This window comes from Melitaea cinxia, chromosome 20 (assembly GCF_905220565.1).
Source record: "Melitaea cinxia chromosome 20, ilMelCinx1.1, whole genome shotgun sequence".
NCBI lineage: Eukaryota > Metazoa > Arthropoda > Insecta > Lepidoptera > Nymphalidae > Melitaea > Melitaea cinxia.
This window is the reverse complement of record NC_059413.1, coordinates 12528688-12657619: the sequence shown is the minus strand read 5'-3', so window position 1 is coordinate 12657619 and position 128932 is coordinate 12528688. Positions and strand designations below refer to the sequence as shown.

Here is a 128932-nt window from a genome sequence, read left to right as displayed (position 1 = left end):
TTTAAAAGTATATGAAATTAAGTTAATACTATTTGTGGACGCAATTATTGAGGAAAAATTGTAAAACGGCCTTTAAATGGGTAAGTAAAATTGCGTTTCTTATTAACTAAATTAAAAATGTTTTGTGAATGAAAAGTGTACAAAATATAATTATAGTATCTACTTTAATGTATTTACAATAAGTTTACATATAAATTACAACAACATCCATGACGTTCACAAATTAAATCTATAATATATATAAACGCGAAAGGTCATTCATCACGAAATCTCCGAAACTATAACACCTACAAACTTGAAATTTGGCAAGTAGGCTCCTTATAGGACGTAGACATCCGCTAAGAACGGATTTTACGAAACTCAACCCCTAAGGGGGTAAAATGGGGGTTGGAAGTTTGTATGAGAGTCCCATGTTTTTGACGTAAGAGACTTGAAATTTAAAATGTAAGCTCTATAGATAGATGGTGAAAAGGTGTCCAAATAATGTATATTTAGAAATCAACCCCTTTTTGGGTTAAAACGGGGGGAGGTCAGCTCACTGATCACGAAATCTCCGAAACTATAACAGTTACAAACTTGAAATTTGGCAGAAAGGCTCCTTATAGGGCGTAAACATCCGCTGAGAACGGATTTTACGAAACTCGATCCATAAGGGGATAAAACGGGGGTTGGAAGTTTATATGAAAGTCATATGTTATTAAGGTAAGAGACTTGAAATTTAAAATGTATGCTCTATAGATGGCGAGGAAGTGACCAAATAATACATCGTAATCTATATATATAAAAGAGAAAGGTCACTGATTGACATCACGAGAACTCAAAAACCGCTGGATGGTCCATCCATCCAAGATGGACAAAGATGAAATTTGGCAGGGAGGTAGATTATAGTTAGTAGACGTCCGCTAAGAACGGATTTTGCGATATTCCATCGCTAAGGAGGTTTAATTGGGGTTGATAGTTTGTATGAAACATATACAGTAGCAACAAGTTCGCCTGATAGGTTATTCATACTGCAGCCTGAAAATAAAACTAAAAATGTGGTGTATAGAGAGGTTTTATAAAAATAACTATTAAATTATACTAAATTGTGCCTTTGAAAAAGTTACTCAGAGTGATAAGCATTTCAAGTGACTGAAATAAAAAAATAATTTGCGTTAAGCATCTTAATAGTAATGCATATCTTCATAACCACGCGGACGTAGTCGCGGACAACAGTTAGTGTATTATAAAACAAAGTTCCCAAAAGCGTATGTGACCGATTCCCTCAAAATCTACTTAACGGATTTTCATGCGGTTTCACAAATTCAAGAGGAAGGTTTACGGAACGGCAAAGCCGATTTTGATGAGAGTTTCCCTGGAAGTTTGCCGGGAAAACTTTGTGACAAACTGATTTCAACGCGGGCGAAGTCGCGGGCACAGCTAGTGTAATATAAATACACATGTATACGAAACGCAATCAAAAATAAACAGCCTACATAAATCATGACAATAATTTGGATTAAATATGAAAAGTTTTAAATTTGATATATGAAACCATTCTTCAACTCTCACGCATGCATTTTAGACTTATGAAGCTCAGTAATGTATGAAACTCATTAATTTAATTAATGTAACACTATTATGGTTTAAACACTGAAAAAAAAAAAAAAAATATTATTATTAATTTTATAAATTATTTGAAAAGGAAAATGGTTATTTGAAATTATTTGAAATATTTTGCTTTGTGTATTTATTGTGTATGTTTCCGGACCCCCAACACAGGAGAAAATCCTACTAGGGGCTGTTAAGTGTCAAATTTTTACATTTAATATATCAAGCACCCTACGCTTTTTACGCTGAATTGAATTATTCTCTTAACAACTCATATTTTATTATAATTTTATTTTGATATAATTAATTATGATTAATTGTTTAATCTGCTACTACTGTAATATAAACTCTTTGTAATTATAAATTATTTTCTGCTTTTTAGTTCGATTAGCGTTGTTTTTTAGTTTTTTTTATTATAATTAATTTTTTTGTTTGATTTTTCAATTAATTATTTGCGGACATGTGATAGTATTGAAATGCTTTACGAACTATTTCGTAAAGCTTCACTGTTGCATGGGGTTTTCCCTGTTAACTTAGAGCAATCAAGTTCTTCAATCTGAATACCGTCTAAATTTGTAAGGTTATTAGGAAACGTTTATATATATATTGTGTGCAAGGTTTCAAATTAATCAAACTTCTGGAAATTGGTGAAAATTATGCTCAAAGATTCCATTACATACATACATACATACAACCCAAGCTAATAAAAGCGTGGTAAAAATGGAAATTAATGCATTTTCTTAGAATATTTTTCAATTAATGCATCAATGAATAACTGAACTAGCCATGGGGACGGTAATTATTTGTATGGAAAGGAGATCTTATCAACTAAGTTACCATTAAAATAATTAATAATAATTGAATCATGATAATGAAATGCCGTTTAATATCAATGCTGTATATTCTAAAAACTGTGTATGATATAAAATTGGGTAAATAATTAGTTTTGTGTGCCATACATATATATTAAGCGTAGGGACAAGGTTTTTACAAAGAATGGTTGATTGACCCATAAATACAAATATAACATCCAGACTCAGGCGGGAATCGAACCCGCAACCCGCGGAGTAGAAAACAGGGCCACTACAAACTGCGCCAATGAGCTAGTCAATATAACTTGTAATTAAGTATTGTATGAAAGATATATGTTTATTTTTCAGTGTACGATGGATGCAGTAGATAACAATCAATTTGAAGTTAAAACATCGAAAAGAAAAATCCAAGCAGGACCGAACGTTTACTTGAACCCTGCGCTCGACCTCCTTGCCAACGAAGATCCTATGTGCAACACTGCCATGGAAATAACACCCAATAAGAGACGCAAGAGAACTAAAAGCGACATCGCATCATTTGAAAACACAGCATTAGACCTTGGTATTAGTAAAGCTGCAGTTAACGAATTTTTACAGCGCGAACTTAACAATGTACGTAAAAATTTTAAACATTACGAAACTCCGATTAAAGTGTCTGAAGTAAAAGCGGACTCCGAACCTATTTACGCGAACCTCGCTGAACTATCTAATGCAAATAAGTTTGAGGCTAATGTACAAAGTAAAAGTGTTGAAGTAATTGAACCAAATGATGTTACGCATTTCAATGCAACAGGTGATTTTGAAATAGATTCGGGTATTTCAGTTCTCGATGGCAATATAAACACTGCGAACCAGAGCGAACTGGTCAATAATGACATATCTGCTATAACAAACACTACAAACATACAGACCAATGTAACTAATCAAATATTTGTTAACAATGCCAGTAATCTCAACTTAAGTTTCATTGATAGACTTGCTTTAGACTCACCGGCAACGTCCAACCAATCTTTATATTTAGATGATGATTTAAATGAAAGCAACATCATGGAGATTAAAACAATAACAATAATTACTAAAAAGAAAATAGTTCCAGCTAAGAAGAACACAAATCCGTTCCTAGATCCCGATTTAAATATTAACGAAGTAACGGGAGAAAATCCTTTTGTAAATCAAAATTCAGTTCCCGCATTAGAATATAATGCTGCAGTAAACAGACCTGTTAGTGCACAGACTTTGATACCTAGGAAGTTGTTTGGTAGTGACACAAATAGTACGATATCTACTGTTAATGAAACATCTCTTAATACTGATAATCATGAATATGAAAACATAGATAGTTATCGATCTGAGAGTCCGATTTATGAAAACATTGGTGAAGATATACCAGATACATTTTACAATAAACAAAGTAAAATACTCGGTCATGATGTATCTCATTTCAGTGCTGTCGATATCTTGAATTTAAATAAACGTTGCCAAGGCAACGATTCGAACGAATCAAATGACAGTAAAAGAGATTTAAAACAAATAATTAAAGCAAGTAATAAACTGTCCAAGAAAGTATTTAAAACTCTAAAAAAGAAATTAAAAGGCGAGAAAGTTGAACAGAATACTACGTTAAATCCATATGAAGTGCCGCGGAAAGCATCAAAACAAAAGGTTGAAAAGAAGAACTCCGGTATCGAAAATCCTGGATTAAATTTAGATAATTCAGACGAAATTGAAATTGAGGAATTGGAAAATGAACACGAATACGAAACAATAAAAACAATTAGGAATACACGACTTAATACAAATGTAACACCATTAAAAGAAAAGGTTATTGATAACTTCGACCTATCACACAATAAGACTTATACTCCGGGTAAAAAAGTAAGATTTGATTCAACGCTAAACAGGGAAAAGATTATTACTGGAAACAGTTTTAACAGTGACATGCAGAGTCCGGGATTTGACACCAAGGTTGACAAGTATCACGATGAGTTAGAAAACTGTATAAATGAAAAGAAGTTTCTTCAGCAGAATATGTGATGGCGGCTTGATGTATCATAATTATGAAACGTTTTTGAATAATTTTCTACACCTATATTTTTGTTAACAACAATAAGTATACAAATAATTTTAGGACTATTTTTATATTAGATATTATACAATATTTTACAAGTTTTTTGTCGATATAAAAATAATGATTTACTAACTTATGGTTAAAATAAAATTGCTCAAAAATAGTCAAACGTGTAAGCACAGCTGCTTGTAAAAATGGCTCTTCTCAAAGATAATAATAAAACCTCTTTGAGGTAAAAATCCCAAAGCCTGAACCTAAGATGTACTTAATTTATTTATACTTTATTTATTAAGTTATTTAAGTTAAATTTAAGATATTTTTACAACAATTAATACCCATTTTTAACCGACTTCAAAAAAGGAGGAGGTTACTTAATTCGACCGTATATATATGTATATTAGACTTAGATAATTCTATTTTTGTTGGAAAGGAGATATCCCAAGTGTGGTACCATGATAAGGAAACCAGGATCTGATGATGAAATCCCAAATAAATTGAGGGAAACCCTCGAAAATCGTAGTAAATTTTTTTCGTCTACTTACGTTTGTATTACTTGTCGATGTAATTGAAGTCGGTTTTTTTGTTTGCGAGCAAACACAATTATTTAAATCTCAACCACATTTTTAAACTAAAAACTACCTTGATTTATTTTTATAATGAAGTGATACATATCTTGCCAAATAAATATCTATTTGACATACCACTTTCTGTTTTATTCGATATCTTTTTTAATTAACTAATGTTTCCAAAATATTTGCCCCAATAAAGTAAAATAATTTACTGAAAGTTGCAAAACTTTGTTAATTTTTTATTAATAAAGCATTTGCTTAATCTTTAAGAGATTAAAAACTTAAACAAAATTCATTTGGTATGTTTAAACATGTTTCTCTAAACCAATCTCTATAAAATATAATTACTAGATATCCGATTGAACTAATGATAGCCCTTTAGTACGACATAAAAATGTTACATTGATATTTTTTAATAAGCAAGGGCTTTTCTTACGATAAAAATAAAGTCGACCCGTTTCCTTACGAATTACGTGCATTATTAAGGAAAATAACGCTTCAGCCTATAATATCCCACTACTGGGCATAGGCCTCTTTCTCCATGTAGGAGAAGGATCAGAGCTTAATCCACCACGCTGCTCCAATGATGATTTGCGGATATATTCTCTACTATGAGTAACGATCGCTATCAGGTGTACATGGTAACAACCGGGACCGACGGCTTAACGTGCTCTCCGAGGCACGGTAGGGAGACCCACAAGGACTGCACAAACACCCAGACCACGGCAAACACCTGTATGGTCAATACAAATATTATTCATGTGCGGGGATCGAACCCGCAACCGCCAGCGCAACATGTAGGAGGTGGTCAAGGAAATAAATCAAGGAAAATAAAGCATTCACAAATTCACTTCATTGTTTTAAATTTCCATGGTTCTTAACATTATTTGAATTCGTTTTATCGGGATTTATACCATGTACCTTTTTATCTTTGAGGCTCCGATATTTCGACGCAGTTGCATGCGCCATGGTCACGGAAGAAGTTCTTCCGTGACCATGGCGCATACATGGTATAAATCCCGATAAAACGAATTCAAATAATTCAATTCATGTTGTAAATTGTTATACATCCAGACAAATTATCCCAAAATAGCATAGCATGCAACCCACAGGAATTGAATTAATATACATATATCCTTGACTGCAAATGCAACTGCAGAAATAGGATAATCGGAACACGTGACATTTGATGGGCCGATTCCGTAACAGGATAATGGACCTCTTGAACTTATTTGTTAAGTCTAGAATAACAAAAGATGCACTGACTTTTCTAGACGATTTTGTTTGAATCTAGGCCGCTTATATATCACTAGGGTACCAGCAGATACCGTAGTCTAAGAAGTGCTGCAATACCAGGAGCATTCAAGGTCATTGACGACCCTACCCCTCTCCTCCCTCGGAGCATTGTACACATTACTCGTCACAGGAACACAACACTACTTGACAACAGTGTTTTTTGGTGTGGTTTTCTGTATGGTTGGCACTTAAATTAAGTGAAAAAGATAAATGCAGCGTACTATGTAGGAACATGAATAAAAACTATTAAGATTTTCGGCTAACAATTTTTTCAGGTTCGCCCTTCCATCTATTCATCGTGTAAAAGGCAAATGTCTGCAATATATTTTGGCTGACCTATTTTTACACATCCCTAGTGAGTATGCTCGGTTTGAGCTGCCCCCTGTGCTAGACTTGCGCTGCCCCGGGCTATGACCCTTTTGGCCCTAGGGCAAATACACCCATAGCCTATAGTGCTAGTATGTAAACATATGTTTTTGCTTTTTTAATATAGACATAATTAAAATGTTTATGAACATCTGCCCGTATTATGAGTATCGTCAAAAATGAACCCAGAACGTAATATTACGCAATAAAATTGATCTCCCCATCTACATGTTTTAAAACCAATTACATGTCATTGATACAATTGATTTGTTATTAGACCATTTCGTTTATTTCGTAGATGTTAAACGCCAATATTGTTACTTGTTTTAATGTAAAATACTCGTAATTTACGTTCCAACTCATTGAGTTACTATTACTAGCGTTGTAATAATAGTTCAATGTTCCAACTAAATAAAGGAACACAATGGATGTTTTGAAATATTTTTTGTAAACCTATTTAAATCTTTTAGCGTTAATGTTGAGGGTTGGGGCTAGGGTTGACAACGCGCTTGATTTTTTTTTAGTATTGCAGTCGTCCTTGCAGTTACAGTTTGCTGTGTAGCTACGGCACTATAGAATATAGCCACTCCCTCTCTTCCCGTGGGAGTCGTAAGAGGCGACTAAGGGATAACATAGTTCCACTACCACCTTGAAACTTAAAATGCCGACCGATGGCGGGATAACCATCCAATTGCTGGCTTTGAAATACACAGACCGAGGATGGGCAGCAGTGTCTTCGGTGCGACAAAGTCAGCCCTGCGGTCACCAACCCGCCTGCCCAGCGTGGTGACTATGGGCAAAACACATGAGTTCACGCCATATTTGGCGCGAACTTGTGGAGGCCTATGTCCAGCAGTGGACTGCGATAGGCTGAAGTGAGATGAGTCGTCCTTGATCATGGTATCCGCTTACTATAAAAGATGGATCGTAAGCTTGTTATATTTAAATTATCATACAGGATTTTTATAGAAAACAGAAGCGAAATCGGTAGGAAGTACTTTTTTTACGTAGATAACAATAGTTTAGAACAACACACTGAATGATTCTCAAAATCGTTCACCAATAAATCGATGTATTGAAATTTCATAAACATTAATAAGACACTTGATATTTCGTGGGACATTTCCATGTATTTTAACGTTGACAAACAAAGTCATGAATCAATCAATAGTTAAATGTTTTTATTGTTCTTCTGGCCTTGAATGATTGCAGGTCCACAGATGCTTGTAGTTTACTGACTGACTAAACATCGTAATAACAATCGTAAGATCGATGCCTAGATATTATAAACACGTGTTAGAATCTATAATATCAATCTATCACCGATATACAATTTCTGAACTAGATTTATGTAAAGAATTAATGATCTTATTATTATTTTTGATTATTATTGTACTTAATAACGATCACATGGAGTATAATTATCTTTTAAAGTTAAGTTTTCACGTGTTTTTATGTTAGTATAATTTAATTCTTCCTCATCGTCTAGCAGCACATCAAATGCCTCCCTTCATTTCGATTACATTCAATGCCCAGATGTGATATCAATAGGTCCTTGGACTTGTGGACGTATGTTCATTTTGAGTACTACAGGGGACTCCAAGGTTTTCCAGCTCATAGTAACCGGTTTAAGCAGGCAGGACACAATATTTAAAAAAAAAAGTAAACAAATAAACACAATTATACCGTCGTTGGTATCGGTAATTGTCTTTAGAATTATAACCATAACTTTCGTGGTACTCGATCACATGATTGTTCAACCACGTTGTTATTAATGGCTCCTGCATCGCCCACGAGGGTCATAAACTGATGTTTTATGACCCGTAAATATCCCCTGCTTCTAAAGTAGTATCCCCTTCTTCTAAGTAACATTTGTTAAAAATTGACTGATAGGCTTTTTTTGATTTGATAACAAAACAAATAGTTTTACTTCTTTAATAAGCTTTATCAATTCAAAACGATAATTCTATTTAGTATATAAAATGAATACAATGATTAGGCCCTTAAATGATATTATGTTGTTAAACAATTAATTTGATAATTAATTTAACCTACACTCGATTGACAAAAAAAAATTAGCATTAGCCTTAGTTCATCTATTGCAGACGATTTAGACAGTGTCAGACACTGTGTCGCCTACACTCTTCAGGAAAACGTAGCTTTTTTGGATGAAAAATGTACAGTACACTTAAATACACATAGCAGGAAATTTCTGTGGAAGGGGTCTGAACTTCACAAACACACAAAATAAAAATATCAGATTACGAACAAACACAATTATGTTTTATATGTCAAACTGATTATGCCATACTAGTTCTCGGCCATACATTATAAACCAACTTAAAAAAAAATAGTTTTAGTGGTGATGAAAATATTACCTTGCATAGATCTGTATGACCTACACAAGTATACAATCGTTAAAAGCGAAGTTCAAACACAAGACCGCTAACGAATTTATTGTAGTCATGTAACTAAATCACGCTACCTATTTTACTCATAATTTTATGGTTTGTGAACTTCCTTTTGTCCTTATTAAATGTTACGTTTGAGTGACTACCCCTGGCGTAATATCATGTGATAAGAAGTTGGAATTAGTATTTATTAGGGGAGCGAGGGGCTTGTTGTAACAGGGGTAAGTAGTAACAGGCTCTTTTCACTAAGATCTTAAACTTTATAAACGCATTTCTTTGACTCGATTTAAGAGCCATTTCACAATTTTACGCTTTGCAAGTTTAGGTAAATTTGGTCGCATCGCGCGAGTCGTACGAGCCGCGCGATCTTTGTGCTAGTACGTATAGTGTGACAACCAAAAGACCATCGTGATCATTTTCTGATGTATAATAAAAATTATAACCATGGTATAAAATGTTTTTTACATAATTAAGTTGTTAAAAATTTCAAGTATGTTATATAACAACAGTCAATAAATTTAAAATAAAATTAAAAAAATCAATTTTATGAAACAATTTTTTTAAATTGATTTAGTTTTTTCAGTTAACGAATGAATCTAATATTTACGATATGAATAAAAAAGCATTTAATGACATCGACACCGACAAACATATTAATTAACAAATAACAAGACAAACAGATTGAAATGCCTATTTGTATTGATAGTGTGAGAAAAGAAAATTAAATTATACATTTGTTTACAGAAATAATCATTATATTATTTTACAGTCATTTTCGTAATATGTTTATTTTATTTATATTTTATTATGAAAGTATCAAATGCGTTTTATCCGCTATAACAACAGGCGCTTGGCGCGTGTGAGCGAAAGAGACGGCTGCGCAGAATTTGGCGTAGACCTTACCTCTAAGAGCGCTAGCGCTCGACTGATTTACCGGGCATGATGCGTGGCAATATATACTATCTTTTTATTATTTAATATAAAATGTATTAAAAATAATTACATCTTTTAATTATTTTTTTTTTGTATTCCTTAATGATGTAAGTTTACTTTGACGAAGATAGTTCGTTAAAATTTCTTAGTTTTCTAAGAGAAATATCGCTTTTAAAATTGTACTTATTTGGAAAATATTCGTAACTTTAAATTTTTTTTATCGTTTAATAGAGATACAAATGGAATAAAAATCTATGATAGTGGACAACAAAATTATATTCCACATATTATGATATTTTTTTAAAATGGTTTCAACGTAGAGGTTATTGAAAAGTAGGACTTCAAAGTATACATTGCGACCGTTTACCCAGGGAGGAGGCTGATGAAAAGGTTAATAATTTTATACATATAATATAAATCAAAATTCTGATCGGACTATGGACTACAACAAAGGTTGCTCTATTATATTTCAAGAATATAAATTACATTATTGCATCCAACACTGAGATTAACGACGTCAAAATATTACAATTTCGCGGATTGTTACCGATTTTTGTGAAATGGCTCTTAACCTATAAACCGCGCTGCATCATGTTGCCATAGCCAGTGTTCCGCCAGCCGGCGCAGTGAGCGGAATTGTGCATGCGCATCATTTTTGCTAGGTAATATGAAATTGTACTGTCGTAAAATTTTGGTTTACATTATTAATATCGACTAATTTCAGACTTTCTATATCTTATTTACATTCAAATTTATCTATCTTTGATAATGTGTAACAGTTTTTAAGGTTGCTAAATTGTTTAAATAGTTATGTTGATAATTGTTAAAAATCATACCATGGGGTTAGTTGTAACAAAATCCCGGGGCTAGTTGTAACAAAATTCCAGGCTTGTTATGACGTAGATACCTACTTTTTTTTCCTTTCTTCTAGAATGAGGGTGTATAAAAGAAGTGTACGAGTTAGCGGCAGCTGAAGTTTTAGAAAAAAAAATGCAGTATTCGGAAAGCTAGTCAGACTTTCGGATTATGTCACGTCTGTCTTTATAGATATATATTGTCTGGTATGTGGTGAAGCTTACACAGATTCAAATAAAGAAGATTGGGTAGAGTGTATCATTTGTAAGATGTGGGCCCATGTAGGATGTATTACAGGAGACACTATTTCTTTTATTTGTATTAATTGTTGCTCAGATGAAGACTGAATTTAATTATAATGAAACCTACCAAATGTTGATTCTTATATAAGTACAATACTTTGTTAGATAGATATTAAAAAGAGATAATTACGAAGCATACCTTGGATATAAATAATTTAATTACTTACTGTGATATAAAAGTGCAATGATGATTATAAGTAGTGTTTAAGTACATAAAACAGTTAATTATTTAATTTTTAGGCGTTGATTACTTAAAAGTCTATTTGAGTTGATTTTTGATAAGAATTACATAATACCTACTTTAAAAAGGTGTCAATTTTGTTAAAAATAAACAAAGAATAAATGATTACAGGTATTAGTGTCGTTTTTTTTTGTCGTTACTACTTGCCCCGGTAGATGTTACAACTTGCCCCAAGCACGAGGTAAGTTGTAACACCGCACTTCTTCTAGAAAATAATTGATTATAAAATAATGAATAATAGTTATGGTATTATTTTTACTTTATTGGGTAGAGGAAGAGTTACAGCATCCATCCATCTTTATTTAGTAGCAATATAATCAATAGATTTCAAGATATCTTAGTTTACATGAAAAATGTTACAACAAGCCCCTCGCTCCCCTATATTAAAAAGGATTTCACAAGTTATTAGTAATTTAAGTTGTATAATATTTAAGATTAATATGTTTTAAAAATTACCCTTTTTTATATGAATTATTTTATACGTAGAAAGTTCATATAAGCATATAGTTATGCTGGTAATGAGTACTTTACTACTTTTAACCGTCATTTTTTATAATAATATCAATTAATAATTCACCAATGTCACTTATAAGACACGATTACTTTGAAATATTAAGAAAATCTATTGACATTGGCAATGACAATCACATGTAGGATATTATCGCTTATAACAGAGGTAATTGTACTTCCTGGATTGGAACACGCGTAGGATGCAATAGGGATTATAGAGTTGCATATAATCATAGCTCGGCTTGGATTTCGCTTTGAGGAAATGAGATTTTACTTTGAGTTGCAAGAAGAAGTTAATCGTTTAAGCATTATATAATTTATACATCTATACAAATAAATAAAATTGGAGTGTTTGTTTGTAATATTAAAATAACCATTTTTACTAAATGCAAATGGATGTATACACGGTACATAATACCAAAATAACATTTTTTACAATTTTCGTCTGTCTATCTGTTTGTTCCGGCCATAGAGCAACACGGAGGGGAGTAGCCATTGCGTCTGCTACCGATACAAAATTGTCTGTCATTTTTTGCGGGGGGAAATTACACACATGCACACTTTATCTAATTCCCACACAAAAATAATCGTCTGTCACTACGAAACTCACACATACTAAATTAAAAACACACTTACATTTTTCACACACACATAGATACATTCTGTGTCATTACAGTATAATGACACTCCGCAACTACACTGATAAATTTCTTACAGCCATGGTTGTAACAACTGTCGATATCCATTATCGATAAATTCAAGTACTCGGTTAGGGAAATAAGGTTTTTAAAGTGATACAAAGGTAAAATGTTATTATAAAAATAGGCTTAATTTATTATATACTACAAATCAAACATCTTCATGTAAAATAAACGATTATAAAGAGTAAAGATTTGATTGTTTGCATATTGTTTGTTTGTCAGCATTGAATAGGCTCCGAAACTACTGGACCGATTCAAAAAATTATTTCACCGTTGAGAAGCTACATAATCCTTGAGCGACATAAGTTATACTATATTTTCAAAAATATTAGGGATCCTTACTAAAACTCCAATAATGTAACCCAAGGGATAAAAAAATAACCTAAAAAATTCCTTGCATTGCGTACGCTGCAAAAACTAATGATAATAGAAATATATAATGTAGTAAGACTTTGTACATCATTATCTACAATAATTGTATTTGCTTGCAAACGAAAACAAAATTGACTTCAATTACATCGACAAGTAATACAATATACGTAATATATACGCGTTATCAAAGGTTACTCAAAAAGTTGTTATCAGTTCTCGATGAAATTTAAACGCGACCACATGATAAACATCTGCTTTCTATTAAATTAAAAGTCATCATAATCGGTCCACCCAGTCAAAAGTTCTGAAGTAACATACATAAAAAAATACAGTCGAATTGAGAACCTCCCCTTTTTGGAAGTCAGTTAAAAAGTGTCCCGACAGCCTATGTCTAACTATTATAATTATGTCACAATACGTTTGGTGCAACGTTGTTGTGCCAAACAATGCCAGTCTACAATAAACGATTTAAAGTTAACATACATTTTGAGGAGTTGATGATGTACACGGTGATGTCAACGAATCGGGAGTAGAGAGCGTAACACTAATGGCATCATAAGATGATTGCTTGCCATCTGCTAGATTGAATGATTTGTTGATGACTCTGAAAGGATGGACATTGTTAATTTTCAAAGTTGATAAATCTAAGCTTCATTTCACTACTATGACTAAGGTGAACCATATCTTGATTACCTTGTACACGAGACAAAAAAAAACTTACGGGACAAAAACAGTGTGGCGTTAGTGTTGGTTTGGTGCCCTCGACTAATCCTTCTATTGTTCGCCAACACTTAAAAGTTAGTGGTATTGATATGATCTGAACAAATTACACTATTTTTTGTGGGCGTCCAGGTTAATCTGTTATTACCATTTTTTTCCATGTATCTCTTAAATTTGGTTTTTAGAAAACCTGCCAAATTTTTATATAAACATTATGGTGGAAGTTCACATTAAGTAATTCTAGTAAAATGTATTAATACTCATAATACGTGTATTATATTTAATTTAATGCAATTTTATTATATAACTATGTTTATTAAAAAAAGCTAGCATATAATATTTTAAATAAATCAAAATCTCAAAAATGTCTGTCTCCTCTTTTGCCTTTGCCATTTTTATCGATAACCATCTACAAACAAACCGGTAACAACACTATCGCTCGGCGACAGTGACTTCTCGGAAATAGACTCCGATCAGTCGCTCGACTGATCCGCATATTGTATGCGGGCAAGCGGCCTGTGTTGGTAAACAAATCGAGTCATCATGAACGATAATATTTGTAATTTTTAAGTTTAAAAAAGGTTTAAAAGAAGTATACAAGTAATAATGTGATTAAAAAATACTTACGTATGAAAGGTAACGCCATGTTTTAGTAAATTTGACGTGGCAGATCTTTTTTTGCAGTAAAAAACAGAACAATTTGGCATTTTTTGAAGGACGTTGATTCAATCGCGCAACTAGATTCAGTCTAGTGATCAGTGCGGCGGCAACTAGTTTTATTGTTTGCATATGGCCATTTGGCCTTATACCTTGACAGAGGGGAACGCCTGTCCATGGCTACTCCCCTCCGTGTTGCTCTTTGGTTCCGGCTAATCTCTTAAACGACAAGACCGATTTTGATGGACTTACATTATTAGATAGCTGATGTTATGAATAGTAACTTAAGTTACCTTTATATTAGAAATTTGTTTATTTTATAACTGCGCTATTCTGTATATATATATATGTTCTATTCTATTCAATTTTTTTTTCGATTTTCTATTGGATTCTCTATTGGATTCTATTTGATTAAAAATCGATTTTTTTTACGATTTTCTATTCGATTGAAAATCGATTTTGAATATGAATATTATAAAGATCACGAGAAAATTAAGAAAGAAACCTTCCCGAAAAATTACACTTGTTTTTACATTTAAAGGCAAATTTTCTATGATTAATATTTATACATGTATCGGCCCATCCTTAACAAACATTCCACATCGTTTGAACGTGAAATACCAAAATATATTAATATGTTTATTTGTTTTATCGATTTGCACAACAAATATTAGTTTATACGACATGCTTATTATTTTGTTTATACAAGACATTAAATACTTTGCTTTCTTGACCTTCGCTAATTCGTTCGTCAGTCAGTCACATGATAAACGTACTTTTAGAGACGTAATAGACATCATCATCATCACTTCAGCCTATCACAGTCCACTGCTGGACATAGACCTCCCCAAGTTCGCTCCAGACATTATGGCGCGAACTCATGTGTTTTGCCCATAGTATTGGCGGCGGCGGTTGGCTTTGTCCCACCAAAGACGCTGCTGCTTCTCTTTACTGCCGTAACCACACAGCGAATAATAGATATGCTTGAAACTTTCAAAGAGAATGTACTTACTAAGTATTGCTTACGTCACATTCAATTATGATGATTGATTTGATATTGATTCAACCTGTAACATCCCACCCTTCAATACCCTCTATAACGTGGGAAAAAGGTAAAGCGGAGCACGATAAATAATAAAATTAAAATAATATTAAAAAATAAATATTGTCATATACAGAAACTTTGCAGATGTTTTTGCACGATTAACAAACATACATTTTTTTTTCACTTTTTGCTTTGTACACTTTCATATTGGATCTCAACTTTTACAATATTGCTTAAATGCTTATTAATACAACAGAAGAAGCGTCGCAAGCATGTTGCTGATACAACACCCAACCATCTCATAACTCACCACAGGAACGTCTGATTTTATGTGACGTCGAGAGACTTCTCTAGTCGGGCTGTTGCAGATTTTGTGTAAAATATTTCCTTCCATATCCCAAATAAAACTGTCCTGTTAAACGCGTGGCATTTAAATAGTCCATAGTTTAATTTCCATTTTTTTGGCGCAATTTTCTTAACATTTTATTCCACAAAAACCTTCAATAAAATTGGAGAATGCTTAAATAAAAGATAAATGATATCGGTAGTCGGTTTCCAGACATTGCGTGACCAAAGAAATGGAGATTCATTCATATTTAGAGATCTAATACCGTTTGGAATTAATTTTTCTCGACCTTCAAACTGCCTTCGTACCACAATCAAATCCATTTAGGCGTGAAACCCAAAAATCCGCATTTTTTAATGTAATCTCTATGTAGAGACATGGGAGTAGCAAGTTGCAGGCATGTCTATGCAGTTGAGTGGTGACAAATGAAAATCAAAAATTATTTCAATCAAGTAGGCTTCAAAAGCACTTTTATCTCACCATTTTGCAAATAAAAGTTATATATATTTTTAATGATTATTATAGTTGAAAATGAAGCTACCACTGATTCGGAACGTAAATTCTGCGCAGAGGAAACGGCAAGAGCTCCGCAGTTACTCTTTTTAAAAAACCACCAACTATAGTGCCATTCACATGAGATATTTACCCCCCCTAGAAAGGAGTATGAAGTGACGACCGTAATGTGAAGAAAGCAAATTGCACTAATGCATGTAATTACTTCTGGATGTTTGCTAGATTTGAGATTGGACAATAATTTCGTTTGTAAATAAACATTTTAGAAGAAACTTGATTACCATAAAAAAACAAAAAGAGGCTATGAGCTGTCGCGGATTTTTTTTAGAACTTTAAGTGCTAATCAATTCCGTCGTACATAATTTTTGGGTAGCTTTAACTGTTTACGCAGTGCACGTGACGGAAGCTCTTAAAAAGAATATTTTTTTCCCGTTTTCGTAGCATTCCTTAATCATTCTCAGCTCCCATTAGTCGTAGCCTGATATTATATAGCCTTTAGCTTTTCTCGGGAAATGGACTATCCAACATGAAAATAATTTTAAATTAGAATCAGTAATTCTTAAGATTAGCGCCTTTAAGCAAACAAACATACTTTTTCGCTTTATAATATTATTATAGATTTGGAGTTTATTTAAAAATATTATATTTATAATTAATTATTAAGGAAAATAAACTTTTAAGATTCTCCCGTACTTTTGTAGTAGGCAGTGGCCACTAAAATATACCTACTACAAAAAATCGCCTGTGAAACTTTTACCCCAATTCATAACGTATGTCACATATTCTTCTACGTATGTATCTTCTTATTTATGTATTTACTTCTTATCTACGTATGTATCTTTCTAATTTTTTTTTTTTTTCTTATATTTTACTGCAAAATCATGTTAGACAATATTTAAAATATTTGTTTGTCCGTCCGTGCGATTTCTGTTGTTAATTGAATTAAATGCGTTTATGCAAGTACAGTTTGTTATTCAAATGTTGCAACAAGATTGTTATCACAATGTTATTAAAGGGATTGCTATATTTATATTTTAAATTGAAGCCCGTGTGGTTTTGCTGTTGTGTTTTTTTGCTTGATTTTACGTTTGACTTAGATATTAGGATAGTAAAAAAAAAGATAGGATAGGGTAGGATATTAATAGAAAAAAATATTTTTTAACTGACTTCCAAAAAAGGAGGAGGTTCTCAATTCGACTGTATTTTTTTTTTATGTATGTTACATCAGAACTTTTGACCGTGTGGACCGATTTCGACAATTTTTTTTTTAAATCGAAAGGTGGTGTGTGTCCATTGGTCCCATTTAAATTTATTTGAGATCTAACAACTACTTTTCGAGTTATATCTAATAATGCGTTTTTACTTGACGCTTTTTTCGTCGACCTACGTTGTATTATACCGCATAACTTTCTACTGGATGTACCGATTTTGATATCTTTTTTTTTTGTTGGAAAGGAGATATCCCTAGTTTAGTACCATGATAAGGAAACCAGGATCTGATGATGGGATCCCAGAGAAATCGAGGGATACTCTTGAAAATCCGCAATAACTTTTTACTGGGTGTACCGATTTTAATAATTTTTAATTTAATCGAAAGCTGACGTTTGTCATATGGTCACATATAAATTTTATTGAGATCTGATAACTACTTTGTGATTAATCTTTGATAACGCGTAGTTACTTGACTATTTTTACGTCGATCTACGTTTATTACGTCGATGTAATTGAAGTCGGTTTTTTTTCATTTGCGAGCAAACACATTATTGTTGATTCTTTTCAGCAGAATTAACTTTACGAATCTGGTAGTAACTTTTGACAATAATATTTTATTTAAATAACATTTCAAAAGTGTTATGCAACGTACTTAATCAAAGTAAAAATTTTGATTTAACTGTAATAAAAATAATGTATTAAAGCATTATCACTGAGAATTAAAATCTTAATAAATATAAATTACGCGTCACGTAATCACGTTGTTTTTCCGCGATGGACTCCTATACTACTTAACCGATTTTAATCAAATTTGTACACCGTGTGCAGTTTGATCCAACTTGAAAGATAGGCTATATTTTGATATATGAAGTTCGCCAGGTCAACTAATAACCTATAAAACTTTGTACTTCGATTGTTAATAATGGAAAAGTTGCCTTAAATATAGATGCAGGTACAACAACCGGACGCAGTCTAGAACTTTCCTCAGTAAACACTTAGACCTGGTAACTCGCTAGATTAGTTCATCGTGCAAACACACTCTGCAGTGTTCTTACATTAATACTAGCTGATATCTGCGACGTCACCTGCGATGCTTATTGTATGATTGATTTAAGTACAATTGTTTATTGTATATAGAGTAGGTGTCGAATGCGTGACGAGAGTGTTACGAAAAGTGTGAGCGGGCGAGGCGAATGGAAGTTGAGATGGAGATATAAGTTATTGAAGATAGAAAGAGAGAGTTACGTTTTTACGAACTTTTACTTCAGTCGTGTGGTCTGAAGCACAGTCGTTTTTTTAGAGCTATAATTCCACTTCTGACGATGTATCAAAAGTAAACCTGTAAAAAGTTTTATATTCGACCTAAGAATACCTAATAATAATGGTGGACTATTTAATTTTTTGCAGAAAGGTTTTGCTTTGCATAAACATAAAGACAGACGAAAATTCTAACGGCTTCTGCTTCTATTAAGGATATACCTACTTAGTTTTTCCTAAATCTATCATGTGCCTACAAACATAAGTCAGCTACAATTTTTTTATATGTAAAGATATATGCAAGTCATTCGCCCTGATGTCTCATTAAAGTAAATAATAGTTTATATTACATATGTTTTTTATTTGTTTTATTTTTTATTTGTTACTAATATTTATATCAAATATTACTTATATATGCACATACAGTGATAACATCTCTCACAAGTGCCTACCTACTGTTTGCTCACGATTGACGTTATTACATTTTAGGGTGTGCTTCATTAAATATTTATTTATATTTTGATATTTACATTTTTTAAAATTAATTTTTTATAAATATTTCAATATTTTTTTGTACATCTTGTATTATATCTTTCTTTATATGTGTCTGTATTTTGGTGTACAGTAAGAATAAATAGATAAAAATTAAGAAATAAATGTATATCATGGAAAAATTATATAGGTCTTATAGTTAAAATATTCAGTTTGCAATAATCGCACAGTCATCGCTTAATCGATCGTTTGATGTCAATTGTGATCATATTATCAAACAATGAGTCAGTGAGAAATAAAAGATTAATCGTTTGCTAATTGTCAAATATAGTGTCCTTCCGTTACCATAGTTGTTGTAAAGTATTCGAAACATCGGGCATAAAATCCGAAAGAGTTGTTTTATTATAATGAGTGAAATTCACGTAAACATTAAAAAATAATATAGTTTTACGGTGGACTAAATGAAAAAAATACGGTACGGATAGCAATAACTCGTATTATCCATTATTATCACTCAACTGATTACATTAATAAATTAACGCCATTCACTGTACCATCTAGCACCGTGTACTTATTAGATTTTCCAAAATAGGGAAAAACACAGTTAATATATTGTGTCAAACTAAAAAAAAAAAAAACTAGATGCTATAAAAATATAATAACGCTATTATCACAGACAAACGAACTAACGATGAGATGAATCACAGAAGATAATATATATATAGATTTATATTATATACGTAATAATAATACTTCGTTAATACATAAATAAATCTTATTTATTATCTTCGAGACATTTACCTATATTTATTACGTAAAGACGGCACATAATCTTTACGTGTCTACGTGACAGAATGAAGTATAGTATAGGTCAGGGCGTATAACCCGGTTAAAACGAACATTATATCTTCGAGGGTGTGTTTTATGGAAGAGGGTTATTTTAAATTCGCCAGCATTATCCTTCGGTCGTTGACCGTATTGGCGGGCGGAATGGCGACTACACAATTGAGGTTCGTAGAAGAAAGCTTTCCAATAAATAATTTCAATAAACAAAAGTAGGTTATCTATTGTTGTGCCTCTTATATAATGTTAAATTTTAAAATAATCTGTGTTCGAAGCGGTAATTGGTTGGCAACCCCTACTTTGCCTCTATTTTTGAAAGCGGAAGGTTTGTAATATATATAAGTACCTACTGCTCCATACATAAAACATCATTTATTTCTATTATCTTTGTTACAATTCTTACTGAGTCTTCCCAGTAAATAGTCAGAGACACTTGTATCGGAAATGACTCGCTACCTTTCTAAGGGATGACAGACTATAGTTACACTTAACATTTTAAACTTTAAGATTAATACATATGTATATACTGCTCCTGCTGAACCGACCGCTGTATTTTCTAGACCTAGACCAGACCAAAAACAAACTCTTTTATATCGATTCATTAAAAATGTGTCTTAACTAATTATCTATGTCCAGCAGTGGGCTGCAATAGGCTGAGCTGAGTGACTGGCTGAATTATCTATGATATTATATAAATGAATGTTTGTCTGTATGTCCTTTATAGAATCGTAAGCTATGTATTTGATCATGTCATGATCTTCAGTAAAGCGTTGTGCATGAGCCCACAAAGGTTTCTGAGTTGGTACTACCAAAAAAAAGCGTGGCAACGCGCGCAGGGTTTAGCTAGCAGCTGTAGCTAGTACTGTATAACATAAATTAATTAGCCAAAATTACGATTGTGCATCAATCACATTATAATTATTTTGTCAAAACCGTAACCAAACATTTTATAAGTACAAATAGGAGAGGAAATGATAAGAAAGAAGAATTTACGGCTTCGACAGAAGCAACCTATTGAATTTACGACTTCGACAGAAGTCATGTCACAAGTGACGGAATAAGTAAATTTTAAATTTGAAACGTGATTAAAAATTGATTTAGACTAGATAACAGACTCCAGGAAGTTGTTTTCCGCCGCCCCGCGTTGGAGCAGCGTGGTGGATTAAGCTCTCATCCTTCTCCGACATGGGGAAAGAGACCTATGCCCAGCAATGGGATATTACAGGCTAGGCGCAGGAAGTTATTTTGTTATGTTTTGACGTGACAATGTCTAATAAATCGATGAACGCCGCCTGCATGCACGAAGAAGGATGACTCTTTGTAGCGTTACGCTCATTGCACGCTTGCGCCACATCTATCTTATTTTTCACTCGATTGGCCTATGCGTCCGAGGAGATGTTTTTGCTATGACGTTGTCACGTTAAACTATCATGTGTAAACCAACTTTAAAGACAACCAATTTTTTTTTGATGATAGTAACATATTTAAACAATATTTTTAATAATTGTCGTTTTTATATTGTTCCTCGCAAACAAAAAAAGCCGTCTTCAATTTACATAGACAAGTTATACAACGAAAGACTAAAAAAAAAACAATCTGATATATATTATTGAGGATGACCCCAAAAGTACTCGTCAGATCTCGATGAATTAAAAAAAGGATTATCAAAATCGCACACCCAATCGGTACACCCCGTAAAAAGCTATGTTTTAACATACATAAAACAGTCGAATGGGGAATCACCTCCTTTTTAACCGACTTCCAAAAAAGGAGGAGGTTCTCAATTCGACGGTATTTTTTTATGTATATTACATCAGAACTTTTGACCGTGTGGACCGATTTCGACAATTTTAATCGAAAGGTGGTGTGTGTCAATTGGTCCTATTTAAATTTATTTGAGATCTAACAACTACTTTTCGAGTTATATCTAATAATACGTTTTTACTTGACGCTTTTTTCGTCGACCTACGTTGTATTATACTGCATAACTTTCTACTGGATGTACGGATTTTGATAATTCTTTTTTTTGTTGGAAAGGAGATATCCTTAGTTTAGTACCATGATAAGGAAACCAGGATCTGGTGATGGAATCCCAGAGAAATCGAGGGAAACTCTTGAAAATCCGCAATAACTTTTTACTGGGTGTACCGATTTTGATAATCCTTTTTTTGTTGGAAAGAAGATATCCCTAGTTTAGTACCATGATAAGGAAACTAGGATCTGATGATGGGACACCAGAGAAATCGAGGGAAACTCTTGAAAATCCGCAATAACTTTTTACTGGGTGTACCGATTTTAATAATTTTTAATTTAATCGAAAGCTGATGTTTGTCATGTGGTCACATATTAATTTTATTGAGATCTGATAACTACTTTTTGAGTAATCTTTGATAACGCGCAGTTACTTGACTATTTTTTCGTCGATCTACGTTGTATTACTCGTCAATGTAATTGAAGTCGGTTTTTTTCGTTTGCGAGCAAACACAATTATTTTTCAAGGCGGTTAAAAATATATGGAGTTTATTATAATTATAATGATGGGAATAACCCCACTGTTGTGACAGTACAAAGCTATTTTTATACTGTGTTTCATCGCAGGTAAAAGGGGGGGACAGTGGGTGGTCACGCCTTGTCCGACGTCCTCCCCGGGTTGTGGAAACAATCTAGATTAATTAAAAGGTGAAAGTAAGGTGGAATGATATAATGCAATAAATAGATTTATGAGTATATTGGATTAAAATTGTATTATAATAGGATACTCAAATTATTTTCAACTAGTTGACAAGGCGAAACTCGCACGTCTATATTTTGTCATGATATATGGAATTTTTTAAATTTTCTTTTATACTAACGTTGTCCTGACAATTCTCTTCAGCCTGTAATAACTCTCTGCTAGGCATAGCTTCTTTCTTCGCGTAAAAGAAGGATGAGAGCTTAATCCACCATGCTGCTCCAATACGGTTTGGCGGATATATTCCGTACTGTGAGTAACGTTCGCTATCAGGTGTACATGATAACAACCAAGGTGGAAAAATCTGTATGGCCAATACAAATATTTGTCATGTGTGGGGATCGAACCTGCAACCGCTTGCGCAACAGCCACAAACCAGTGCTACGACCGTTGCGCCAACGTGTCCTGATAATAACGATCACAAAATAATTAATTATCTAATTTGGTACAGTCAGTCAGTAGTGATGTCGACTGTCCGTATACGTATAATATCGAAATTGAAAAAAGGCACTTTACATTTTTTACGCTGAATGATTTGTTAAGTATCGATATTAAGTATAAGCTCATGAAAAATGTAATTTTATGTGTATTTTATAGCATTTTCTTCTTTTTCTTTAAAAAAAAAATATACATAAAAAGTAGTTTTTTCATGCAATAAAAAATAGAAAAATTTCAGTTTCGATACTGTATGTAGGGACAGTCGATGTGTCATTTGAACTTGGCAAGCTAGAATATTAATAATTTAATAAAAAATATAGTCGGTTAATGATATCCAAGTCTATGCTTCGCTTTGTCTCGTTTGTAAAACATGACATAGGCACTCTTTCAAAAAAAAAAAACTACTTCATCATTAGATCAGTCTATGTCCTGAACAGTAGAGCCTAGTTTTATCAAAAAACCCTATACACCAAAATATAGTAAGGTGTCTATAAATTTGTCAACAAAGTTTCACAGAATTTGTCAATTAAATTTACTACACTGTTTGTGGGATTACCCTATTATAGAATAGTCACAATTAAAACTATCTGAAAATGAACCACAAGCTAACAACAAAAGTCTTTATCTAAATTGACCAATTAATCTGTGTAAAAAAATGCGATACACTTAACGAACTAAATTGAATGTAGGAAAACCCCCCAATGAGCTAACACCACAATGCTAACAATCATTAATTAACTAAAACACTTCTCAGAAAACCGAATCTAAAACGGAATTGGAACATTTGATGGTAAACGTAGCATGGACACTTGTAACGTCAAAAACATTGCAAGGGCATTGCCAAACCTAATACTAGTCATGCAGAGCATTATTATTTGGCTAAGATCTTCTGTAAGGTTGAGTTACTTTGATAGCTGGGATAGCCCTCAATATACAGTTTTTAATAAATAACTACAATAAACACCATAAAAATTGAGTGAAATTGTAACTCCTTCTAGAACACCACATTTAAATCGGTCGAACTGTTTTAAAGATCATCATCATCACATCAGCCTATCGCAGTCCACTACTGGACATAGGCCTACACAAGTTCGAGCCAAAATGGCGTGAACTCATGTGTTTTGCCCATAGTCACCACGCTGGGCAAGCGGGTTGGTGACCGCAGCGCTGGCTTTGTCGCACCGAAGACGCTGCTGCCCGTCTTTGGCCTGTTTATTTCAAAGCCAGCAGTTGGATGGTTTTCCCGTCATCGGTCGGCTTCAAAGATAGATTGTACCATTCTTACGAACTTATAAACTCTCATCCTTAACTCATGTAGGTACCGTCTTTGTTCTGTCTCTGGCAAAAATAAATATAGAGTACGCAGTACGTAGGTTGCATATTAAAAAAAATCAGAAGCCCATTACAATAACAAACTAGTACAATTTATACGTTTATGAAACCGAGTGATATTAAAACTCAAAAAAATGTTACGTTTGTATAATAATACCTATATATAAAATACCCTACAAGTGTTTTTATACAATTACTAGCGACCCGCCCCGGCTTCGGACGGTTGCAGAAACCAACAGTGTTCCTTTACTATATTATGCATGTATTTTATACATATAAACCTTCCTCTGGAATCACTATATTTACTAAATAAAACCGTATCAAAATCCGTTACGTAGTTTTAAAGATGTAAGCATACAGACAGCGACTTTGTTTTATACTATGTAATGATAACAATGAAATAAGTTGTATTTGTTAAAAAGCGCAGTAAGGAACAAAATTTTACGCAGCAAATCATTTTTATTGATATGAGCGTGTTTTTCACACATCTGTTTTAAAATTAAAACTCATTTTAAACAAAAGTTATAGGCTATCAATTTGTAAACACGACATTATCTATGTTTAAAAAACAAAACTTTAAACGTCAGTTTTCCCGCGCTCCGCGTCATCGGATGTCCTACTCATTCTACGCATGTCACTTCTCGAGTATTGAATGGACGGCTAGTTCGCAGCGATTTTCTATTACAGCCAGTCCTCTTTGGCGAACTTATTGATTTTCATAGTACTAAATATGTAACCTCCTTGGTTGTACGTGTTGTGGTCAAGTGATTTTTAAAATTAAAAAAGTAAATAACAGTGCCTTTAGCAAGTGTTTTATTTTAATCGATTTCTGGTAAGTAGGTCGAATGTAATGTATAATGTAATAAACTTAAAATGATCATTGTTTATTCGAAATTTAAAATATGTTTGTATTAACTTATCGTTTTTTTTTTCATTGCGTAAATAGATATATCTAGTTTACGCTTGGAGGTTGAACGTTTAAGAAAATGTGTACAGAAATAAGATTTTTTAAAAATAATTTCAAATACTTTAAATTTATGTGCGTATTTCATGAACGTATTGACGTAGTTCTGCGATTATTTTCAATTATAAACAAGTTTAATAATAATTCTTTGTTGTTTTTTGATACGCAAAATAGCGATTTGCGAAAACGTATAAAAAGTATGCGTCTTTTAATAATAAAAAAATAATACGAAATAAATTTGAAACAAAACGATAGCTCTAACTCTAACTCTAGCTTATTATTACAATAGTAAATATATTTTAAAAATGTGTTTTAAAAGTATGTGTAATAATTTAATTTGTATCAAATTTAAATAAAGATGAGTGTTTCATATAAGCCGTAAAATACACGAAAATACCCAATGTACACATTATTTTAAGTACATAAATTTTTACTAGTTTAGAATAAATCTGAATCGTTTTTTTAAATGTTTTTACTACTTTTTTATATTTTAAGAAATAGACATTACGCATTTAGAGATCAAATGATGATATTGATATTATCCTTTGAATTCTTATTAAAAAAAATATAATAAAAGTGTGACTGTGATTCAAAGTCTTTTCTACACAAGTCTTAGCTTTTTTTAATAAATTACTATTTAAAAAAACCTTTATCATCGGATCACATAACTAAGTCTTGTGATTACGATTATTTAAAAAAAAACTACCTATAGTATTAATACGATTACAATTTAACTAAACTATTTTATAATATTATTATGAACTACTGCGCCTTGCGATTTTACGCGTAACTTCCGATTTCACTCCGTCGTATGTCTTTTTCTGGATTTCTAGTTTCATAACAAAGAGTTCTGCAGTTTTATATTTATATATTCTGACAGATTTTTGCGTTTATACTTAATACTAGTAGGATGTTATTAGGTAGATCAGTGTAGAACAGTACTCGCTATGAACCAAGGTTTACGTCAGTTTATAACGATGCTTTGCTGTTCTACGTCTTATACATAAGTATTTATGTATGTGGGTATAAAACTACCCATGACTGGCGGTTTTGTTTGCTTTATTTCCAAATATGAAGAAATTAAATTAAATCTATGTAACATGCGTTGTTCTGGATATGATATGTATGTAGTTTATCACAATCGATTTAGTAGTTTTTGCGGAAGAGATCACATTTCCGGGGTCGATACACATATCCTCAAATATTGCGCATTTATAATATTAATAAAAAGCATAAGTTTAATTATTAAACATTCTTATATTTTGCGTTATCTCAATACTTAATCTCAATGCCATTTTAAACGTACCTATTAAATACTTCTCGCATTTTAAAATTGAAAAATTTACATTTTTGTTATACTATTTATGTTTATTATCAAAGCTTAAAGGAAATGACAGAATTTTTAAGAATATATACATAATAATATCTTAAAGAGGAAAATTGAACGATTATTTTGTTTATTTGTAATGAATAAAAAAGTACTGGACCGGTTATAAATATTTGTTTAACAATAGAATGCTACAGAATGACGGGCTTTATTTTAATGGGAGTAAACGGAACAGGCACACGCGAGCGAAGCCGCGAATGGAAACCCAATATAATCAATATATATATATATATATATATATATATATATATATATATATATATATATATATATATAATGTAACGGATCGCTGTCTGTACATGGAAAAAATACGAGAATTTTTTTTATAGGGACCTTTAACAACGCACCCAAAACAATGATTGTTAGAATTTTTGTCTGTTTGTCTGTGCGTTCGTGCAAGCTAATCTCAGAAACGGCTTGTCTAATTTAGGTGTAGTTTAGAGGTGGTCACTAATATATTGTGGTAAGCTTCACTTAACATTTAGTGTTAGTTTCATGTCAATCGGTTCATAAGTAAAAAAGTTATGTCAATTTAAAGAATCACGTTGAACATGTAAATACCCAAAACACGGACGAAGCCGTGGGCTCAGCTGGTATAAAGTTCTTAAATTTTACAATCGTGATATCTATCTTATGGTGTTTTCCTTAGCAAATCTATAAAATTAGTCTTCTGTAATGTGACTTCAAATGAAACGCAAAACCAGACTTTGAATTACAAACATTGTTCTCGGTGTACCTATTCTTATATTTAGACTGTAACAGGTCCAATTTTCCATATTGAAGATATTAAAAAAAAATAAGAGATTACTTTACAGGTTGTTTATCTCCTAACTGCGTTCCTTTAAATGGGGGTTCCTGTAGGTGTTAAAGATCACATTCCACCTGAAAAAAAAAATCCTAGCTCATTTTCAAATTTTCCTTTTTATTTATTTATCAATTTGTCTTTCTGCCTGTCTTTTTGTCTGAACTATTTGAAAGGGAACTGGCATTTGGAAATTGTCTTCATAGAACAAATCTGGAGTCTACACTTCATTTAATAGACTTGATATAAATAAATAGAAATAATGGACGAAGTTTTTTGACGTTAGTTTTCTTAATCACCTTATGGCCAAATGAATATTTTCATTTTATTTCAAGTCTTTGTAATTTTAGTAGGTAGAGCTAGTGTATTATATTATTTGTATCAACTATCTTAAATTAATATCATAAAAAAATTCACATTTACGTCTAAAGATAAGGAGTTCTGTTTATTCGTTTGAACAGGTTAATCTCAAGGAATTAGATACTAAGCAAGTTCGGCAAATTCTTTCAGCATTACATACTGAGAACGGTAACCATCATGGTATGGTATAAAATAATAATGTTAGTTTTACACAATAGAAACGTGGTTTGAAAAGAACGGAACAAAATCGAAATGTATAAAAAAAAAGCAAAAAATAGAGTGTATGTGTCAGTAGCGCCACGTGACTGGTTTGTACTCCTTGATAACGATTACCTATTATTTAAAAAATTGGTTGCCTGTAAAGTCGGTATACGGGCGAAAGTTTTACGTGACAACGACTTTGAGTGGTAAAATAATTTTAATGTGAATATTCATTCGTATAGTAGGAAGAAGGATGAAATAATAGTAACAATTTAAAAAATTTATTTATACAAAGAATTATATTTAAAACATTAATTTATACAAAGAATCTCGCACTGAATTTCATTCACTTTTTATGTCTGTCTCTCTCGCTCTTAGGCGGGCTAACCATGCCCGAGTGGAAGGGACGCGTGCCTCTCACTCGCTCTCATTGTGAGCGCATAACGTGAGCGGAGCGTAACGCAGTTTCTTGAAGTGTCACCCGGCAAACCAATTTATAAGACGTTGTCACGTCAAAACTTCAATAAAGATTCATGCGTATAGCCTATAAATTTTTTTTTCAATACCACTAGGTCGGCATTTTGGCAAGCAAGCGTACGACTCACCTGACGGTAAGCGATTACCGTAAACTATAGACGTCTGCAACACCAGCCCCCAGGAGCTTTGACCGCCTAACTCAACACTGCTTTCAAGCAGTATTATTTAGCTTTGACCTTCTGTAAGGTCGAGGTACTTCCCCATTCGGGCTGCTCCTTATTTTGAGCAGGATATGCCCACGTTTACTTAGCTTTAACATATATAATTATAATAAGTAATAGATATGTTGTAGAATAAGATTGCTGAATCAGCCTGTAAGCATCCCATTGCCAGGAAAAGGCGTCCCCATAAAAAAAGAAGGGTTAAAACTTAATCTTATTATAAACTAACTCTATATTAAAAAACACTATTAAATATATGCTCAACGAGATACCGTGTTTGAAGTTAATCCAGAGCGTAGTGGTATTATCCAGTACACGTAACCACTATTACAATAGGTATTAGGAAAAAGTATCTACGACAAACCCGTTAATTATCCTGCTTTACATCATGCTTACAAAACCGTCGAAATTTTGGGAAAAATGTTTTACAATTATTATGACGTTTTACATCCACCTATTATCCCCTTCCCGCGTTACCTACCGCTTTAAAATTTTCTAAAAATATGCGTATATTAGCTATTTACGTATATATGTATCTTGGGTACGTCCTATTGTATCTAGTGTGCCTACGTGTGTATATTCCCGTTAACCTTATCTCTTTCTGGTTTCTAACTCGAACTGTCTTGAAGCATCTGTTTTAAAGTCTCCATCAAAACATTAAGAACCTGTAGCACCAGTTGCCGATAAATCAATCTGACGTACAACGGTATTCAATAGAATTATATGTTACATATTATCTTTCTCACCATTAAACAACGCTTTTCCAAAAGTTGTAGCTTACTAATTGATGCAATAGGATCTTGTTTTGTCTCTTGCTCTGCCAGTAAGTTGGGTGCTAGATACACTTTATCACTACGTGATAAACAAGCCCCAATTCTATGTGTGTGTAAGATACTATAGAAATACGTGAATGATTTAAAATGAATTCCTTACAACGTCAATACATTGTTCATATCGATTGACAGTGACTTGGGAACCCTTCTCAAACTCCGTTATTTGTTTCACCTGAACCTTCGTCAAACCTTTGTGCGCAATTCAGAAATTAAATCAAACTGATATCAAACGGCATGTACATAACTAGCGACCAGCCCCGGCTTCGTACAGTTGCAAAAACTATCAGTGTTCCTCTACTATATTATGCATGTATTATACATAACATAAACCTTGCTCTGGAATAATTCTATTTACTAAAGAAAACCCCATCAAAATCCGTTGCGTAGTTTTAAAGATCTAAGCATATAGATAGCGGGAAGCGACTTTGTTTTATACTATGTAATGATTACTAAGCGTTAAGGAATCCACATTCCTCGTAATTATAATATTAATCCAACGAGAAAAAATGACAATTTTTTCAAGGATAAATCGAAAGAATTTTCAGTAATAGGTTTTATTATTGCCAATTACGTTGTGTTGTTTCAAACTTCTGCCGAAATTGTGTGATGATTTACCAAGGTCGTTAATAAAATACACGCAGACAGTTCCGCCCGTGTTTTGTCGATATTATTTAGACCGAAATTTATTAATCTAAGAATTATTTCATCCATCAAAAGTTTTTTTCTCATGCCACAAGGTTAGCAAACCAACTCAAGATTTATATAGAAAACTATTATAGTGTCCATTGTGTCTGATGTTTCTGATAGACTGTGGGCGCTTTCAGTCAATCATTAGAAGATTGTGTGGAGTTAAAAAGTTAATCCTAGCAATTGGTGGTAATTCTATAGACGTTGTGTCATACTATAAATTAACTGTTGCCAGCTCAGACTACGAAGTTTTGTCCTTAATATATATGGTTGTGCTAAACCTCAAAATAATTGTTGTATTACAGAAACCGTAAATGTTTTGCTAAGTCAGGGACATAAACGGAGTCGAAAAAAGCAAATGATCTCTGACTTTAGATTGTAGAGTTACAGCAATAGCACGGAAATACTTTAGTCCAGCTCGGTGCTTAGAAACAGCAATAGAAGAGAATCTACAAAAATGGATTTTATAAAACGCAATTTTTTCCCAAAATGGAATTTCAAATCAGTCATTTGGTCTAGAATTAATTAAAACTTGGATTATTTGAAGTATAATATACGAGTTTCAGTTATCAATAGTTAGTTCTAAATATACCTATTATCTTCTTAAGCCGCACTACGCCTGGTAATTATTTATTTGAGTTTTTGAATCCCACGACACAGGCATTGCCTAGTGTGGGATTCACTGTTCTTTTCATGTAATGTGTATCTTTACAGTTAAATAAACTATTTTTGATTTTTTTTTTTTTTTTTTTTTGAGTATACTAGCAGCCGCTCTGGTGTAGTGGTGCATGTGCCATGTACGTGTCTAAACAACGGCGATTTGTTGTTTGGTTGTACAAAAAAAAAATTACTAATTAGATGTCTGCCCATGTAGGTCTACCCTCCGTGCCTCGGAGACACGTTAAGTTATCGGTCCCGGTTTAACAACCGATATGATAACTCATACACACCTGACAGTGATCGTTACTCATCGTAGAGAATATATCCGCCAACCCGCAGTGAAGGGATATGTCGTCCGATCCTTCTCCTACATAGAGAAAGAGGCCAATGCTCAGCAGTGGGATGTTACAAGCTTAATCGTGAATCGTGATCGTCATTAGGTTATTTGAAGATCATTCATCGATTTTTTTCAAAGGTTGCTAATAGCGTCAAGAGAGTACAGATAATTTTGCCAATGTCTCATAGGCTATAACAGAATACACCAAGAAGTCCAATGTGGTTTCATGGTAGAATATAAAATCATTATCGAACTTCTTTATGCATGCTTGACTTGAGGAGTAAACTTGTGAATGCGTGACGAGAGCGTTACGAAAAGTATGATCGGACGAGGCGAACGGAGCAAGAGAGAGAAGTGCGAGCACACATTTTCTTTCTCTCTTTTTATCTCATAGACAGTTACGTTTCGTATATCTAAGATACAGTACAGGCCTATTGTGCAGATTTTTTTTTTTTGATAATCTAAACAACGGTTTAGTTTCATTGTCACAAATAATCACACACGACCGTTGCTTTGCGAACGTTCAGGAAGTAACAGTCATTAAATTTTTTATTGCGTTTGATGGTCTGTTTATTAAGCAAACTATAAAATATCAGCCCCGACTCAGGAATATGAAAGGATAACATTTAACAGGAGTCAAACCGCTTTGAACCTTACTAGAATGATTTATAATTAATTTTGGTGAGAATTTCTTATTTATCTACTTGGTATTTCATTGTTTGTGGTTAAATAAATTTGAAATCATAAATTTAGTCAAAAATTTCTTTATATCTGAAGTAGGTATCAATTGATGAATATTTTTATTAATTAATTATAACTTTTGTGAAGCTATCAACGATTCGGCATGTAGATTCTACCAAGATGTTTTGGCAAGAAACTGACATTTAGGAGTAGTAGTGTGTAGCCGTTGGGCTGCCTATTATTTACCTGGACGAACTGCTGGGTTGCCAGGTATGTAGAAGATAACTGGCATCGACATACCTGTTTACTGCACACTATACGTTTCATACTATCAAGTCAGATTAAAAATTTCTTATTATCTTGATGTTGCAATTGTCCATTAAGAATTTTTTTTTAAATAATTAAAAATAATCAGTCCAAGATTTTTTAGGCGACCCATTTTTAATATATTATCTAATATACTAAATTTATTACAAAGTATGTTTAATTGTACTATCATCTCGATGGAGATCGACTTACGTTCGGATTTTATTTTCTAATGTGTGAGTTCAAAGTAAAAGTATCTGTTATACATTACATTTCTTAAATAAATTACAACTTAAAAAAATTCCTAAATAATATTACTACAATGTAAAAAATAAATTCTTAATACATAAATATATGGAATGAAAAAACTTAAATAATTAGGTATCGTAGAGGCACTCAGAGTAATAATGGACGAAACTATTATATTTTTTCCATGTTTTGATAAGTATATAGTACCTATCAGTGTTATAAATGTGATTTTTTGTAAGTTTGGACCGATGTTTGCAGTTCTTACTACTGAATCGATTTTAATGCATCTTTGTAGGTAAAATAGTTGAATTTACAGTAGAACAGATGAACTCATACTGAGGACATGGAAGCGTTGGCGCAACGGTCACAGCACTTTCTATTGCGCTAGCGTGCGTAAGAATGCTCGTTGCTAATGGCAAACCAATAGACCAAACAGATCGTATTCATGGTCTGGACGTTTTTGCTTGTATGTTTCCAGACTCCATAGCCGAATATCGCTTCCTACGGACACTTGCAATACCATGACTATTTGTAACGGCCACTATCCCTAACATCCATCCCAAGAAACTTTGACTGCCTTAGTCATCACGGAAACAATACTTTTTAAGATCATTATTATTTAGTTGTGATCGCTTGTAAGGTACGTCCCCAGTTGCGCAGTTCTAGATTTTGTCTGAAATATTTCCTATTGTGCCTTTTTTCAAGTGAGTTTCAAAGCTTTACTCAATCACTAATCGTTCACTGATCTCCAATTTTTTCACGATTGTATTCGTTTATTACCAATAGTTTTAACGCGATTACAAAGTAATATAAACGCAGAGCTAAGTACTTTTACACCTTGACCGATTTTTTCCAACATTTATGCTAATACCCCTTATAGGTATGTGAACTTCGACGGAAGCCTTGTTAATGCAATGTCAGGTTTTATTTATTTACAATTTAACTAGGTAACGTCGAGGAAGATTTGTGTTATTTGTATTGTCAGGTTATTTGTCACATCTTGTGTAGGCTATGACTGTTTATTATAAACGTTTCTTTGCTCTGCTGTGGAATATTAGATTTTCTGGTCAACTCAAATAAAAAATCTCTTTACTCAAATAGGCTTCAAAAGCACTTATTAATCGTCATTTTACAAATGATAATTATATTAATCTGGTATATAGTTATAGTATATAATTATATTTTTTTTCTTACAAATATAATAGTGACTCAAGAAAGGAGTTTTTGTCTTTTTCTCTATGTGTATCTATTTTTTTTCCTCTTTCTCTCTCTCAACGCAGTGTGGGACGTACTCCAGCCCGCTAGACTGACGATCTATGTAAGATTGTCGGTGTAGGCTGAATGAGGATTATTAGGACTACAATAGGCTGAACTGATTGGCTGACTGACTGTGTGTCTCTTTGCAAGAATCCATTGATTTAAGAAGTAGGGTATCGATTTTGATGAAGACGCTGTGGAGTCGATACGCATATACAGCAGGGCTTAGTTTCTTGAGTAACGATATTAAAAAGGTGTAAATGCGTCTGAGTCGAATGATAGATACCAACACGATAAGACAGTAGCCGTTACAAGCCCATCCAAGTTTTGGCGTTACAAGTGCAGATATGGCGGTCGGTATGTTTTCAACATAGCCGTAGTCACCTCGATTCTAGAAACATTCCAGATGGTCAATCAATCATATAAAATGAGTTTGTTTTTAAATTTCAACTAATCTTTTATTGATTTATGTCCTCATTATATTAATTACAGTATACATCTTATTCAAAACCACATAAGAACTCGCCTCAAATGTCGACCAATAATTCCATTCTTAAAGGATAGTTTCCTTTTTATACCACTAGGTGGCAAACAAAGCTGTTCCACCGCCTGGTGGAACACCTCTTAAGGTTACTATAGCCCATCTCATCATCATCATCATCACTTCAGCCTATCGCAGTCCACTGCTGGACATAGGCCTTCACAAGTTCGCGCCAAAAATGGCGTGACCTCATATGTGTTGCCCATAGTCGTCACCACGCTGGGCAGGCGAGTTGGTGACTGTAGCCCTTGCATGCCTAAAACAAGCAAGCGCGTTGCCGACCTTACACCGGACCCTCCTTAGGAGTTCTGGCTACCTTGCTTACCAAAGAAACACAATACTACTTGAGAACAGGATTACTTGGTTTTAATCTTCTGCAGGTTTGAGGGACTTCCAATACCGGTAATACTTTCCTTCCCTAATCGTGGTACTTCAAATTTTAAAGTCTTGCTTTAAAATTTGATTTCTTGCTGCTCAACAAATTAATTGTAATAAGTATACATAAATCGCGTACAAGGCCTCGGTCGCGAACGAAGCGCCTAAAAGCAAATTAAACCGCATAACAAATCTAATTAACTAATGTACTTACGTGTTCGCGATATTTCATTTAGTAATGTAATATAATTTTTAAATTAATTACAAATTTTGTTACATTGTCTTATGTCTTACGCTAGATTAATTTTGAACTGTGGAATAACTTTCGTGAGCGTTTGACAACAATGATGTTTAAAAAAAAAACAAATTGACACATAACATTTTTACTTATTTATTATATTTATTGGCACGTTATTGCCATCATGACTTTCAAATAGATATCGGGGAGGCCACCTTATCGCTACACTTCAGCCTGTCGCAGTGAGGCCTATGCCTCCCCAAGTTCAAGTCGCTTATTGCTAACCTACCTTTTTTGACCGAGGGTAATCCCTTAAGGATTCACAAAGCGGAATCGCGGGAACACTATTGCACTCCTGCTTTCTTGCTAACCTACCTACCACCAATACCTACTGAAATATATATGTGGTGTCGCTGAATTTTTTAATAAGGTAATAAAATATAGCCTACGGCACTCATAAATAACTTTTATAACGGTGAAAGAATTTTCAGAATCTGCTTAGCAGTTCTAGAAATGGTCCCCTTCTAAACCTACAGTTTTACAAACTTAACCTATTTATTATAATACTTGGCCTAAGTGTGTACGTAAAAGAAAACTTCAGCTAAATTTCATACATCTAAATCTACCGGCTTAGACTGCACGTCAATCTTTGTTTGAATTTTATTGTACAGATAAAAGACATTTTTATATTTGATTTCCGGAACATTCCTATATATCCCGGGGGTAGGGCTGGGTGTGTCCCATCCACCTGGACACGATTATGCGTTCAATGAAAGCATCGTTCCAATAGATTGATACTTTTAGGTCAGAGGAACGGGTTAGGCTTTATTGAAACAAAATATTGCTTCCTATCTCTGTATTTTAAATATTGTAGTAATATTATATTTAAATAAATCTATTTTTTTTACCAGAATACACAAAACTTTTCAAGTATGTTTTATTAGATAGATATCTATACAAATTGTTTGTTCCGGCTAATCTCTGTAACGGCTAGACCGATTTCGACTGGACTTTCACTGGCAGATCGCTGGTGTAATAAGGAGTAACTTATTAACTACTTTTATTTTAGAAATTTATTTATTTTGCAACTCTGCGAACTGAACGATATTTTGTTTTGTAAATTCCACGCGGACGAAGTCGCGGACACAGCTAGTCTATCATAAAAGCATACCCAGCACAAAATGTTTTAACCAGTTATACACATATATACTTAAGGAAGGGTATCATTGAAAATCAGAGTTGCGTTTCTTAAACCCAACTGATTAACCGAACACAGTTGCGGAAGTCTTTGGTTTTTTTTTTTAAATTTTTTTTTAATGTTTAGTTTTAATATGTTTTTGTCTTCTTTTTTAATTATGATGTCTATAACCTATGTGATTTATCACAAATTATTATATTTCTTTCTTTTTTTTACAATTTGGCGTCTCATTTTTATTTATATAGGTAGATTTAAAAATTTAAAACATAATAATTTTTCGAGTGATTCTGTCGTAAGTGTTATTATATTAATAATATTTCGTGATAACGACGGATGACCTCGGTGGAGGAATGTCGAAATTTTTTATTACTGTGATTCGGGACGCAGGCGTCGACAGAAATACTGATTGCACACTACTGTACCGACTTCCGTTCACGGTTTTGTCTCACACAAATTGTTAACTTTGCAAAGAATGGGGGGGGGGGTACTGTTAAAAAAATAGCAAAAGAAAACAATAAAAATATTATATACACGCACGCGGTGGTTGGTGAAGTCTAACTCGCACATAAGTGCCTGATAGTCTTTATCAGCAGGTAGCACAGGTTCCTAGAATTTTTTTGCAACAACTAATACACTACCACATTTTGTTTTATACGACTATGTGAATAAAATTGTGAGGAAAAGTAAAGTTTGATGCTAAAAATGAAAAATGTATTATACATTTTTATCTCTTGGATACCGTTATCCGTCAGATAGTTTAATCAGCAACATATGAAACATATACACGTGTCGTGAGACATAATTATAACCTTTATGATACGTAATATATTATTTTCTTTTTTGTTAACACATTGGTGTCATAAAGGAAGATCATTGACCTCATAATGGTTTTGTATATTAGCGATTGTTCTATCACTAGTATTATACAATCTGAATATAATTTGTTTCATGATTAAAATAAATAATCGTCCTAAACTTTATAAGTTTTTAAAGTTTATGTTTAAATACTAACACTGTTCCTATGAGTTACGTGATGTTTTGTAGCCTATATATGTTTATAAAACCGATATTTTCTATAATGTTGCCTTGTATTGAGACGAGCATATAAATAGTTAATTTAAAATATTCCTTATTACCTATTAAATAAATAAAAATATCGTCATGCCTATATTAGATAGTAAAACATATAAAAAAGAATAGAAAAAAAAACGAGTGTGCTTTAGATCACACGGCTGAAGTAAAACTTCCGTAGCTTCTACAGTAATATACGAAACGTAACTTTCTTTATTTCTATCCTCACTAACTTACATCTTCCTCTCAATTTCCATTCGCTTCACACTTTTCGAAACGCTCTCGTCACGCCTTCGCCAACTAACTCCAAATCAAGCGTACGTAAAGAGGTTTTATTTAAAAAAAAACAGTATGTAAACAAAGTCTTTAAAATTAGAATATTAGAATAGAGAAAAAAAAAAACTTCAACTTTTATTAATAAACGGACATTCAAAAGTAAAAAGAATTCTCGAAATGAGTTTTAGTACCATTTGAGAAGCGTTCAAACTAATAAAGCTCTCAAATTTGTTGCTAGAAAATTGCTTTCGTACCTTAATTCCTTCTGAATTTTAATAAAAAATTGTGCCTTTGATTATGTTTTTTTTTCCGTCAAACAATAAATAAAACCAGTTCAGAATCGGCGTTATTAAGTTTTTTAGGCAGTAAGCTAACAAAGATGAAAAATAAATTAATAATAATCTTTTCTTATTACGCCAAAAATAATTAAATAAACTTTTCCTTTAAAACGTTTACTATCAATTTAGTTATCAATTGCAGCACGATAAATATCCTGTTCAAACATACTTTGTTAACGCCTTAACTTAATATGTCAATCTTTTAAATCACCGTCATGTTCAAATATTGGGTAAAAAATAAGGATGTATTTTGACTCTGAATAATATATACCTATTACAAGCTAAATAAGATTGCCGGTGAGTGTTAGATGAAAATAGCGGAAAACCGGGATGTTTGGCGCAAACTTGTGGATGCATTTTCCAACAGTGGTCTGTGATAGGCTTAAGTAGTATCTAGTAGTCGTTGTAATTTATGTTATTTCTGAACTCAGTCAGGTAATATAATTTTTTTACGCCAATAAACATACACCATCGTCGATTTGGCTAAAGTTTTCTCAAGTAAAGTTCTTTATAGTAAAAATAAGTTTTCCCAGGATATGATGGGATGGATGGGATGATAATGTTTACAGACCATTATAGTTATATATAACAAAGTAATTAAAACCCGATCTATCTCTTTCATTGAAGAAGAGGCGTATGCCCAACTTTAGGATATCAAAGGCGGAATCAATCAACAAAAGTCCAACAAAGCAGTCATATAACCTGCCAACAATTTGGTAATTTATTTTATATCGTCGTCGCTAATTTAGCAAAGTCCTTCAAAATATCGGAAATAAAGTAATTATATATAAATTATTACATAGAGTTCAGTAATTTCGTTGCTACCGACAATAGATGCTTATCGCTCGAGTGCCTACACACTTCTCGTGTAACAAAGTTTTTATAAAATGTTTTACCTTGATTAAGTTATTTATTGAGTTTGGCGATCATTGGTTAGTAACCAATAAGTAGCATTATTATATAATAGCTTACGTGTAAATTATGTATACAGATGACTATTCCGAATTCCAAGTGAATTAGGATAAAGTCACATTATTGGTAACGATCACAGATTCGATTTAGGTTTGTTTTTGGTCTGGATGGTTGAATAAATTAACTAAACGCCAGGCACTCACCGCTATTTGAACACTATGCTGTGCTTACGGAATCATATATGCATGCAAACAAACACCCAGACCGCGACAAACATCCGTGAAGGCTTTACAAATATTTTATATGTATCCTTATGTGTCTATCCACCCACCACACTTTGGGTATTCGGTCGGTCCTGATTGTTATCATAAATGCCTGATAACATTCTCTTGGTACAGAAATTATCCACGAATCCGCTATCTTATATGAATTAAATTAAAAGTTACAACATGTAGGAAAAAGGTTCGGAGCTTAATTGACCACCCTGCTACAATGTGATTTGGCGGATATGTTCCCTTCGATCGATAAAGATTGCCATCAGGTGTCTATAATAACAACCTTTAAAAAAATATTAAAAACTAAAAAGCAAAAATAACTTAAGGCTGAATTATGCAAACCATTTTTTAAAATACTATTGTATGTGGTAATAATGGTGAAGGTTCGGTTTCTCCTCATTTATTAAGCCGGTTGAAATTTACTATTAATTATTTGCCTTGATTAGGACACAACTTTAGAACGATTTGACTGATTCTTTCTTTTCAGTTTTCGGTCAGCTAGTTAATAATACTGTGAACACAATTCACAACTCAGTAACAGACTCAGAACCCTAAATAATGAGGGTGTTAACTGTGGCGTAGCTTGAGGGTAGATCTTCAAAGACAATGCCCATCCTAAAAATCTCTGCCACCCTGTGATAATTAGTTACGCTAATCACCGGTTAATGGCTCTCGTCATTAATAAAGTACATCCTATGATATTAAGGGCCTATTTATTATAAAACTTTTTTCTGATGTATAACGGTATCCAACAGATAAAAGAGTATAATACATTTTTCTTTTTAATGATTTAAATATTTTTTTAAGAAACTTGTGAAACCAAAAGTTCGGACCGCTTTTTTATGAAAATCGAATGTTTTTTTTTTAAATTCATTGTCCTGACAATAACGAACGCATAAAAAATACGATTCAGTGCAAATGTTCGAAATTTATACGCATACATATATATATATATATATATTTTATATTACTATGTCGGCAAACAAGCGTACGGCTCACCTGATGGTAAGCGATTACCGTAGCTTATAGACACCTGCAACACCAGAAGCATCGCAAGCGCGTTGCCAACCCAATCCCCGATCCTCCCAGGAGCTCTGGTCACCTTACTCACCAACAGGAACACAATACTGCTTGAAAACAGTATTATTTAGCTGTGATCTTCTGTAAGGTCGAGGTACTACCCCAGTCGGGCTGCTCCATATTTTGAGCAGGAAATTCCTGCTGTGCCCTACCGCAGTTCACATTTAGGTCCTTATCATATGACGCGTTGGCGTAACGGTCACAGTACTGGTACAAACATTTGTATTGGCCATACAGATGTTTGCCGTTGTCTGGGCGTTTGTGCAGTCCTTGTGAATCTCCCCATTGTGCCTCGGAGAACACGTTAACCTGTCGGTCCCGGTTGTTATCATGTACACCTGATAGCGATCGTTACTAGGGAATATACTCGTATCCTCGAACCCGCGTTAGAGCAGCGTGGATTAAGCTCTGATCCTTCTCTTACATTGGGAATGAGGCCTATGCCCAGCAGTGGGAGATTACAGGCTGTAGCGTATTTATATAGCTAACACAGTTTTTATAATATTTCTAAACATGCGCTAAATCGGCTTATATATTAGTATGATTTGCGATGGTTTGAAATAAGCCTTACAACTGTTGCTAATAGAGGATCAGGATTAACCAATAGGAATTATTTATAAATATATTTTTATACCATTTAAGCGGTGTCCTAGACATATCGAATTTCACTTGATGTTCTTTAGTGCTCGGGCATTTTCTTTTCATTCTATTATGTAAGTCTAGTAAGCTGCCCTGACTCCGCACTGGTGCATATAGTGACGTAGTAGGCTGCGGTGCGGGCAGCGTGCCAGATAATTTTTTCGTTTTTTTTTTTGTTATTTTGTTATAATTTCTACAATATTTACTTTAATGTAATTATCTGAATCATCTAGCAGTTTTTTTTTTAATTTTTATAAATTTTGTATATTATAATATTTTAGTGACGAAGTTCACAGATACATAATTTTTATAAGGGCTATGTTTCGCAGAGCCTTAGCGTTAGCTTTACGACCTTCTATCGCGCTTAACATCATAAATAAGATTGTTACTCTTTGATAGGAGTGTAATAGAGTGGCGTGTTATACTTCAACCAACCTTCATTTGGAGAGAAAATCTTTGCCCAGCTGTGGGATGCTTAAGACTATTTTAGTTCAGTATCAACTTATTCACATATAATAAAGCAATGTGATTTAATTTTGCAAATAGGTATGAGTTTTCCATCTCTACCCCATACATGTTAAATAAATAAATATCTACACAATACACACACGGTCGTCTGTTCCTAAAGTAAGCAACTTATTGCTTGTGTTATAGGTAACAGCCGACTGGTATAGCTACATATTTTTTTTGCGATAAATATTCTAATAAATAATACATATATAAATAAATATTTATATTATACCCAGACTCGGGGTGGGAAACGAACACACAGCCCTCGGAGCAGAAAGCAGGGTCATTACAAACTGCGCTAACGGGCTAATCAATGTTATATTTCCCATTTTTGTACAATATTAAAGGTATTATAATTTCGATCATCAGGCAGCAAAAGTTTGAGAAGCATTAAAAATAAATTACTAACTTTTTGTATGGAACTTATACGGGGTATTGTTATTTTTATGGGGTTTTGTAAAACGCTTCGATCAAAGTGCGATTAAGTCGATATTATGTTGTTTTACAAAAATCCTGATCTTTTATATAAAGATCAACGACAATATTAAGATCAATGGTTTTGTTTAAATATTAAATATGAAATAAAATGTATGTACGTACACGCATGACTTCCGCGGATTTGGATAATTCTTTTAAGGTTCGATTTTGTTACGATATAAAACGTATAAAAAAGATTTTAAATTAGCATGGTTATTTTTGTTACTAAAATTGTTCAAAAACGGGATATTTACAACGTTTTTTTTTTTTTCATTTTGAGGCGCTCGATATTGACATGACACACTTAAATAATTTTCGTACAAAAAAGATATATTCACAGAAACATATGACGGCACGAAGTAAAAATTAATTATAGGAGACCAATAGAACACATAAATGACAGAAGTCAATAAATTGATTTAGAGAAAAATCGGAATTCTGTCTATGTCTATCTTTTTTTTTATTATTTAAATGAAATGTTGTTTTTGACGATAAGATTGTGACTCTTCACTATTTTAAACAAAGAGATTCGAGAGACTTCTAGATTAAATCTTCGGATAACTTCATTTAATTTAAGTAATTTATCATTTTTAATATAAGATCCTCGACGAGAAAATATCTTACAAAACAACTTGAATTAGGCTTGATCTTAGTAAATTATGTACATTATACACAAACAGCCAGTTAAGCCGTCCGTCTCGGTTGTTATCATGTACACCTGATAGCGATCGTTACTCATAGTAGGGAATATATCCGCCAACCCGCCTTAGAGCAGCGTGGTGGATTAAGCTCTGATCCTTCTCCTACATGGGGGAAGAGGCCTATGCCCAGTAGTGGGATATTACAGGCCGAAGCGTAGATACACAAACACAAACAAATATCCAATTATTATACGCGTACATACATTTCACAGTTTTATTTCTATAGATATTTCTCGGTATCATTCATAATCTTATAAAATATCCAACGCTTACGTTAGTTTTTATTGTAGCTTTTAAAGTTCTCAATATATTATATTGAGACTATCTTCATAACGACATCTCAGTTTTAAAAATTCTACACTCGCTGTTCGCTTGGAACCATGGTGACGATGTGATAATTCTTTCAATGTGTGGACTTTTTACGTGTAATATTACAATTATTTAGTTGATGGCAATTATGAAAATTCGTATGCTTAGAAATATGCAGTGGCAGGTTTAAAAGTGCCAAGGATTGAGGTCCTCAATAAAAGCTGACCTGTCAACAAATACTTTTTTTCCCCTTAATCCTAACCCTAAGGTTGCCTGGAAGAAATCGCTATCGAGCGATAAGGCCGCCTCATTGTGCATTATACTTTTTTTTTCTTTACAATTCTGTATTAAATTACTCTATGTGGTGTACAATAAAGAATAAAAAAAAAAAATAATACTAATAACATATCAAATATGATTCAATTACGATTAAATTATGTTGTTTTATACATTATTCTATTAAAGAGTGTAAGCAACTAAGCAACTTGTAAAAGCAGCCCCAAGGATATCGTTTGGAATTTTTATTTACAACTCAACTCAACAAACCTATTTATATTATTAATGCAAAAATATGTGATAAAGGATACTTGGGACATTTTCGTAAATATTTGACTGATTACGTTTAAATTGGTACCTACGTAGTAAAATCGCGAAGTATAACTAGTACGTATATAAAATATAAATAAATATTAATATCGTATAACATACACACACGGTCGTCTGTTGCTATGGTAAGCAACTTAATGCTTGTGTTATAGGTAACAACCGGCTGATATAGTATAATATACATAGAAATTTACATATATAAATACAAATATAACACCCAGACTCAGGCGGGAATCGAACCAACAACCCGCGGAGCAGAAAGCAGGGCCGCTACAAACTACGCCAACGAGCTAGTAAATTTTAAACAAAATTAAAAACGTGAAACAATAAACAAAAACACAACACAGGCAACTGGGTGAGAAGTTTGGTCTTAACTATAGGTAGTTGTTATGCTATGATATTATTAGCGCACCTCGAAACAGTTGAGATGATTTTAATGATAGAAATAAAATCTGAAATACTTTCCTTATTATGTAAGATTCATGAGATCTTGGAATGCGGCCAAGTTGCATATTGACGCGAAACTGAAAACTGCAAGCAACCGACATTGATCGCTATTAATTCCTCTAATTATTTCGTTATTGAAATATCGATTGGAAAGTTTTGGGAAAATTGGGAAAATATAGATTTTGATCGAAAAATCTAAATTATACCTACATTAATTCATTTGTTAATAGTTTCTTTAATAGTGAAAGTAGCCCATATACTTTCACCAGTTTCCCGTAGTATAAGAAGACACGGAATTTTTTTGAAGATTGATTGGTAATATAGATGATTAAAATCTTAAAATCAGCTGGACAATGGTCCATTTCACTATTGTAAAATATCTTTCACTGCAAAAATATTACAGACAGTTTACGTCGACACGAAATTATCAGAATAAAACCAATCACCTGAAACAATAACTTCAATTCAATTCAAGTAAATTGTTCTGTCACTTATAAAGGTTTTTCAATGTTCGCTATTTCCGCAAGTCATATCGTCCGCTGTTGTATTTTCTGTCTGTGAAAGGGTTTACGGCAAACGTAGTAATGTATTGACTGACTACGAAATTTCTGAAACGTCGACGGAATTAAACAGGAAATTGGAATAAGTTTCGTCGATATGAAATTGGTAAGCATATACTCGATTTCCTACGAAACTTTGTTGCCATACTGAAAAATAATTTATATATAAATAAAAATGAATGTTGCTAAGCTCATAACTCGAGAATGGCTCGACCAATTCGGCTAATTTATTTTTAAGTATGTTCCTTAGGACCCACGGGAGGTTTTAATACAAAAGAAAATTAAATTCAAAATATTTTTAATATTAACTTTTGACAAAACGAAGTCTGTCCGGGCAGCCAGTTATAATAGTCTAGCACGATATTTTATCTTATCGTTCTATGTATCACAACATTTTGTAAGGAAAACAAACCTTATATTTGCATACCTTAGTAAACAATCACGTAATTCGTGTCGTATCGAATTTTATTGATAGGACTTTAGATAAAAAGAAATCGTAAAAATTGTTCCACGAAAACATCGTAAACTCGTATAGCGAGACCGCGCATCGTACATTTGGTGAATTTTATGCCCATCTCTATTTAGGCAACGATACCGGCGAAGGCAATCGATCGACCACAACACGCTAACACGATAAATTACTTTTTGCGCTCACTCTATACAATTTTCGAAGAAAGCAGTACATGATTTGTAGACAGTCAGTTTGGATCACTGTTGCTGGTCGCTCGTCGAAACGATTAGATCGATTATCAAAATTACCATTTTTTATCTCATCAAACTGGCATCGAAGGAAAAGTCTGATAATCCTTTGAGAGCTAAAAGTGTCTGTCTAGCGGAACGTCCCAGATCTCATCATGGACGAAACGTTCGAAGCGCTGATTCCTTTCGCCGGTATTCCGATAAACAGTATTTTCATAGGCAACCAACCACAGATCATAGCAAACGTAAAATCAAAACTAGTAACATAGTCGTAAGAGAGCAAAAAAGAAAAACTATTGAGAAAACTCCATGCGCGGTCTCCGTCCAGAACTTATCAATACCAATGACCTACGCGGACAATCCTAGGCTTAAGCGTTCAACCTCCAAACAAAATACAAATAATTATTCTATGCGAATCGATAATAGAACTAAGTCTTCTAATCTTAAACAGGCCTGCGACAAGAAGCTGTGTCAGACGATCGGTGGAAAAGAGACGGAAAACAAATTGCTGTTACAGATAAGCGAAGCCGAACAAGTATCGGACTTTGAAAGGATTCTTAATTCCAATGCAATACTGTGGGAGCGCGCTCGCGGACACGTTTGGCGAAGCAGCGTCGCTGCGCACACCCCTTCGGCTTCACTGCTCCCGAGGCCTCGCTCTACTTACTCCCTACGAACTGTGAGTCAAGCCTATCAAACTCTTTTTCGTCAACACGAAGAGTCTCTTCAGGAACTCATCGACCGCCATCGTCAAGAAACGACTAATAAATATAAAAACGCAACTACGAGCTTACTAGAAGACAGTTGGTACGAAAATCTTCAAGGTCTTTCTGAATTCTATGAAGACGATCAAGCGTTACAAAAAGAAATAGAAACGATCACAGATCGCATTATATCGGATGAAGTTCGCGTAGCGGAGGCTGGGCAGACGACGACAAGGAGTAATTTTAACGTTAACTTGGCTGGACTGATTGGTCTACATGTGAACGGCGAAGGAGTTTCACCGACTTTTCTTGAAGACCGTGGACCGTCACCAGAAGTAGAAAGGATTGATGACTGCGCAGTAAAGGAATGGCTCGAACCGAGCATGAGTGGACAGCCTGATAAATACACGAAGGACAACAGCGATTCAGGCATAGATTGTCTGACACAAAATTTAAATAACATTCAAATAGATTGCGATGGAAACGTACCTACCATAACATTCAGCAATTGTTGTGACACTCGCTCGCAGAACGACATACCTACTAATTCCGAGGTCGTTATTCATCTCGCCCCGCCTTCTATTGAAAGCGTTGACGAGGCGCGCCCGCCTATGATGTGACTATAGCTTTGTGTTTGATTAATTTGTTACACAATAAGATCGAGTTTTATTACTGCTTGTTAACGTTAATTCATAAACATGATTGCAATTGAATCAGAACAGTCGTTAACGAAAGAGGAAAGAGTGCCTAAAGTGGAGCCGACGACCTCGCAGAGAACTCTCACGCGCTCGAGCGCCGTGAGCCAGAAATCTGTCGATCTAATCGTACATCCGGAGAGCTCAAACAACCCTCTACATAGGTCGAAATTAGCTCCGACTCGGTCATCATCGGAGTCATCGTCATCCAAGAAAATTCTTAATTTGAGGAAAACTAAGAATTCTTCGATCGAATCAACTATGAGTTTACCGAATCAGAAGTCTTTGGAGAAGAAGCATGGCACTCTTCGACACCAGAAATCCATTGGAGCCCATTCGGACATAACGCTAAGCACGCAGCCTTCGATTTCGGACGACAGGAAGGCTCTGAGGGAGGCCTTGTATCAGGGTATATTTCATAGACACAGAAGGACAATTTTTGCAGTGGGGTCGTTTCTTAGAATGCTTAGAAGCAAAACGTCAAACTACGATTCGATTCGTTCCGACTCAGACGAGATTTAGCAGTCCTAAGTTAGGTCTAGTGTTTGTTGAATAGTTAGTGATACCACAGACTGCGAATGTGCTTTTTAAAGTTATTGTAATATTAATGAAAATGTTATTAGATTTAGTAATTTGTAATAATATTATTGTTTTATATTAAAATGTTCCTAATTAGTTTTGATGAGGTTTTTATTGTTGTGAACCCCGCTTACGTTCTCTTGTTTTCAGCTGTAGTAGTTATATGTGGGTGTAACGAGTACTAAATCATATATGTGTGCCAAAACAATGATTTGTCTCATCAAGCTTAATTGGTCCAGACGCTTGAACATTAACAGTAAGAGATAAGGGTAGCGAAGTAAGTCGCTTTATAAGAGCCATTTGTTTTCTATTACTGGATCGCGTGACAACAAGGTACAAGGACATTTGTTCCTGATTACCTTGACTCTGTTATGAAATACTTTGATTTTTTTTTTCTACTTTTATTTAACCGCTTAAGTTGTATTCGTAAGTTTTAAATACGTAATCATTTTAAACTATTTCTTTTTGTATTTACAATAAAATAAGATCTTTTTTGTTACTTTTGGACAAGAGTGATGTTAATAATAACGAACATAGAGCTTAAAAACTGTACGTAGATATATCAGTATATTATATTGCTAACAACTTATTTTTTATGTACAGGAACACTTTTTACATAATAACTTTTTTTGAATTAATTTTATTTCAAAGCTGATTAAATTTTACAGCTTCATTTTTATTTTTTTATTTGTGTTGCTATATATAAAAATAAATTTCACGTAGATTAAAATTTATTTTGCAATCGTGATTATATTGAATAGTGTTTGTAGGAAGGTGATTGTTGAACACATTTTTGAAACATTTTATGCACTTTTATATATTTGTACATCTGATGTTTTTGTATACCATGCTGTTATTACTAATATTAAATATATATTGACATAAAGCCGAAATTTTATTGCGACTATATTTTTTTGGCGGTGGATATTTAAAATTATATTGTGGACGAATGTTATTTGTATTTATATACAAATAACATTCGTCCACAAAAACTTGCCATATAAAAAAACACGGTAAAAATATTTTTTCGGCTTTATCGTTTTGTAATATATAATGCTGAGTGCTTTTAGATATTATTTGTGATTGATTATATTATAAATATGGGAATAACCCTAATTTTTATATACTTGGCATGACATCAGGCGACGTAATTGCATTATGTATTGATATACACGTTATATGTATATAAATGTATATATAGTACATAAACGAGCTTCGTGTTTTTTATTGTATTAGCTTTTTACCGACCGTAGAGATAGCGAGTAGTGTATTTTATTTGTTATTAAAATTTAGCAAATATAATTTACATATATTCCCATTTGTATACGTAATCAAGTCTATATTGTTAATGTTTTTTATTAATGCGAATCTAGTGTCCATTGCTATGTATATAGAATTACTACTAGCATTTTTTGTTATTGTACATAGTTAAAAGTAATTTGATAGTTATTTGTAAAGCTAACTTTATATTTCAAATTTTATTTTTGATTTTGTTAATGTACCAAAGGTTGTATTACATTAATGATATGCAGAAAAAAAATCTTATTTTTACTGTTACTTAGAGTAAATAATTAACGTAGAATATATTTCAAGAGTTTCAAAATTGTATACAACAACTCACTTTCAAATCACTGTTCTGTTACCAATGGACATTAGAGATTAAGATTGTGTTAAGTAAGGAACCAAAATAAAATAAGTTGTTTAAACGGTAAGCGATTGTTTTTATAGGTTTCATTTTAAACATTCCTATGAATAATAAATTTGTATAAAAAACACTGTCCGAAAAGAATTTAGAAAAAAAGACTGCATAATTAAAAAATAACAGATAAAAAAAGTTGTCGTGTAAAGAGGTTTCAGTTCGACTTACCGGAGTAATTAAACATGGTTTTATTATATGTGGGCTTTTATTTTTTCCCTTTTTAATTACCTGTCATTTCAATTTAGGATGCATAATTTTATATTCAATTTAATAACTCTTAATAATAACTTCGATATTTTTATAATTAAATTATGAAAAGGAAAGATTTAATTTTAAGTGATTTAAAAAATCATTACCAATCAAATATAACGTAGCATAAATTATCACTGAACGAGTGCTATATTATATCGGGAGAAAATACCTATAACAGTCAAAATCACGCACAGAGCTGAATCATGGTATTCCTTGGGCAAATTATTAAAAATAAAATAACGAAAGTCAAAATCGAACTTGTGCTACTAATAAAATGATTTAAGTTCAAATGTAAAATTTTCTTCTTAATGTATTGGATTTTTCCTCAGTAAACGATAATTTAAATTGTGAGTAGCGATTATAAGACTTCTCTAACATCCGGGATCGATGGTTTTACGTGTTTTCCGAGGCGCAGTGTTGAGACCCACGTGCACAGTTTCTCAAGAAAGATTGAAATATTTGTAAAAATACAAATATCCACCCCGAACAGCAATCGAACCAGTAAACCGTTGATGTTTTAGACGACTACACGAACCACTACAGCGTTTATCACACACATCGTAAAATTTTAATTAATTATATTAACATATTAAACATTTTTATATGCGTGTGAATTGAGATTCCCCTTTAGTGGTTATAAACAAGCTAATTAAATTTATTCTCTTAGTTCAGGTCATCTTTGTATGTATATAAATTTTATTATCTTTTATTTTTTTTTCTTTGGGTGTTTTTTTATATTTATTTTTTTATTATTCTTCTTTATAAATACTTCTTGCACTGTTTACCTCGCTAAATATTATGAAACACTTATTCATGACCATGAGTTGACTGGAAGAAATCTCTTTCAGAGATAAGTCCACCTTTGCCACAAACCTTATATTATTTTATGTTTCTATATGTATTTTTGAGCGCAATAAAGTATATATATAATATATTGATATGCCACGAATAAAGCATAATTATTTCATCTTAAGACACAAACTATGAAATATGATATCATTTGTAGTTCAGATACCTATTTGAACAAATCTCGGTACCAAGTTAAGTTTTAATAGTCGATAAAAATATAGTTAAACTTTTAAGACACACAATCCCATAAAGATAGACTCAATTAGAAGCGCGTTCAAGGCCCATCAATTAGCTCCTCATTACTTAAAGTCGCCAGACGTCGAATGTCAAAACAACAACGTTACTTCCATTAGTACAATTAGATAGTTAGCCATATCGGATTTTTACGTGCTATGTTAGGTTTAGTATCTGACTTAATATATTATTATATATTATTCTTCTTCTACCAACATCAAATCGATATAATAAATAAAAATATACTATAAAATATAATTTTTATATGATTTTATTATTAGTTAATAATAACAATGACAAAGTTATTAATTTTTAATATAATGATTTTATTAATGACACAGTTCCCAAAGTAGCAAATGTAGAAATAGGACATATTTTTTTATTATAAAGAGTTCTACTGGTGCAAACAGGTTACTGACTTCTACCTTCGCTGTCAACACGGTGCATCCTCAGGAGATTCTTACTACTTGAAAGCAGATTTAATTGGCTAAGTAATTAATTTGTGTGCCTAGGATTGATATCTCTAGTTGAACTGATTCAGATTTTGAGCAACATTCCTGACGAGCCCTACCTAATGTGAAAAGAATATAATTTATCTTATAAACTCGTTCTTTTAGTACTTAAAACTAAGCTTTTCGGACACCATAACGATATGGTTCTTTGGTTATCACAGAGTATTCTTATAATATAAAACTTGACGAGGATTGCGGAAAACCGCGATGTCTGGTGCGAAGTTAGGGATGCCTATGTCCAGCAGTGGACTGCAATAGGCTGAACTGACTGACTTACTGACTAACATTACACGTTAAACTTTTGTTTTTTTTTTTATTATTAAAACCGATTCAGTAATTTTAAAGTTTATCAACTACAAACATAAACAACATATCATATCTTACTAATATTTGTAGTTATTTAAATTAACATATATAATGTATAAAACGTGTCCGTGATAGACATATAAAGAAGTGTATTATTGTAGACAGAAATGATCAGTCTGTAACAATATATATGATTTATACTTTGGCTAGTTTCCTTCCTTCCATCAAGACATTTAAATAAAAATTTGCGCAAACTTTTTCAACTACTATTAAAACATTTGTTAAGTGTGTGTTCATAATAAATTGAGCAACATGAATAAAACTTTATAATTTTATTGGGTTTGATAGTATAAGCAAGGGCGTAGCTACCGTCGTATCAGCCGTATCAATGATACGGGGCCCCCGGGCTATAGGGGCCCCAAGCGTGTTTAAGTAAAAAAAAATAGTAAAATGTTATCCACGATGTTACTTAACTTCGTGCTTGCCGGGATTTCCATAACTTACTTTATTTTAATTGGATTCCCAATTTCTAGGAGGAAGTGATAACTTATAGTCAATAAATATTTATTTTAATTTAATGCAAGCCTTTTTGTATCTTTTGTGAGAAATCTTTACCGTTCTTTTGGGTCCCCTAACTAAATTTGATACAGGACCTCTCAAAAGCGCGCTACGCCACAAGACACATAATATGGATTATTCGTCGTGACTTCAGCACGTTTAACGTTTACAACAACTTTTTCGATCATTCCTGAGCCGATAGTTACGCAATTTTGAGAACACATTGTGTTCAGAAATAAGGCATTGTAGACAGTGTCATGTTTCCATTACAAAGTTATAATAACTTCACTTTGGTGTGATAGTGTAAGCAGTAAAATTGGATTGTGGAACTAACAGCTACTAGTAATCTCAAATTTTGAAGTCGTTTGGTCTGTGTGGCCAAGAATGAGTCATATTTATATATGACAACGAAGTAGATGATATAGTAATAAGTACAATTTAACTTTTCAAGTATTTTAAAGAAGTATGTGATAAGTGAGAAAATAAGGGGTAACTCATTCGGAAACTTTTTGAAATTTATAGGTTAAAAAAATTTCACCGGTACACAATGATTTTATTATATGCGACTTTTAACAAAACCTTGGAATAACAAGGCTACAAACTTGGGTTTTCTTGGAATTCTTAGGTGTGATATCGACTACTCGAGGAGCTATCTTTACTAGCTACTTTTCTACAATTTTAACTTCGACATTTGAACAAAACCTTGGAATAACAAGGTTACAAACTTGGGTTTTCTTGGAATTCTTAGGTGTGATATCGACTACTCGAGGAGCTATCTTTACTAGCTACTTTTCTACAATTTTAACTTCGACATTTGAAAGTAAACTGTTTTGTAATAGACAATTATTTTAGCACAGCAGTAGCAGTTATTTGGTTTGAAAGGAATTATTTATTGAATTAGTTTCAATCTTCAGTAGAAGCATCCGAAAATTTATATAATAAATGTTTAAATTTTGGGTTGCCAGCTTTGAAAAATAATTCTTGTTTCTAGTAAACGTAATTAAGAAAAACGTTTAGAAATGTATTTTATTAACAAAAGAATTAGGATTGATAGTTGTCTGTGAAATATATATAATTGTTCATACAAGTGTACCTACTTATCTATATTTTATTTTTGATTATATTGTCATATCTCGTCTCGGCCGGGCACTGTTCGAACATGGATGCAGGGGTGAATATAATGTGACAGTTCCCGGTGTGGAGTGTGGAGGTGTGCGTGTGGAGGTGTGCGTGGCAAGGAGTCAAAATCAGAAACGGAGTAAGTATTATTGTTTGTTGTCAAAAACAAAAAAAAACTTCGATAAATTTTAAATGAGAACACCATTATCAATATTAGTAATAGGTATTCGAAAAAATAAAAAAAAGTCAATTAAATTCGCACTATTTTGGAAAAGCTATTCGCAAGCTCTCGCTTAATTTTAATGGAACCTCACGATAATCAACAGCTTTCGAATAAAAAAGAATAAGCAAAAAAAAAACACGAAAAAAACAACAATAAAAAACCTACTTCAGTTGAAATCCCCCTTTTACTGAAGTAAGTTATAACTCTACAAGCAGGAGAAACCTTATTTTTTCAACTACTTAATTATTGACATCGACACAGGTTACGCTATTACTATTTTATATTGATATAATTATACAATTTGATTGTAAGGGTACCTATTTTCCAAAAAATAGTAAATTTTAGGGTTCAGTATGAAAATGGATAATAAAACAATAGAAATTGAATAAGTAATTTTATTTTCATGTCATTCTCCACTATCTTCCAAGCATTATTTGCGTTAAAATATTATTATCGAATAATATACAATAACTATACATATATAGTTAATAACTATCAGCCGAAATACAAAACTTTGGTTCCTAGCTTACATTGCGTTTACATTGGTGTTTTTTTATACAAATTATAAAATAAAAACGCATTACCAAATAATCGTCCATAGATTAAATACAGGACTAGATGGTTGCAAGCAACTTTTAAATAAAAGAAAAAAAAAAACCTAGAACAATTATATTATCACATAAAATCATCTATGATGAATATTTACAAGATCTTGCTTAAGGCACAAGATTTTGGCTTTAAGCCTCATCATTTCAATAGAATTTTTACTTATTAATACACAAAATTGAAACGTCAAATTTGACGTTAATTATTTTTCATAATTATAAAAAAATTAAATATCCAAAAGCCAATTATAAAAAAATTATACAAAATAAACAGTCAGTGTATTAAACGCCAGTGATGATTACAGATAAATGAATTATTAACATTTTTGCACTAAAAGTATAATTTTTTGTGGTAGAAATTCTATTAAAATGCAATGTACTTATGTAGGACTGGATTATATACATTTGGCCCCAAAATAACGATGATACATAAACAAGGATACTCTATCACACGGAAATTAACAACTAAGCGTAAATATATTTATTCATCTATAAATTTTATTAAATATATTGCCGCTAGAGCCTCGTACAGTCTTTCCATAAACAATATTGCTTTAAGATCACAACACTCACGAAATATTACCTGGACGAAATTTATTATCTATATTCGTTTTGAAAGATTTATTTAATCTGCGCTATTATTTTTTTTTTATTTCTAAATATATTCGTTTTAATAGATTAAATATTCTCTCTTTGTAACCAGTAACTTTTAAGTTTACAATCATCATAAAATTCAGTTCTACATATTTTTTTTTTTGTTTTAATTTGTGACCATTATCTAAGTGTTACAAAAAAAAAATTACAACATTCATAAGACCTCCTTTCATAACTCGCCACATATTACACAGATAATAGAAGACACTACACGACGATTCAAATCACCCTACCAACTAGGTACTACAAGTTGAATCAGAATTAGTCTAGAGAGTGGGGGGGTAGTCTAATAGGTGGGGAGTCACGCCTTCCTCTTGCGGTCGTCGGCGAATATTTCATGGAAATCATTTAGGAGGATCTCTACGACGTAATTTTGTTGGATGCAGTCGATGGCGATATTGTGGGCTTGTTCCGCTGGAGCCCAGAGCAATGTGGGTCCGAATACGATGGCCAAGTTAGCTGTGTGCATCCGGTTTCGTTCGCTACGCTCCGTCACCCTGAGGGAACAAAATCTTACGTTACACGAGTGCACAGATACAATCTACGTAATACAAGTAAGAAATATTAAATGTCACATCATTCATCATTCCTAGTTGAATATAAATAAAAATCCCAAAGGTATCTAAACCATATCGACAAAAAAAAAAAAACCTACCAATATGTTTAAATATTTTCATGTATTTTGTTTAAATAAATGAATGTATAAGGCTAATAGGCTATAAAAGATTCTCTTCCTCTCTTCATTGACATTTCTTTAATTCATTACACTTGCACACACATATATATATACATATGTGTGTGTGTGTGTGCGTGTAATCTATTTCTGAGCAGTTTACTCTCTGATTACGAGTCGTCCGTTAATTACGTGAAGCTCGAAATAATATGATATTATGAAAATTTCAATATACTTAAGACAAAAAAAAATAACTCGCTTTCGATATGATTTTCGGGTTTGGAGGGGGGAAAATTGTTAAAAACATCAGGCGATTTATAGACGACCTCATAGCGCTGGATAACTCAAAGCAACAATTTGTCAAAATTACTCTCAAATGGCGCGGTTTGAAACCGCAACCGGTAACCGCATTAGCCAATTTCTACTTCTAAGTCGACAAACACACGAACGGCTCACCTGATCGTAAGCGATTACCGCAGCTCGTAGACACCAGCAACACCAGAAGCATCGCAAGCGCGTTGTCGACCCAATCCCCAATCCCCAGGACCTCTGGTCACCTTACTCACCAACAGGAACACAATACTGCTCGAAAGCGTATTATCTAGCTGTGTTCTTCTGTAAGGTCGAGGTACTTCCCCAGTCCGAGTGCTCCAGATTTTGAGCAGGAAACCCGCTGTGCCCTACCTCAATTAAAATGATAGTTAAGCTCACTTCAAGAGATGCTCCAGTAGGAACTTGAGCGTGTCCCTGTTGCACTGCGGGAGCGACGACACGATATCCCTGAACTCCTTTATTTTGGCTTCTCTTGGTTTAATCGCTGTATATATTAAAACATCAAATAAATTAATATGTTATTAAATGCTCTCTTCCCGTGGCTGTCGTAAGTGGCGACTAAGGGATAACACAGTTCCACTACCACCTTGGAACTTAAAAAGCCGACCGATGGCGGGATAACCATCCAACTGCTGGCTTTGAAATACACAGGTCGAAGACGGGCAGCAGCGTCTTCGGTGCGACGAAGCCAGCCCTGCGGTCACCAACCCGCCTGCCCAGCGTGGTGACTATGGGCAAAACACATGAGTTCACGCCATTTTTGGCGCGAACTTGTGGAGACCTATAGCAGTGGACTGCGATAGGCTGAAGTGATGATGAGGGATGATGGTGATGATGGTGATGATAATTAAAATATTTTTTTAAAGAATAAGGTCTTATCACAAAAAAGGGACGCTGTCTTAACGCAACAAATATTTAAAAAAAGTCTTGTAAGATAGTTAACCTTAGAACTTTCAAACAAACAGAACCAAATTAACTACTTTCTAGTTTTATTTAATTATCACAATAAAGATTCGTCGATATTTCAAGCAGTTACTTCAAGAAGGTTCTAGAAGGCACTCACAGCAGGCGGCCAGTATCCGGTCGAACAGCGAGCAGGGTATGAGCGGCTCCTTCAGTTCCCTGAAGAACAGCTTGAGCGACCCCGTCAGCACGTGGATGTCCATGTTGTTGGCGATCACCGACGTGTTGTTCTGGTCGATCTGGAAACATTGGGGTCGTGTTTAAATTGTGATATAGATTAATTTAGTTTGTTTGTATTAACATAGACAATCTGAACATCAAAAGCTTTGCAAGAGTGAACCTTTTTAAATATTATATATAAAATCGACCGTTCCAGCGGGGATCATCAGGGATCTATGGAACGATGTCATCACATGACAGCAGCTCAATTGGCTAGAACACCGACACGGTCAATCGAAGATGCAGGTTCGATTATTAAAAATGTTTAGATTTTTTCCTATATTCATTCCCTAATGTACGGGTAACACAATAATAAATAATACATTGTAAGACTGTTGCCGACCTTACCCCCCAGTCCTCTCCAGGAACTGTGGTCAGTCACTTCTTCTTAGACAACATACCCTTAATATTGTTCAAACTTATAATTTAAATCAATTTTGGTCGAATTTCGACCACTGGACCTATAAAAGCAATTTAAGTTTTTTTCCTGATACAAAGTGTCAATGAGCCAAATGTCTCACCTCGAGGCGTATCTTCTGAACCTGGCTGAGGTTCCCGCTCGCCCGGTACAGTCCATCAGTGCACATGTTGTCTTCACTACTCTCGATCTCCTTCACGCAGGCCCGGACGAATTCGGGTACTCGCGGACTGGTCGCCGGGCAGACCTCCTCGAGCTTACGACCGAAAACGGGCTCATCTGGGTATTCAATTAGAAAAAAATATTAATCAAAATTTTTTTTGGGTTGTCTGAAACAACAGCCTGGGTTGGCTGATTGGCCATATTTTTTCATCGATATGTGTTATATTATACCGCATAACTTTTTATTGAGTTTACCGATTTTGATGATTCTTGTTTTAATCGAAAGCTGACGCTTGTCTTGTAGTTGCCATTTAAATTTGATTGATATCTGATGACTACTTTTCGAGTAATCATTGATAACGTGTATTTACTTGCATATTTTTTCGTCTACTTACGTTGTATTACTTGTCGATGTAACTGAAGTCGGATTTTTATTACCTAAAGATGATGATGATGATATTCGTGACTTCAACCTATGTAACTCAAGTTATTTTGCAAGTTTTGGGATAGAAATAGCCATGTGTTCGAATGTTTCAACTGCTTGAATTTATGTTTCATCGCAATTAGTTCCGTTAGTAGTTAACTGTGTACCTATACCAAACCGCCCTTAATTTACAAATCGATGACATAGATATTAACACGGATTAAAATAGTTGTATACAAATAATATAGATACATAATTATGTATAGCAATTTTATTGAGTAAAATTAAATACAAAAAATATTGATTATATAAACGACGCTTCTAATAAAAACTTGTCAAATAGTAATAAAGCCTATTATCTCATTTAAATGAATTGAAGGGAATTTATTTAAAGTATCATTCATATAATGCAGTTATTTTATTATTAATCAATTATCAAGCAGATTTTTTTATCTATAATTTAGGTACTATTATTTATTATTATAAGTTTAATATTTAAAACGTAACCCCAATCGAATATGCGAGTAACGCAAATACAAAACTATATTCATTATTGACATACACACACGTCTTTATAAATAGGAGATATTCGTTAAATGTACAACACAATTCAAAATATAATTGCTGTAAAAATTATTCGAATTTTTAATGTACGGTATACTATATTAAAATTTTGAGCGTTTTTTACGTCTTGGTAAAAAGTTTACCATTAATGTTTTAGGCATAATGGTATTCAGTTTCAGTATAAACTACGTTTTGTTTTTTGCTATTAATCTATATAAATAAAGAAGAATGTTGCTAAGCGCATAACTCGAGAATGACTCGACCACTTCAGCTAATTTATTTTTTTGTATGTTGCTTAAGGCCCACGAAAGGTTTTTAATTCCTAAAAAAAAATATTAATAAAAATATTTTGACTATTAACTTTTGACAGAACGAAGCCTGTCCGGGCAGCTAGTTTATATATAAATATACACGTGTTATTATTTAAAAAATTCACTCATTATTGTATAAATCCCACATTACTTATTTAATTAATATCCATATCTTATGACTATTAACTTAATTAATTATCTATGGTAAAACTAACTAATTTTACAAGTTAACAACCAACCATCCACCATAATTCCACCATACTACTACTACGGGATATCAGGGTTCTAGTAACCAGGTACTACGTGAAATAAAACACCAACTAAATGAATTAAACTAAATCTATTTACAAAATTAAATTAAAATTATAAAATAAAGCTTACATTTTACATCTATATACAATACTTACCACGAGGTTAATTTTTTTTTTTGGTAATTCCACTCCGAATAAAAACTCCAAATTAAATTATAAAAAAAATGTTAGCAATATCTGGAAATTAATAAAATACATAATAATCATTAAATTTTGAAAAAAAAAAATCACTCTGTTCGAACCATGCCTTTTGTTAATAAATGTCAAACTTACTTCCAATCCGCAAACATTGAATCCAACCCTTGGATCCAACGATTGGATTCTCACGACCACCAATAATATTAAAAATTACATAAGTACATTAAAAACACCACCATTATCTAAAAAAGCGACCAAATACAAACAGCAACTACTTCTAAAACCGTTTTACTCGTAGCGGTGCCTCTAAAACAAGCGCACACCAATTAAAATGATAGCCGAACCTTTATAAATTCCTTTCTTGACAAGCACTTCCATAGCTGGCCGCTTCGCGAAGAATTTCTTTAGTTTTTTCTTCACTCGCGACTTCTGAATTGACACTTCGGTGGAATCACTTAAGTCTTCGTTGCTACTGCCTCCTGCTGAAAGAGGCGTCACAATACAATTACAGAAGAAGGAAATAGTTAACACTATAGATAAAAGCCATAAGATTAAAGCTAAGAAGTGTAAAATAGTTAAAAGAATCCCAAAATACCAAATCACCAAAATTAAGAAGGTCGAAAATTTAAAGTTACGAGAGGTCGAGAAAGGTTATTGACTATAGGATTTCGAAGGAAATAAAACAACATTTAATATCTTTAACATTTAATAAAGACCACAGAAGACTCCCACAGGGTACATAAACATTTTGCTAAACACCATAAGAACATAAACATTCTAAAAACCGACTCAGACGTACACGGTGTGGTATTAGCAGAAGTATTTACCTTATAAAATCCTCGATAAATCTTCTAGAAAATAAATTACCACCGACACGACATAACGATATCACGCCATAAATACACAATAACATTAAATCCATATTTTTTTTTATCCTAATGTGTGACAGAGACGTGTCTCTGTTAGATCTACATCTTTCTACTTTTAATTCACTAAATATTTTTGGTAAATGGTTGTTAGTTAATATGTGGTGAGATTGGTTGTTGAAATGAATGTCGTTTTATTAAAACTCAGATATAGATACGACGTAAGATTGACATACAAAGATATCAGCAGATAACTAGCCTAATAAAACGAAAAGGATGAAGATTATTGTAGATTAACTCGCTGCATGTAACACGACTCGTTCCTATAAATCATGTAAGCCCTTTGCTTACATTCAGGAAACCTTTCGTTTTTCACACCGTTGAAATTCGCACTTTAACGGTCCGTTAGTAAAACTAATCGTTTATCGAATACAGGAACCGTGATTTGTATGTTATTTTGCTTACTAGGGATACAATTTTGACACAAAGTGCATACGAATAATTTTAAAACACTATTTCCAGTTAGCAAAACTAGTATTTACAATAATTTATAGGGACTAGCCAATAAGGATACCTAACAGAAGTAAAGGTTTCATGCATTTTGAGCTTGAAATCCAGATCGAAATCAGAAATGATCACTAATTTTGAGTGAGAACAGAAATGATCAGTAAAATTAATATGGACTTTAGTGATTTGTCAACTTTATCCGATAATTCTTTACTTTTTTCTTAGTGCTAGATAAAAATATTTTTAAATAACATAGCTTGGCATATTAAAAACTAAAATATAGTTTATCTTTAATAGAATATTGGCAGAGCTGCTAAAGTGACCTTTTACTTAGTATACATCACTTAAGCCTGTTCTCTATATTTGACTATTCTTTTTTTATTGGAGTTAACAACATGTTTTTATACGAACTTTTAACTTGTGTTCGAAATTGAACGGTTCGTAAGCAAAACGAAAGGTTTTTTGAATATAGAAATCCGATACCTCAAGTGACCTATTCGGACTTTATCATAAAGTATTATTATTCATATGTTTCAAACACGTGTTAGAAGTAACCAACATGGCGGTTATTACGTCACATTAATATCGGTGGTTAGCCGTATCTTATCTGTAAAGATATACAATATTACTCACAATAAAATAACAACACTGAACAAATGTCTAGATTGTAGACATAATAAAAATAAATTAGAAATGTTTTCGTTTCGGACTTGGGTTAGTATTGTGGATGTTAGGCCTTCTATTCAACCAAGTATTGATTGTCACGTTAAAACTAAAAGTAATTATGGTAAAAGTGTATGTAATATGTGTAATCATTTCATGCAAGATCGTTATAGTAAATATTATTAAAAAAATTATTGACGGGTCCAAAGATGAATTGGATATAAGTGCTGCTTTTTACGACGTTCAGAGTAAAAATCAGACTTGCTTCAAAATTATGTCGAATACTTAAAAAATACATGCAGGACTGATTGCCATAGCAAAGGCTTTATCTTATGCTGCTGATATTCCCTATCTAGATGTCATTATGATCTGGCGCGAACTTGGAGAGGGCTACGTCCAGCAGTGGACTGCAATAGGTTGAAGTGAGATGTCATTATGTCAGATTCGAAAAGCACGTTGCAACGTGTGGCTAGATGCTCCTCGGCCATTCGAGAATTTCAGATAGGTGGTGAACGATTGCACAAAATAGAAAAATAGTACTGCAATGGATACCCTCATATGTCGGCATTTTAAGAAATGACAAAGTAAATAGCTTAGCTCGTATTGTGATAACAAAAGAATTGAAAATACAATGTTTACCATACTTTTCGGAAGTGCTGGTCTCGTTGAGGAAAACTTAATTTGAACGATTTTATTTTTGTGTTACCCACACATTAGGAAATTCTAAATGTTAAGGAAAACTTGTTGGAACGAGTCTTAAGTAAAAGAATATGATACAAAAGCATCCAGCCTGCTTTGTCACGAGGTCCCTCGTTTGCCGGCAGTGGGTTGTTAGACGAGACATAATTATAGCACATAGACTTCGATCCGAACACATTCTATAAGATAGAATTGGTTTCCTGATGACGAGGGTTGACTCGGCATTGTGCATAGAATGCAACCGAATACTCATCATGTTTTGGATAAATGTGTGCGAATCGAAACTGAAAGAGCTTTCTTTTTTATAAAACGACCGGAGTATAATTTGAATAATGGAGCGGTGTTCAACAGTATCCTGACCTCACTGACTTCTGATGAGGCCAGAAATATTTATAAATTAATTGATTGCATCTGGATAGACGTATATAGATAGCTCGGACCGTTGGAGGTAAAGTGGTTACTGTGAGACAAAAGCGTTTCTTTTTTCTTTAATTAAAAAAAAAACATTTGGTCAATAAATTAGCACTAAAAAAATCATATCATTAGGTTTTATATAACAAAATTAAATTAAATCAAAATTATACTCTAGCAAATTTATTCGCTTAAGCCGCAGTGGGGCAGAGAGGCTGATTATGGTCTAACTCTTCTTCTAAGTGGATAAAATGTCGCCCAGTAGTGGGAAGTTTATAGGCTGATTTAGTTCAGTTTGTAACCTATAGTTAACTTCTTTCTCATTGTACAAATTATTATATTATATGCAATGCATTCAGCGTGTATCATCCCACTGCTGGACATAGGTATCTTTCTTCACGTAGGAAAAGGATTGGAGCTTAATCCACCAGGCTGCTCCACTGCGGTTTGGCGGATATGTTCCCTACTGTGAGTAACAATCGTTATCAGGTATTTATGATAACAACCGGGACCGACAGCTTAACGTGCTCTCCGAGACACAATGGAATATTTGTACAAATACAAATATCCAACCCGAGCGGGATTCGAACCCGCAAACAGTCGGTGTTTTAAGTGACTAATCGCACCACTACACCAGAGCGAGTGTATATAAAATAAAGAAATGACACATACGTGTGATAAAAGTAAAGTGTTGAGATCCGAATAATGTCCTAAGCTTTTCCCTTGGACTCTTTTTGAGCTTCGGCATAATAAATGTATTGTTCTATTTTCGTAATACACAAATTCACATTTTATTGAGTTTTTCATGTTGGCATCCAAAACACGAACTTTTTACATTTTTTTTTTAAATAATTTAACGTTTTTATTTTTACTCTGTAGTAACTCGTACTTAAAAATTCGAATGTCACGTTTTTGTAACAAATATCACAAAAGAGTTTTTAACCACTATTTTCAAACAGCACATAACATTATTGAATAAATCATAATTTTGCTTTTAATCAATCCACTGTCCTTATCGAACTTATGTCGAATTATTTATAAAAAAAAGTTTTATAAAAAGGAGTTTAATCGAGTTATTGTAATGAGTCCGCGTTAAACCACGAAGTATATGACACTAAAATATAATCGTAGATAACATTGATATATATCAGATAATTACGAAATTGAAAGTACCTTGGCGATTGATTAGAAATAAGTAAATTTGAAGTACAATGAATTGATAGAAACTTTTAATTAATATGACGAAATCGAACATTTTTTCACAAGGCTGTGTATAATGTAGTCATCTGCTTATGCTTTTTTTATGCGGCTAGATCGGTAAACAAGCGGGTCCACCTGATGGTAAGCGGTTACCGTAGCATATCACCCTGCAAACGCAAGCGCGTTGTCGACCTAACATTTCTTTACGTAATAACTTACCCAATTTACTTGACTATTTTTTCGTCTACCTACGTTGTATTTACGTTGTATGAATGTTTAGTAAATATTATAAATAAATAAAAATGAATGTTGCTAAGCGCATAACTCGAGAATGGCTCGACCAATTTGGCTAATTTATTTTTTTGGCCCACAGAAGGTAAAAAGAAAAAAAATTAAAAATTAAAAATGTATATTTTTTTACTATCTGTCCGGGCAGCTAGTAAATAATAAAATTCTTATTTAATTTTTGTACCTACATATTGTTATTTACGACTGTTATGTATTGTTGTAAAGACTTCAAAAAAGAAGAAGGTTCTGGCGTTACAATTTTTGTCTGGTTGAACCGATTTTAATTAGTATTTTTTATTCGATAGCTGGCGCTCGTCATGTATGTGTGTATGTGTACTTTTCGAGTTATCGTTTGCATATGTAATTCATCATTTCTCATTTTATTACTTGTCGATAGAAATTAGAATCATTTTTTTTTTAAGTCTGAAAACAAACACAATTATATAAATACTAAAGAAAACATAAGCGCAAAAATGACGTCAAAATGTTTGCAATACACACCAAAGTCTGAATCATTACTAATTTGTGACGCTAGCACATAATCAACAAGTATATTAATTAATAATAATTATAATATATTCTACCAAGATTGATACGAAGGTTTAGAGGTGCTAAGATTGTTATACTTTCACGCAATAAGTGATGAACTGAATGCGATAAAACTTGGTACGCTCAGAATAACACATAGGCTCCTATCCCAACAATCGCACAGGATTTGAAGTAATGCGGTTAAAACCACGATGCGAAGTATTATAAATGGTAAGGTTGGATGGACAATTGTTATGCTTATACGTATAAACTATAGCCGGATATTCAGGATAGCACATTGGCTACTTTATATCTCTTTAATATTAAGACGGTTAAGATGTTTGCCTCCCTTTTTAGAAAAAAAACCTCACAATTACTTCACATAAATTACATATCATTGTATAGATAATTGCTTGCTCTATCGGCGTCAATAACTAAAAAAAAATATTGCTTTTAATTTGTAAACTAACTAATTATTAAAATTATATATATGACGGCTTTAATTTTGAAACAACGTGAACATGATTGAGGGTCGGTAATTTTTTTTACTTATTTAGTGCGAATTATTCGCACGGGAATTACTAGTATACCTTTATTTCCATGGGCTCAGAAGTTATGTGAGTAAAACCGTGAGGTTACAGCTCGTGTAAAACGTATTTACACCTATCAAAATCAAAATTAAAATCAAAAACAGCTTTATTCAAATAGGCTCCAAGAGCACTTTCGAATCGTCATTTTACAAATTAAAACTTTAAAAATAAATTATTTTATTTGTAGAAGTAAAGCTACCACTGATTCAGAATGTAGATTCTGCAGAGAAGAATCGGCAAGAAACTCCGCAGTTACTCTTTTGTATAATAATATATAAAATGTGTTTTAGTACAAAATTAGAAACATGTTGCATAAAATACAGCGTCACTAAGTCCACACATCTTTATCAACTATGTAATCCTGCACCGAGTAATAAGCTTTATCTATTAATTATTTTTTATAAAAACTGAATTTATGTTGAGACAATTCCGAAATTGTTTGTGGGATTTTATTATACATTACTATTGAATTGTAAACTGTAAAATGATGAAATTTAACGACTAGGGCAAAGGTCAAGGCAAACTTTATTCGATTTGCGGTCGATGGTTCGATTCCCGTTAATGACAAACGATAAAGGCCTCTAAGGCCTGTTAGAGATAATTTTGACGAAGACAAATGTGCTTGTGATTTGTCTTTGGACAATCTCTTTTACGTATTTTTTTTTTAACTAGGTTCAGTGATTGTGAATTGTATAAAGGAGTTTGTATTATAATTAATGTTTTTAATGTGTCTAAAATAAAAGGAACATTATATTTTTTTTTTAAATTACACTAAGATAACAAAATGGCGTGTAATTTTGTTTATAATACACAAAGAGAAAAAATTCTATAGAGCATTAAAACAATTATCTTTTATCAAGTTAACATAACGTAATGACGCGGGTGTATTTTGTTTAAAACTGACAAGTAATCTTAATATATATAAATCTCGTGTCACAATGTTTGTCCTTAATGGACTCCTAAACCACTTAACCGATTATAATAAAATTCGCACACCATGTGCAGTTCGATCCAACTTAAAAGATAGGCTATATTTTATTTTGATATATTATGTTATTTTATATATTCATTTATATTTTATATTATGTTATTTATTATATTTCAGAAAAAAATAAGGTGATACGAAGTTCGCCAGGTCAGCTAGTTAGTTTTATAAAGTATTAAAACGAATTTGATCTTACAAGATGGTAGTCGTCGAAATCCATCCATACAACCACAAATCAACATCACTCATTAGTTGAACACCATTTTATCACTAACTTACTCGCTAACTCACAAACAAAATAATAATTAACAACTTTTTTTAATTAAATAATATTTACCAACTGTGTTTATTTGAGTTATTATTACTTAATTATTATAAAGTTTTTCAGATATTTAAATTCATGATTTTATTTAATTTAACTAAATTTCAAATTATTTATTAATCAATATAACAATTAAATGTATTAACGAAGCGTTCCAACGCGACTTAGTAACGTTAACTGAACGAGGAAAACAAACTGAAGTCATCGTTTACCGGGAACGGAGTTCGTCATCTATCTAAAACTGGGTGAATTCAATTCATATTATAATTATTCATCTTATGGCGTATTTAGATGACAGTTGAAATGTTATGGTACCTAAGATTTGAGCACATGTGCTGATTTTTTTTTTTGTATGATTGACTCTGAGAAGTCATTTTACGCATCATCTTACTAGCAATGCCGCGCGGTTTTACCCCTATAATTTCTAATCCAGTGGGAAGGTTATTAGGTAGGCCAGATATTAGATAGCGTATATATTATTCTGAATTTCCAGTTATCTACGTTCCAAGTTTCATTACAATCAATTAAGAAGCTTTTGCGTGAAAGGTTGTCAGACATCTATCGCATCTAGGTAGGGCAGAAAACCTTAAAAATGAAATCCTGCATCAAGGGTTTAGAAACACCAAATACAAACACATACGCACAAACACACATACACACAAACACACATACACACAAACACACATACACACAAACACACATACACACAAACACACATACACACAAACACACATACACACAAACACACATACATACATTACATACCACGACAGATCAGTAGCACCTAGACCAAAACAACTAACCAAAATTAAAACTCAATTTCCGTGAACCACTGCGCTAAAAAGGCTGTTAATAACCCATCACTCATCATCACCATCTTCACTTCAGCCTATCGCAGTCCACTGCTGGACATAGGCCTCTACAAGTTCGCGCCGAAAATGGCGTGAACTCATGAGTGTTGCCCATAATCACCACGCTGGGCAGGCGGGTCGGTGACCGCAGGGCTGGCTTTGTCGCACCGAAGACGCCGCTGCCCGTCTTCGGCCTGTGTATTTCAAAGCCAGCAGTTGGATGGATATCCCGCCATCGGTCGGCTTTTTAAGTTCCAAGGTGGTAGTGGAACGGTATTATCCCTCAGTCGCCTCTTACGACACCCACGGGAAGAGAGGGGGTGGCTATATTCCTTATTGCCGTAGCCACACAGCTACTACACAGCTAATACCTACTGGGTATTGTTTGTGGAATTTCTAATTTATGATAGTTCATATATTTGCTGCAATATTTAATATTGTACGCGTGAAACTAAATTGAATGTCGGAAATACGATAATAACGAATAACCACAAACAACAAGGTTAACCTCACAAATATCAGTCATTAGCGGATATCGAACTCGCGACCTCAACGGTCAGGACGATTTTTAACGTTGATGAATCACTAAAAATAAATACATGATGACAGAATTAAGAGTTGATTTGTTTATTGAAATGTTTCAGCCTTTGACATTATTAAATCCATTTTCCCAAAATTAATTTTGAGTATGACACTCTGATGACTCACATAGGGTAATATTAAAAAGCTATAATTAATCATTGAATGCGACTTAAAGCTTTTAATGGAGCCTAAATAGCATAGATGATTTGACAAATATCACGATTCAATCGGTCCAGACTTCAAACATAATCAAATTTTGAAGTCCCTAAATATTATCTATGTAAACATTTTTGAATATCATATCAAAAATCGACCGCTCCAGCGGGGATCGAACCCGCGTCTCCGACTGACCGTGTCGGCGCTCTAGCCAATTAAGCTATGGAACGATGTACCCGCTAGATCGAAATTCTTGATATGATGATTTTTTATATTCGCTATTGCGGTCGATTTTTGATATGATATTCAAAAATGTTTAGAATTCCTAATGTGTGGGTAACACAAAAATAAAATCGTACATATTATCTACGAGTATGTACTATAAAGATGTCAAGCGTTGTTAAACATCATAGTCTGATAAATAATGTAACGAAAAAGCCAAAATTAAAGATTAAAGTCGTAAGGATGAAGTCATCTGTTTCTGCAAAATGATTCGGTACCAAAAAATTAACAAACGCGTGTAATAGTTTTATATGTGTGACTTTTCTAAATATATTATCACAGTAGCCTTTCGCAGTCCACTGCTGGACATAGGCCGCCAAAAGCTCGCGCCAAAAACGGCGTGAATTCATGTGTTTATTAAATTAAAGTTACAAATTTAAAATGCACAATTCTAGACAGTTCTAGAACTGCTGGTCTGAAGTTAAACTATTGTAAAAAACGCACACCGATAGTAAAACAAATGTTTTATGTAATACAAATGGCATGGGCGACTAAGAGCTCGTGGATTAATATAATTAAAAAAATAATAAATGCTCATATCTTCTTACGACTCATGAAATTTTCAAGTTTAGGGTGTTAGATCTACAGTACTCTGACTTATTTCTTTAATAACATATATATATTTTATCTTCTGATATATTTATTTATTATTTATTTATTTATACTTTATTGTACACCACAACTATATTTTAAACGATAAACACATTTAAAAAACACTTACAGACTGTGAAGTACAATGGGCGGTCTTATGGCTATTTAGCCATTTCTTCCAGACAACCCAAATATAAAATCCATCACCAAGTACAGTATCTTTATTCTTATTACAAATATGCAAATAATATTATTATGGTTTTTGCATAATGCATAGCAAGATAAAGTATTCATTGTCCTTATCCATTTACGATATTTAGGAGTATAATAGTACAAGTAACATTTATACCCAAATTATTCTTTTTTTATGTCACTAGGTCGGCAAACAAGCGTACGGCTCACCTGATGGTAAGCGATTACCGTAGCTTATAGACACCTGCAACACCAGACGCATCGCAAGCGCGTTGCCGACCCAATCCCCAATCCCCCCAGGAGCTCTGGTCACCTTACTCACCAACAGGAACACAATACTGCTTGAAACATTGTTATTTTGCTGTGATCTTCTGTAAGGTCGAGGTACTACCCCAGTCGGGCTGCTCCATATTTTGAGCAGGAAATTCCTGCTGTGCCCTACCTTAGTTAAACTTAGTTATTCTAAAATTGTACCATATTTATAGTAGTATTATAGAGTAATATCACATGAATTCTAGAGTAACTGCTTTTTTCATTTATTAAAAATATGTTCCACTAAATCCGTGACTAAATCAAATCCTTACTAAAACCAATGCACTTATATTTCAACCAACATCGCCCAATACAGTAAATAACACAATTTTGGCACCCGAATACAACTTCCCATTATTAACAAATTATATGTCGCCAACCGTTCTACCAACATCTACAAAATTATTCTATTTATCTACTTAACTACTTTTGTGGGACAGAAAAATTAGACATGACAGAATAGATGGTCGATGAGTATAGAAGATTCTATTCGATACGTAATCAATTACTCAACCAAAAGCTTCTGCATTTAGTATTCAGTAACAATTACTTTACATTTCCCCAACGCTAAGGACATGTCTAATTTCTCTAGACCGTTAAACCTATTTATTGGATCCAAGCACCAAACTCGGCCAAATCGATGGTCAATATACAAAACTTTGGCCAACGTAATCCAAAATAAACAAATATTGGCTATACTGCCGTGCTTAGGTAAAGGGCAGTAACCGTTTCTTACTTGTTTTGTAAAATTTAGATGCCTTTACATTTAGTTTTATACTACATACAACTTTATATTACTAAACCTATTTTTATTTTATTTTTATACGACAAAAGTCGGAAAATAAGTGTACGGTCCTGATGGTACGTGGTCACCATAGCCTATAGACAATTGCAAAACCTACTCCAAGTGCTCTGTTCACCTTACTCACAACAGGAACGCAACACTACTTAATAGTATTATTTAGCTGTGGTCTTCTGTAAGGTCGAGGTACATCCTCAGACGCTGGCTCCAGATTTTGAGCAGAAGATATCCTGCTGTGCTTTACCTCAAATATAACACTAAACCTACTTTATTAAGCCTGTATTGATGTCACGATACCATTTATTAAATTCAAAGAAATCCAAAACCTTGAATTAAATTTTCTCAGGTTTCGATGTTCATACTTCACTAACTTTTGACTAATAGTAAAAGAGCTCAAAAAGCTAAATAGACGTTTACTCGAGCGTCGTAGGGATCCATTGGATTTTAAAGATTAGATGCTAAAAAGTTTTTCTAACAATAATTGATTTTTTACTAATCTGATCAGTTATCCCAGACATTCGACACTATAAAGGCTCAAACATTGCTAAAGTACTTCACAAGGTGCAAAACTACCATTACGTTATTATGACGCGCTCGAGTACCTACCAAAAATTCCTGGTACGGCTCCCGTACTATAAACAAGGCAGTATAGTTTCACAATACCATTTATCAATCAAATCCAAATGTTTTAACCAAATTTTCTCTGACAATGATATATTTTACTGCATTTTACTTTTGCACGGCAGTATATGTCCAAAATCGGCTAAATTCGTCTATAATTACCTTTCTGCTTGGCCCGTGTGGCGTGTCGTGAGACGGGCGGTGTTCGCCCGAGGCTCTCGAGGTCAGTGTTGCTGCTCTGGTATGGGCTCGGTCTCTCGTCCAGTGCTGGGGGACCCTGGCCGCCAGAAATAATACTCTTGATACCAAACCAAATATTGGTAAACTCATTTACAATTTGGTCAAGCAGTGAAACACTCTTGACTAACTTTCGACTACATTTTTTGTTTTATCTTGCACATATCTGTTGGATATGTTTGTGATTCAACCATTGAATATGTCAGTACTCCTTGGTCGGCCAAGACCCTACTGACCTATCGTCTACGTATTCATTTTTTGGTTCAACAATAAAGTCTGTTCAACGAGAAGAGATACCAAATGTAAACAAAGCCCATTATTATTTCGTAGCGACGATGGAACAAACAAAATATAGTCTATCTCTTTCTATCTTGTTTGTTTATCTGCTGCACGTCTCTGCAAGGTCGAACGATATTTTAACTGGCCTTGAAAACTTGGGTTGTGGACGGTCCTTTGATTTTGTATTATTTTTTTTCATTCCGTGTCCTGAAGCGCTCCAGGTAATTTGTATATTTCTATAATTATTATTTAAGAAGTATCAAATCTTATATACATAATTATATTTAATTCAGTAATTATCAAAATATAAATATATTTAACATTTTAAAAATTTGTGTAAGTAAAAAAAAGGTTACAAAACCCTGCATAGTTGATGCCCTGCATGGTATTACGCTGTACCTTCTGAATCAATTGTAGTCAATAATTGTTTAACCGCGCCAATCTCAGGAATTACTGGTTCGAATTGAAAAATTATTTTTGTGCTGGACAGTTTATTTATCTAGGAATGACATTACGCTTCGACCAATAGGAGCTGATCATAAATAAGAAATGTTACGAAAACGGGAAAAAAAATATTTTTTCTTTGAGGGCGTTGAGCGTTCGGTTGAAGCTACCCAAATATTATGTATGATGAATAAAAAGTTCTAAAAAAGTACGCGATAACTTATTTCATCTGTTAAGGTTAACTCATTAGAACCTTTTTTTATTGTAATCAAGTTTGTTCAAAAATTATACATTATTTGCGAAGTTAGTTTAAAAGACACGATACAAATCCTTATACGTTATTCATAACAAGTATTTACGTTTGAACAAAATCGTCTTTGACATCATTCGATTTCAATGCTTATCTTAGGATATCAGTTTAAAATTAACTTTCCAACAAGCAACGAATTGATTGATCGCAAAAAATTAATTATATTCCATTATTATTAGCCAGACATAAGAATACTTACGAATGAAAAATACTACATCAACAAGGCAATTTTTAACCGACTTCGAAAAAAGGAGGAGGTTACTCAATTCGACCGTATATATATGTTAGGGAATAACTTCGTCGTTTATGAACCGATTTTGATAATTCTTTTTTTGTTGGAAAGGGAATATCCATGGTGTGGTACCACAATAAGTAAGGAAACCAGGATCTGATGATGGGATTCCAGAGAAATCGAGGAAAACTCTCGAAAATCCGCATAACTTTTTATCACATTTAAATTTCATCGAGATCTGATTACAACTTTTGGAGTAATCTTTGATAATGCGTATTTACTTGACTATTTTTTCGTCTACCCACGTTGTATTACTTGTCGATATAATTGATGTCGGTTTTTCTTCGTTTGCCTGCAAACACAATTATATTAAGAGCAATTTTGCCTTTCTTTAAAATATTTTTGTACAATTTTCCTATTTTAATGCGGGTGAAACCGTGCAGCACCATTAGTCGAGTACAAATCGAAATTAACTCACAAGTTTGTATATAACAGATTGAATGTGCTTCAGCAGTTGCTTGGCGCCCTCCTCCGTCTCCTCTTGAAGTAAATATTGGTCGTGTTCAATTGTCAGCACTAGGGAGCGACTGAACCTGGTGAATAGAATGATAATATAGTTATCGATATTACTAGCTGACCCCGCAAACGTTGTTTTGCCATATATGTTATTAACACCCTTAACCCCCCCCTTCCTTATAACTTAGGGGTATGAAAAATAGATGTTGGCCGATTGTCAGACCTACCCGAATTGCCCATAAAATTTTATTAAAATTGGTCGAGCCGTTTCGGAGGAGTTCAATGTTTAACACCATGACACGAGAATTTTATATATTAGAGATATTGTAGCAACTCTTTTTTTTTTTTTTTAATTTAATTGTTTCATAATGCCCGTATTGATTTTTGAATTTCTTTATTGATTACTTTTTTTTTCTTCCAGCGGCTGTTAATCAATTTATAGTAATGGTTTAGTATTATTATTAATTTTTTGATATGGAGCTATTAATGTGAAGCATCTCTTCTGAACTTTGTTATATGTTCTTTTTTAATATCGGAAACTATTTTTGGTTAAGTGATACTATTGTGTTTTATATTTCTGTATATTGACGTAATACCGTTTGTTTCTAAAATATGATAAAATAAAAATAAATAAAATAAAACTTGTCTAGTTATCAAAATTGTAATAATAATAATTTCGTTTATAATATTATTTATAAATATTAATTTATACATTTAATCAAGTTTGTTTAGTGTTTAAATAGCGAATTTTTTATAAGTGTTTGATATTAATATTAGAGATTTTGAAATATTCTTCAAGTATTCAAATCAATGTATATTATGCATTAAAAATACTATAAATAGTAACCTTAATAAATCCTTAATTAACATAACAAAAAAAATTTAAATTCCATACAAAAAAAGTTGTAATAATTACTGTGACTGATACTAGATGTCGCCCATTACCTAACTACGTTTTGGTGAAAACAAAATTTTCCTATCTAGTTAAAAAAACTCATGAACATTCTAACAAAGAAGACAACTTTTAGCAAAGAAGATAAAGAAGGAAACCCCTGGCCACCCGTGGTTACCACACGACTGAAGTAAAACTACGCAACGTAACTCTCCCCCTTTCTATCTTCACTAACATATCTCCCTCTCAACATCCGTTCGCTTCTTCCGATCACGCTTTTCGTAACCCCTTCTTCACGCACTCACCAGCTTACTCCCCAAGTCGAGCGTGCATAAAGTTTTACTTCAAAGATAAAATATAGTTGGACTAACCTCCTTGTATGCATCTGTATACACTGCACGATGTGAGCGTTGAGCAGAGGCAGAACCAGTTCAGCGCGAGGCGCCGTCGGGCTTGGAGGCGTATTTAGAGGCTTCGGTAGCTTCTGGAAATAATTATAATGATACGTTGATTTCATACAATGTCCATACAATAGAAACAGCGTACAGATGACTAATTACAATATTGATGTATCATAGGGCAGTTTGGAATGACTTTGTAATGTTAACATCTGAGACCTCAGTCCGCCCGTGACCATGGTTGCTGTAAAGCAGTGATTCCCAAAGTGGTCTATATCGACCCCTAGGGGTCTATGACAAATTGCAAGGGGTCTACGTCAGCGAAAAAAAATTTGGGGGTCCATGAAATGAAAATGGGGTTCCACGATAGTGGATCTCAACACATAATATCAAAACATAAATTATTTATAAAAGTACCTATGAAGTAAAAATTTTATTATATATGTTTATAAAATTGTGTAAGTTGTAGGGTGTTGGTATTCGCTTTGTGGTCGCAATACATTTTGAATACATTTTGATAATTTATTATTAAAGCATCAGGTTCATCCTTCTCACTAAAAATATTGACTTATTGCTTATGTTATTTTATTTATAGTTTATTTGTTTGTTTTGTTTTTATTTGTGTGTGTATGTTATATGATAATTATTATTTATTTATTTCATTATAATAGGTGGAATTCGCGTAAACATTTGAAAACAATAAATAAAGACAGTATACAAAATAATTACCTTAAATACAAATAAAAACAGAATCAAATATACTGGAAATGAAGCAATGTTAAAAATGACGTCACGTTGCTTTAACGATACTAGTGCTCCGCAGAGGTCAAAATTCGACTATAATTTAAGGATAGACTAACAATAAACAAAAGAGTATATATGCGTGTGTGTGTCAAATACATGGTGGTGTGTAATGTTAATTTATTGATTTAATATATTTTTATGCATAATTAAAAAAAAATACTATCATTCTGCGCTCTTTCTCTATATAAACTATAAGTGTACGAAATTTCATTCTCCTCCGTCCGCGCAATTTTCGAAAAAAGGGTACAAAGTTATTGCTTCACGTATTATTGTATATAGATAAGCCCTGTTCCTATATTCAAGAAGCGATTCGTTTTTTTGACGGACTGTACAATTTTGAAAATATCGAATTCGAAACCGGGCGGTACGTAAATAAATCGATTCCATTTTCTGAATATTGAAAATAGCCATAAATCTTCTTACAAACGACTCATTTTACGAGTATGTATTACACATTAGACAGTTCGTATGTAAAACGAATCGTTTGTTGAATATACAACCGACCGATAAATAATTGTCAATTATTGTTTGCTTTAGAACCGACATTACACAGAACACATGAAATAAGACACTTTACGTTTTACACTACATTTCATTGCCTCAGAATAGATTTTATCGAGAAAATATTTAATTATTTACTAATTGATATTATATTATCGTAGTACGGTAACAATTAAAGATTCGCGGTTTTAATGATTATTATTTAGCGTTTCATTAAAACTTCATAAAGGTTTTGATAACTTGATTGTCGATAAACTCTTATTCAACGGTGATATTAAAACAATATTAACAAAATTTTCAACCATTAACGTTTAGATTCAGATAAAGATTCTGTCAATATATGAACTAATCGACACCTTCTTGGCATCAAGGCTAGTCTAATACGGTCCTCACAAATCCGCACTACTTAAATATCCATAATATCATCGAGATTTATGATGTGTCTAAACTATTACGTATTTCTTGGTTTGCGTTCTTTCTCTGATCCCTGACCAGACACCAATAACATCGATTCTCGAGTGCACCAGCAACAATATCGTCTGATACCTGGTTCCTATATTTAGAAAACGATTCGTATTTTGGAAGAACCAATGAAATGATTCTATCATACGCTTCAGCCTGTAATATCCCACTACTGGGTTTAAGCCTCTTTCTCCATGTAGAAGAAGGATCAGAGCTTTATCCACCACGCTGCTCCAATGCGGGTTGGCGGACATATTCCCTACTATGAGTAACGATTGCTATCAGATGTACATGATAACAACCGGGACCGACGGCTTAACGTGCTCTCCGAGGCACGGTGGGGAGGCTCACAAGGACTGCACAAACACCCAGACCACGGCAAACACCTATTCTATCATGAACAAAACGAACCGTTTGATATAGGAACCGGGCAGAATTAGTAAAATTAGTAGTTAGAGAAGAATATCAAATATATACACATTAACTAACCGTAGCTAAGTATGTTCGTTTGTCCTTGTAGAAGACGAGAGCAGAGGTCGTCACGGTCAAGTAGCAGTCCGTCCAATTCTTCTTGCTCTTCTTGCCCCCTTCGAAAAACTTCGTCCTTTTTATTTGCCCTTCGTATACCACTGTTGCCTGAATGGAAAAAAATCGTTAGTCCAAATATATATTTCAAGTTTAATTTTTAGACATATTAAAGGTATTTTTTTTTAAATAAAACTATGTCGGAAAACGTATATATTATAGACCTCTGCAACACCAGAAGCATTGCAAATGCCTTGCCGACCCAATCCCCAATTCCCTCCAGGAGCTCTGATCACCTTACTCACCACGGGAACACAACTTGAAAACAGTATTATTTATCTGTGATCTTCAGTAAGGTCGAGGTACTTCCCCAGTTGGGCTGCTCCATGTTTTGAGCAGAAAATTTCTTACTGTGCCCTATTGTGCCTCATTTGCAAAGAATTCTAGTGTGGTAATTTAGCATAACTAAGCTTTTGGATAATTGAAGAACTCAATTGACCATTGTGAAGGAAACATTTCGTGATTAAAATTGTTCATAATTACATATGTGAATAGTTACAGACTATTACTTCTACTTCTAGACCATTATTCTAAGAAATGACTGTAAAATAGCCAAACGAATTCCAAAAATGCAAAACTTAATCAATTAATTTAGACGCGTTAGCGCAGCGGTTACAGCACTGGCTGTTGCGCTGGCGGACACGGGTTCGATCCTCTCTCACGACAGACATTTGTATTGGCCATATATATGTTTGGCGTGGTCTGGGCATTTGTGCTTGTGTATTGTGTGTGTTTTTCGGACCCCTGACACAGGAGATAATCCAACTAGGGGTCGTTGAGTGAAGCGTATATTTATTTCGACGTTTACGATTAAATTAATAGATAAAGAATTTCTATTTTATTTTAATTATGAAAAGTCGACAAAAAGGGATTATTTGCAAAATAAAAGCATTAAGTTTACCCCATGTCTTATGTTATAAGTTTAGGACTTCAAAAATTTTATCCATTAAAATAAGACACATTTTTGAAACGAATTTCAAATTTGTTTGTTCTTTTGAAGTCGGTTAAAAATACAGCCGAAACTCCGGTTCCGGTTTCAGCTAAGAAACCAGTTTCGGTCGGACACTACAAATTTTCTTAGTTAGCACTCGAACAGTCGAGATTATATCTCATTATGTTGTCCTAAGTGATAGTTACGGATTCTAAGAAACTATTAATAGACCTCAGCCGGTTGCATCATCAGCCTCGGTGATGTCAACGGTGGTCGAGGCTTCTGCTTCGGCGCCACCATCGATCTGGACTTCCTCTCCTTCTTGGGGAACCCTCGCTCCCTCTCCCTGACCTCCACATCCAGACTATCCCCCGACGAACCGGTTTCTAGTGCCAGATGGTTGGGCCTCCGTGGCACGGCTAGAAGATTCTCTGTAGAACCTCCTGAAACGACATATGACTTTTATTAATTGTTGTTATAATTTTGTGGAGTTTAGATTTTTTTTTTCTTTAGTAACCAAAAAGTTTCACATAAACCTAAAAAATACCACTAAAGTAGATGTTAGGTTTGACAAATAAATATTACAAAATATTTTTTGCATGAAACTCGCAGAGTCTGACCCGACAAACATTGTTTCGTCTTTTTTTATGTCACTAGGTCGGCAAACAAGCCTGTACCTGATGGTAAGCGATTACCGTAGCTTATAGACACCTGCAACACCAGAAGCATCGCAAGCGCGTTGCCGACCCAATCCCCAATCCCCCCAGGAGCTCTGGTCACCTTACTCACCAACAGGAACACAATACTGCTTGAAAACAGTATTATTTTGCTGTGATCTTCTGTAAGGTCGAGGTACTACCCCAGTCGGGCTGCTCCATATTTTGAGCAAGAAATTTCTGCTGTGCCCTACCTCAGGTTAAGTCTTGCAAAATGACAAACGTGTGAAGTTAAAATAATCGTTACATTTTGTAAAATAATTCCAATTTACTGCACAATTTTCTTAATTTTTTATTTCATAAAAACCTTTTACAAATTTTAGAAAATAAAGAATTATAGCTGAATTGGTCCAGTCGCTCCCAAATTTAGCGCTTAGCAACATGTAACGACTTATTTTCATTTATATGGATAACATAATTAATATTTAGTTTGTAAATGACGTCGTAATGTTCATGTAAAATACGAAAAAAACGCATATTATTCTTACACCGATAATATTAAACAATGTAAAGGCCTTTCTCATCCAACGACCGTAACGCCTTAGCTAACAAATGGTACTTTAAATGTCTACAATAAGAACTTAGCCGACATCAAAAATAAGAGATTAAAATTTCAATTCCATCAGTAATAAATACTAAATAATGTCCTATAACTCGGTCACCAACGCGCCTGCCCAACGTGGTGACTATGGGCAAAACACACGAGTTCAGGCCATTTTTGGTGTGAACTTATTGAGGCCTATGTCCAGCAGTGGACTGCGATAGGCCTATGTGTGTGTGTATGTGTGTCCTTTAATTGTATATGGACATTCGTTACCCGAAAGAAAGATAAGTAATAACATTGATTGTTGAATGACAAACGACGAATGGGAATCTTTTTATGATATCAAGGAAATTGTGGAACTTAATTATACTTAAAATAAAACGACAAGGACAAATTCTGTAGAATGGAGATGTCTGGGAGTTTGTTGAGTTTTTTGAGGGCACTATATAAGTAATACTGAAGCTAATTTTTATTTTTATTTTGCCCATTTTTCGTGTTTCGGTTGGCTCATCACGCCACTACTATTTCACAGATTTCAATGAAACTTTGTATGATTTGAGTCCATACTATTAACTACGATATTAGGTTATTATAATTTCGAAATTACGCACTGTTCACTTGAGACTGAGGATAAAATCCAAAATACACTATTTTACAAATAAAGAAAATCGATAGACATTATAAAATGTTACCATGAAGCTTCAATCTGTGGCCGCACTGTACTGTTTGCGGTTTGCTCAAGGCTTAAGAGTATCAAAGTTAAACTATTAGAGAATTCATCATTACTTAATTACAAGTTCGTAAGGTTGTTGAACCATAATCCTAATCTTATGAAAATACCCTACATCCTTTACCGATGACAAATAAATCTTGAGACATAAAACATAGCGACTTATATTCATCACTGCTATGACGTAAATAGCTCTGTAAGGCATTTACGCTACTAGTAAAGACGAGGCGTTGGCGTAGCTGTCATAGGGATATATATTTATATCTTTGTCCTGGTCTGGGCGTTTGTGCTTGTGTATTTTGTGTTTTTCCGGACCCTTGGCACAGGAGGAATTCGTACTAAGGACCATTTAGTGTAAAACGTTTGTTTTTTAATTAAGTTTGAAAATGGTTTGGTCCATATTCAAACCAGCTTCGGTAGTACCAAAGCAGCATCATCAGCAATGCTCATGATAATTTTTGTGCTTCTGGACGTTTGTAGTGTATGTTCGGATTTACAACAAAGAAAACAGACAGAGTCGTAGTGTAGGGTAGGGTAACTTACCAAGTCGTTTGGAGACCCATAACGGTGGGCTTTCGCAGTTCGCCTTATTGAAACTCCTCTCTAGATCGATACGACTTCGCTCCGACGTCGGCGACCAGTTCCAAGACTTGGCCGGGACATCTTGCAGGGTATCCTGGAAAGGATAGAATACTCTTTAATGAAGTATCTTTACTTACGTAGGAAAATATTTATACATTCAATCGAAAACTAATAAAACTAAGTAAATTTTTTATTACAACGCTAGGATTGTGACATTTTGACACGATTTTTTGACAGTTCAGTTCTATTTTTTTTAAAGTATATATTGAGCAGGTTTAGGCTATAAAAATCACATTACCACAAACTCAAATCAGTTTGAAATCACGCTAGTTAGGACTGCAACCAAAATTATAAAACATGATATTGCTATCAAATGTTAATAAAAACGACCTTTTCAAAAAAGTCCAATTTTTTCGATAGTATTTATTCTTCTTTTTCTTCTTTAGTGCTTTTGATAGCATTATATTTGTAATACCTATGTCAAAAACCAAAAAGATATAGAATGACAACTGACCTAATATTATGATACGATTGTAATACCATCCTCGTGTTTCAGAGAATTATTTAGCAAGCGCTCATTTGAATTTTACAATTTATTGTTCACTAACTGTGCCCACGACTTCGTCCGCGTGAAATAGTAACTTTGGACAGCATTTTTTGGATATATCTTTTGGTTTATTTTGGATTATAAGCACCGTTGATTGGGTATTTACATGTTCAATTGATTCTTTAAATTGGCATAACTTTTTTATTTATGAACCGAATGACATGAAACAAACACCAAATTTTAAGTGAAGCTTACCAAAATATATTAGAGTTAGTCACGTCTAAATCGAATTAGGCATTTCTGAGATTAGCGTGCACAAACGCACAGAAAAACATTTTTATTATATGTATTGTTATATATATTATGACTTTTCTTTCTTCTTTTTTAAAAACCCCGCCTGTTTTAGAAATTATATTTTAAAATGTTATTTGTTAAATATAATACATATATTTGACGACTTCATGAAAGGAGGAGGTTCTCACTGTAGTTTTTTTTCCATAACTTTATACTGGGTGTATAGATTTTTAAGTTTGTTTTTTTTTTTTATTAGAAAGCTGGCGCTTTTCGTGACCTATTTAAATTTGAGTGAGATCTGTCAATTGGTTTTTGAATTATCCCTAATTTTAATGTGTGTGATTTAAGTCGATTTTTTTGTACGAAAACAATATAATTTGTTTTATGTGCATTTTTAATACTTAAAAACCTTTGACGAAGTAATTAATTTGTATTGTTTACAATACATCGGCTCGGTCCCACGCGCTTTCATTTCCGATTAATAGCCGAGTATCGAAAATCGAGAAGTTTTCTAATTAAATTTAACCTCAAAACTTCAATCATAAATGACGTAATTATACCGTTTCGACGACAAAATAACGTAAACAAATTGTACAATACTAAATATGGAAATTGTTTGAAGATCAGAGTTGTTTTTACAAAACTAAATATTAAACGACGCGTTGGCGCAACGATCACATTACTGTTTTTGTGGCTATTGCGCTGGCGGTCGAGGGTTCGATCTCCGCACATGGCAAACATTTTTATTGACCATACAGATGTTTGTCGTGGTCTGGGCGTTTGTGCTTGTGTATTGTGTGTGTTTCCGGACCCCCGACACAGGAGACTACCCCCCCCCCTACTGGGGGCCGTCGAGTGTGAAGCGTTTGTTTATTTTATTTATTTATTTAAAACATGTAGTTTATATCCCAGCCTAGGGTAGCAACAATTTAACATTAAGAAACATGCACAAACATTTAAAATCAATTTAACAAGCCTTAACAAGGCTCAAACCCAATACTGGTTTGTATCAATATCAAAATAAAAATCAAAAACAACTTTATTCAAATCATCATGAGCACCTTCGAGTCGTCAATTTACAAATTAAAACTTTAAAGTGATTTTTATTATTATTGTAAAATTAAAGCTACCACCGATTCGGAATGTAGATTCATTTTGATGTACAACCATTTAAATGTACAATGTAAAACATTAAAATTTCGATATCAACCGCAGTTTTCCTTGTAAACGCCATATGTAATGTCCACGTAATACACTTAATGAAGTATTTTATTATATTTATGAATTGTAATAAATGTTTTACTTGCTCGACTTAAAAAAAAAATATCCCGAAAATAGTATTAACAACTCCATACTATGTCTTTTTTAATACAACTAAGTCGGTAAACAAGATGCTATCATATCACCTGATAGATAATAAGCGATTATCCTAGTTTATAAATGCTTGCAACATCAGAAGCATAACAAGCGTGTTGGCGACCCCATCCCTAATCCCCTCAAGAGCTTTTTTTTATACCACTAGGTCGGCAAACAAGCGTACGGCTCATCTGATGGTAAGCGATTGCCTTATTAGCTTAAAGACGCCTGCAACATCAGAAGCATCGCAAGCGCGTTGTCGACCCTATCCCCAATCCCCCCTAGGAGCTCTGGTCACCTTACTCAACAACAGGAACACAATACCGCTTGGAAACAGTACTATTTAGCTGTGGTCTTCTGTAAGGTCAAGGTACTTCCCCAGTCGGGCTGCTCCACATTTTGAGCAGGATATTTCCCTATCTAACTTATCACATGTGTGTATATATGTATAATCAAACACTAGGCATATACAAAAAAACATATGACACTTACTGCCCTAAAAATATACATCATGACATCATTAAGCCCTATCTATCTGTCTGTATATCTGTTATCAATATCAAGTGCGATTAGGTCCTTCCGCCCTAACTGCACACGCAAATTAAAAATAAGAGCCTTCAACCCTGTCTAAACTTAATACAATCAGCAAGAAATAAGAACTAACTGATAAATTATTTATTTGTTGTGTGAAAATCTATTTAAGTTTTAATAAAAAAAATACATTTATCATAAAATAGATATTGCAGGCGGCGCCACTGTCGCAATATTCTGTCTCTTTCATTCATGTTAGGTAAACGCAAATTTGTCACCAGATTCGCAGAGGAAATGATTATTATCGTATTATTTATCATTTATAATACAATTAAAATCTTATAAATTATATGAATATAGTCACGGTAATGTATATTGTGAATTTATTTTATCAAACAATATTAATTATTAAAATATACAATTTAATTGTCTTTAAAAGTTTGAATGTGTCAATAAAATACCCGCACAAATAAAGAAAAACACTATCATTTTCTACACATAAATTGCTTTGATAGATTCGAAGATATAATTAAAACATTATAAAACAATTAGTTGCAAATAAATAAATTAAAAATATAAATACCTCCCGGAACCAAGTCTTTCCACGTTTCAAATTAAACATTATCACTCAAAAAACTCAAAAAGTCCTCTCCATTTTAATATCACAACACTCCACAAGTTACAATGTTATAAACTACAAATAATAAATAAATTATATTTTCAACGTGACACGACGCACTGACAGCCGTGGCGGAATAAACGCTGCAATGCTATTGCGTAGTGACGCGCTTGCAACATCGATATTTCATCGTGAACCATTTTTTAACGTATTATAATTGTTGAATTAACGCAATATCCAACTTCGCGTATATTTTGTTAGAGATTGACCGTAATATAACCAGAAGTTATTATATAAATTAATTTACATTTTTATTCACATGACTTGGTAAATAGCACTTGTTTTTTATGTTTCTATGGATGTAATTGTGTACCATCTTCGCACGGGTACGACTTACTAACGGAGAAAATGAGTACGCTTGTTTTGTTGTTATGAAATATGTAACAGATTATCAAAATAAAAGTGGCATTTTGAACGAGGTTTTAATTAAGTAACATTTAGTTTAGCAATTTTCGAAAAGCAAAGAAAAGAAGGAAGTGTGTCCTAGAAGAAATTTAACTAAAATTGTAAGCTAAAGTTCTACTACCTATTACATTATATATGTTTTTAATTAAAATCTCTAAGCGTTAAACACTGCAACGAAGCAATGTGAAGTTGATCACCAAACAATAGGACCTACATAAATTTTGACAATACATAAAACAGTAAAAATATAAAGTATAACTTTTCGTCAATCACTAAAACATTTAACAAATAAAATTTACGTATTCTATTTTGAAAAATCATAACACGATTCCTTAATTAGCTCCAATTCAATCTTATTACAAATGCCTGTCTGTTTGTCCGTTTGCTAAACGACTTGTCTCTAAAAAAAAAAATTGTGAAATTCCTGTTTAGTTTATTGAAACAAAGTTAGACAATAATACATCACGTTACAACACATACAAGTGAAGCGGTTACCATAAATATGAGAGACTGTACGGTTCATATAGTTAAATAGTATATATACATGTATGTGTTCTGTAATTGTTTGTATATCAATTATGGTGGTAAATCTGTGACTGGTCTGGGGGATTTTTTTTTGTGATGTTATTACTAATACAGCGCACCATTATTACAGTCTCAGTATAAGGAAAAGTTAAATGTAAAACGGTATGTCTGCCGACCGTAATGAGCTTATTTTCATATCGATACAAATTTAATAACTTCATTATTAATAAAATTATAAATATCTTATTACATATATATAAATTACGCGTCACGTTGTTTGTCTGTGGTGGACTCCTAAACTACTTAACCAATTTTAATGAAATTTTCACCCCGTGTGCAGTATGATCCAACTTGAAAGATAGGCTATATTTTATTTCGATTAATGACTGCGAATTTTTGTATTGTAAAATTTAAAAAATATATAGAGGTACGAAGTTCACCAGGTCAGCTAATATTATATAAGTACCATGTCTTAGAAGCGATTTTAGTATTGTGAATTATTTTGTTAAATCGATTACGCTTATTTTACTAATTTATTTTCGTAAATTTCTAGTTTCACTGGTATGTCATCGGAAAATCATTATGACACACTGCAGGATTCATATGCTCCTACAAATATATTCTCCAAATAATTATTATCATATGATAATAATAATACGACAAAAGGTCTGCAAACCGACTGATAGCAGAATTACACCCTATTACACTGGAGAAATGCATCAGTACCTATAGTATTTTTCAAAGTAGTAGGGAACACCCTAAGTTCCCAAGGGTATTGATCTCTCTCGAGTTCTTAAATTTCTACAGTCACTATAAACGATTTTAATTCTAAGGGACTTCAGGAGTCATCTGTGACCATAGTGTCTGCAACGTCTCCGAAACAGTAGGGTATTGAAAAAGACTATGGTTTTAATTCCCGTTGAGTCAAAAGTATTGATCTCTTCTGCTGTATAAGATTTGGGTTGTAATGAATCTCCACTGTTCCACAATAATTTCAGGGTCTAAATTTATTTTAAAAAAAAATCCCTGCATGAGGGTTTTTTACGCTTTTTCCAGAAGAAGATTAAATTCACATTTATCATCTGAGAGATTTAGAGGAACCAGATTTGAATGAAACGGGAAGTTTCCAAAGATATACCAGTAGGTAATGACAGCTATATGCAGCTATAAGTAAAGAGAATCAGGGTAATTCAACTTCAAAGTCAGCAACACGTAAGCAACATTCCTGACGTTACAGACCTCCATAGAGTAATTTAACTGCTTACCATCAGGCGAACTAAGTTTGTTTGTCACTATACTGGTATAGGGAATTAGATCAGCGGAAATGATATTTTGTTATATTATATATCTCGTCAATTTAACACTGACACATTTTCAGTTGCAATAAATAAATATGTCCATCAAAATTTGCAATATATTGCCTGTTTACACACTGCCCTTTAGTCAAAGATTGTCTAAGGATAAAAACGTGAGAGGTAAGAAAATATTGGTAAAACGACAGTACCAGTATTGTTTATAGGTTAGTTTTAGGTAAAAAGCACTAAACATTTTTCACTGCTTGTAGGTAAATTTTTTGAATATTTTGAAATATACTTAACTGTCTTTCTCCTAAGCATTACAAAGTAGGTAATCTTTCAACTGCCGACTGTTAGTGTATTATAAATATATCGATTAAAACAAAAATTCACATGAATGCACAGCACTACGGGCCGTTATCACCGGCGGTCGACGAATCGACGTTAGGGAAACGTTCTTGTTATCTTAGCTTTATTACGCGTACACTGATTACTGGCGGCATTCAATGAAGCCAATATTAATGCAATTTGATATTTACATCATATGAAACTAAAAAAACATTCGTGCAAAACAATCAAGGATTGCTTTTGACTTACACATTAATATGTCACAACTTCACAAGTGAAATGCGTAGAAAAACAAGTAAGTTGGAGTTTTGTGCTTCCACTTCATCTTTCCTGACACTGCTCTTGCCTTTAGCTTGATTTTGCACATTTTACTTGCATACTCTAAGCTTGCATATCCTTTACTTGCATACAAGCTACTAGCACATTTTGATTTAATATTTACTTCAGGCTTCACATTATTCAGAAATATTTTTCTTTGTGATGTAACCATGTTATCAGTTTTATGCTTATGACTTGAAACTGGGGATAAATCGTGCTCTTATATAACCTATAATACTAAACAGAAAAATTTCTTTTATAAATATATAAATAATTACTTAAAACTAAAAAAATCTTAAGTATATATATATATAATAACTAAAAAATATTATTAAAAGGAGTCCCTTAAGGCAAGGTTACGAAGATACTGGCAGCGTTCCTCCTTTGAATAGCTAGACTAATTCTTTGTCCGAAGTAGCTGCGAGCTCTTCGGTCTCCTGTGACGTCGAATAACCTTTTTGCTATTTCCTTAAAAAGTGTTATAGCGCTAGGACCCCACGGACCAAGGGTCTCGACACCGAATGGGACAAAATCATATTCGGAGCCTAGACCCCTGTATTTGTCTGATTTTTTTTTTCAGCCGCTTCACAAGCAATAATTACTATATTTAATTTTTTTTTATCTTTTGAAAGATTTCAGCTCTAAAATTAGAAAAATTACCTAAAATAGTAAAGACCATTCAAATAACTCGCACTTGTCAAGACCGGATATCGAAACGACCACTGTTAAAAAAAAACTAGTCTCATTAACAACTGCACTTACAACGGAATCGGAAACCAAAAATCAATGAGCGTGAGAAAAAACATTATTTATAAACATACATATAATAACTTTTTACAAAGTTTCAATCTTATCAAGATTTATTATACTTCTGTGAATATTATTTCACGAATTAAAATGGGATTGTATGTGTGTGTGGATAAATGTATGTTGGATACTTGTTCACGTAAACTACTAAATAACTAAACGGATTGAAATGAAACTTGGTACATAGATAATTGAAAAACACATATGCTTCTTTTATCCCGATATTATCATGGAACTGGAAAACACCCGGGTGAAACCGGATGAACGACGAAAAAACGAAACGAGGCGTTGACGCAGACGACGCGTTGGCGCAACAATCACAGCACTCGTTTGCGGCTGTTGCGCTGGCGGTTGAGGGTTCGATCCCTGCACATGACAAACATTTGTATTGGCCTGGCAAACGATAGATGATTGCAGTGGTCTGGGTGCTTATGCAGTCCTTGCCGGTCTCCCCACCGTGCCTCGGAGAGCACGTTGAGCCATCGATCCCGGTTGTTATCATGTACACCTGATAGCGATCGTTACTCATAGTAGGGAATATATCCGCCAACCCGTATTGGAGCAGCCTAGTAGATTAAGCTCTGATCCTTCTCCTACATGGGGAAAGCGGCCTATGCCCAGTAGTGGGATGTTATAGGCTGAAGCGTAAGCGTAACCCTAAAAATGTTAGTGACAGATCCTTAACTTTAGTAACCTTGTGGCAATGTTTCGATAGATAGTTATGTCTGTAAACGAATTGAATACCATATTTGTTGTTTTGTTTGTATAATTTTACATAACTAAAGGCCGGTTCCACCAGTTGTGGATAAAGTTTATTCTGCAAATAAGTTACGAATAGACTTTAACAGCAGGAGGTAGTATAGACCAAGAGGTCCTGTTTCTCCTCAATTAGTAAACTACAACTTTTAGATTCATATTTGTGAATAGAAATATCTCATAGATATAGCGGAATTCGATGATAAAAACAATAATATATCGAAACTTTTGTCACTTGGATACCGTCATCCGTCAAATACTGTCCACGGTAGTAGTCCACGGTAAAACAGGCCCTAATAGAACTTTTTTCAATGCGACCAACATAAACTTCATTAAAAAACTGGCCATTATAATTTAATTTAATCGCAGAAAAAAAGTCATCGTCAAACGAAATTTGAATGGAACTTCATTGAACGCGTATTAAAATTCGCTTCGACCCATTCAGTACCGGACGTATTGGCGCGAACGCCATATTGAAACCGCATTGTGCCCGCGCATAATTAAACCAAGTAATCTACCATATTAGCTCTTGTTCCTCACTTTTGACTCATCCTCGGCTTTTGGACTGTTTGCAAATTATACTCTATCCCTTTTTTCATGTTGGTATTTATATTTCCGTCTCTTTCAAATTTGCGAAACGTTTTCCGAAATTGGCTCGGCTATGTCGTTACCGTATGCGAAATGGCGGTTGTGTGTATTGAAATGAGATTGAAATAATGAAATAACGCACTATTATACGCATTATCTATAGTACTAGACTCAGTCCACAAATTAAAATTATTCTATACATAAAAATCTGACAGATAATTGTTTTCTGACCTATAGCGGAACTTTGCATCACTCAATTTCATTTCACATCACACAATAAATGATTTTCATTTCTAAACAATTTTAACAATAAAATTCTGAAAAGACTAATTTACATAAAATGAGTTTTTAAGGTAAATAATTGGTATGTCACAACCTTTTTTTAAAAAAAACTAATAAGTCTAATAACTAAATAATACTGCCCTCAAGTCGTGTTGTGTTCCTGTGGCGAGTATGATAAGGGTGGCCAGCTTCTAGGGCGACCTCGGCGACATGTTTGTTACGCGTCTCTGTTACAGGCGTTTATAATCTACGGTAACTGCTTACCATCAGGCAGACTTTATGCTTCTTTGCGATTACAATTATTTTAAAAACTTGCCTCTTTTTCAGATATAATTTTAAGCTAGGGGAGTGGTATTTTAAAAACTTTTTATATCATTGTCGACATAATGATTTTGTAATTTTATCAGAATCATATTAAACAACTGTACGATATTATTCTAACAAGTCAAGTAACTTCGTTACACATCATAGGACGCAAAACCTCACCACAACCGCGATAAATGTAATATATAAATATATATCAAGGATAGGAAAAACTGCGCAATAATGTATAGGTATGTACTATACATTTAAATTTAGCGTTGTTTTAGACATAAATACAAAAGTAATTTAAAATAAACATTAAAATATATGTCATTGTAATATTTGATTGTTAATATAAGAATGAGTCACAATAGAAAATCTTATTGCGGGCCGTAAGTCTATTTTATTGCATTCGATTTTTTTTTTCGTATTCGTATCAAAATATTGATAAAAATCGTGTTTTTTTTTCGATGTACAAAATCTAAAAAGACAAAAAATTCCTTCCCATTTTGTCACTATTAATACTTTTTAGAGATTACGTTTAGTCTTGATAACAAATGAATCAAACTTAACAGTATAATAAATTTAGTTTTTGTGAGAATGTTGTTTTCTAATGTTTACGCAAATTTCACTAATTATAATTACACAAATTCGGATTTTATTAAGTTTTTTAGATGCCTGACGTTTCGAATACTTTACAGCAACCACGGTCACGGGAGGATGACCAAAAGTTTTTTAAATATAATGAGAATGTTGTCTTTATTTTTGACAACCATGACAGGGTTTGTTTACCTATCGTAATAATTACTTATAGAAGTGAATTTTTTTTAGAATCGTAGAATTCGAAAATCGATAAAACAAAAATCCGTCACGATAAAGAAGCAAACACAGAAATGTATTGGAGAGCATGAGATATATACAGTATTTTGTGTTCTCGGAGAAATTAATCTACAATAGGCTACTTTTCAAAGTTTCACTTCTTCTGTGTGATTTGGAGACAGACTTTTTTTAATAATTTTCTTGCAAGTCAAATACAGTAAATAACCCTAAAAATGGCAAATAAAAAATTGCCGCATTGGCGCAACGGTTACAGCCATAGATTGTATACCTGTTGCGCTGGCGGTTGCGGGTTCGATCCCCGCACATGACAAACATTTGTATTGGCGATACAGGTGTTTGCCGTGGTCTGGGTGTTTATGCAGTCCTTGTGGGTCTCCCCACCGTGCCTCGGAGAGCACGTTAAGCCATCGGTCCCGGTTGTTATCATGTACACCAGATAGAGATCGTTACTCATAGTAGGGAATATATCCGCCAACCCGTATTGGAGCAGCCTAGTAGATTAAGCTCTGATCCTTCTCCTACATGGGGAAAGAGGCGTATGCCCAGTAGTGGGATATTATAGGCTGAAGCGTAAGCGTAACCCTAAAAATGTAAGTCCAATAACAGTTGCTCAATTAATAATACAGACTACTACTAATTAATTAATACGCAAGTCAAGACATTAGAAAAAACAGGAAAACGGAATAAAGTTGCTATCGGGTGTTATGTACGTCTCAATGGATGGTGTGTAAAACTATATGAGAATGTTATGAAATTATGTGAATTGATTAATTATATTTGATAAAATCTTACAGCCGTTCTCATCTATCTGTCTGTCACACAATTTATATGGAGCTTATGTCAAAATAATATCCCTAGTAAGCTAATTTAACAACCGCTCTGGTATAATCGTCTAAAGCACCGACTGTTTGCAGGTTCGTATCCCGCTCGGGATGGATATTTGGATTTATACAAATATTTTTTTCCAGTTTGGATGTCTCTATCTAATGATTTTTAATTTAATCGAAAGCTGATGTTTATCATGTGGTCACATTTTAATTTCATCAAGATCTGATTACAACTTTTTAAGTAATCTTTGATAACACGTTGACTATTTGTTGTTTGTTGACTAGTTGTTTTATTGTTGACTATTTTTTCGTCTACCTTCGTTGTATTACTTGTCGATGTAATTGAAATCGGTTTTTTTTTCGTTTGGGAGCAAAGACAATTATATTCATTTGTATAGATGTATAGACAAAGATTCATAAGTAATATTATTAGAAAACGTAAATTTCCTACATTAATAATAATAATAATAATAATAATAATAATAAATTTATTTGTGAAAAACACACTGCATCAGGTTAAAATGATATAAAAAGAAAAACACATTGCACATAATTTACAACAAGGACAAGGAAATACAAAGATGATGCAAACGTACAACAAAACAAAAAAAGAGATACAATATAAACTTATCGATTAAAAGTATTTAACTAAAACATTTTTTATATAAGTTCGCAGCATGTCTCACAAAAAGGTGTGACCTCAGTTTAAGTTAGGACTGTTAGTCCTAACACTGGTTTTCAGGACCACCCTAAGTTTTGTAATTAATTTTCATTTTGGCGGCATTCTGATAGATATATACATACACATGGATACATACATAGAAATCTATGGATTATATAAAATATTGCAAAACAATACATACTAATAAAGGAAAAGACTGCGATATGGACAACACAAAAAAGTACATTAAATAAATTGAAAAGTATAATAAATAAATTGAAATAATAATAACATGATAAATATATACACATAAACCTACTTGCTTATTATATAAACACATAATTATAAATGGATATATATGGGATTTATTAGGTTATATAGAAATACTGGCACCACAAGGAAAACACCTCCAGAATAAAATACTTATTATAGAAATGAGATAGATAGTTAACTAAACAGTATACTCGCATAAACATTAAAAAAAAAAGAGAGAGAAAAAAAAATAATTAAAAATTCACAGCTACAAAGAAAAAAAAAAAAAACTAATTTTTCTTTTGTAATTCTAATAAATACTTTTTATATTGACGCTTGAAGCTGGCTTTAGTACGAAGGTCACGCAGAGGAGGAGGAAGGTTGTTCCAGCACTTGGTTGCTGCGTATTTAAAGCCACCCCTAAATGCTGCCGTGTGGTGAACCGGCATAGACAGTGCGCAGCGAGTAGATCGTGTAAAATGTGTGGTGTTAATGTTTCTTGTCCATTCCAACCTCTCAAATAAATAGACAGGTACACCGTGTTTAATTATGCCAAACAGCATTGTGGCAAGATGTAATTGCCTATTTATTATCAAATAACAAAGCGATTTTGTAACGATTCAATAAAGATAAGCTCATACATTAGTGTTTACCTAAAGACGCCACTCACCTTATTGTGCTTTATTGTAAATACGTAACTGATAGTAATTTGAATGTGTTATTATGAGCTGTCAACAAGGACGAGGGACAGAGTGAGTCCCACATTGTCAGGTTATCAGTACTGTACAGTTGGGTATTTTCTTTTGTTACATACAAGGGTCTTTTGTACTTTCATAGTAAGCGAAATAGGTTACATATTATAAAGCATGCTATATGTATAGGTCGGTTATAAGGGCAGGGTTAAACTGTGATCATGTAACGCGCCAATCTAGACTATGTCGGAAATTGAATTTTTTGGTTGGCCGATAGAACGATTGTTGAATGTGCTTTCGACCACATATTATCAATCATCTATTTAACTTATTTCTATCTATCTATCTTCATATATTTCTCTATTTAACCTTTATCTAGACATCTTAACTTTTTTTTTAATGATTCAGTACAAAAAGTGTGCCAACGGAACACTATTTGGTACCGAAACAACTTTGTTCATTATATGTATCTTTGGAAACATAATCGTAAGAATACTGCATTTTTTTAATGAATACTTAAAAATAAAAATTTTGATCATTATTACATGGTAGTCAATCATTCAGGCCACATTTAAAGACTTTTTTTTCATTATAATCCTTTTTTAAGCTTAATTTTTGGAGCCATCTTTTTCAGTACGCACTTAACGTAAGTACTTTTTAACAAAAAAAAAAAAAAAAAAATCCAAATTGGTCTAATTTTTTAATTTTCTGTTAACTTACCTCGGAAAACGGTAACTGTGGTCGAGGATCCCTCCTGGGGGCGCGGTACTGTGTGATTCGGGGGATGACGAGGGGTGGTCTCCTGTCCCTCGAATACACATCGCATTCTTCAGGCGTGATCCACTGGAACAAACAGAAAATGTATTTTTAATTTCCATAAGCATTAATCACTTTTCTTTACAATTTCTTTTTAGTCCAATTTTATACTTAGTATTGGATATTATTAGATTAAGTTATACGAATACATTTTCACGTGTATTAGAGATCATTTTCTTCTTTAGTATCGTCGTGTTTACATAAAAGAACACTATAAAACCAAGCAATAGATGAATATGAATGGTGTCTTGACATATGAATCCCAAATATATATACTTATAATATAATTATATATATTTTATAAATATATGGTATGTTATGAAATAAGTGTTATTTTTTCTTAAGGAGTAAGCTACAGTCATTATTAATTATTTATTATTACAGTTCATTATAATTAGTGAAATTCGCGTAAACATTAGAAAACAATTAGGCATCTCTTCTTAACATTGTTATATGTTCTATTGTAATATCCAAACTGTTTTTGTTGAGTGATACTATTTATCGACTGTCCCTGCGTACAGTCTCGAAACTGAAAATTTTCTATTTTTTTTATTGCATGAAAAAACTACTTTTTATGAATATTTTCAAAAAAAAAAGAGAAAATGCTATAAAATACACACAAAATCACATTTTTCATGAGTTTATACTCATTATCGATACTTAACAAATCATTCAGCGTAAAAATGTAAAGTGCTTTTTTTCAATTTCGATATTATACGTAGGGACAGTCGTTTTGTCCTTCCGTATACTTACTATTTTAATACCGTTTGTTTCCAAAATAAAATAAAATAAATAAAAAATAAGTCTAACTGCATAATGTTAATTATTTTTGTATTCGTTTAAATATATTTTTTAATTTAGTCTGTTTATTTTCGTGAACACGATAATGAAACAGTATGTGTGTCTGTAGCAATGACATTTAAAAGTCGGAGGCCGGCTCTATCATGTCCGGCCGTTTGACGCTGTCTGGTTATTAAAATTAAATTTCCGGGTTCGATACGAAAATATCGATTTAATAATAATCATACACCATAATGAGCGAGTGCTTGCGAAATTTAATAAAAACCTTGAATAGAGTTATATTAAAATAGTAGTATTTGTAAAATTAATTAATAAAAAGAATGGAAAACGTAGTAGTATCGTGAAAATGAGTAAATAAGAGAAATAAGAAAACTAGTTTTAGCCTAGTGTACCTATATTTTGATAGTACAGCATAATACCGATATAAAATATATAAAAAACGAGTGTGCTTCAGACCACCCGACTGAAGTAAAACCTTTAATCTTCTCTTCTTTCATCTTTCTTCTCTTCTTCGATCTTTAATTCCATCTAACTTATATGTTTCACAACTTCGGTTCGCCTCGCCGATCACACATTTCGTAACGCTCTCGTCACTCATTCACTCAACGCTAAAAAAAGCTGACACGGCATATCTCGTACCACAATATTTTATTTTTCCTAAATATATAAATCTATTTTTTAAATCCTGTTATTCTGAGATACAGTTATCTTACTAGTTCAGATAACAGGTGTACTTTAATTGTGAACACATTTATTGATATCACCTTAATTGTAAAAGTGTGAATTGTACCTTTATTTGTTACGAATGAAATACTTTTTTTTTTCTTTTATAAAATCACTGTCCACAATAACTAACAAAAAAAAAAAAAAAAAACTATTTACGTAAGATTGCCGGTGTAGGTTAGGTGAGGACTGTGAAAAACGGGATGTTTGGCGCGAACTTTGGGAGTAGGGCTATGTCTAGCAAGTAGCAGTGGACTACAATAGGCTGAACTGACTGACTGAATGATTCGGAAGTTATGTACGTAAACATTTCAACATTTACCTTTAATTTACGTACATAGTAATATTTAGCACATTAACGCCGAGTTGCACGAAACAAAATTAAAATTTAAGTAGAGATTAAACTAATTTAATCGCAAGAATTGTATGAAATTCTTGAGATTAAATTAGTTTAATCTCTACTTAAATTTTAACTTTGTTTCGTGCAACTCGGCGTAAAATTGGGTAATAAATAAATCTCTCATCCGTTACCGGTCTAAGCTGTGAATGATTCATTGACGTTTTGCAACTGGTTTCACCACCCATCTAGTATCGGCAACCTTGACCCGTCTGAGGTGAGATGACTAAGATTCGATTACCGTTTTATGAATGAGCGGACTTAATTTGATTGTAGGCGTTTGAATATATTTACTTTGAATATATTTACATAGTATAAAACAAAGTCGCTTCCCGCTGTCTGTATGCTTAGATCTTTAATACTACGCAACGGATTTTGATGCGGTTTTATTTAGTAAATAGAGTGAATCCAGAGGTAGGTTTATATGTATAGTATATGCGTAATATAGTAGAGGAACACTGATAGTTTTTGCAACCGTGCGAAGCCGGGGCGGGTCGCTAGTTAGTAATAATATACAAGAGAAAAATTGTTTACGTCTTTTTAGCACCGGATATTTAGGGTATTATAGATTTGGTGGTTTTTTTAGTTGACACTTACATCTTTTTTTATAATTAGTATTAATTATAATGTACATTATATGATCCAATGACAGCGTAGCCATCTACACAGCGGGTGATCGAGGCAGATGGCGAAAACTAATCCAGGACAAGACCCTTCATAGACATCACAACCCTCAGCAATAAGGAAAACGATGCAAGGAGGTGAAAATGTACATTATTTACAAATAACCACTTTTAATATAATATTAGGTTTTAAAATGCTTTTCATGTTTTTATAGGACCACTTGTATCTATTTTGATATAAGTTGTCGCCGAACTAAAGCATAAGAAGAAATTAAGTGTTTTGTAACTTGTATTTTCGTTGCTGGAAGTCACCTTTTCGAGGACGCATTGGCGCAGTGGTAAAGCAACTGACCGGTACTAGCTACCGGTTTAATCGCCAATAATAATAAATATTTGTATAAGCCATACAGATTTTTATCGTGATATAGGCGTTTGTGATTATGTCGTATGTTTTCAGACTTTCGATTACATGTTACAGATTTACTACTGGGTTCCGCTTTCAAAGGTTTACCTTATTTATTTAGTTTTAAAGAGAATGATTTGGTCACGTTACATTATTCCACTATCAATGAGTAATGCAAGAAATTCTCCTAAAACATCCAGTCACCTTCAGACAATATAGAGGATATTTTCCTATTTATGTACCTATCATCTACTAAGAAATAAATTCTTCAAAAATTAGGTCTTAAAATACCTATTCTATGCGAATTTTAAGCCTGAGATATCGTGGTTAAACGAATCAGCCCACTACCACCTTTATTAATATCTTATTCAGCCCGAAACATCCCACTGCTGGGCATAGACCTGTTTCTTCATATAGGAGAAGGGAAGAGAGAGAGAATTAATACGGCCAGGAAAAAACGATAATAATTATATAATTAGCGTTTGTCTTGGAATAGAAAAGCCATATAAGAATTGTTTTACAAATGATAGTTGATGTAACAAGACAATATGACGGCATGAGTAACATGAATATTATTTAGATACTAAAAAAACTTTACGTATATAAAAAACCATACAATTAATTTATGTAATATGCACTTTCGAAACAAATACGTCATAGAATAAAGACTTTTATTGGCATTGACATAAAAGCCAAATTTCTTTGACTTATTACGAAAACTCCTGTTGTCCTTAATTTATCTCCCCGATACTTGATTCCTGATTGACCTCAGAGTCAATGTGAATGAACCACTCATTCATTCATTCCGTCTCTTTCTAACAAATACATAATAAGCAGCGTGCAAGCGAGATGATGATAACGCCGGAAACGATGGTAATGAAATATAAATTGTACAATGAAAATGACCGAGATAATTGTTCGAGACGCGTTTAATTTAGACGTGTGATAAGTCTGTTAGACTGTTTGTCTATTTGTCGCTAGTTCCTTGTTCGCTATCTACTAATTTTATATGACATCTTTATAATTGTTATAATTATACATATGTAGTTGCGCCACGCGGTTTCACCTGTTTAAGTTCCGATCCCGTGATAAATATCGGGACAAAAAGTAGCCTATGTGTTATTGTAGATGTCCACCTATCTACTTACCCAGTTTCATTAAAATCGGTTTTGTAGTTTTTGCGTGAAAGAGTAACAAACATACATACATCCTCACAAACTTTTGCATTTAAATAATATATAGTAGGATAGAATAATCGGTAAAAATATCTAGCTTGTCATTTCTTTGTGATATTTTGCTTCCAAACTTCCTTAATAAAGATACAAAAATAAAATTAATATTTTTAATAGCTCCGAGGTTCTCAGAAAGGCTCGACTGAAGACGCCAATTCTGTCTTAAACAAACTGTGACTAAACAAAGCACTACTATGAACTCCATCTACTACAGTGACCCATTGCGAATAAGTTCAAATTTTATTAATAAAATGTATTCATATAGTGTAAAACTGTGTTAGTTATATACTATTTTTACATGAAAACATAGCTGTGTCTATAGACAACAACATTGACGTCAAAAATGTTAGGTAAATATCCCATTTTATGTCTAAAAGAGCTTCTGCCTGCGACTTCGTCCGCGTGGAATAGGAACAATTCTGTCATACATGATTTTTGCAAAACTTTTACTGTTTACGCACGGCACGCAGCTCTCAAAAGGAAAAAAAAAAAAACGATTTTGAACTATTCTTCATTGGTACTCCGCTTCTATTGGTTTTAGCGTTATGATATATAGCCTACAACCTTCCTTGATAAATGGACTATCTAACACTGCTGAGATTAGCGCGTTCAAACATACAAACAAACAGCTTTAGCTTTATAATATTAGTATAGATATCCATGGTTCAAGATATTTATAGTTCTTAATTAAGAAGAAGCCAACCGATGGCGGGATAACCATCAAACTGCTGGGTTTGAAATACACAGGCCGAAGACGCAGCGTCTTCGGTGCGATAAATCCAGTCCTGCGGTCACCAACCTGCCTGCCCAGCGTGGTGACTATGGGCAAAACACATGAGTTCACTCCATATTTGGCGCGAACTTGAGGAGGCCTTTATCCAGCAGTGGACTATATTAGGCTGAATTGATGATGATGAGTGATGAATTAAAAATTACATTACACTTAGCGATCAAGAAATCGTTAGACAAGAACACAGCTACAGTGCCGACAAAAGTTTTCAATTTCAAAGAATTTAAAATACAATTTCTAAACAATTTCTCTAAGAAACTACAACACACAACTACAAACACATTTAACTAAACAACAAATCATTGAAATCTATTTCTTAAAATGGATACATAAATAACACAAGGTATTTAATTATGCGTTTCACAATATTTTCCGCGCATAGATTAACTGAACACGTTGGAAAACTAATTATCATATAACTAAATCAATGCACCGTGACGAAGGCAAGTTACATCCGCCATTTTGAATTTCATTTGAATCGCGAAAATTCTGCTTAGGTACATCGCAATGTTGTTGCAAAATGACATTTATGCAATTTTTGATGAATTTATTTTTGTGTGTTGTAAAAATGTATCGATTGTTATTAGTTTTCAATACTTATATTTTTATGAAGATGGAGTGTTTTATTGTTAGTCCTAAAGTTTGTTTTTGATACGCCTTTTTTTTTAAAAGAAGACGAAAGGAGTTTTTATATATTAATGAAATTATATAGAAATCCACTGACAGAAATAATATATGTTCATGGCACTATAGTTGTATTTATATCTATTACTATTTATTAAATTTTAACATTAAGACAAAAATGTCTTAATTTAAGTAGGGTTCAAACGCACTTTTAATTGTTATTTCACAGAGTATATTAAATTTAATAATAATAATAATACTCTTTATTGTACACCATTAAAAGAAACAACAGAGAAAAAAAAAACATAAAATGAAAGATGTACAAAGGCGGTCTTATCGCTGAAAGAGCGATCTCTTTCAGACAACCTTTGGGTATAGGACACTAAATAGAAACTGCAGTTAGGAAGTAAACAAACGATTGGTGTGCGAATTAGAATACTCGAACAAAGTACTAATAGACAATATATAATAATAATAAACATACATAACACTTACATATATAAAATACACATATATATATATATATATATATATATATACACACACATAGTAAATATATATTATATCATACAAAGACGATATAGGCGATCATGACGTGCTTAGTGACAAATAATGTAGTTTAAGGTATTTTTTGAAGGAGAAGAGAGATTGAGCTTGTCTAATAGGAAGAGGAAGAGAGTTCCAAAGTTGGACAGCTTTAACGGAGAAGGAGTTAGAGTAATAAGAAGTGGTATGAGACGGAATTTTAAGGATTAAATTGGTGTCAGATCGAAGGGAAAGATCATGGGTGTCGCAAAGAAACTCAAAGCAACACTCAAAACTAAATTTTTTTATCAATTAAATAGTATATATTGTTTTCTAGCGTTTACGTGAATTTCTTTCATTATAATGATACAACTTTTTCGGATTTTATCGTTAGGACGTCTGACACATCAGTCCTCTCATGACCATGGTTACTGTAAAGTATCCGAAATGTCGGACATGAAAAAAACATAAACACCGCGACAAAATCTGAAGAAAAGTTGTATATACATACAACCGATTCGGTATATAGATTCTGCTGAGAGGAATCGTAAAGAAACTTAGGTACATTTATTCTTTTAAAGACCATCAATCAATTTTTTTTTTATATCACTAGTTCGGCAAACAAGCGTACGGCTCACCTGATGGTAAACGATTACCGTAGTTTATAGACACCTGCAACACCAGAAGCATCGCAAGCGCGTTGCCGACCCAATCCCCAATCCCCCCCAGGAACCAAGGACCCCCCAATTTATTCAATATAAATATTATTTTAATAGTATCGAATCCTTTAATATAAAAACAATAAACAACACGTACTACAGATTACTACATCTTGAAACTCCATTAAAATATATTCAATTAAATTTATACCTTATTTTAATTACGTAAGATTAAAAATCGTTTTACATAGATGTTCCTTAGATATGAAAACCGTCCATACTCGGATGTTAAACAAACAAATAGAACGTCAAAACAATTAGAAACACGCTTTGAAGAGATTTCGTTTGAAAGTTTGTTTGTCTAAAGATTCTTTATAAAATTTGTTTACGTGATATTTAAATTTAATAGATAACAATGTAAGGGATAGATAAAAATCGAAGGGAAGAAACGAAAGAGAGAAAATTATATTTATTTAGGACATCACAAACATTGCATATTCGATGACTAAAATATTAATACACAAAAAAAAAAAAAAAAACGATCGGTCTGATCCAGATTTTGAGATCTCAGTTACATATAATAAATAAATAAATATCTACACAATACACATACGGTCGTCTGTTCCTAAAGAAAGCAACTTAATGCTTGTGTTATAGGTAATAACAGACTGGTATAGCTACATATTTTTTTTCGATAAACATACTTATAAATAATACATGTATAGATATATAAATAAATATATATATATTACACCCAGAATCGGGGTGGGAATCGAACCCACAACCGCCGGAGCAGAAGCAGGGTCACTACAAACTGCGCCAACGGGCTAGTCAACATATATACATATAATACACATATAATATATCCTATTAAATACCGAGGGTGTGGATTACAAATATATAATTAACAAAAAGACGTTATAAATATAAAAGTATATGAAATAAAACAAAATCTATTTCTGACTTACCTAAATGTTGTCGGTAACAACCCATAATCCTTACAGTTGGACCATTAAAATCATACTGAATTATATAAAACACTTACATTTTTACGACCTTTACCACTATGGATAGAGTCATAAAAATTAAAAAAAGAAATTCGACTTTTTCAATGTTATACACTATTAACTGTGATCCGCGGTATGACTATAGTTGTTATATAACCTTATAATTTTCTTCGGAAAATAGAGTAGTCAACACAAAAAAAAAAATTCAGTTTAAACCAATAGTTCTTGAGATTAGCGCGTTTATACAAAATGAAAATGCAAGTAAATTCATTTATTTGAAGTCCGTATTTTATGTGACTTAAAATATTTCGATAAATTTAATGTATCGAGGGAGTTATATGGGTAAAGTAGTGATGAATTATTATGTAACTTATTTATAATGAGTTAAACTGCCCTTTGAGTTAACCACTTGAGTTTGATGCTGTTACTTCTAAAAGTCTAAGGTCCGGTGAAAGCTACACCTTAACAATAATGTTATTGAAATTTACTTGTAAATTTTAGTGTATTTGCCGTGTTGAATTATTTTGTGTTTAAAATAAAACGCAACGAAAAATATTTTAACGTTCCCGCTAAACGCTAATAACGCATCCTGTTTGACAGATACATTAATACATTGTTTGTGAGTGAACAAACGAACAAGACGAGTGACAACTTTTATATATGAGTCATGGATTTGTATTGCTTGCAATAATTATTAATCTTGCATTTATAAATGATGTCACCGCTGAGGTCACCGAGCGCCGTACAGATGCTCTGTACAGTTCCTTTTCATCCATCCCTATTTATGTTCCCACTTACGATCTAAAAACATTAATTGATATTTCAAATTGTACTATTTGATTTACTAGCTGATGCCCGCGTCTTTGTCTACGTTGCTTATTGTATTTACAACGTATGTTATCGAGGTAGACCACGGCGTTAAATATCTTTCTAAAATCTGGCGCAACTGGTGAATTACCTCGACCTTACAGAAGATCACAGCTAAATAATGCTCTAAAGCAGTATTGTGTTCCTGTGTTGAGTGATAGTCAGAGCTCCAGGAGAGGGTCAGGGATATGCTCGTCAATATTATTCAGTGACTCTTACGATGCGCACACAACGGCAAACTTCTGACTTCTATCTTTAAGTTACTTCAAAAAGGAGGAATTTGAATGTTCCACTGTATATATATTTCTATTTGAATAGTTTTATTTTGATGAAGCTTAATGAAATCTCAAAATAATTTAACTATTAATTTATATATTTCAGGGAAGTGTTCATTTTATCATATTCCATAAACGAAATGGTTTTTGTTAAGAATCATTGATTGTCAGTTATTAGTCGAGTTAATATGATTCACATTACAAGCATTCGATGGTATGTATTTCTCATGATACACATACTTACATAGTACATACATATTAATAGATATATGATTACTAAATAAATAAATATGCGTTGTCGTCTGTATACACAGACTGTTCCTAAGTTAAGCAATATAATGCATATTATTTATTAAAGCTTAAAAGCTTTACTACATATATTTACAATTTAACTAAATGTTTACAGATAGTTAAGTTATAAATCATGTCCGCGTGGAATGGTGCCAAGAATGCTGGCAACATTTTCCCGTTGAATCGCTATACCGATTCTCTGGGCAAAAAAAGCACCAGCGCTCTTGTCATTAGAGGCAATAAGGCGAGGACTCTTTTTTCTTATAACTGGACATAAATATACAAAACCTGTATAAATATGTATCATATTCGGGGCAGGAATATTTATACGTATATTTCATAACACTTTATAAATAATTTTCTTTTAGTGTTCAATAATAGCCTTAACAAGAACAACATTTTCTTATTATTTTATCACCTCGGTCTTTAGCGCTCGCAGCATTCTGTTAGTAGTACACGCATTTCTTTTACAGAAAGTGATCTCCAAAACACCCGGCGGAGACAGAATTACATAACAATAGTACCGACCTCTGTCTGTATATCACCGACATATTATATACTAAAATCTTCTACGAAACACGATGCATCTTATGGTATAAGTATTATTCCGATCGATTCAGCATTTTCGCAGTAAAACCGAACAAAAAAATCGGCTCTCATTTATTTGTAATAGATTTAATTGAAATATTGAAATATATAATAAATAATAAAATATCTATGAACTACAAAGATGGTAAGTCTTAAATTATGGTTACCGGAAGTTCTATTTTTAAAAGACATGACGCGTGCCATAGATAATATTTACGTGCATAGATTAAACATCCACCGTATGGTTATATTTCTTTTATGGTGGTTAGGAAATTAGCGGAAATAGGAACAGATAAAAAATAGTACTAATGTTAATTTTTCCTTCCTTTTATTTACAAAAAATAAAATACTAATAATAATGCTAGCGTATATTTGTACTACTGACACAACTGAGGTAAGGCACAGCAGTAAATATCCTGCTCAAAATATAGAGCAACCCGACTGGGGCAGTATGTCCACCTTACAGAAGATCACAGCTAAATAATACTGCTTTTAAGCCGTGTTGTTCCGTTGGTGAGTAAGGTGACCAGAGCTACTGGACATTCTAGTGTTGTAAGCGTCTATGTAATCACTTTTCTAAACTATACTCCACAAAAAAAAAATGTCTAAATTGAAATGTAATCTACAGAAATAAAAATTGCTTAAAGAAAATACATACTTAACGAATTTGTTTTTAAAAACGACCGCTGTGGTGTAATGGTGCGTGTGCCGTGTCGGCGGCATCAAAACGCCGACGGTCGAGGGTTCGATTCCCGCTCGGAGTAGGTTTTTGTTTTTATACAACTATTTATTTCCGGTCTGGTTGTTAGTCCTCGTGGGTCTCCACACCGTGCGGAGAGCACAATAAGCCGTCTCAGCAGTGAGATATTACAGACTGAAGCGAGCAAATATATATATTGTAGTTTATTTAGACTCTAAATATAAATTTTATAGTGATTTCAACACTGAAATATATATTTGGAAACCCAGCTGTGGGTAACTTAGAACCCGTATTTTTTTTTACTTCTAATATCCACTAAGACAAAGTGAACAAATGGATGCAGACGTGGCGGATAAAAGCAAGCGCTACTAAATCGGTGCAGGTAACTTTTGCCCTCCGACAAGGAAATTGCCCTCCGGTAAAACTTGGCGACAACACACTACCCACCAGCGATTGCGTAAAATATTTGGGTCTACACCTCGATCGCCGTCTAACATGGAAAAACCACATTAAGGCCAAGAGAGACGAAATATCCATACAACACCGGAATCTGTACTGGATGCTAGGTAGAAATGCAAAACTATCGCTAGATAACAAGCTCTTGCTCTACAAAGCGATAATTAAACCAATATGGATGTACGGGATACAGCTATGGGGAAGCGCAAGCGACTCTAATGTAAATGTAGTCCAGAGGCAACAGAACAAAATACTTAGATCTATAGCCAATGTACCCTGGTACGTCACCGACAATGAGATCATGCAACACCTATCGATGAATTCTGTGAGGCACGAGATCCGGTCCAATACCTCAAGATATAAAGAAAGGCTATTAAACCACCCGAATGAGCTAGCCCGTCAATTAACTATCGACGACTGTATCAAAAGGTTAAGAAGGCATAACATACTGGAACTACAAAACAGACAGTGAACTGGAGAAAAACTGAGAGTAGATGTCTCATTGGAGACACACTCAGCCACAGACGAATATCACAACCAATTTGCTTATAGTTCGGACAGACTGATTTGCAAATACTACTTAAAAAAAAAAACCACTAAGCCTGTAATCATTATAACAGGACCTATATTTATACCAAAAAAAAAAAATATTTTCACCCTAAAAATCCCTTTTTTGACTATAATAATTTAAAATCGCTGTCTGTTTCTATGTTTGAAAAAGTATTATATCACAAATATATCTTTTATAGAGGAAAGTTATAAAACATTATATCATCATAACTCATGGGAAGGAAGCGATGACTTTTATGGTGTACCAGTTCAACCTGACACAATGTTGATATATATGCGAGATTATAATTTATTTCGTATGGAAAGTAAACATTTAAATTATTAAAAATTAATAAAATAAAAAATATATATTAATTACAAAAATAATATTCATATTATTTTATATTAACAAAACAAAATTAATACTTATTTACGCCATTTACGCCATCAAATATATTAAATTATAAACCAAAAAATAAAAAATAAAAACAATATTAGACCATACAAAAAAAATCCTAGTAATTAATTAATTGATAGAAAATATAATTGACACTAAATTTGTATATAGTAAACAGCATATAATGAATAATTAAGATTTTGAGTATATAAAAAATTTAACGAGTTATAATCTCTACTGCACCGATCTCCCAATCGAGTATTCTCAATCCCATGTGAAAAAAAAAACCGCAGCGTCAGACCACGTCCTAGCTTTACTAGTCAGTCACAGGACTGTCGATTTGTAGTTCGAATGATGATGGTGTTAATTTTAAATTAAAAAAAAAAAAAAAATATGTGTCATGGGCGAAATAATCTGTGCCATTTTGACGCAACTACACTTGATTCAAATGAAATGAATGAATTAATATATTATTAACTCCATTGGCTTCGACAAGTAATACAACATATTATTTAGTAGAAAAAATAATAATTAAATACACTAGCGATAACTCTAAAAGTACCTGCTCGTCAGATCTTGATTAAAATTAAACAAGCACCAGCTTTTAATTGTCAAATCTTAAATATCTTTTATACATATATATACATACACACGGTGTCGTCTGTTCCTATGATAAGCAACTTAGTACTTGTATTATTTAATTTCTGTTAGTAAAGGTAGGATTTTTAAATGAATACCTGTAGATTAGGTAGGGTTAACGAAAAAAATAATGACCATAAATAGAATACAATCAAGCATTTTAAATCATGGTCGTAAAACAATGAAATGAAAAGTGAGTTGCGTAACGGAGAAAGATTGTGGATACGGATGCCATTGTTGCAATAATCACACGAGCTTCTGTTCACATTACAAATTAGTAACATTGTGGAGAACATCATAACTTTTTCCCGCTCATTTTAATAATTTAAATTTTTACCGTTATTTATTTTGTTTCGATTTAAACGACATTTTTTATACGACTAGGCCCGCCTGCAACACCAGAAGCATCGCAAGAACGTTGGCGACCCTACCCCCAATCACCCCCCAGGAGCTCTGGTTACCTTACACACCACAAGAACACAACTCTACTTGAGATCCATTTTTAGCTCTAATCTGACATTGTATGTCTATCGTTTTTGAAGCCAAATCATTAGATACATGTTAATCCCGCATTAATCTAAACTTTTTTTTTTTCTTTAGATATAAAACTTTACGTATTCATAAAAACGAAACATTTAGTAGACAATTAAAAACATAAATGATCATTACATTTCAATTCGATTAGATTGAGTTTACGGATACATCTCTTTCGGGAATTCTCGAAATTCTCATGTCATTGGGGAAACCATTTTGTTCTCTCTTCCCACCGCTAAAAACCATAAACTAAAAGGAGAAAATAAAATATATTTAATTTTATCTGTAATAATTTTTGTAAAACGTTTCTTTCATATAGCTTTATGCTAAAATCTTCATCCATTTAAAAATTATATAAAAATAAATGGATCCGTTTTAGGAGTAAGTTAAGAATGGAATAGAAATAGAACGAATGGCCACAGATAACCGTAAAATTTACATAATGACTATAGTAGCTATAAAAGCTGCATCTATCTATAAAATGTATTATAAAAAGATCATTCAAAGGTAAATCCAGGTCAGTTTTATTGGTAGTCAGTTAACCGCAGTTTATTATCGACACTCTCTAAAGGAGAATTTTACAAAATGGCCGCACGCATTTTACGCGCCATTTCGAAAAAGTTAATTAGGTTATGTTATCAAAGGGATTATATTTTTAAAATGTTCCTTAATGATATAGTCCCTTAATAAATTTAAGTAATTATACGGCAAATCAATTTTTAAATTAATTAAATTTTAACTTTTTAGATGTCAGCAAACGTTAAAAAGTATATAATATATCACCTTTGATGATTGGAAAAAATACAATATTAGCTTGTTTATTATCAAATTTTTTAATTATTAAGAGGATTTACATGATTTAAAAACATATAATTTTATCATCCAATTATTAAAATCAATTCTAATCAATACATTTATTTTTGTTGAGTGCGAATAATAACAATGGCAATGATATATTTTGAAATTGCTACATATAATAAGGGCATTGAAAGTTCATTGACCTTACTGCCATAATATTAATGGTTCTTTACTTAGTCGTAATTTCCTAGTATTAATTTTAATTTTATTGTATTGATGTTATTTCTCATTGTATTAGTTGTACTAAAATATTATTGAATCCACTAAAGTAAGCTATGTGTAACTATTATTGAGGTAACATTCGATTTTTCTTCTTCTTCTTCAGGTTAAAATGGCTTTCAATAGTGGCAAATGAGCACAGACGATTTCGCCAATGTCGTAGAAATTCGATTTTGATATAACGCTGTGCAATGTGCTTAATAATTGTGTATGTGTTAGTGTATATCTCGTTGGCGCATTATTAATAAATAAATAAAACGTCAGCTTCCAATTTGCATGGATATTTTAAAGAGTACTTTAATTAGCTGATAACCTGTGACTTGGTCTGCATTGCTTATGATTTCAATACGATATTAATTATTTATTTATACTCTTTCTTGTACACAACAAAAATTAAAACATTACAATCACAATAATAATACATTACGAATAAAGAACAGTGTACAAAGGCGATCTTATCGCTAGACGAGTGATCTCTTCCAGACAACCTTTGGGCATATAGGACACGGCATCAAAGCGGTAAGCTTACAAAGGGAAGTGACGAATATATTATAATTTATAGAGTAATAATTCCACTTCGCCAAAACCTATCTAAACTAAAACCTTGACCAGACTTTAAATTACACTTCCAAAATGACAATTGTGAAAATCACATCTAAATACGCGTAGTAGACTGTTTGATGCGGTGAAAACATACAGCCAGAAATAAACTGGAAAAATAATTGTTTTGACAACTAAATATTGATGTAGAATTATAATTATACATCTTATAAACACGCACTAAGGAGCATCGCAAGCGCATTGCCTATCCTATCCTAATTCCCCCAGGATTTATTATAGATGTCAGTTACTTTTTTGTTCGTTGTTATTACATTATTATAGTTATTATTATAATTTAATACACATTTATAGGTTGTAAAATATATAATTAGTCTTACTTTACTAAGTAGATGCTTATTACGTAACCTAGGCAGGTCTATGCATTGTACAATAGCCATCTATGTATGGTCAATGGAGGTTAGAAATTGCACGCCTAGGCGTCTGTCTGTCTATGCCGACGTGACAGGTGACACTCATTGTATTTTTAATAATTATATGCTAATGACGCTTGAGGACGGAGTATTCAGTTTTCTTTGTGCAAAGAATTAGAATGTTTGAAGTTATTTTTTTAAAATTACTAAAAAATAAAAACACTGAAAGATATTAAGTACCTATTTGGTTAATGTATTTGTAAAATAATATACGCGATTGGCCTATTTAAATAATTTTGCATTTATTCCCGTTAAAATATAGGCTATGTCACGTAATGATAACGTAGCAATCTAGTAATAAAAGACTTTTCAAAATCGATCTAGGAGCATTTTTTAAATCGTTCTACAAACTTTCTATTAAAACCATTCGAAAATACAATAATTCGAATCTTTCGTTTTTATAATAATACTATAGATTTATCCTTATGTTAGCCGTTAAAAGCAGCAGTATATTCGCAAAAATGACGACGAAAATAAATTTAAATACAAAAAAAAAAACTCAGCACTAATCTGTGATGATCGAGACGGCATGTGCGTTGCAAATGTTCGCAAGCGATAAATTACCATTAAAATAAATACTTATCTGTTGAAATGTTGACAATGAACTTTATTGTTTGTCTTTTGAATCTGTGATAAATGTCAGTTAATGTTTTTTTATTATTAAAACAGCCACTATCATCCCACTGCTTGGCAGAGACCTCTTTCTCCATATATAAGAAGGGTCGGAGCGTAGTCCTCCACGTTACCAATAGGTATTTACCTTTCTATCCACCCCTCCCATGAGTAACGATTGCCTATGATAACAACCGGGACCGATAGCTTAACGTGTTCTCCGAGACACGACGAGGAGACCCACAAGTATCAATCGTTTATTTATTTATTAATTCTTTCAGCGTAATTCTTGGAGTGAGATAATCTTTATTGATCTACAGCGCGATGCACGTGAGCGGAAAACAATATAAACACATTCTCGACGTGCGTCAGTCATATTTACATAACAAGAAAATATGGATCAAATCATTTTAAATTTAAATTACGAATAAACTTTGTTGTGCATTGTTATGCGGTAATGTATTTAGGTATATGATCTGTATGTACTGTGTATAAGACTAGTTGTAAAACGCGGTTCTACCCGTCAATCACGTCTCATCACTCATCACTTCAGCCTAATACAGTCCACTGCTAGATATAGGCCTCCACAAGTTCGCACCAAAAATGGAGTGAACTCATGTGTTTTGCCCATAGTCACTACGCTGGGCAGGCGGGTTGGTTACCGCAGGGCTGGCTTTGTCGCACCGGAGACGCTGCTGCCCGTCTTCGATCTGTGTATTTCAAAGCCAGCAGTTGGATGGTTATCCCGCCATCAGTAGGCCTTTTAAATTTCAAGGTGGTAGTGGAACTGTGTTATCCTTTAGTCACCTCTTACTACACCCACTAGAAGAGAGGGGGTGGCTATATTCTTTACTGCCGTAACCACACAGCTTATGTTTGGTACATTATTATTTGTTAATTGTTGTATATTTACTTCACTAATACAAACTATCAAAATACACATTTCACAATTATCTAATTTAATAGTAATATTAGCCATTGAAACGAATGCCAGATACATTAATTGATTTTAATAGCCGTAATAGTTAGCTTCTTTACCACAGGGACGGATTGTACTGTAAAGCGTTTTCAGAATATAATTTGACCCGCTACATTATCAAACTTTAATTATAATTCTGACAACTTTTATCCACAACTTTATTACACAATCCTTTCATCCCTCAGGGAAACCGTACTGAACTAAGGGTTAACATTTATTTACTTCAAATAGAAAACTGAATAAATGAAATTTTAAGCGCTAACTTGAGTTAAATGAAACAATATATGAAAAAAATAAAGCATTTTAATTTAGAAAAAATTAAATAAAGTAGAGGTCCTAGTTCTATGTAGAACTAAAGACAACTATAACACAGAACATTATTAATATCAATAAAATAATACATCACAAGTTCATATATTTATGCATTTAACTTTTAACTTTGTTTAATAAAATGCAGTTAATTTTAATAATTGTTAGTACGCCCCTGCTTTTGAACATCTGGGCTTAAAAACATTATGCGCTGTGTTAACGTTATTGGTATTAAAACTTTTTGTATATAGATAATACATAATTGTGTTAAAGACGAAACAATACCGAAATCAATTAACATCGACAAGTAATACAACGCAAAAAGTCGCAATAACAGTCAATTAAATACGCGTTCTTATGGATAACTCAAAGTATATTTATCAGATCATGACATGACAGCCTTCGATTAAAAAAAGATTCATTAAAATTGGTAAGCCCAGTAAACCTTTATGAAGTAACATATAAAAACTAACAAATAAAATTGTCGAACTGGGAATCTACTAAATTTTTTAAAGTCGGTTAATACCACAAATAATATTATTATATGACTTACTTCGAGCAAGAGTAGCAAAAGATATATTTTTTATTCACTTAAGCTACAATTACTATATAAATAAAATGATAGAGATCATCCGTTGTGTGCTAATCATGACAAACTACTGCTGGTTCAAGTCGTCAATAGTCTTCTTAGTACTTCATCTATACTGATATTATAATATCATATATAAGAGGTAAAGTTAGAAAACTTTGTTTGTTTGTACGGGGTGATTTTCGCAAATACCAATCCGATCATAAAAATTCTTACACTAACAGAAAGCTACACTATTCAGGAGCGATAAAGGCTATATTTTATTGTAATTGAACAAAAAAATTCAGCGAAAAATAATAGTATATATAAATCAAGTCGGAGAAATGCGAGCAAGATGAGAACTTTACTATATATTTGCATCACAAAAATAATAATTAACGCCCAACGAACTGGGTACGGGTCGGCTAGTTCAATATAAAATTAGTTATTTGTAAGGTTAAGATCGTTAATTTTAAGAAAAATATATTTTAACTTAGAATTAGAAAATATTATAATTATATCTATAATGATAAATAGATAAATAGCCTATACGAAAAAAAATACCAATTCATACAAGAAAGCGTTAAACAATTACAATTACACAGTTTTAAACGTAATAATTGATCGTTTTATAACATACTTCTAGCACGCTATGTTTTTATTTTCTTAAAACATGTAAGTACATATATATTACGTGTTCATGAGATGAGAAGAGATATCAATTAAAATTAGTAATTTCATTGATATAGAAAAATCTATATAAAAATAATTGAATTTATCTACATGTATGTTTCCTTTTTCTTAAAATATTATAAATAATTAAATATAATTAATTGTAATCTTGATTAATATATAATAGTCATATAAAAAAAATATCGCCGAAATTTTCAAAACAAATATATTTTTATATATTTCTTGTAGTACCAATACATACAATATAAAATTATTAATTTAATTTAAAATCAACAAACCATCCAAAATAAATTTTGATTTTTTTTTAAACAGAATCTGTCATAATAATTGCAACCTTCTTCATTATAATTATGTGATATTCGCGAAATCATCTTTTCAATTTTAGCACTATTAAAACGCAATTATAATCGAATAAATGAAGGAAATTAAGAATTGGCTGTACAGATTATAGTCCTTTGCCTTTCCCTATTGGGGATAAATTTTAATACGACAATTAAGAATTATAAACATTAACTGTCAATTTTTTTAATTTATTACGAATATCTCAAATAAACAACTACTTTTGACCTGCATCTCATAAATTACATAAAGTTATCTAAGTAATAAAGTGAGATAAGATGAAACGTACAATTATGTCTTTTTAATAAGTTATCTTTTGAAAGAGATAAATTATTTTATTTATAAGTTATTCTTCCAACGAAAAGCGGTTGCTCATTGCTTCAGAAAACTTTTTACTGGGTATCATCTCTTTCGTTACGCTCTTGTCAGAGCGGTCGTGGTCATCACTTCCCAGTCACACGTTTGACAATCCGTCTCCATTCTCCCCGTACAGCTGCTTTTCAGGAGCACACACGCAATGGAACGTCCACTGCAGCCTTTCCTTTGTTCAGTCCATCTCATAGGCGATCTGATTATATTGATTTACTGGGTATACCGATTTTAATGACTTTTGAAAATCGAAATCTGATAAATAAATAATAAATTAACGGCTCACACTCAACGACCCCCTCTAGAAATTTCTCCTGTGCCGGGGGTCCGGAATCACACAGAATATGTTACTATTAAGTACTAAATTATATAATTACGTCAAGTATGATAAAGAATAAAAAATCAGTTCACAATGTTCTTATGATAATATCGTTTGATTTGTAATGCTGATGAGCTAGATATGTGGTTGACTGAACTTAGTGCAAAAACTAATGACTTGGTTCCGTAGAAAATAACTAACGTTTCTAGGTTTATTTGATACTATTAGAATATACGAATTTTTTATCAATTGGCATTATGGCTTTATGGTTCATAGTTAAGACAGTAGTTTTTTTTTTTAATTTCAGACGACAAATAAAAAGATTATTTTAGTAGGAAAATGTTACAAAATAGTAGTATTTATTCAGCCAAAATTTAACAAATGTTTTGCCAAAATGTGGCATACAGAATGTCAAAGTTAAAGGTGTAACCAACATATCCTACCGATTTTTTTTTGGTATGCAATTATTAGTAATAAACAATTTTATAAATAAAAATATTTATTATCATATCATCATATAATTTCAGCCTATACACTGCCTGACATAGACCTCCATAAGTTTGCCGGGGCGAGGTGGCGAATGCTAGCGCGACCCCATCTCGCCCCACCCAGGCGGACGACTGCTCACACGTGGTGGTTTTTAGTCAGTAGGAGTCTGACATAAGCCTCTAGCGCCCCCGCGCTGAAGGGTATCCATGATGGATTTTCCTCACGTTAAAAAAAAGGCCTCCATAAGTTCGTGCCAAAAACGGCGTGAACTCATATGTTATATATATATTTATATCAATAAAAATATTAAAATATGTAAATATATACTTATGTTTATATTTTTATTCTGTAGATATCAAATGAATACCGACCTATAATATAACACGTTTGTGCTATAGATTATACACAAAACGGTCATCATCGCGAATTAAATGCAAGAAGTTACGTTAAAAATAATATACTTTATAGAAAGTACATTTTCGTATATATATATTAGGTATACAATGAAAGTTAATCGATTTAGATCAAAGTAAAAATACGCGTTTCAACAATTCGGGAGTTTTAACACAATTATAATCACGAGAGCTCCACCAATTTTAAAAGTTAATTAAAATGTTAACATTGTTACAATAATTGGGTTTTTGACAGGAAACTATAAGAGCGAATTTTAGGTATTAAAACTATTTAAAACTTTATTTTAGACTTTTAATTTATAACTAATTTTTTTTAATACGATTTTCTTTTTCACAAGAAAACCCCAAGTCAAAAGCAGCTTATTGTTCATTCATCTATTTGTTCTAGCTAAATTAGCTACAAATTATACTTAAAAAGCTAGCAGCGTAATCCCTACTAATATTATAAATGTGAATGTAAGTTTGTTTGTTAGGCTTTCACGCGAAAACTGCTGAACCGATCATCATGAAACTTTGTACACATATTCTTGGAGTTATTAGAAGAGGATATTAAAAAAATTCAATGCGAGCGAAGACGCGGTTAAAAGCTGGTTTAGGTATATTTTGATACTATCGTATAAAGAGAACGCTAATGTCAAAGACATCGTACTCGAAGCATGTTATTACAATTTTGCAACTAGAATTTAATTCGCCTATTATTAGTTAATAGTCGCGTGATATACAACAGAGTTACATAATGCATTATGTATAGCTTCAAGATTTTTTTTTAATTTGCAAGTTAAGTAACAGATAAAGAATTATCTATAAAGATTTTATAATCTGTTTTACGCGCGTGAAAAGTTCTGATGACATGTGAGGTTTTTAGTACTTAATTTAATATAAAATAAATATGTGATGTAGAAATGTATTGTCAGTTTAATGGCGTTTTATACTTATTTATTTTGTTACAAATCATATATTGTGTTTGCATACATTCTCTAGTTTAGTGACCTCTCAATTTGGTTTGACGAAATTATTAAGATTTAAGATCACTTATTGAGTTTAAAATCATAAAATGCTGTTGCAAAATTCAGTTGGAGCTTGAAGCGCCATCTTGAAAAACTGTTTTGGCCGATATCTCGGAAACTGCTTTAGGATAAAAGTTATTGACACCCTTATCGTAGAGAATAAAATTTCGCATATTTTATTTCCTGTAAACTTTTTTGTAAAACATAAGGTACTAATTTTTTCAGGATTAGTTAATTATTTTTAGGTTTTAAACGAGAAAATGTATAAAAAGATACATATTTTTCACTTTCAATTTTTTATATCAATCGTTTTACTAAGAATTGTAATGAATAATAATATTATAAACGCTTTACTTAGCACCAAGTAACATCCTACTTGGTGCTAAGTAAAGCGAATATTTTTTTCTTGAATATTTTTTTTGTACTACTTTTACTTTTTTAATATATTTTTTTTACAATTTTGTATAAAATAACCGTTATTCGTTATTAATTTCCGTTAAATAATTCGTTAAATTTTTAGGTTTTACGATTTTATAAGTTGAATTTTTTTTTTTGAATATTTATAATATTTAGGAAGTTAGAAATTATTTTTGTTTCTTATTTGTGATATGTATATAATTTAAAACTTTTTTGTATGTATTTAAAAATATTAAACCGTTTAATTCTTAATTACGTGGATCTCTTAAAAATTCATTATTTAATGATTTTGGCGGAATTACTCAATTCAATGCTAATTAATAATTAATATCTCCTACGTCATTTTTAGTATTATAGGTTTTTAATTAATATATGATATATAGAATATATAAAGAAAAAATATAAAGCAATGCTTACTGAGCCTTGACACAGCCTTTTGCTCACAAGTGGCTAATTTTTATAAGTCTGAAACATTATCTATACTAATATTATAAAGCTAAAAAGTTTGTTTGTTTATTTAAACGTTATCCGTACGAAAAATTCGTTTTATATTGGATCCGTTTACCGAAGAACGCTATACGGTATTTTTTTTTTTCTCAAATTAATAAAGATTGTAAGTGAATTCGCATTTTTTATATCAAACTTTAATGTTTTTTTTTGCATAGCATTGCATTCAGTTATTTCTGGCACTAACGTTGTGTAATGTTTACAATCTATTGATTATTATAATTAAACAAATGAGCCACAATTTAAAAAGCAATTACGTCACTGCATATTATGAGTAATTAACCAGTTTATTTGTTTACTGATTGTAATCATGTACTAGATCACTTTAGCCTATCATGTGTTCATATAAAAGAAGTTCTTGGTAATACGTTTACTGGAACTGCTGGCATTAGGTTACATATTAACATATATTTTGTTCCATGAGACTGGGCTAGCAAACAAACATGGTAAGCAGTACCTTAGCTTATAGCCTGCGACACCAAAAGCATCGCAAGCGCGTTGCCAATACTACCCCAGGCCCAGAAGTTCTGACCACCTTACTTACCACAGGAACACAACAGTGCTTGAGAGCAGTAGTGGCTGTGATCTCCTGTAATGTCGAGGTACTTCCCCAGACGGGCTGCTCCAGAATATGAGCAAGATATTTCTTGTTGTAACCTTAGTTAAAAATATTATATACGGAGATATTAAATATATAATAATACATTTGTAAATAAGTTAAGACACGGTTAATAATAACAAAGACGCTTCGTTTTTGGAGCGATGGCGTCTGTGAATAATAATTGTCAGCCATTACGCGATTTCCTTTAACGATCAATTGATTACTGACTGTGCACGACCAAGGTTTCGTACTACTATTTATTAGCTATCGTCATATTTTATAGTAATCTTTTATTAAATTATGTTTAATTTTTAATGTATACAACAAATTTTTTTATATACATACAAAGTAGTAGTAAAGTGTTTTGAAATTAAACGAATCGATTTACATGTTACTTACAATATTAGAAAGATTAATTATATTAAGAAAAAAACTATGCTATAAAGTATGCCAAAAAATAATAGCTACAAATATCAAAAGTGGGTGAGTTATACTATCTCAGGTAAATAGAAGTTTGTAATCTATTACGTGGAACATATACATAGAAATATTTAAGAAAATAGTACTCAAAACCGTATTAAATGTTATAATAATTAATTTATTCATATAAAAAGTAGGTAAGAATCTTTATACTGCTTTTTATTATATAATAACAACTAGATGTGCTCGTGACTTCGTCCGCGTGGAATAGTGAATTTGCATGTTCAACATGATTTTTTAAATTATATATAATACCGGAAAAAACCACATCGAAATTGGATAAGCCGTTTCTGAGATTAGCGTGCACAAACGCACAGACAAACAGACAAAAATTCCGACAATCATTGTTATGGGATCTATTTGCGTTGAAAAAGGTCCCAATAATATTTTTTCTCATATATCTTAAATGTACAGACAGCGACTCGTTACATTTCTATTATATGTATTGATATAGAGTGAAATTTAAGTCCATACGTTGAAATATAAGAATTACTTGTTTTAGAAGTTAGATTCCATTTACTTAAGCACTAAAATCTTGTTATATCAATAAATATTATCGTTAATTGACCTTATAATTCCGATAAACTAATAAATAGAACATTATGCCTATTAATAGTAATATTGTTGTTTCAGTTTGTTAAATTGCTGCACAGCTGTTACATTGTTGTTTGCAAGTAAACAACAGTAATTATTACACAACAATGTCTCTATCGACCTCATTATTGTTGAAAGATGATACACTTGTTTTTTTAGCTTAAACAGGTTTAATTATAAATGATAATGTTTGATACGCTTCGTAAATTTAGGGTTTCAAATTTCGTGTATTTTAACTATATGTATAAAAACTTTTTGAGAGTTTCAAGTCTATATATATAAAAATTAACGTTTTTATATTAGAATCGTAAACTATGCATTAGATCATGTTATGATCTTCAGCAAAGTTTTGTGCATAACACCAAGGTTTGCCCACAAAGGTTTCCGAGTTGGTACGAGCATAAAAGAAAAAACAAAAAAAAAATGTGTAGCAACGCGCACAGGGTACAGCTAGTATATAATAATTTAGGTAAATAGAAGACTGAAAATAGTACACTAACCTCGTCTTCCTCATCATCATTGTAAAATGGATCCAGAAGCAAATTCTTCCAGTAAATCACATCCGGGGGTATCGCGTACGCGTCGTGATCCCTAAGATTCGCATACAGAGGACTCTCCCTACCAACGCCCTCCGAACTGGCACTGATGGAGCAACTCTCGACCTCCACACTGCCTCCACACGAGCATCCCTCATCCGTGTAGCTGTAACCGTACTCGATTTCTTCGTAAATGTTTTCGTCGGTGATAGCGTCGCGGACGGGCTCGTAGCCGTCATCGCACGGCTTGTCCGGCGTCATAGCGCCGACTGACTCGCACCTGTCCCCACCGTCTCCCACCTCTCGAAGCGCGTAAACAGAGAACGGCTGGGTAGTAAAATCGCTCGCTGTATCGAAGGACAGACTCGATATCGTCGCCCTGTGCTGTGCCTGTGATAACACTCGACGCATTATCTCGTCGGAGTTGTGGTAGCCGCTGGAATGTGACCAGACCGCTGCATATGTGCCCTTTGGGGCATCGGTGTCGTTGTCAACATTGCATTCCTTGTAACTCCAGCACGTGCTCTCAGAGTCGCTGTCGGATTCGTTTTTCGGTTCGGCTGTGTCTTTGAACTCGATGTTATCGTACGAAGGAGACGGTGACCTCATTTTCACTTTCCGCGGCGGTACTGGAGGCGGAGTTTTGCGAATTTCCTTCACAGCCTCGCTCTTTACCGGCGTGCTCGTAGTAAAAGTGTCGGTCATCGTCGACTCACGCTCACTGCACTCAATAGCACTGTTTTCCTTTGGCATTTGTTTTGGTTCGCATATCACTTTGGTCTCAGTTTCGACGTGGTCGTGGCGCTCCATCCCCTGCAAGCACTCGTCGAATATATTGAGAATACTTGGGGATACTTCTTTCTCGGACGGCGCGAGGTTTCTTTGGTACTCATCTAGCTTGAATATTTCCTTGCCCAGCTGGGAGAGAATCTCGTCGAAGGCGCCGTCCGACTCCGTGTCCTGTGAGGTAGTGGATGGGGGCCTAACCACGACCAGGGGGTCGTACTCCTCGATGGTGGCGCGGATCGCGGTCAGCCACGCGACGACGGACTGCGCAGAGCGATCGCGCAGTGTTTCCACTACGGCGAGCGGTATCCAACTTGTGACCTCACACATTCTGCCGCTCGGTGCAAAACACGATAACCGGTGTATGAATCAACCGTGGGATTCCGCGAACGCTCGTCTCTTAGCGCGCGACACCGTTACTGCGTTACAATTGAACCTCCGAGACCGGTCCGCGATATCGGCGACATTTGCACTCGCCCGATTACATATCGTGATATTTCTTCCTAATGTAAACGTTACGAGAACATGCCGAGATACCCATTGTAACCTGCGCGAAATTCGCAAATTTTCATCTCATAAATGTTAATAAGTAACGACGAAAACAAAACAAGCAAAGAGTTTGTAGGTAGATAGATATATTTATTTTGTCAACGTCAAAGTGACGTCGGTTCGCGCGCTTTTGGACGAGACGTGTAAAGAAAGAGAGCGCGGTGCCGGTACGTCCGCGCGCGGCCCGCTCGGCGCGATAGTGCTGCGCCGTCCAGCAATTAATACGAATCGTTCATTCCTCGGCGAGTCTGTGACCGATATTCTACGTTATTTCTGTTGCGAGCGAGCGTGGCGTAACCACACTAAAAACTAAAAGCAAATGCAATGTGCATTAGATAAATGAACCAGGCGCCGAGACGTACGCATAGCTACGTTCTACGATGTATAAAATCATATGTCGTCAACGGCGGCCCGCTACGTGATTTCAAGCGTATTTATTTGAACATTATCTGTTTACACTCGCTAATACGTAGGTAAAGAACGGATAGCGTTACGAACATATGATAAGGAATGCAAAGCAATACGTTTCGCAATAAAATATACATTACCGATTCTGTGTCTGTCCTATATGAATAATGTTACACAAAAGTAAGGAAAATGATAAATAAACAGTGTTATTGTTTCCTGTTTTACGCTTCAACCTTATAATTTTTCTCTTCGGTGTAATTTTAAGAATAAGCATAAATATAGAATTTGTTACGTTATTAAAACTTCAATATAATTTTTAATTTTTTTTTTTTTTTTTGAAGTTATACCTGCTTTTGGCTCGTTAGAAAAAAACGATGAGGGTAAATTTTTACGATGCGCGCCCACCGTCACAAATCCGACACCCTGAAGTTAGGTAGTCGACGAAGAAGTTGACAACGTGAAGTTAGCTAGTCAATGAAGTATAACTTCTTACGTGCGTACCTAAGTACACACACATAAACACTCTTTTTTTTCTAAGAAATCACAATAGACAGCAAATGTCACACTTTAGACACGGGCCTTTCCATATGAACGAATCGGATTTTATGTTAGATCCGCCTTGTTGTTTTACTCTGGGTTGACGGATATACAATACTTCCTTCTTTCAGAATTGGTATTGCAGCTTACAACTTAAGAAACGGTATAAGACCTGTGATATTAAATAAATAGTTGGAGTGAAACTTTGTGAAACAACCAATGCTGACGATCTAAGGGTCCTTTAAAACTGTTTAAAACCTTTATTAGGTTGATTTAAATTTTCACATATACAACTTCATAATTCTTGGGACTTTTGGTAATAGGTATACAATTATCTGATATTTTTTTATTTTTTCGGTCACCAACCCGCCTGCCCAGCGTGGTGACTATGGGCAAAAAACATGAGTTCACGCTATTTTTGGCGTAAACTTGTGGAGGCCTATGTCCAGCAGTGGACTGTATAGGCTGTAATGATGATGATGATGATATTTTTATTGTAGTCGAAAACCAAATTAACGTTATAACTACAAAGTGTACCTAACCTACTTTGAAACATTTAATGCGGCCCTTAGTTGGTAGCCCGCTAATGAGCGAACAAGGAACCTCAGAGGCTAATATAAGGCGGTTCCATTCATAAGAAAGCGAGAAACTCATACTAAACGCGAAAACAAACTTTATACGTATAAAAATAAAGCTCAAAATATTTATTGCGTTTAATATCTTATGCTGTTATATCTGCGAATTCACTTCAATGGCTACTGTTTGGCATATGTGAAAAGATCATGTTTCCATTAAAGCCAGCATTTCCTCTGTCTATGAAATTATATACAAGTTGATATCTGCGACTTTGTCTGTGTAATAATAATAATAATAATATATTCTTTATTGTACACCAAAATATAAACAAACAGTAGTAATTACAAAAAAAAAGATGTACAAAGGCGATCTTATCGCTGAAGAGCGATTTCTTGTAGCTTATTGTATTAACATTACACTTTTGTGCAAAGAAAACAAAATGGTTTGACACTGAATATACATTCCTAAATAAAAAGAAAAATTAAAACAACGTGAAACTGGAAAATTAATCGGAAAATTAATAATTTATTTTTTTATAGAAACACGTTGTTGAACTTATAAAAATTGTTGTTTCTTAAAACTTTAATAACTATATTAAAAGCGATACTAATAATTTAATAGAGAACAAACTTATAAATTTAAAAAAAATTAATACCAAATTATTCAATAGTTTTTCGGTGACATATACAAAATGGCAGACTTCTTTTATTTATTATTTTGTATATTATCAATCATAAGTACGCCAAAACTAAAAAACGCTATTAAATTATTTATTTCGTCATCATTTATATAATTTCTTAAATAAATAGCAATATAATATTTGTATTAAAATGTTTGCCACATTCTGCGTGTCGCCAAGGTCCAGTCGCCCACAAGCTGACTCAATTCAGACAATCAACGGCCGTAATTACTAATTGCGCTCGATGGAGTTTAATTTACAGCTTTTTTTTTCATTCGTTCATCGTACGTTCAGCATTTGCTTAAACTTTAATTCCCAAACAACTAAACGGAGCTGTTCCTACTGTAAAAGTATTTAATTAGTTATTTTTACTTCATTGTTGATCATTTTATATTTTCTTGTGGATATTTAAGTAACTATTTGACTAACTCTTGTTGTTTTATGTTCGATACGTTTAAAACAAGGTTAGAAATATATAAAAAAGAGAAAAAATTTGCTAAAAAAGCTTATGAAGCTATCCGTGTCAGCTAATTACAAATATTTTCAATTTAATAGTAATCAAGGAAATTTTCAAAGTAATTAAACGTATTTAATTAAATATTATATTAGGTTTATTTATAATTACGATGACATACGTACCTACTTACGTTGATGATTGCATTTGTAATTACAAATGTTTTTATCTTTCTTTTTTCTTTTTTTTAAATATGTTTTTAATTTTTATTTTATTACCATATTTAGTTAATGGTTTAACTGATTTAAGTCTCGCATAAACTTGGATTGACAGGTTACAGTGCAGGTACTTTTTTTGGTATCGCGGATAGGCATTCCTAGACCGTATGTCGGCTTTAGCATTTGGGGGTGCAATATCGACCAAAACCCCTGCGGGAGCATTCAGTCGCTTTAATTGGAGGGTCCCGGATCTGAAGGCAACAGGATCCCTCCAACGACAGGCTGGCCTCGGCGAAATGACCAGACTTCTCCCCCATGGGGACTGTCCGACTTATCTCTGAGCAATCCCGACGACGCCATGACTAGCAGGACCGGGTTCCCATCCCGGCCCGACACGGGCACAGGGGCGTTACTGGAGGCGCATTAAGTAGCGCCTCCTACGCACCCCCGTTCGTCGCCTGCGGACGGAGGCCTCGTCGGTGGCCTCCTCTCTCATCCGCTCGTCATTCTCCTTCTGGGACATTACTGTCTCGCAGAAGGCTATCAAGTGTACATGATAACAACCGGGACCGACAGCTTAGCGTGCTCTCCGAGGCACGGTGGGGAGACCCACAAGGACTGCACAAACACCCAGACCACGGCAAACATCTGTATGGCCAATACAAATGTATGTCATGTGCGGGGCTCGAATCCGCAACCGCCAGCACACAACAGCCACAAACTAGTGCTGTGACCGTAGCGCCAAAGCGTCGTCAGCAATTATAGTGCAGGTACTCTCTTATTACTGGTCAACGACATCTTGTATTATTGAGAAGACGAATGTACATGTTAAATACAACGTGATATTATACTAGCGTCCTTTCGTCGACGGCCATATAGAGATACGTGGATACCACAGCCGAAAATATACGTGAAAAAGACGAAGTAGTAGTAAGTGCAGCTCATTACTATGTCACTTTAAAATCAACAAATTTGAAAAAACAGAACGTTTGAAGACATGGGCAAATTGGCTATAAATAACAAACAACTGTAAAACTCGGGTAACTCGGTCATTGACACGGTAGTAACGTACACACAATGGTAATTTCATAAATAATAATTATGTAATAATTTATTGACCGATGGTGGGATATCCATCCAACTGCTGGCTTTGAAATACACAGGCCGAAGACGGGCAGCAGCGTCTTCGGTGCGACAAAGCCGGCCCTGCGGTCATCAACCCACCTGCCCAGCGTGGTGAATATGTGCAACACATGAGTTTACGCCATTTTAGACGCGAACTTGTGGAGGCCTATGTCCAGGAGTAGACTGCAATAGGCTGTAGTGATAATGATGATGATGATGAATAATTTATTTTATTATTATATAAAAACGTTAAGGCTTTTATAATAAAAACGTTAATGCAAGTAAGTTACATATTGAGGTTATAATATCGATTCAGATATCGCAGTTAAATGGAAGGGCGCCATATTAATAACACTTTATATACGAGTAGGTCACAAGTCTCAAAATTCCTCCGAAACACCACTCCGACTCATTTTTTCTATGGACATTTTACAATTTCAATTATCATTGGCTGGGTTTGAATTTATTGTTAGACAATCATTAGAAACTAATCTAAATTTTATTTTATAAATTGTGTTCATACGTTCATGATATACTTAGTTACGATTCACGATACCATCCGCGTATTTTCTGGTTTACCAGCTATCCACGTAGCAATTTTTATTACAATAACTTTAGTAGTTTTTACGTTATAGAGTTACGGAGATCCACCCTCACAAACTTTCAAATTTACAATATAAAAAGTAAAATTAGAATCATATAAAAAAAATTAACAAATATTTAATACTAGCTTTTACCCGCGGCTTCGTTCGCATTGAATTTTTTTAATAAAAAGTGTCCTATATTAGTTCTAATACCTCCAAGAATATGTGTACAAACTTTCATGATGATCGGTTGAGTAGTAAGTAGTTCTTGCGTGAAAGCGTCACAAAAAACTTACATTCACATTTAATTATATTAGGGATGGAAATAACAAAACAGATGACACATTAAGTTTAAATCGACCAATCATAATTTAAATAAAACGCATTAAACTTTTTTAATAATCAATTTGTATAGATACGGGATGCGTTAGAACAGATATATACTTTATGAGGTCGCAGCTGCGATCGCCCGCATGCTCAATCAGACAGATAACGGGGTTATTCGTAAAATTACAACCGGCATACATATTTATAACTATATAGAAATACTGTAGGGATAAAAATTTTAAAACGGCTTATTAACAATATATCTTATTTATCTTATTTATCTGTGGCTTATTGTCTATGTTCATTTAGACCTCAAGTATGTACAATCTAAGAATGTCTCGTGAACAAGACATTCGTAGATAATGTCCAAATATCGAGCTCCGCAAAATGAATATAGAAAACATGGTAAATATCCCGTTTTAAATAATATAATAACTATGGGCAAAACACATGAGTTCGCGCCATTTTTGGCGCGAACTTGTGGAGGCCTATGTCCAGCAGTGGTCTGCGATAGGCTGAAGTGATGAATAAAAATAATCATGTTAATTTAAAATCTTATACTGTAGAAATTTCTTTGATACATGTAAAGCTGTAAATTATAAATAAATAAGATTTAATCTAAAGCTCTCATTCTTTTCGACTAGCCAGTGTCATAGCCATGCTCTGAGTGTTGTGTTCGAATCTAACACTGGAGTCTGAGAGTAACAAAAAATTTGTACTTATATCAGTCAGCTATTACCTAAAAACATACAAATTAAATTGCCTACCTTAGAAACAGACGACCATGTCTGTATTTTAAACAGATTTTTTTATTTATGATTTGTGATGACGTCAAAAAGTGTTCGAATAATCACGTCAACGTCATCAAATGACATGTCATTAGTCGAGCTGTCATTAAACAATCGCTTTCTTATCGTTTGTCAAGTGCAGTCACATTGACACTAGCTTAGAAAACTGATTTCGTACAATTTGGCATTATTTTTAAATAGCAAATTGCGCAATGATCGCTCGTCTATTGCAAGTTACGGCAGGAAATGCCAATTCGTAAGTTGAAAATAAGAAATTAATTTAGCCAATCAACTGTAAGTCAAATTACAAAATATAGCTCAAATACTACTAAAAGTTCCTTTCCCAGTAATAGAAGGTGGTAATTATGTACAATCGAGGAGTGTAATTTAACCCTAACCTATCTAACTTAAGAAGTACAACGTTTAACGACAGGTTCGTTTAACAAAAAAAAAAAAATAACCCTAACCTATCTAACTTAAAAAGTACAACGTTTAACGACAGTTTCGTTATTCAAAAAAAAAAAAAAAAAATAACCCTAACCTATCCATACACTCCTCGATTGTACATCATATCCTAGAAGGTTACCAAATAATACCAGTATATTTTACTAAAAATCCATTTGACTTCCATTAAAATTCTAAAAATTAATAATTATTCCAGAAACAGATAAACTAAAAACATCACAGATTATAGTTATCTTTTTTAACTCTAAAACATCACACCGGATGCTCATTGTCGGCCATTTTCGTCATTAACATATCAATCCGTTAATATTTTTCAACTTTTCGTGTTACCTTTTAAAGCATATTTTTAAATCAACAAGTTTCCAAATATATCGCGTTGATGTTTTTAACCTTTTATCTTGAACTTTATATCAGTTTTTAAGACAATAATATAATCAAATAAATATTAAACCTCATTTTTGCGATATATACCTTCTCATTATGACTTGTGTGTTTATTATCTTTGGTCACTTGACTTTACATCTTTTGAAATTTTTTTTATAAAACATTAAGTACGAGTTGATACGTTTGGGTTTTGTTGATTACGTTTTGCCTATTTTCGCAACTTCTCTGAAAGAAAAGCTTCCAGTATTGTCAGAAATAAAAAAAAGTTTTTATATTATATTTTATGTGGCATTTAATATTCTTTAATTTAGTTTTTATTTCATAAAAATTAGGTCAGGTATTTTTGAAGATATTAAAGATTTTCTAACTGCTCCTTTTTTGCGGTCCAGTACAACTGGCCATAAAACCTCCTTACATATAATTTCGCATCGTTCAATCAAATGCAACATTCTCATTCTACCCCGTTACCACATCCGGTTCTCGATCAATCATTCGATCTCAAAAACCATTCGTCTTATTAGAAATAGATCATGACAGTTACTGATGCATGCTGTGCCTATATGGGAATCCGTTACCGGGTTATTATCATATTTTTACATATATATCATACGATTATCATAATAGTTGATAAGACAGTGCAGTGGTAATAGCACCGACTGTATCGGAGATTACAGGTTCAATCCTACTTTTGACAAATATTTGCATAGGCCATAAAAATTTTAATGTCTGAGTCTAGACGTTATAGCATATTTACTTGAATCAACTTAATAGTGTCTATAAAGATCATCATCATCCATTAATGTATGGCACAGCAGAAAATATCCTGCTCGAATTTCGGACCAGCCTGACTGGGGCCCTCGACCTTTATATATATATAAGTAGTATACATCCACGGGCTTTTGAACCCATGTTCTTTTTTATTCCTCAAACATGCTTTTTTTTTAGTACCTCGACCTTACAGAAGATCACAGCTAATTAATACTGCATTTAAGCATTGTTGTGTTCCTGTTGTGTGCAAGGTGAGCAGAGCTCCTGAGAGATTGGGGGTAAGAATGGCAACGCGCTTACGTAGCTTCTGGTGTTGCAGACGTCGATACCTACACTACGGTAATCGCTTACGATCAGGTTAACCGTACACTTGTTGGCAGACCCAGTTGTATAAAAAAAGAACACAAATGATTTCCACGTAATACAATAAAAAGTAGCGCTTATCAATACATATAATAAAAATGTAACGGGTCACTGTCTGTACATCATTACATAGTAAAAAAACAAAGTCGCATCCCGCTGTCTGTATACTTAGATCTTTAAAACTACGCGACGGATTTTGATGCGGTTTTCTTTAGTAAATAGATTGATTCCAGAGGAAGGTTTATATGTATAATACATGCATAATACGAGTATAGTAAAGGAACACTGATAGTTTTTGCTACTATGCGAAGCCGGGGTGAGAAAAAATATTATTGGTACCTTTATCAACGCAAATAGCACCCAAAACTATGATTGTCAGAATTTTTGTCTGTTTGTCTGTGCGTTTGTACACGCTAATCTCAGAAACGGCTTATCTTAACTCAGGTAGGGCACAGCAGGAATTTCCTGCTCAAAATCTAGAGCAGCCCGACTGGGGAAGTACCTCGACCTTACAGAAGACCACAGCTAAATAATACTGTTTTCAAGCAGTATTGTGTTCCTGTTGGTGAGTAAGGTGACCAGAGCTGCTGGGGGGATTGGGGATTGGGTCGGCAACGCGCTTGTCTGTAAGTTACGTCTACGGTTGTTGTCTATAAGTTACGGTAATCTCTTACCATCAGGTGAGCCGTATGCTTGTTAACCGACCTAGTGATATAAAAAAAAAACTGCTTTACATGTAGTTTTTACTAATATATTTTGGCAAGTTTAGCTTAACATTTAGTGTTTATTTCATGTCAATCGGTTCATAATTAAAAAATTTATGCTATTTTAAAGAATTACGTTGAACATGTAAAGTCACTATTCAATGTGGACGAAGTCGCGAGCACAGCTAGATTAAAATAAAACGCTAATGATAACAAATGACGCAAACCCTTAAACGTTAAAACCACTACGATTTAAACAAATAGATACCTCTCCCTATTATCTTTGAAACGTCACCATTTTCAATTAGTCACATTTTAATGAATCATGTATAACAAGAAATCTAATGTAATTTATACTTATAAAATTTTAATGACAACGTAATAATTATATGGATCAATTTTTTTTTTTTGTAATTCGAGTTTTGATTTAATACATTAAAAAAAGTGTGTGTCAGTTCTGACTCTTGACTGGAACTTACAGACTAAAATATCAAAATTTGCTACAGACATAGATTTACTAAAAAAGACTGAATACCTAATTATAGTAGTTTTAGAGAAAATCCCACAGCGTGGCAAAGGTCTTATACAAAGAAGAAGAAGTTGGAGCTTAATCCATTATTACTTTATTGCAAGTCAGTTAAAAGTTTAGTTATCGATATATATACTGTCGTTTGTCGTGTAGTTTCTAATTTTTACGCCAATCACTCATAACGAAACAACTTTTTCGGATTTTATCGCGGTTTATTAAGCTTTTTAAATCCCCGACGTTACGGATACTTTACACTAACCATGATCACGGGAGGACTCGACGGGAGTTTCGTTATAGGTAAGTACTCAAATTCCATATATAGGCATTACTCGTTCACACCGGAAACAGTTGTAGAATAATCAAAATAGGTTAATCACTTGTTAAGTTGAAGATACATAGATCACTCAAGCTACGAGACGTTAAGTTAATTTACAACTTTATTATACACTAGCTGATTCATTCGGATTTACTTACGTAGTTTTCGAAGGGTATTTAATCACTTCTTATAAAAAAAATTACTAGCTGCGACTAATTCGTTGGCGCAGTTTGTAGTGACCCTGCTTTTTGCTCCGCGGGTTGCGGGTTCGATTCGCTCCTGAGTCTGGTGTTATATTTGTATTTATATATTTATATATGTATGTAATATTTATATGTATATTTATTTTAAAAAAAAGTATTTAGCTATATCAGCCGGCTATTACCTATAACACAAGCATTAAGTTGCTTACCATAGGAACAGACGACCGTGTGTGTGTTATAAGATATTTATTTATTTTATTTTCAATTCAGGAATTATTAATTCATAATATTTATAAATTTCATAAATTATTTATCTAGAGTCTAATATACTTATAAAACGATATAAGAAGCGCGGTATGAAAAAAATATATCATATATGTATTATAATCTCAAGGGAAGTCGGGTAAAAATAGTTATACAGTATTTTTCTATTAATAAATGAATTATTTGTGGTCAGCGTCAGGTGATTTACGATTCACGGTAAAGGAAATGTTATTACTTGGGTGGTCCAAGATCATCAGAAGTATCCAATAAAAAGTTATTTTAGTACCAATATTGTACTTTATGAATGATATTTGAAAGTTAACCGTTATCCTGTTTCGATTCCGTTGAGAAATTTTTAATAATATTTTTGCCATCGGATAATTATTTTATGAATTTTCTTTCAAATATTTAAATGACAAATACTGTGTTTTAAATATTATTAATAATAAACGACAACGAATTATTTAAATTTAATTATATAAATTTAATTATATAAATAAATCTTCACTATTAGTTTTGTATTAGAAAAATACTAATAATTAAAAATAATAATAAACAATCAAGTGGACCCATATACGTAAAACCAGGCGTCGTTCATACGCGCCGGAAAAACACGTTTAATTTTACATTAAAAATATTTTTATTATTTTTAGTAAAGTGACTTGATGCATACATAATATTCTAAAAAGTATTTACTATGAGAATGCTACTGGATACGTAATAACATTAACGTCACCGAAACCGCATAGAATGTGTAGTCAAAAATAATCAAATTAATGTTTAAATAATAAAAAGTAAAAAAAAACAAAGGTCTACTTTCCTTATACACATTCCACCATCGCCATCTATCGGGTAACACTGAAACTTAAATACTATTAAACACAGTCTTTATATGATGCGGCAGATTGTGCTAGTATTGACTAGATGTCGCAACCATATATTCATGGAAGGAAGAAAAAAT

At 33.1% G+C, this 128932-nt stretch overlaps 3 protein-coding genes across 3 annotated transcripts; 2 read left to right on the top strand and 1 right to left on the bottom strand.

Moving 5' to 3' along the window:
• The first annotated feature begins 2756 nt into the window (after window positions 1-2756).
• On the top strand, window positions 2757-4436 carry LOC123663238. Its single transcript, XM_045597929.1, has one exon. The coding sequence runs from the start codon at window positions 2757-2759 to the stop codon at window positions 4434-4436; it is 1680 nt and encodes a 559-aa protein (XP_045453885.1).
• A 42105-nt stretch (window positions 4437-46541) lies between these two features.
• On the top strand, window positions 46542-47338 carry LOC123663551. The gene has a single exon (XM_045598226.1). The coding sequence runs from the start codon at window positions 46689-46691 to the stop codon at window positions 47205-47207; it is 519 nt and encodes a 172-aa protein (XP_045454182.1). The 5' UTR covers window positions 46542-46688; the 3' UTR covers window positions 47208-47338.
• Window positions 47339-53397: 6059 nt separating this feature from the next.
• LOC123663584 lies at window positions 53398-118084 on the bottom strand. The gene is made up of 12 exons (XM_045598254.1): window positions 116909-118084; window positions 92429-92551; window positions 79364-79496; window positions 77062-77273; window positions 75804-75950; window positions 73521-73633; window positions 72220-72334; window positions 70402-70516; window positions 56985-57160; window positions 56345-56483; window positions 55660-55765; window positions 53398-54772 (listed from the first exon to the last, which is right to left on the bottom strand). The coding sequence occupies exons 1-12, from the start codon at window positions 118058-118060 to the stop codon at window positions 54577-54579; spliced, it is 2727 nt and encodes a 908-aa protein (XP_045454210.1). The 5' UTR covers window positions 118061-118084; the 3' UTR covers window positions 53398-54576.
• Window positions 118085-128932: the final 10848 nt, after the last annotated feature.

Excerpts from the sequence above, each read along its gene's own strand:
- LOC123663238 (XM_045597929.1), top strand. The coding sequence starts at position 2,757 with ATGGATGCAGTAGATAACAATCAATTTGAAGTTAAAACATCGAAAAGA.
- LOC123663551 (XM_045598226.1), top strand. The coding sequence starts at position 46,689 with ATGATTGCAATTGAATCAGAACAGTCGTTAACGAAAGAGGAAAGAGTG.
- LOC123663584 (XM_045598254.1), bottom strand. The coding sequence starts at position 118,060 with ATGTGTGAGGTCACAAGTTGGATACCGCTCGCCGTAGTGGAAACACTG. Across the intron at positions 77,274-79,363 it reads ATGGGTCTCCAAACGACTTG|GAGGTTCTACAGAGAATCTT; the intron begins GTAAGTTACCCT and ends ATGTCGTTTCAG. Across the intron at positions 72,335-73,520 it reads ATACAGATGCATACAAGGAG|GTTCAGTCGCTCCCTAGTGC; the intron begins GTTAGTCCAACT and ends TCTATTCACCAG.